The sequence below is a fragment of the Euprymna scolopes genome, chromosome 7 (assembly GCF_053919585.1).
Source record: "Euprymna scolopes isolate OS-2025 chromosome 7, ASM5391958v1, whole genome shotgun sequence".
NCBI lineage: Eukaryota > Metazoa > Mollusca > Cephalopoda > Sepiida > Sepiolidae > Euprymna > Euprymna scolopes.
Window position 1 is genome coordinate 9,638,047 of NC_136488.1, and position 134,913 is coordinate 9,772,959.

The window sequence follows — 134,913 nt, forward strand, 5'->3', positions numbered from 1 at the left end:
GGAAACTCCCTCCCCATCTTTATTACTAGCTTTTCGCTCTAAAAATCGAACCTTTTGCTCGGTATCATAACAAATTGTTTTCTTCGCTGTAAAAAAAAAAAAAATACTTGATGAAATTTTTTTCGGAGAACTTCGTTCCATAATGGATATGTGTAATATAACCCCCCCCCCCATATTTTCATTTTTTAATATCTTGATTAAACTGTACAAGTACCAAAATAATTACAAGGAAAAATAAGATTTATCGAGTTTTATTTTATGTTTTAGTGTGGAAGAGTTGTGCGACCAATTCAGTACGAAAACTTACTTAACTGACTTTTTATTAAAAAAAATACATCTAGCACATACTGGATCATTTTTCGTAATTTTGAGAATTTATATAAATTTCGCGATGTAAGTATGTTTTGTATGGTTTCGCCAGATAAGTATGTTTTCATTTAAAATGCGTTGGTTTCAAAGTATACCAAAACACACAGTTAAATGATTATTTTTTATATTTTTTATTAGGTTTTGTTTCAGCCGAAGCCATTCTAAATTTTTGTGGTAATTATTGTTACTTCCGGAATTTGACGTCACTTCCGCTCATCACTCTTTCTTTGATGTAAAAAAGAAAATCTCCCATTTAGACCAAGTTTCCAGTTGAAGTGAGTTGAATTTTTAAATTTTTATAGTCGAGGCTTTTTTATTATCTAGGAATTAAGACGATACTTAAGTCACAGAGATCGGCTTTATAAAATAGGATCTTTTTGTTTTGGATATTACATATATATATTTTATATATGTATATTCATTCGATTAATTAAAAAACGATTGGGACCTTATTTTTAGTGGCTACCCGCGATCTTTATGTATTTTGAAGACCGGGCAAATTATGGCTTTTTTCTTTGTGGATAAAAAAATGTGGCTGTGTACAATAAGGACCGTGCTATATTTTTTTAGATGTGATTTGCAAGTTAAATTCAATTTTTATATTGTCTTTTGTTTATTAAAGTTAGCTGAAAGTACGGATTAGTTAACAAAGCCTCCCCTCCATGTTAAAAAATCGGTTTCCAAATAAGTTGCACAGTTCGTAAACTGTAAAAGTACTAAATTATAAGATTTTTAAATTAAATTAAAATTTCCCGCTATCTTTTGTTTATTAAATTAGCTGAAAGTGCAAAATAGTTAACAAAGTTGCCCCCCCCCCCGTAAGAATTTTGTTTGTTTGTTTGTTTTAAATAATAAAATAACGTTATTTCCGAACGGTTTGTAAACTGCACAAGTATAAAAAAAAATAATCATTATGATACATTTCATTGTAAAATAACAAAATTGCTTAATTTCTGAATTATTTTAATATTTTCCTAATAATTCAACAATAACTATAGAACCGGGTATTTGTGGTATATAAAAATAAATAGACGTAGAAAAAAACGTATAAGTAATTCGTTTTTTTCTCTTTATTCGGGATTTTAATTCCAAATTTGGTGCTAGTGCAGAGAGTGATCCGCGCTATTTTTTAAATCGTATTTCCAAGTTTAATTATGTTTTTTTTTTTATTCAATTGTAAGGTTGAAGTATAGAATAGGTACAAAACACCCTCCCCTTCCCTTCTCATGTTAAGAATGGCTGTTTAAATAGTAACGTTATTAGGGTTTGTATTACTGTACACATTCGAAAAAGTTGTCAAAAAAATATATAACAAATAAATGTTATCAAAGGCAAGATAAGTTACTTTTCTGCCAAACTGGATATATTTTTTGTGTTTTTATTCAATGTAACATATTTATTCAGCTCGAAAAACATACAGTGTTTACCGATGTATTCGAAAATTCAAGATGGCGTCTCACACCCTCTTTAACACCGCAAGTTTGGAAAAAAGTGTTATAAATAAAAAAACTATTCAAAATACTATTAAAAACCCGCCGAATATATGCCAACCTATGTCACGGTAACATATATTGAGCGAGTTTTAACAGTATTTTATCCGTTTTTTTTTTATTTATAACATCTTTTCCCAAACTTACCGTGTTAAAGAGAGAATCAGACGCCATCTTGAATGTTCCAATACATCGGTAAACACTATGGTTTTCGAGCTGAATAAACATGTTACATTGAATAAAAACGAAAAATATATCCAGTTTGGTAGAAAAGTAACTTATTTTGCCTTTGATAACATTTATTTATTATATATTTGTTTTTTGGCAACTTTTTCGAATCTATGTGTACAGTAATACAAACCCCGTTATTATTTACGTCCGGATCCGGATCACTGTCTGCACTAGTACCCCAAATTTTGATTAAATTATATGAGTGTAAACCTGCTTGGGTTTGTTTTAATTATACACATAGATTCAAAAAGTTGTCAAAAAACAAATATATAACAAATAAATCTTATCAAAGGCAAGATAAATTACTTTTGTACCTAACTGGATTATTTTTTAGTGTTTTTATTTAATGTAAAATGTTTATTAGGTTCGAAAATCATACAGCCTTTGATAACATTTATTTGTTATATATTTGTTTTTGACAACTTTTTCGAATCTATGTGTATAGCAAAACAAACTCGGAAAAACATGGCCGCCAGTGAAAAGAAAGGATTATATTGGATAATAAAGGTCTTAAAAAGCTACTTGACTGCCCCAAATTTAAATGTGATATTCATTTTCAGCAGACCACCGGTAAAACCCATAAAAGTCGTCAATTTAACGATGACTGTTGATTTGCAGTAAAAAAAAAAAAAAAAAAAAAAAAAAAATACCGATTTTCTAACAACTTACACATTTCAAGCGTATTTTTCTTCAGATAAGATGCGTGATTTTAACACGGAATGGTTTTTCATTTAATAATCTTAAAAAAACAAAAACGTCACCATTTTTATCGACTATAAACAGTTTTTTTTAAATCGCAATCTGTTTAGACAGTTTTTTTTTTGTGTGTGTTTCGCAAAAAAGCAAAAATAATTTTTACTTGTAATTATTTTTGTACTGGATCATTTTTCGTAATTTTTGGAGTTTATACTAATTTCGACGTACACCGTAAAAATACATAATGTTAAAATGAATTGGTCTAAAACCTCACCAATGTAAATAAGCACCATTTCTTCTTCATAAGTATTTATTATATAATGACCTGTCTTTTCATCACTTGGTTGAAATTTAAGTATTGATAATAATCTGTCTGAATTAAGAAATATCCCACCTCCGTGCACACTGATGACGTCACAAAAATGATGCCGTCATACATTAAAACGGGGCAGGTGGTGGTGCTGGGTCCCTTTATAGCAGTGTCAGAAACAATGCTTGATAAAAAAATTGAATAATTCGACCTCCTATCTTTCCAAGCTTATAACTACTTGAAAAATGTAATTCATACCCTAATTTTTTTTTCAATTAAAGAAGCAAAGACCAAATTAAAAAAAAAAATAACAGGCTTAATAGCAAATTATGCAATATTTTTTTGTTTTTTTGCATAGGCGTCGCCACTTATCAAGGCCGATAGGCCACTCAAGGATAAGGGTTTAAAGAGTGTAGAGTAGTCAAAAGGACAATATAGTAATCGATAGTAATGGGAGTTAGGTAAATTTGTTAACTTAAGTGGAACGGCTCATCAGAAACTTGTTCACGTTGGACTTGAAGACAACCATATTATAGAATAAATAAATAAAATTATGGAAAGCAGGAAAACTGAAGACAATTCCACAGGCGTGCCCGCGTGCAGTTCTAAGAAAGAAGCTTTGATCATGGAATCTATGTTTAAGTTTAGGCACAGATAAAGAGTGGGGAAAATTATTGATAATGTTTTCAGCTAGTTGAGTGTTTCTTGTGAAAGTTTGGCGAGGGGGGACCATAGATTGAAGCTAAGTTGAATACTTTCCATGAAAATAACGATAAAGCAGAGACAAACTTGCAACATCTCTTCTGTGAGATAGAGGTTGCAGCGAAGAGAAAAGGACATCTCCTACGAGGCTACGAAGTCTATTTTGAACCCTATCAAGGCAGGACAAGTCTTTTCTAGCAGCTCCTGCCCATATGTGGCAACAGTATTCCATCCTTGGACGTATCTGGCTCTTATATAGATAGAGAATTGCATCAGCAGTGAGATATCTACTGGATCAATAGAAGGATCCGACCATTTTTCTAGCAGCCTTGGCAGCAGATTTGATGTACGTATTCCATTTAAGATCAGGAGTTAAGGTCAAGCCCAGAAGCCTGTCAAAACTTTAGGCCTCCCCAAGACGAGAGCCATTCATTTCAATTGATGCCAGATGGGGATCAGAACGTTGATGATGTAAAGATAGAAGCTTGGTTTTAGATGCATTAAAAGTAACCAGCCACTCCTTTCCCCATTGTACAACGTGATCAAGATCAGAGGAGAGAGAATCGGAGAGAACTTGGTCGTTTACTGTCTTAGATGTGCTACCATAGATGGTAGTGTCGTCAGCAAAAATGTCTACGAATGATGTAAGGATGTGATTTGGAAGATCATTAATGTAGATCAGGAAAAGAGTTGGGCCCAGGATAGACCCCTGAGGGACTCCAGCATTTATACTGTGAGCTTCTGATTTTTGCCCATCAACTACTACTCTTATGAACCTATCAGAGAGAAATGATTTAATAATTGAGAAGACATTTCCAGCTATACCATAGCTGGAGATCTTGTGAAGTAAACCTTTATGCCATACTCTATCAAAGGCCTTTGATATGTCAAGAGCAATTGCCCTAGAAAGGTGAGAGAATCGCTAATCCTATGAGATATAACTGTAAGCACATCTGCTGTAGATCTAGCAGAACGGAAACTATATTGTGTGTCACTAAGAAGGTTATTTTTGTTGAGATGGTTGATTACTTCTCTATTTAACACAGATTCCAGCAACTTACTCATAACGGACAGGAGACTTATTAGCCTGTACTGAGAGGGGGAGGAACGATCACCTGAATTCTTAAATACAAGGCATACTGATGAGATTTTCCAGGGTGATGGAAAGCAATTCTCCTTAAGACAACGTTTAAACAGTTTTGTAAGTATGGGTGCTAGTTCTGGTTGAAGTTTTTTGAGTACTATAATTGGAATACCGTCAGGGCCGGTTGCTTTACTGGAATCAAGGTTTTTAATTAGCTTGGCAACATCACGTACAGATATTTGTATATCACATAGTGTGTTTTCTGATACAGGAGGAAATATTGGAGGTTGGCAGCCTTAATCGCAAAGGGTAGAATTGGCTGCAAAGTTCTTGGCAAAGAGTTTGGCTTTGTCTGATGCTGACGAGATTAACTCAGGTTCATTGATGATAGTTGGGATAGAGCACACGCTTCTGTTCAGGATTCTGTTTGCTATTTGCCAAAACTGGTGGGAACCAAGCCGCTGCTCAGCTACTTTGGACTTGACGGATTGAGCATACAACTCTCTTGCGTTCTTTATTACTTTCTTACAATGGTTGCTGGCAGTCCTGAAAGCGGCTTTAGTTTCCATACATTTATTACGTTGGAAGCAGTGGAAAAAGTGATTTCTGTGCGCAATAGCAGCAGCACATTCTGGAGAAAACCATGGCTGACTGTTAGGGTTTTGCTGGAACTTTTTCAAGGGTATGAAATTGTCTATACCTACAATCAACTATTCCGTCAGGTCTGATACTATAGACGATACATCCTTTTTAAACATGGAATGCAGAGGAAGATCCGATATAAATGTACGGAAACTATCCCAGTCAGCCATAGTGTATCGATATACTGTACAATGGAGAGGTATGTCTGAGGACTTATTAAATTTCATTTTTATCTTAATTGATACAACTGAGTGGTCGGAAGATCCAAGAGGAGACAGAACGGAAACTGAACATAGTTCAGGGCAAGTTGTGAGAAAAAGGTCCAGGAGACTTGCATACTGGCCGTCATTGTCGGGCACACAGGTGGGTTCATGAACAATCTGAGTGAGGTCATAAGCAATGGAGAAATCATGACAGAATCTCCCCTCATCATCGGTCTTGTTTGAGTGGGTCAACCATTCCACATTGTGAACATTGAAGTCTCCACATACGTGAATGTTAGCTGAAGGGTATGCTGATAGAACTTGGTCAATTTTCTCAGATATGCTTTTAAAGATAGTAACTCCGCTGTTATGGGGGCGATAGAGTAAATATAAATGCCGTAGTGTGAGCTGGTGCTACTCGGAAGCACATATAGGGTAAGTTAGGACCTTCTCTGGAGATGTCCCTACCACATGGAAAGCTATCTTTTATATAGGCACATATTCCATGCCCATGACGATCTTGGGGGTCAGATTTGGAAGTTAGGTTAGAGTATCCTTTAATTACAAACTCATTTAGGGAAATAGTCTGTCCAATTCCAGTTTTGCTTGAAAATAAAAGGTCTGGTTTAGTCTCCTGTAATTGGGCTTCAACCTCTGGAAGGTTAGAACGTAGACTCCTGATGTTGGAGAAGGAGACATGGTAGTGGGGGTCTACGTTGGAAAACTTGCTTCGATAAAATATATATATATATATATATATATATATATATAAATGCCAAAAAGTCACTTACCTATAAAAAAATACTATTCGATGGGTAGTTCCGTTCTTCATTAAGAATTTATCCATATTTATATTTTAAATTTCACATATTTTTTTAAATAAAATAATTTTTTTAAACAACTATTTGAAAACCCCACCATTACGTAAACTGGTGTTTATTTTTGTTTTGAATTACGGATGAACAGAAGGACGTAAAACCACACGTTCATGTTAGCCGTCTAGCCTTGTTCGTGAAGAGATTTGTCTCCATAGATGAAAACTAGTCACATTTTACTTAGTTTCTGCCTTAAAAAAAAACAGCTGAAGAATTTTTTTTTTTCTTTTCTCAAATAAATACATGAGTGTTTGATTTAATATATTATATTTCCACTTTATGGAGTGAATTTTTTTTTTTTTAATATCTAAAAAAAAAATTGAATGAAATAGAAATAATTTTTGTAATAAAACGGAACTTTCTGTGCAATATAAGAAGATTATAAGGTTTCACTTAAAAAAGAAAATCAATGTGGTTTTTTTAAAAAAAAGGTTTTAAACTTTGGACTTTACAGGTAAATTTGCAAGTAACTGTATTTTTTTTTTTTTTAGCTTATTTTATTTATTGATCTTTTATCTTCAATTTGTGATATATAAATTTGAGGTAAGAAAATTTTCATTTTAATAGACATTTCAAAATGGGGGGGGGGGTTAAAAAAAAAACCTTGTCTAGAATATTATATTTGGTTTATTGGAAAGAGCATAAAATTTCACATTGAACCTGAAAATATTGTAAAAATTGAATCAATAGAAAAATTTTGATAGATTTTTAAAGTGAAAAAATTGAAAAAAAATTAACTTGTAAAATTTAATTGATTTCATTACGTAAACAAAATGGCTGCATGAAGGCGCGCATGCACTTTGTAAACACTGTTTTTTAAAAAATAAAAAATAATATTTCTATTATTTTTTAAATGACTTCATTAGTTTATTTTGGAAGTATATTCCATAAAGAAAATAAACAACCCATTTTAAAAAGAGAAATTATGAGTTTTTTATATTTTATTCACAATTTTTTGTTAGGGGTGTCAAAAATTCCGACACACCTAGTCCCTTTAAAATGTAATTAAAAGGTGAATAATTGAAGGAGGGGGAAGAGCATATAAAAACAAATAATTCCTATTTACTTGCCTCACCACGAGGGCAGAGTTAGACACAGGGTCGATTTTTAATGTCAGGGAAAATCCAGCTCCCAAAAAGAGGCACTCTGGATAGGAACCAAAATAAAAATTGTTTTAGTCATGAAGGATTTCTCCTCCACGGACCGAGGAGAGAAAAGATTAAATCTAAACATCAGAATATTATCAAGAAAGAATTACATAGAACTAGAATACCCGTCTCAGAATGGGTAAAATGAATTTTTATGTCCCCTTACAATAATTAAAATGAATATATCATGCTACTAAATATTATGTTGAGAATCCTTATTCCAATTTTGAAAAAAACTGATTTTAATTCTAGAAAATGTCTAGAGTTTTGAAGAAAGAATTGAAATTTAGGTAATCTTGCTTGATTGTTGTTTAATGCAAATCTGAAATAGTTGGATATTCAAATGAGAGCTTGTTTCCATATTATGCACTAGGTGTATCAGAATTTTTGTAGGAATTTTTGACACCCCTAACACGAAACTGCGAATAAAATATAAAAAACTCATAATTTCTCTTTTAAAAGTGGGTTGTCTATTTTCTTTATGGAATATACTTCCAAAATAAACTATTAAATTTGTATAAAAAGTAATAGAAATATTATTTATTTATTTTTTTTAAAAACAGTAATGAAATTAATTCAATTTTATGAGTTCAGTATTTTTCCATTTTTAAACTTTAAAAATCTATCAAAATTCTTTTATTGATTCTATTTTTACGATATTTTCAGGGTTAATGTGAAATTTTATGCTCTTTACAATAAACCGAATATAATATTTTAGACAAACGTTTTTTTTCTTTTAAATTCACGCCGCCCCCATTTTGAAATGTCTATTAAAAAGTAAATAATTAATTTACTCACCAGTTTTATATATCACAAATTGAAGATAAAAGATCAATAAATAATACATTCAAATTTAAAACAAAAAAAAGTAGTGTTTTTTAGAAATTTACCTGTAAAGTCCGAAGTTTAAAACTTTTCTTTTTTTTTTTTTTAATGAAACCTTGGTCCTTGCTCCTTTAATTAAAAAAAAAATTAGGGTTTGAATTACATTTTTCGAGTAGTTATAAGCTTGGAAAGACAGGGGGGTCGAATTATTCAATATTTTTCACAAAGTTTCTGACACAACTAATTATGCACTCCCCATAAAATAATTTTAAATTCTTAAAATAAAAAAAAAACCCTGAAATTTGGGGAATATTAATTGATATTTAATAGCTAGCATTAATATCTAAAAAAAAAATCTCAATTTTCATGGGCTTCCATCTACCTTTTTCCCCTTTTAACTAAACAGTTTCGCTGGCCAGAGACGTGAAAATTGGTAGAAAGAGGAGGGTGTGTGCGGTCCTGTGTATTAATGAACCCGATTTCGATGTCTCCTTCAATTCTGACAAAGTGTTGACTGCCAGGTGGAAATGTGCCCAAGAGGACTTGCCAATTCAACTCCCCAACAAGGTTGCAAAGTACAAGGTGCCTGATAATGTCAGAGAAAAGTGCGAGAAGGAGCTGGAACTTTAGATTGCCAATGGCTAATTAATTCTATATTCCCAGGATATACTGGCCCCCACCACCCTGGGTTTGATTCCTTTAATGGTGGTCTTGCAAGAGCAAAAGCAGAAGTTGGACTACCGTGAATTAACTGGCTTTGTGGATGCGTTCACTGCCAACGCAAAAGTATGTGCATAAAAGCTAAGACAAGGCAAGGAGTTAATGTATCACTTTTAGATTTATGAAAGACATATCTTCAGATCCACGTCGACGAGGCACTTTGACCATTTCAAACTGTATTTGTCAAGAGCCAGAGCTTTTGTCTCACACGACTAGGATTTGGGCTCAATGTGGCGCCTCTCATTATGGAGTCTGCTATAGACACCATCATATCGCAAGAGCACACAATCGAGCGTGTTTTGTGAACATGTGTTGACATTTTCATCAATGAAAATTTAGTCTCTGCATTGCATGTGCGCCAGCATTTTTCGGTTTGGTCTGCAAGGATCCTGTGCGACTAAAAGATGGAGCCAGAGTTCTTGGCTTCCAGGTCCTGGAAGAAAGCAGCACTCTCCAATGGAAACAAGGAAATAGATTCCTGAAATCCTTAATGTGCTGAGTCTTCTGTCATTTTCCCTGTATGTGGATTACTCTGGGTGGCAGTCATGTTCATCAAGCATCTGGCGACTGCATCAACTAAGAGATGAGATCAAAGACCCCTCTTTCTGTCATATATTAGTGGAGATGCTGAGCAGAATACGAGAGCAGGACCCTGGTGTATGGGCGGCAGCAGCGAGATTACAGTCTGGGTAGATGTGAGTTTTGTAGCTATGAGAGTAGTATTGGAGGCAAGTGGAAATGTCATCAAAGATGTGTGTTGGCTGTGTCCGACCAACAATGCCAGGCATACAAATTTAGCCAAGTTCGATGCAGTGCTCAGTGGGTTCAACTTGGCCCTTTAGTGAGGCGATGACATTACACTTGGTCATTGATTCGGCATGCATGCACTGGTGGGTTTCCAATGCTTTGACCAGGAAGGCACGGGTGAATACAAGGGCTGCTGGTGAGATGCTGGTAAGAGCAATGGTTAGGAACCCTGCAATCACTGATAAGAGTATGAATTAACCTTGGATGTGATGCTTGTACAGTCTTGCGAGTACCATGCAGATTGCCTCACCAGAGTACCGCACAAGTGACAGGATCTGCTAAAGAAAGAAGGACTGGCGCTTGAAAGCTGCGCAGCAATAGGAGGATGACTAAACCAAGACCAGGTTGCCCAAAGTGCCAAAGCGGACATCTGGGTGTGAAGTAAACTCTGTACTTCACCAGATTAATCACCCTGCAAATGTCCAAAGAGAATGTGAAATCCGTTGTAAAAGCCTGCAAAACCTGCCAGTCGATCAATCCGGCACCTGTTCGCTGGACAAGGGCGAAACTGAGCATAAAAAGACAATTGAAATAGACTGGCGATCGCCATAACTCATCACAATGATAAGGATTTTTTATGCTTATCAATTCTGGTCCACGTAGGTTTGCAGTATGGCGACTGCTGTGTCGACAAAACGTGACTGCCGTCATCCGACAGAGTGTCTTTCTTAAGTGAGACCCACCAATAGAGATACTGACTGACAATGGTGCTGCGTTTACTAATGAGGAGTTCAAGAAATTTGTGGATAGTTAGGATGTGCATCTGTGGTCTTATGTGCCTACTGACCGAATGGAAACGAGATCGTCAAGCAAAACCTCAGAACCACCATTGTGTCCAGGAAGGACTGTACAGTGTCTAAGGCAGTTTACTAGTACAACGTCACTTCAAAAGATAACTTTTCATTTTCCATAGCACCATACCATGTCAGGGTGAAGGGCATTGAAGCTAACCTGCTGCCTGAACTGGAAGTGACTGGAGAGAAGTTGAGGAAGGGAGATGTTATTTGGGTCAAAAACATGCGCAGCAAATGTACAAGATATTGTACTGGACATGTTACTGAGGTAACCAGCTCACAATCAGTGTGGGTTGATGGTGTGTCCCGTCACGTTAAAGATTTATGGCCGGTGATGCAACCGCAACCACCATTGGATGATGAAAGTGAATTGGATTCTGGAACCAGCGAGTCATTGCTCTGGTTTACGCCAGCGTCATCAGGCAGTGATTTGGATATTGGCAGCCTCTCGGTGGACGCAGTGATTTTTGACGCTGAGACTGCAGACAAAAGCACACATGAGGATGAAGCTTGTGTCGTTTCCCTTCGCAGGATTGCCCGGTGAAGACAATCGCCACCTCCCTACCCTGTCTGTGATCATGAGATCAGGGTGGAGTGTAGGGAAAATTGTGGCTTACCATTAAAGTGTCCACGCATCATGTGGAGTGTAGCTGGGGGATGGGAAAGAATCGAGATGGTGGCACCCACAGCTTTTATAACTGGGCGGTTTCGCAAAGTAACAGAAAGTCTCATAGCTTGTGTGCAAAATCTCACCAGTCGGCTACATAAAAGGAGGCCGCAGAGAAAACAGGGATGAGAATCTTTGGAGATAGTTATGCGGGAATCCTTGGAGACCATTGTTGCATGTGACTGTCTTGCTATTTTTTATTACATTTTTTCTCCCCCCCCCTCCTTTTTTTGTGTTACAATAAAAGTAAATCTATTATAAGTGTTTGCATTCTACTTCAACTGATTGCAACCAGTTTTTCTCTTAAATATATGTGAATTATAGTGACGTGTTTGAGCCACATGAAAATACGTTTTAGAGTTTTGAAAGTCTAATAATGTACGAATGATCAGTTATAAAATGTCCTAAATGTTTTTATGTTTCTGAATTTTTGTAGTTTTTCTCCATCATGGCTGACAGTGATGATGAATACGACAGACGTCGTGGCAGAGATAAATTCCGACGGGAGAGAAATGATTATGACCGCAGAGATGAACGACGAAGGGATTCTTGGGACCATGACAGGTGAGAAAATTTTCTTAATTTGTTATTCTATAATCTTGTATCAGGTGATTGATTATGAGGAAAATGGTTCACTCCTGAGAAGTTAGAAAAGAAACTTTGCATGGACAGAGAATCTGTATAAGTGAGACCAATATGTATATATATCACTATCTGCATGGTAACGAGTGTTTTTATTTTTCATGGAAATCGCTCTAGACAAGATATGAAGCCACTTGATGTAACAAGCTATAAAAATAAATACTATTTCAAAGGCAATAACTAACCAATGTGTTCGATAGATAGATTCTGACTCAGAAAAAAACAATTCTTTCACCTTTGTCAGAAAGATTGCTTGCGACAAAATAAAGGAAGCGATAGTTACAAGGCTGTTGAATGTAAACCCAAGGTTCATTTTTTATTCTTTAGTGTTCAACTCTGCAGAATGATATGCATACCAAAATAAAATCTGTTCCTATCCAAAATTCCTCTTATATTAAAAAACAAAATGAAGAAAATTTTTTATGATATATGTACTTGTGACGAAACAAAAATCATATTCTAAAAATCATATAGAAGATTGATCAATTAGTTTTATTTTTATAAAGAAAATCATTTTTAAGCAGGGCTCTATGAACAAATTTATTTTTAGTTGACCTTTGACAACTAAATATTTTCGTTTACTAGCCAAATAGAAAAGTTACTAGCCAAACTCACATGACTTTTACAATATGACATCTTCATTTTTTCTGTGTTTTTTTTAATAAGTGTAATTTGAAATATACAGCAAATTTTATGTTGATACTTGAAGGTATAAACATTCTAATTTCTTCAGATATTTTTTTAAACAGCCTTCGTTAAAAAAAAAAGTATATTGTTCTATTAAATTGTTTAAATAATTTAACTTTGTTCATTTTATTTAAAAAAAAAGTTGAAAAGATATTTTTCACTCAGTAGTGAGCTTTGAAAGATTTTCAATGAAAGAAATACAATCGCCAAAAGATAAGGGTTTCATTATTTTTATTCACCATTTTGAAAAATCACTCGCAAATGCAACTATTTCACTCGCAATATAGAGCCATGTTAAGTGATTAATGAGAATTCATAGGCATTGCAACAAAAATCTTGTATGAATTATTGTTGTTACCTCCCTTTGTTTCTTAATATACTTTTAGAATTGCAGCCAAGACTCCTCAGATACTTATAAAATTTGATTTTCTTATTCAAGAATAAAACTACTTGATCATTTTACATGCTTTTTGGAATAGGATATTTTCATTTCATCACAAGTTTGTGTATCATACAGATTTTTCTTTATTTTTGTTAATATGTGGGAATTTTGGATAAGAACCAAATTATTCGTTTACAACTTAATATTTTATATTCTGAACAGAATTTACATGTACATTTTCTAAGAATTTCTTATCTGTGGAATGCATTGCTGTAAGACTAGTTCCTTACAGACTATAACATGGTTGCCTTTAAATCCAATGTCAAAAAGTATTTGTCAAAGCTTTTTCTTAAATAATCAGATTTTGTTTTCAACACTCATTTTATAGTTTAGCAGCCAACTAACTAACCTCTTCTATTATCTTCAAGTGATTTGGTATTTAAAACAGATTAGATGCTTATACAGTATAGGACACATAAATTCTTTGATATATTAGGCAAAAATAATTATCCTAACCTAAAATTAAGGAAAATTATAAAGTAGTTGATTTAAAAATACAATTCAGTTTTTTGTATTTTGTTGAACCACAATTCAGAAGAGCGGAATACCTCTAAAGTAGGGGGAGATAAGTCAGTCTGTCATTTAATCACGTAGTAATGAACAGTGGATTGGTAAAATACATAAAATGATTTTTATTTTAATTAAAATCCTACTGCATAATTTTTTCTAATTTTTGGTGAGCATACTTATTTTTTTCCATTATATTAACAGAATTTTTACTTTATATTCCTCCCATGCTGTATCTGTGTCAACAATTCTTAGTGTTCATTGCTGTATGAGTTCTGAAGTTTGTGTGTCTGTACTTATTCAGAACGTAATTGTATTATTATTCTTTGAAATTTACTGTGTTACGTTGTCCTGCATCGTGTTGGGATATGGGCAGCAGACGTTTTTGCTCAACAAGTTGCTTTATTTTTCTTTTCTTAGTATAAGTTTCCGTTTTCTTTTCTTTTTTCCACGCAGAGCTCGAAGTGCTTCGACCCGATCGCGTGATGTGTGGAGTAGTCGCAGTCGAGATAGCAGTAAACGTGATTCTTATGGACGTGATTATGAATCACGGCGACGCGACCGCTACAGTCCCCCACGACATGACATGAGTCCCCCGCAAATGAAAAGGATGCGCAGAGACTGGTCAGTAAATTTTGCCAAAACTAGTTTTTATTTAAGGATAATGTAATTTGCTTAAAGCATTGTGCATAGTGTAAAAGGGATTGGGTTTATAGGCTATAACAATGCAGTCTTTAGAAAAACACTGTTGGGTTTGGGACATGCGTGGCTTGTTTTGCTTTAATTATGTATGGTGTTAAATATAATTTAATATATTTTGCTTTAACTACATATTGACATTAAAAGAGCTTTAATGTAGAAGAAGAAATGTAGATAAAAATTCCATAAGAAAACCTCATGAGAAAATTTTTTATGTCACTAAAAAGTAAAAGATGAAAGTATTTTTAATCCTAAAAGAACACATTTTTATTTCAATTAAGCTTTATATTTTTTTAATAATCTATTATTTGTCATTAAAAAATATAAAAAATAAATGAATGCGTAAACATTATCAATAGTTTTCAAAATTATTTTAATACTTCAAAACTATTTTATTTATAATTATTTTTATTTATTGTTATTAAAAAATAAATGAATGTGTAAACATTATCAAGTGTTCAAAATTATTTTAATACTTCAAAACTATTTTATTTCTAATTATTTTTATTTATTGTTATTAAAAAATAAATGAATGTGTAAACATTATCAAGTGTTCAAAATTATTTTAATACTTCAAAACTATTTTATTTCTAATTATTTTTATTTATTGTTATTAAAAAATAAATGAATGCGTAAACATTATCAATAGTGTTCAAAATTATTTTAATACTTCAAAACTATTTTATTTCTAATTATTTTTATTTATTGTTATTAAAAAATAAATGAATGTGTAAACATTATCAAGTGTTCAAAATTATTTTAATACTTCAAAACTATTTTATTTCTAATTATTTTTATTTATTGTTATTAAAAAATAAATGAATGCGTAAACATTATCAAGTGTTCAAAATTATTTTAATACTTCAAAACTATTTTATTTCTAATTATTTTTATTTATTGTTATTAAAAAATAAATGAATGCGTAAACATTATCAATAATGTTCAAAATTATTTTAATACTTCAAAACTATTTTATTTCTAATTATTTTTATTTATTGTTATTAAAAAAATAAATGAATGTGTAAACATTATCAATGTTCAAAATTATTTTAATACTTCAAAATTATTTTATTTCTAATTATTTTTATTTATTGTTATTAAAAAAATAAATGAATGTGTAAACATTATCAATAATGTTCAAAATTATTTTAATACTTCAAAATTATTTTATTTCTAATTATTTTTATTTATTGTTATAAAAAATAAATGAATTTGTAAACATTATCAATAATGTTCAAAATTATTTTAATACTTCAAAACTATTTTATTTCTAATTATTTTTATTTATTGTTATTAAAAAAATAAATGAATGTGTAAACATTATCAATAATGTTCAAAATTATTTTAATACTTCAAAATTATTTTATTTCTAATTATTTTTATTTATTGTTATAAAAAATAAATGAATGTGTAAACATTATCAATAATGTTCAAAATTATTTTAATACTTCAAAATTATTTTATTTCTAATTATTTTTATTTATTGTTATAAAAAATAAATGAATTTGTAAACATTATCAATAATGTTCAAAATTATTTTAATACTTCAAAACTATTTTATTTCTAATTATTTTTATTTATTGTTATAAAAAATAAATGAATGTGTAAACATTATCAATAATGTTCAAAATTATTTTAATACTTCAAAATTATTTTATTTCTAATTATTTTTATTTATTGTTATAAAAAATAAATGAATGTGTAAACATTATCAATAATGTTCAAAATTATTTTAATACTTCAAAATTATTTTATTTCTAATTATTTTTATTTATTGTTATAAAAAATAAATGAATGTGTAAACATTATCAATAATGTTCAAAATTATTTTAATACTTCAAAATTATTTTATTTCTAATTATTTTTATTTATTGTTATAAAAAATAAATGAATTTGTAAACATTATCAATAATGTTCAAAATTATTTTAATACTTCAAAACTATTTTATTTCTAATTATTTTTATTTATTGTTATTAAAAAAATAAATGAATGTGTAAACATTATCAATAATGTTCAAAATTATTTTAATACTTCAAAATTATTTTATTTCTAATTATTTTTATTTATTGTTATAAAAAATAAATGAATGTGTAAACATTATCAATAATGTTCAAAATTATTTTAATACTTCAAAATTATTTTATTTCTAATTATTTTTATTTATTGTTATTAAAAAAATAAATGAATGTGTAAACATTATCAATAATGTTCAAAATTATTTTAATACTTCAAAACTATTTTATTTATAATTATTTTCATTTATTGTTATTAAAAAAATAAATGAATGCGTAAACATTATCAATAATGTTCAAAATTATTTTAATACTTCAAAACTATTTTATTTCTAATTATTTTTATTTATTGTTATTAAAAAAATAAATAAATGTGTAAACATTATCAATAATGTTCAAAATTATTTTAATACTTCAAAACTATTTTATTTCTAATTATTTTTTATTGTTATTAAAAAAATAAATAAATGCGTAAACATTATCAATAGTGTTCAAAATTATTTTAATACTTCAAAACTATTTTATTTCTAATTATTTTTATTTATTGTTATTAAAAAATAAATAAATGCGTAAACATTATCAAGTGTTCAAAATTATTTTAATACTTCAAAACTATTTTATTTCTAATTATTTTTATTTATTGTTATAAAAAAATAAATGAATGTGTAAACATTATCAATAATGTTCAAAATTATTTTAATACTTCAAAACTATTTTATTTATAATTATTTTCATTTATTGTTATTAAAAAAATAAATGAATGCGTAAACATTATCAATAATGTTCAAAATTATTTTAATACTTCAAAACTATTTTATTTCTAATTATTTTTATTTATTATTAAAAAATAAATAAATGTGTAAACATTATCAAGTGTTCAAAATTATTTTAATACTTCAAAACTATTTTATTTATAATTATTTTTATTTATTGTTATTAAAAAAATAAATAAATGCGTAAACATTATCAAGTGTTCAAAATTATTTTAATACTTCAAAACTATTTTATTTCTAATTATTTTTATTTAGTGTTATTAAAAAATAAATGAATGCGTAAACATTATCAAGTGTTCAAAATTATTTTAATACTTCAAAACTATTTTATTTCTAATTATTTTTATTTATTGTTATTAAAAAAGTAAATAAATGCGTAAACATTATCAAGTGTTCAAAATTATTTTAATACTTCAAAACTATTTTATTTCTAATTATTTTTATTTATTGTTATTAAAAAATAAATGAATGCGTAAACATTATCAATAGTGTTCAAAATTATTTTAATACTTCAAAACTATTTTATTTATAATTATTTTTATTTATTGTTATTAAAAAATAAATGAATGTGTAAACATTATCGGGTGTTCAAAATTATTTTAATACTTCAAAACTATTTTATTTATAATTATTTTTATTTATTGTTATTAAAAAATAAATGAATGCGTAAACATTATCAAGTGTTCAAAATTATTTTAATACTTCAAAACTATTTTATTTCTAATTATTTTTATTTATTGTTATTAAAAAAATAAATAAATGCGTAACCATTATCAAGTGTTCAAAATTATTTTAATACGTCAAAACTATTTTATTTCTAATTATTTTTATTTATTGTTATTAAAAAATAAATGAATGCGTAAACATTATCAGGTGTTCAAAATTATTTTAATACTTCAAAACTATTTTATTTCTAATTATTTTTATTTATTGTTATTAAAAAAAATAAATAAATGCGTAAACATTATCAATAGTGTTCAAAATTATTTTAAATACATGTTTTATGTTCTTTTACTATAATCCTCCTAGCTTCACAAAAAAAAAAAAAAAAATAGAAGAAATAACTATTTTAAATTTATTTAATCAATGTATTTTTGTTTCTCTTATCTCAGGGATGATGCTGGTGTCAACAGCGGAGCTGGTGTTGGAATTGTGGGAGGGGGTGTTGCCGGAGGAGTAGGCCTTGTTGGTGTTGGATCAGCTGGTGTTGGCCGTTTTGATATGCCTTTTAATACTGGAGCAGGACAACTTCATGGTGCTGGACTTCCTCACCCCAACTGGGGAGCTGGAATTGAAATGAATCTACCTCCACAAAATCAGCCTCATTATGGAAATAATCCAAGCCAAAACAGGTAAGGAAACTATTAAGAAAATCTATTGAAAACAATGTGATCATCATTGGAATCGGAAAACTCAGTCATTTCCAAATGAAGAACAGATTTGAAATGATTTTAGGTTTTTTATATAGGGTGTAACAGAAATATCTCACATTTTGATATGCAATTTTCCCAGTCGCCCTCGTACAGTTTCTGAGCAAATCATTAATTTCCATAGATGAAACTGCATATCAGTGTGTGGAACTATTTTGACTGTTCAATCATGATCCCAAAGCCAAAGCATATTTGCGAGCAGAATGCGTAGGAGACTAAGAGAAAGTCTCACAGCTCGAATACTGTCTGACATTGAAGCGTTTCGAGGCCTTCAAGTGACTTCCTTTTAAGTGCTAAAACTGTAACTCTGAAATTTGTAACTCATAACTGTATTTATTTTCTATGTAGAGCAGAACCATGCCATCTTAACTTGTCATGAACTCGAAAGCTGTGTTGCAATTAAAGAGTCACCATTCTTCAAAAACATTTCTACAGTAAAAGCATGATGCGTATCAGTCCAAACCATTGTTGCTTAATGAAGGTACCTGAAAAAACAGTGGCAAGTTATCTTCTATATAAATAAAATGAACTCATTTTTTCGCGTCTGATTTTGACATTAATAGGATTAAAAATCAAGATATTTCATGCAAATATAATATGCACAAACGGCAGAACAATATCTGAGGTGTGTTATAGGCTTATTATTTCTCAAATTCCTCGATAATCTTAGATTTCTATACTTTTTCTGCTGAGAAGTCACGGCCAAAATCGGTTAAGATCAATGGAAGTGGTAAAATATTTTCTCTCTAATAAATTCCTCCTCCCCCTGCCACCACTTAACACCGTTTGGGGATCGTTCACAAGGAACAGTTGAGAAGAGAACACCGGTTTGGCTTCGTAGTTCTTTCATGTGAAGTCATTTAAAATCACTGAACTAAGCTGCAGTGCTCTGTGGCGTAGTGGTTAGCGTGCTGGACAATTCACATTATATTTTCACGTTCACGCCGACCTATCGTAGTCGTTTTTTTTTTTTTTTTTTTTTTTTCCTAAACAACTGGAATGGACTTTTCTTGGTGGCCGAACTGTTAACGTTGCAGATGTTTGGTTTTTTTTTTTTTTTCACACTTTATTTTCCTACTTTTACTCATGACTCCGGGTTTGATCCTTCCTACTTACCTACCATAACATTTTTTAAAACTTCCCCCCCCCCTGTCCCGGAAACAAACACTCGGGCAACGCCGGGTACCCCCGCTAGTTAGTTAAATAAAAACATCATTGGCACTTGTATAATGTCATTAGCAACACATCGTTGAAAGTTTAACATGTGGGAGCTATCTTATTCCATGATTTTAATGAAAATGTTTGCAAGACATTTCTTTCGTACAAAAAATGGGGGCCATCATCTTTTCGTAACGCAAATTCCTTAGTCATTTTGCTAAAAATTGAGTTCGTGTCTAATTTCTTAAAATCTATATTATATATATATTTTTTTTTAAAGTAAATAATTCAAATTACCATAATATTGACAAAACTATTGCACACACACACACACACATATATATATATATATATATATATATATATATATATATATATATACTAGCTGTACCCGGCCACGCGTTGCTGTGGCTCAGTTTGTTAAAATGGAACACATGTGAAAGTAGAGAAAAGTTTGATTCTTTTTTTCAAGAGAATGTACAAATTATTTATTTTTTTTAACAGATGTTAAGAAAATAAACAGAAAAATACTTCCATCATTAATTATGCAAAAAAATAAATAAAATGTTGATTTAGTGTTTCAATATGCTTATAAATTACGATAAAACTTGCTGAGTATGCACTGTTTTACGGTTGTTGTAAAAATGGAACGGAAACTTAAATTTCGCTTCATTTTAATCTTTCTTAATTTTTTTAATCTTTCTTAATTTTTTAATTGTGACCCCCCCCCCAAACGAATATAATCAAAACAGTAACATTCAACAATTGTACTTTATGTATATAAAACACAAAATATTTATTAAAAAAAAATTTTTTTAAAAAAAGTTAATAAATAATTCCATTTTTAAACGAAAAAGTCAGTTTACCTAACTTACTGTATTAATGCTATTTTTTTGAAGCAAGAAAAAAAAGGTAAATATCCAACGCGCGCCCCAACATCACCCCCCCCCTCCCAAACAAATTAGAGTGGTCGGTGTTCTGTAGTAGCGTATCTGGATATTTACCAAAAAAAAATATTTAGGTTTGGCTATAAATTCCTAAACTCATTTCACCCTAAATAATTTAGGTGACTAAAATAGGAATCTAATTGAATCTTTAATTTCCTGAATAGTGTGCTAGAATTCATTTTTCTTCGAGTTATATCGAATACATTAATACGGACTTTAGGGGCTTTTTTCGTAATGTTAATGTAAAAATTATTTTTTATTGTTACAAATTACGATGCTTTAAAAAAGCAAAAATAAATTCTTGCGTTTTTTATTTACTACTGAAAATCATAACTTTAGTAAAGGTATTTTTTGTTTAAACAAAATAAAACATTTTCACTAAGAGTTAAGTAAAAATAATTAGTTCATTATATTCTGCGATCATTATTTGAAAAATACTGCAATTTTCATTAAAATTCGTTAATTTCCTGATTTTTGGTGAATTTTTAAGTAAAGGGAGGAGTCAAAATGTGTATACACTTTGAGCGTCGGCATTCATTTTGCGACCACGTGTGGTTAATTTATATTAAAGTTCAATCACATGGTTACATTACCAATAATCATGTAATTAAACCCATTGAAAATTTACCGATATTGTAAACACATTCTGTTTACATTAAGCCTGTGGTGTTTTTTTAGTGATGCAATGTTGTCAACTGAGATTTTAAAAAAAATCCGCGAGATCAAGAGAAAGAAATGTCCAGAAAATTGCTAGATTTTTAACTTATCGTCTGAAATTTTCAAAAATCCCTAATCCCCCCCCCCCCCCCCAAAAAAAAACTCCATAATGTTCCATGTTTTCTCACTATGGGTTTTTATTACTGTACACATAGATTCGAAAAAGTTGTCAAAAAGCAAATATATAACGAATAAATGTTATCAAAGGCAAGATAAGTTACTTTTCTACCTAACTGGATATATTTTTCGTGTTTTTATTCAATGTAACATGTTTATTCAGCTCGAAAACCATACAGTGTTTACCGATGTATTGGAACATTCAAGATGGAGTCTGATTCTCTCTTTAACACGGTAAGTTTGGGAAAAGATGTTATAAATAAAAAACCGGATAAAATACTGTTAAAAACTCGCTCAATACATATTACTGTGACATTGGTTGACATATATTCGGCGGGTTTTATATAGTATTTTGTATAGTTTTTTATTTATAACACCTTTTTCCAAACTTACGGTGTTAAAGAGGGTGTGAGACGCCCTTTTGAAATTTTCAAATACATCGGTAAACACTGTATGTTTTTCGAGCTGAATAAATATGTTACATTGAATAAAAACACGAAAAATATATCCAGTTTGGCAGAAAAGTAACTTATCTTGCCTTTGATAACATTTATTTGTTATATATTTGTTTTTTGACAACTTTTTCGAATCTATGTGTACAGTAATACAAACCCCTTCGGAGGTTGGAATGCCCCCCCCCCCCCACCTAAAATGTACTTGGAAAAATCGATTTTATAGTGAGATTTAAGAATGGTTAGTCGAAAAAAAGGTGAAAAACAAAACAAATAATCAATAAATAATTGTTACTAAAGGCAATAAATGCTACTTTTTTTTACTTACATGAATGAGTTTATTTTATATTTTAAAGTATTTTCAATCGCTTTTCGGGTTTTCTTTATTTTTTAATAATCTAATGCGGGTGTGTGGGTGCCAAATATCTCCAGATTTTCTAGAATTCCCCGCTAGATTGCAAACGAAATCTCCAGATCTAGCAGGAAAACCGCTAAATTGTAACACTGGTCACGTGACAGGAAGCGATAATAAATAATTATCCCTAAATAAAAAAAATGGCCTCTCGGTACAAAGAAAAACACCTATTTATCATAGAAAAATTAAGTATAGTGTTATAATTAAAAAGAAATATATAAAAACACACATGGATATAGTAAACATATTATACCAAAACGTGGAAGCCATCCGTCCAGTGGTTTTTTAGACAATTAATTCCGAACGAACCAACAGTTACATGTTTATATATATAGATATATATATGAGAACTAAGGCTATAAAATTACAAGAGTAACAATGCACATCAATTTATTATACTGGTCTCAAAAAAGTTACGCAGATCAGGACTTAAATTTTTTTTTGTTTTTCATCATATAATATATACTGTATTTTAAAGTGTTGCATTACTTCAAATAACTCTAACTTGTTTTTATGGTAATAGAGGTGTGATAAATAAAAAAAAAGATAACTTTAAAGAATATTTCTAATCATCCAACTCCTACCATTGATAAACAAAAATAATTAGTAGAGTCAAATTTATTCCCAACTCAATTTCCTCAATTATTTTTAGTGTTTCATTTAATTTGCTTTCATTTTTTTTTACATGGGGATCACCACTTATCAAGGCCCGGAAGCCACTCGGGGATAAGGGTTATTTTGTGTACAATAATCAATGGGATAATATCGTAGTAATAGTTGGTATTGGAGATTTGATAAAGTGTCTTACTTAAGGGAGGGTGATTAATCAGGAATTTGTTTATGTTGGACTTGAAGACGTCCAAGTGGTAGTCAGGTGGAAAACAGGCAAACGGAAGAGAATTCCACAGGCGTCCACTTCTCAGAAAAAAGCTATGTTCATGGAATCTACATTTTGATTTAGGCACAGATAAAGAGTGGGGGAAATTACTGACAGTGGTTTTAGCTATACGGGTGTTTATCATGAAAGGTTGGCGAGGTGGGGATCAGAGATTGGGGCTCGGACGAGCACTTGCCATGGAAATAACGATAAAACAAAGACATGCTCGCAACGTCTCTTCTGTGGGAGAGAGGTTTCAGGGAAGAGAAGAGAGCATCCCCCACTAAGTCACAAAGTTTATTTTGTACTTTGTCAAAGCAGGATAGGCTGTTTTTTTGAAGCTCCAGCAGCAGTACTCATATTTACTATATTCTTTTAATATCTAAAACTTTAAACTATCAAACTTCAATTTCCATATATTTTTGCAATTTGATAAAATATCCATTTTTGTTTGTATAAGAAACCTTTCATCAAATGTTTGTCTTTTGTAGTTTTAGTCATGAATAAAGAAGCAAAAAGATAATGTTATTTAATAAAAATTCAGGAGTAATTTACGGACTCCTTATTTTGTTTCTAGCTAATCATTTTTTTCTTTTTTTTTTTTCTCTAAGAATGGAACCCGATTACCCGACTCAACCTCCCATGTTAACGTTCAAGCTGTTCCTATCACAACAGGATGACAGTATCAGTGACCAAGATGCAATCAAAAAATACAATGAATACAAAATGGAGTTCAAGAAGGGGCAGATTACAGAATTCTTTCTTGCTCATAAAGATGAAGAATGGTCAGTATTACATTTTGTTGGCACTCTTTTGTTTTTTTTTTCTTGCTTCATATTCTATTGTAATAATAATTACATCTTTCAACAGAATCCATCAAATAATGTGATCAAACAAGTTGTAAGCGAAATTATGATCATGTTTCCATTTCAGGTCATAAAATTGCAGAAGACTGAATTATATTAAATTCTTAAGAAATTTCTGCTGATTAACTCGAAAACTAAATTCCATGAAAAAGATTCCAATTTTCATTGTAGAACATTTGTTTTCTTAACATCTTACCAGATTGCTAAAAATATATAAAAGTTTAAAAAGAAATATAAACTTTAAAAACATGTAAACATTAGACTATTGTTTTCATCTTGGACGTTAATCACACAGCATTTTGACTAATATAACTTTTTTTATTTAACTGCGGACTATTATCCTCATCCTCTAGTTGTTTCACAATGTTTCAGAAGCTTAGTTGGCCAAAACGTGGTAAGACGACAACTATGGAAGGCAGTAAATATTAAACCAACATTTATTCTGATAAAAGATTAAAAAATTTCTAACTGTAATTTATTTGGAACATCTAAATAATGCCTTTACTTTTTAATTCTTGATATAGTTTAGAATAATCTTTTCAGATTATGAAAAAGAAATTTAAAAAAAAAAAATGATTTGTTCAATTGGGGGGGGGGGTTATTATGTAAACTTAACATAAATACCCCTCCCCATCAGGGTTTCTTTATCTACCGTTCAGTAAAACTTTAATTTTAAAAAAATCTTTTGGTTACTGTATTGATTGATCACAAATTTTTATTATTTCAGACCTTTTCGTAAAAGGAGTTTTTAGAGTGGTGTTTAGTTTGCTGTTTTAGTTTAATGTAAATTGGTCTCTCCTTATTAATGTTTTGGAAATACGTTCCTAAAACGGACTCTGACTACCCAATAGGTTTAAAAATTAAGTAGTCATTGTTCTACATTAAACTTGTGTAACAAACTAAATTCTTTGGTTAAATATTGAACAAGCACTTAAATAAAAATTGTCTAAATATTTGTTGCAATTTTTGTGGTCAGTAATAAAAAGTGAAAAGTTGTTTTAACCTTTTTAAAAATCAGATTTAATCAGATGCTTTTATTATTTTTTGCTTTTATAAAAGCCATCTTTTATAAACTGTTATTTGGGGGGGGGGGCTACATCAATTTTACAAAATTGTTGTCTTCAATATCCAAAGACACAAATCAGGTATAAATTGCTTGATGCAACAAATTTATATCTTTACCAAATTGTTATAAATGATACTTACAGTTGACAACTTGTTTGAAAGTTTAATCCAAGAAATGAGTTCTCTGACAAATTTACTTTTAATACCTGGATTTGCAATTGTATCTTGTCTAATTTGTGTGTAGATGATATGGATGCTGAGGTATCAACTGAAAAAACAAAATTGATACAAGAACCAAAATGTCAATACTGCCCAATATCACGATCAATCATAATAATAGTGAATGTAATGGTTTTTGAAATTAGTTGCCAATAAACATATCCAAAAGAAGGTTTGTTGTGTAAATATGAATGACATCCTGTCTTGAGAGACAATGGATACCTCCTGTAGGGGGGGGTCTATAGTGAGTTTGTGCAACTTTTTTATGAATACTGAAAAATTCCTCCCAGATATATCTAAAATTATATTTTGAAGATATATCTACTTGATCCATTTTTCTTCTCGTAATTGTAATGTTTCAAAAATAATTTTTGGATTTCATGATCTTGCAAATCTGTTAGAATCCTTGGTGCTTATCCAGAATTATACCTCCACCCTCAGCATGAAAAAGAGAAAATAAATGTTTGTATGATATATGTACCCATGATGCAAAGAAAATATCATACACCAAAAATCAGATAAATTGATCAAGTAGTTTCATTTTGAAAAAGAAAATCATTTTAAGTGAATTTTTCAAACCTCCCTTCATGTGTTAAGAATGGTCCTTTTAAAATGTCATAAATTTGAATTATCCCTCCTGTTTCTTTAGACTGTTTGCAAGACTGTCACTGGTAGTGTAGCCACAAAATTTGATTTTCTCATTTAAAAATAAAACTAGAACAATTTACATGATTTTTAGTGTACAATATTTTCTTTCTGTCCCAGATCAATACAGCATACAGATTTTACTTTATTTTTGGTTTTTCAGGACGGGGGAAATTCTGGACAAGTACTGAATCCTTTTGTTACCTGCTTGAAATATTTGTTTAACTTTTGACTTAAAAATATTTCATTTCTCTTTAACCAATAGCAATATATTCTTTTTATTCGTTTATGTTGCACTTAAATATAACAAAGTCCATTTTGCATCATTCAGTTTGAATTGGCTCTTCATGATTTATTTTTCAGATTAAAACTTTTATTGATTTTACAGTTCAAACTATTTGTAAAAACATGTTTAAGATATTAGTGCATGTAGATTTTTTTAATTTTTAAATTTCTTTATCTTTTTTTTTTAAGCATTCTTTTGCGAGTATCTTTACTTAGATTAAACTTTGTTTTATTTCCAGAAAATTGAATAAAAATTAATCTAAACAAAAATGTTATTTTAAAAGCTTTTGTGATTCTTGTTCAGAATTCACTCTATATCATAAAACGAAAATAAAGAAAAATCCGTATGATATACATGCTCATGATGAAACAAAAAATATCATATTCCAAGAATCACGTAAATTGATGAAGTAGTTTTATTTTTAAATAAGAAAATCATTTTATGAGTAACAGAAGAGCAGCTACATTGTCTGACATTTGGGAAACAAGTTTTAAAAAATCAAAGGGAGATAATTCAATAATTTAAACTTGCAAAGTCTATGTTGTGATACAAATTCCCATTAATTGCTTAAAAATTATTTTTTTTATAAAAATAAAACTACTTGGTCAATTTACGTGATATTTGAAATATGATACTTTAGTTTTGTACAAACATAAAGATTTTTCCTTATTTTTGTTTTTTAATATTAACAGAATTCTGAACAAGAAGTTTTTAACATCTCGACTTAAACCAAATTTGTTATATTAAGATGGTATTTAAAAATTACTTAAAAAATAATTGTATGCTCAGTACTTGAATTAACTAAAAACTTAATTTCTTTTAAAAAATATTCAATTAGAATTTTAATTTTTTTAAAAATTTTCTTTAAATAATTTTTTGCTACTGGTATGCCTATTTTATAGTTGCAAAAATAAATAGATGACACCAAACTTATGATATTGAATGAAAGCTGATGTGGTATTTTTGTTTGATATGAAACATTTGGATTCAGTTCTTTTTCAGAGAAAAGTTAGATAATAGAAAACACTCAAGAAACCACTATTGTTTAAAAAGAGAAATGCAACTTGGATGTTAATGCTTTTATTAGTTAAAAAAATAAACATTTTAAATTAACATAAAAATTTACAAATAACATGCTGACACTTAAATATTTCTAGAATAATGAATGGTTATTTTTAATGTGAATTATGAGGAAATTCTTATATGAATCTATGGAAATTTAATTTCAATGCTCTTTTTTTTTTTCAGTCTTTAATTTTAATGATTGTAATAATAATGGTTCTCTTTCAGAATCTCGTCAGTATTAAAAACAAAAGTAAAGAAAAATCTATGATGTATGTACTCATGACAAAACGAAAAATAGTTTAAAAAATCACATAACTTAATCAAGTAGTTTTATTTTTATAAAGAAAATAGAAATTTATAGATGTAACACAAATCCCACAAATGTGAATTTTTTAATTATCTCCCTTTGTTTCTTGATCATTTTCAAGACAGTCGCTCCTCTCTGACTCTTAAAATTTGATTTTCTTAGTTAAAAAAACAATACTTTATGAATTTGTGATTTTTTAAATATATTTTCATTCTGTCACAGGTATGTACATCAGACAGATTATTTATTTTTGTTTTTTAATATATAAGAAATTCTGAACAAAATAATAAAATTAACAGCATTTTCTGCCTTGAGTCTAAATTCAATTATTTTTGTTAATTGTATTTTTACTTACTTCCAATTATTAAAAGTAAAATCGGTGCTTGTACAGTGTAATGGAATTTCAAACAAACACATTTTAGGTAAAAATATTATGTATGTACGTGTCATGTCAAAATTAGTATATATTCCAAGAATTATGAAAAAAGATTTGGTAAAAAAATAATTACATTGCCTGATTACATTGTGAAAATGATAGACATCACCCTAAACTCTCAACCTCAAGTTATAGCGCCGTTACTCAAAATGACAAGGTACTACAATAAGGCTAACTGGAAAGCCATCAAGGATCATATCAGAGATGCTCCATGGAGAAATAACTTTTCTATTTCTGTGGAACAGTGCGCAAATGGAACGACTGAATGGTTCAAAACAGCAATTGAAGCGCATGTTTCCACACGGAAATTCTATAGCAAACCCGATTCTCCCCAATGGCTTACTTCTACCTGCACAGCTGCCATTGCTCAAAGGCAGCATGCATACCACACATTTATCCAACATAAGTCTGGTACAAATAGACACAAGTTTAAAGACGCTAGAAGTAGTTGTTAGAAAAAATAGCTGCAGCTAAGAAAGAATATGCCGAAACCACCAGAAACCGCATTGAAGTGTAGAAATTAGAAACTTGTGATTTTTGGAAAATTTATAACGATGTAGTAAATAATGGGCAATCAACAACTCTCTTTTCATCCAACAATCTTGAAATTGTTTGCACGGATACCAAGAAGGCTAATGTACTTGCTCATCGATTTGTCTCCAACTCTACTTTGTACACAGCAAACTGCTCCCTTGTTTGTGGACAGAAATCACTCTAGATGATCTGAAAATCACCCCATCTCAAGTACATGATATCATAAAAAACCTAGACACATCAAAAGCATGTGAACCTGATCTCATCCCGACTCTACTATTAAAAGAATACTCCTTTGAGTCTGCTTTAGTTCTTTCCAAACGTTTTAACAAATGCCTTAACGAACCTTGTTTTCCTGACTGCTGGAAAACTGTTTCTGTGGTACTAGTTTACAAGAATTCTGGTGAAAGAACTGACCCATTAAATTATCTGCCCATTAGCCTCCTCCCTTTTCACCAAAATCTTTGAGTCCATAATTAATCAAGCTCTAGTTCACCACCTCACAGCTGCTAAACTTCTGTCCGACCAACAATATGGATTTAGGCAAGCTTATACTACTGCAGATATCTTTACTGTAATCTCTGAACATGTATATGATGAACTGGATAAGGTAGGAGAGGCTAGGGCAGTAGACCTAAATATATCTTAGACCTTTAACAGGGTATGGCATGATTGTCTTAAGAAAATCAAATCGTGTTATATGGAAAATCAAATCATATGTTATATATTGGATGAATACTTAACATAATTAAATCCTTCTTAAATAAGAGAAGAAGCCTCAATGATTTTATGTCAAAACAATATAATATAAATGCAGGTGTGCCTCAGGGGTTGGTCCTTGAACCTTTATTATTCCTGATATTCATAAATGACCTCCCTGATAAAATTGTCTCTGAGATGGGTATATTTGCTGATGACACCACACTTTTAAACAGGGTTAAAAAGAAAGTCGCCAACCTAATTGGTCCTGTACTGTCAGCTAGAATTCAACCTCTGTCCCATCAATGAAATGTTGCATTCCTCTGCCTATGTGCTTTGTTTCGGGTGAAAATGCAATTAAAAAAAAAGTCAAGGTAGAATTTATCAAATTAACAAGTTTTATTGTATGTTTTTATGTGGAAGAGTAGTGCAACCAATTCTGTATGACAAACTGACTTATTGCCTTTGAAATCTGCCATTGAAAAATAGAAAATGTCCCATCCTTATTCTGTATGATTTTTTCCAAAAACTAGATTTAGTACTGGATCATTTTTTGGAATTTATACTAATTCCGACATAATACGTGAGTAATAGTGTTTTTACCTGAAATGTGTTTGTTGAAAACTCCGGTATACGGCACAAGCATTGTAAAATCTTCTTGAAAAGTTGGATGTTTATTTAGAAATTAAACCTATGTTAAAAATTTAAAAGGGGAACAAAAATGTCATATTCCAAAAATCACATAAATTAGTCAAGTATTTTTTTTATTTAGAAAATCACTTTTTTTTACAATTTTTAGTTATTTTAATAGAAAATTGTAACCATTACAGGGCTGATTTTGATCTAGATAGTTCAGATTGAGTTGTTTTCAATCTATTTATAAAACATGCCATATCAAAACATAATGTCTCACTTTGTCATAAAATTTGATTTTCTTAGTTAAAAAAAGAACAACTACTTGATCAATTTACATAATTTTTGGAATATGACATCTCTGTTCCATGACATAAATTTTTTTTTCTGTATTTCCTTTTAAAAATAGGCTTAATTTTAAATAAGCACCAAAACTATTTTAAAAATGGATGGGACTAACAGCTCTAATTTAGGAAGGGGGAAAGATAATTTTCAAATAAAAATATATTTATAAGGATGATTTTTTTTTTGGCAGATTACAGTAAAACTTATTTTGTCTATCATATTATTATTTAATTGCTTTTTGACTTGTATTCCTGAATATTTAACTATCTGCCAACCATTCTGTATCTTCCTCCGTTTTTGTTTTCCTTTCAAGAGTTCCATATAAATATAAGTAGTCATCTCTTTGTATGTAATATTATTTTTTTTATTATTCATGATATTTTTTTGCTACTGATCATTAATTGCTCTTTTCCTCCTGAAGGCTCCTACTCCCTCTTCACAGCTCCATCCACGGATTTCTGGAAACTTACAGTCTCATGAATTTAGATAAGGGACTGCGCACAATGCAGTATAGAATTTTGAAAGTTTTTAGCTAGCTAGGCTACTAGGCTTTTATAATCACTTTGAGGACGACTGATCAGTTGACTGCTACTGTCGTGGCTACAACGGCACCGCATACACATTGTGTGCCAGCTCTCTGGTTGGCTGGTCTTCAACACAGGTAATATGTAACAATCTTGTATACACGCACACACTCACACATACATACACTGTAAACAAAATGTTGCTTCTACTTTTTTTTAATGACATTAATTTAAGATATGGCAAAAAAAAATATTCTTCAGATTCTTTTCATCATTTTTAACACAGTAAAAATTGTTATCTAAAAAAAAAAAAAACATGTAAATAATTTTCTTAGTGACACTTTACTGCTTTAAAAAAAAAAATGGAAATTAAAATTTATTTCTAGAAATAAAACCTTTTGCCGATGATTCATACTTTGTGGTTTTTACCAATTTGTTGTGATCATGAGAAATACTGTCCTTCATCAAACCACCGACGAACATTGTTCACATTTTAATGAGCCAAGTTCAGCGAGGGAAAGACGGCCACGCTATCAACAAGGGAAAGACAAACTGAAGCCGTGTCAACATGAAACGTTTTGTTTTTTGATCGACAAAATTATTAAATCATTCATTATTCTTGTACATGCATCTCATCTATATTTGACACTGCAACAAAACACATGGCTTGAAGTCTCTGTTGCTTTCTTTTTGTTATTTGTGTTAGCCTCAATCTTAAATGCTCTTGCTACTTTTAGAAGATATTTCCATAACTTTTTTTAGCTGTCAACTGTTATATTTTTTCAGATTGCGATTAATAATATATTTTAATCACATAAATTGAATATTATTATTTTTTTTTTTTTTTACTCATATTCGCTCCACACAAGGCAAATTGTCACTAAGACGTAATGTCTACTGTGAATTAGAGATCATGCCTACACAGACACACAAAGTAGAGAGTTGAGTAGAAAAAATTAAATCTTTACATATTAGTATTATTGGGATGCAGGGAGGGAATTCCAAAGTCTGAGGGGGAAAAAACTTTCAAAGTGGAAGGCTCCCCTGCATCATGAAACATAGTGGAGGTATGGGATTTATTTAAATAAATGCATATTTCAATAAATACCTATTTATTTACTGCAAATGAGAGCCAAATTTTTCTTCAAGACTTCAACATTGTTGGAATAACATTCTGATGGGTGTAGCATTGCCACGGAGATGCACTGGAATGTCTAAGCTGTCTCTTGGGGATCATTCCTACAATTGGCTATCATCTATTCAGTATCTTTGGTTGTGACTTTTACCTTTTCATGTTGTGAAAAATAGTTTTTTATAGTTCCTATTTGCATCTCCACTAGGGCAAATTTGGATAAAAGGGTAGTATTAATGTGGTGACAAGAAGATTGATAAAATCGAGTACTGTTGCCACATCTGGGGAGGAGCTGCTTGGTGCACCCTATCCTGTCTTGACAGTTTAAAACCTAGTAAGTGATGTTCTTTTCTCCTTCCAACAACCTCTTTCCTACAGAAGAGAAGTGAGTTTTTTTTTTTTTTTTTTTTTTTTTTTTACAAAGGCGTCACCACATTATCAAGGCCCAGAGGCCACTCAAGGATAAGGGTTAAAGAGTGTACAGTAGAAATTGGTCAATATAGTAATCATTAGTAATGAAAATTTGGTAAATTTAATAACTTATATGGAACGGCTCATCAAGAACTTATTTACTTTAGACTTGAACACAACCATATTGTAGTCAGTCGGAAAGCAGGAAAACGGAAGACAATTCCACAGGCGTGCAGTTCTAAGAAAGAAGCTTTGTTCATGGAATCTACGTTTAGGTTTAGGCACAGATAAAGAGTGGGGGAAATTATTGATAGTGTTTACAGCTAGACGAGTGTTTCTTGTGAAAGTTTGGCGAGGGGGGACCATAGATTGAAGCTCAGTTGAACACTTTCCATGAAAATAACGATACATCAGAGACAAACTCGCAACATCTCTTCTGTGAGATAGAGGTTGCAAGGAGGAGAAAAGGACATCTCCTACGAGGCTACGAAGTCTATTTTGAACTCTATCAAAGCAGGACAAGTCCTTTCTAGCAGCTCCTGCCCAGATGTGGCAACAGTATTCCATCCTTGGACGTACCTGGCTCTTATATAGGTAGAGAATAGCATCAGCAGAGAGATATCTACTGGATCGATAGAAAGATCCCACCATTTTTCCAGCGGCCTTGGCAACAGATTTGATATACGTGTTCCATTTAAGATCAGGAGTAATGGTCAAGCCCAGAAGCCTGTCAAAACTTGAGGCCTCCTGAAGACGAGAGCCATTCATTTCAATTGATGACAAATGTGAATTAGAATGTTGATGATGTAAAGAGAGAAGCTTGGTTTTAGATGCATTAAAAGTAACCAGCCACTCCTTTCCCCATTGTACTACGTGCTCAAGATCAGAGGAGAGAGAATTGGAGAGAACTTGGTCGTTTACTGTCTTAGATGTGCTACCATAAATGGTAGTGTCGTCAGCATAAATGTCTACAAATGATGTAAGGATATGATTTGGAAGATCATTAATGTAGATCAGGAAAAGAGTTGGGCCCAGGATGGATCCCTGAGGGACACCGGCATTAATACAGTTACTACTGGTCTATCGTTATTCTCATGGCAAGTGTTCATCTAAGCTTAAATCTATGGTCCGCCCTGCAAAACTTTCACAAGTACTCATCTAGCTACAATCAAGAGCCAAGTACGTTCAAGAATGAAGTACTGTTGTCACATCCGGACAGGAGTTGGTAGGAGCAGCTTCTGCCTTGACAGAGTTCAAAATATACTTCGTAGCTTAGTGAGGGATGCCCTTTTCTCTTTCCTGCAACCTCTTTCCCACAGAAGAGTTGTTGCAAGCCTGTCTCTGCTTTATCGTTATTTTCATATCAAGTGCTCGTCTGAGCTCTAATCTATGGTCCCCCCCTCACCAAACTGTCATGAAAAATACTCGTCTATCTGAAACCACTATCAGTAATTTCCCCCACTCTTTATCTGTGCCTAAACCTAATCGTAAATTCCATGAACAAAGCTTCTTTCTTAGAACTGCACACCTATGGAACTCTGTTCCATTTTCCTGCTTTCCAACTGACTACAATATGGTTGTCAACAAGTTCTTGATAAGCCATCCTCTTAAGTAATCCAATTTACCAAATTTCCACTACTCATGATTATTACATTTTCCCGTTGACTAATATACACTCATTAACCCTTATTCTTGAGTGGCCTCCAAGCCTTGATAAGTGTTGACTCCTTTGTAAAAAAAAAAAAAAAAAAAAAGACACTATCAACAAGTTCTTGTTGAGCCACTCCCTTTAAATAATCAAATTCTATTAAATTTTCACCATCAATGATCACTAGGCTGTTGCCTCAGACCACTTCATGCTCATTAACCCTTATTCTTCGGTGTTCTTCAGGTTTTGATAAGTGGTGACTTTCTTTGTAAAAAAAAAAAACTTCTTCCAAAAGCTAAAACAAAATACCTTTACAAATTCAGTAATACGGCATAATCTTCAATAAACAAGAAATTTGCAAACACTAACTATAACCTCATCTCTCTCTCCCTCCCTCTCTCTGTATATATATATATATATATATATATGTGTGTGTGTGTGTTTAGAAAATGTTCAATGTAAAAGCTTAATAGCTTCACATTTAACAACACAGCAGATATAAATAAACAATGATATTCTAAATTCAAGCGATCAAGTCTTTTTTCTTATTTTTACTTGACGAATTTCAAGAGAAAAAATACTTGTGATTCTTGACGCCTGTTTTGCACGCAACAAACAACCAGTAATAAACATATGATAACTACCAAGATCTTTTCTACTGCCTATCAGAAGATCGTCATATCAGTTTGGAGGAAATTCTCAAGCAAAAAAAAAAAAAATAAAAAAAAATTCCTCCTCTCCTCTATAGAAAACCATTACCTAAAGGGACATAGATACATTCATTGACAACTAGCCATTTAAAAATATTTTCTTTTATTTATATTTTTTGCTTGAGAATTTCCACCAGAAATGATATGGTCATCTTCTACATGAGTAAAAAATCCTGGTAATTATTATGTTTGTTACCGCTTGTTCATTTCTGTGCGTAACAGTTACCAATAGTTTCATTGAATTTTTTCCTTTTTAAATTCCGCAAGTAAAAATATGAATTAAAACTTGGTCATTGGAATTTCAAATATCATTGTTTATGTATTTGCATCTTTATTGAACGTTTGCTTGGTGTGGATTTCAGTAAATATGTAGATAAACTTCTTTTTTTAATTATAGAATAAATCTTATGAAAATTATGTTCAGATGCCTTTTCTGACATTTTCATGTTTCATAGTAGCAAGAGGTTTTAGATTGGCTTCATTTCACTATCTTTTCTCTGTGATGATTTTTAACACAAACTGCTGTGTTGTTCTTCAGGTTTAAGTATAAATACCACCCAGAGGAATGCTCCAAGCGGCATGAAGAACAGAGTGCAGCCCTTCGACGAAGGTTACAAATCTTTTTAGAACTTATGGCTCAGGGACGTGTTGACTGCTGCTCAGTAGACATTGATAAATGTGATGAACTCATCAAACTTTTGGATGCTGGTAAGATATATGCCTAGTTTCATTTGCATCTCGCATGAAAAATCTTTGAAAACTTTTGGTATCAATATTACAGTTCTTTTATTCTAAACTACTTGTACCTAGCCAGCATTGCCTGGGAGTCTTTTAATTTCATTTTTATTTTATTTTTTTTTAACTATGCAGTTTTTACAGAATTATTATTTGTAATGATTTGAAAGTTAAATTATTACATGATTATTTGGTAATTAAATTATTAATGGAACTAAATTGCTATAAGAGCCAAGTAGTCCTAGGATGGAGTACTGTTGCCATATCTGGGCAGGAAATGTTAGGAGTACTTTATCCTGCCTTGACAGAGTTCCAAATAGACTTTGAAGCCTAGTAGAAGATGCCCTTTTCTTTTTCCCACAGAAGTGATGTTATGAACCTGTCTCTGCTCTATTGTTATTTTCATGGTAAGTGCTCATCTGAGCTCTAATCTATGCCCCCCCCTCTGCCAAACTTTCATGAAAACACGTCCAGCTGAAACCACCAACAATAATTTCCCCAACTCTTTCTCTGTGCCCAAACCTAAGTGTGGATTCCCTGAACAAAGCTTCTTTCTTAGAATTGTACGCCTGTGGAACTCTTTTCCGTTTCCTTGTGTTCCAGCTGACTATAATATGGTCGTCTTCAAGTCCAATGTAAACAAGTTCTTGATAAGCCATCCTCTTAAGTAATCCAATTTACCAAATTTCCACTACTAATGATTACTATGATATTGTCCCATTGATTAATGTACACTCATTAATCCTTATTCTCGAGTGGCCTCTAGACCTTGATAAGCGGTGCTTCCCTTGTAAAAAAAAAAAAACTATGACTAATTTTATTAAGGTTGTTTTAATTTCTATATGAAGTAATAGGATTTAAATAGTTTCTTGAATGTTTCATTACATGAGAATTTGCTGCTTATCCAGAATAAGAACAATGTGCTCATTTATTATTTCTCTTAATACAAATATGAAATAAAAAAAATACTAGGAAAAAATAAAATACAATGAATAATTATTTAAAATTTTTTTAAAACTTTAAGAAGATTAATATTCAAATAAAAAAAAACACTCATTGTAAAGTAAGTTTCATGAATAAATATTTTTTGAATAACCAACAACTGATAGCAAACAAAATTAATTTTTTAAAGTTTTTTATATGATTTTTTTAGGTTTCATTTTGTCCAGATCAAGATATTTATTTTTTTATATAATAAACCAAATTAGATCTTATCTATCTGTTGGATTAGCTCAAATGGTAGGGAACGTGGCTGGAGTGCTAAATATTTTGGTTTTGATTCTATCTGGTGATACCCAAGTTATTTTTTGTTTACTTTTAAAATTATTACTATATATATATATATGGTAGAACCCCAGGATATGGCATTAAAAATTAGTAACAAAATACAGTACAGTATATAATACACGTGCATATAATCAAATAACATAAATAACATCGTAAATACCATAACCAGAGTCCGGAAAAACATTGTATTCCACATCGTAACCTGAAAAAAAACATATCTTAATCCCACCGTATCTCAGGGTTTGGCTCTGTAATAATAAATACAAAATCTGCATGAATTAAAATATATTTAATCATATTTTATGACCGGCAAGAGCGGGTGCTCTCCTGCTATTGTGTGTGTGTGTGTGTGTATACATACATATATATATATAAGAAAAAAAAAACTTTGGAAAGATGAGATGCAGGTAAAATATTTTCCCATGTTTTTTCCACATTAGGAAAATGAATTCCATTCTGTTCATTGTTAAAGTGTTTTTTATTCTATACGTCTGATGAAAGGCTGTCCTTGTGAAAATTTTCAAACGACATAATGTTTGAATTTGTCCGAATGGTCTTGAAACAATTGTAACTAATGATGAAATACACTAATTGTTGCTATCAATCTATTCCTTGATGTCTTGATTTTGTTAAAACAATATATATATATATATATATATATATATATAATTATTTTCTACTATAATAATTAAATACGTACAGACACTAGTGTTTCATCCTTTCGGGAATCTTCAGTGCAGGGTGTCACGATTAATACCAGTCGAACGATTCGAACCCTGTATCACGAGACATCTCTGGCTCGATTAGCGGAGACCTAATCCATTTGGCTACCATTAACCGCTTGAAATAACGTTGAATTTAAACATCTTAATTTTTTAAATGTTCATTTACGTCAGTCAGACAGTGATCTAATCGTTATACGATGATCTACGCATAAGAGCTAAATTGACCGACTTTAATTCAACTGAAAGTGCTCAACGATAAGAAACAAATTTCTTAATGGGGCTGTCATAATTATTTTCTACTATAATAATTAAATACGTACAGACACTAGTGTTTCATCCTTTCGGGAATCTTCAGTGCAGAGTGTCACGATTAATACCAGTCAAACGATTCGAACCCCGTATCACGAGACATATATATATATAGTGTAGTTAAGCTTAATGGATATTAGATATTCCAACAGTACTAATATTTACTTTTAGAGTAGTCATACCAAGTACTTTATCCACTATGCCACAGCCCTTCTGCAAGGATTCATTGTGTAATGGGTAAAAATACTTGGTAAAATTCGGTTGTAAATTGCACTTTTCTGGTGGTTGAGGGTTTAATCCTCTGTGTTTGTGATACTAAGAATAAAATTGTGGATTACTTCAGACTTTTATGCAGTTTTATGAGAATAGCACTAAGAAAATCTGTGAAGTGGTTTAAATTCAGCCTTTTGAATAAAATGATTTTTAAAAAACTTTTTATGAATTTGTATTCTTAAATCTTATTTCATTCCTTTCAACTAGCTGTTATCAAACTGGAGGGCGGAGATGATACGGATCTAAAAATATTGGATGAACCTGAATCTCCAGAAAAGGAAGAAACCATAAGAAGCCGAAACAACTCTGAATCATTGCCACATGTTGAAAAAAAGTAAGTTTTAATTTAATGGCTAAAAAATATTGGCTGCATTAAATTTTGATTTTGAAAGTTCAAATGGTCAATAAACATCTCTGTATCAGTAACATACTGGTCAAAGTTGAGCTAAAAAAATAACGTTAAAGGTATGAATCTAAATTTGTGCATGTTTTTAAAATATAAATATATATATATATATATATATATATATATATATATATACATACTCAGGGTTTTTTATATTCAAAAGTAATGGACTAATGAATTCAACGAGGTTGTTAGATAGTGCTCAATAAAAAGAGCTAAAAATACTTGTTTATTGTTATATAAAAATGCTCACATCCCGCTGCTACAAATAGCCACTTGTTTCAATCAAACAACAGATATCATCAGGCAGCGACTTGACTATTCATTTAGGTTATTCATTGAACTTTTGAATAGTCAAGTCGCTGCCTGATGATATCTGTTGTTTGATTGAAACAAGTGGCTATTTGTAGCAGCGGGATGTGAGCATGTTTATATAACAATAAACAAGTATGTATATATATATATATATATATATATATAGCTATTAAGTTGTTGCATTTTAATTTTCGGATTACTGTAAAAACCCATGTAATATGTACATATTTTTTTCCGAACATAAAAAGTACATTTGGGGCAAGGGCAGGGGTGATCTGTAGATTTTAAATTTAATCGTAGTTCAAAAAAAATTAGGAGAATCGTTTCCAACATCAAAAAATAGGCACAAATGAAAAAAAAATTTTTTTACGATTTCAAATTCCAATTAATTGTCCTAACACTAATGTATGTATGTATATATATATATATATATATATATATATATTTACAAGCACACACACATTAGAAGAATACCTGTCCCAGGATGGGTAAAATTCCCTGAACTGAACAATTTGGTACCATTTTTATGCAAATTAAAATCAATATATAATTCTACTAAACCTTATGTCTAGAATCCTTATTCCATTTTTCATCAAATTTCATTACATAATTTGGATTTTGAAAAAATGTCTAAAATTCAAAGCTTTAGCATGTATTCTTGATCAGAAATTAAAATTCAGGGAATCTTGCTTAATTAGAGTCAAATGATTATAACTCAAATTTAATGTAAATCTGAAATATTTCGATTTTCAAATCAGAGGTTGTACTCTTCTTATGCGCAATAAAAATCCTTTAAAATACTCCAAAGAAACTGAAATTTATACAATGTTTATTAATTGTTAAATTATTGTTAAAATTTCACACAAGTCAGAGGTATTTAAAGTTTCATGAAGTGCTTCTATCCACTTTTTGGCCCCGTTGCATCAAACTAAATGTAGCCCAAATTACTCACTCTTATGTGTAGCAGCTGTGTGATTAACTCTCCACTTCAACCTGGGATTGACATTTCTAGCCTCCAAAAACTGAGTGATTCCAACTTATCTTCATCTCTGTTTTGCTCTCAGTTCTATGGAATTTCCAAAATATATTCCATATCCAATGAAATCACATTAAGTTCCCAGATTACCAATTATCCAATCTTTACCAGACTGAATTTTAAAGAAAAGAAAGATTATTTTCTGTCTGAAAAAATATTTAGTAAAAATATTCTAAAATCCCATTTAGTATTGTGTAACAATAGTTGTGCCTGGGCAATGCCAGGTGGCCTTGCTAGTATAATTTAATGTCTGAATATATTGCTATATTGAAAAAGAAAAAAAAAAAGCCTACAAATTTATTAAATATATCAAGAAGCACAAAATATAATTGTTCGCAGAAATAGAAATACTCAAATAACAGGTGTGACCTGTGACCTTGCTGGGATTGTTTGTAACTGAGGTGATGGATGAAATTGTCAAAAGGTATTTTCTAAAGCCTGCAAGCGCAGACATCTCTCTGATTTGAGATGAGAAAGAAGTTATTAATTTAGAATTCTGATTTGGGGAAAAAGGAAGACCAAAATGTTATTGGTTTAGGATTTCTGTATGCGAGAGGGAAGAACGAACCAGAGAGATTATCAATATAAGCAAAGGAAAAACACAAGTTAAAAGATTCGCTTCTGCTCACCGTGGAGTTCATATCACTGAGATAGCCCCTGGACTTGGTGTTACTGTCACCAACTAAAAATGTTCAAAACTTAAGATTTCAGGAACCAAAAAGTCAGTCCAAAAACAACTAAAGTACAATTATACATTTTTCTTCCTCAACTCAATTTTTTAACAATTATTAAAATATTTTTATAAAAAAAAGGACAACCATTAAATTATTTATTTTTCTTGCTTAAAAATGACCTCTGCTCCTCATCGATACAATTCTGATGAGTGATGACCATTGGACGAATTACACTCATGATCTAGACAACGTGGGATGAGATAATCTGATGGAACAAGACTCTTTGACATCTTTGGTCTTCATCAGGCAGCAACCTTTTTGTGAGTTGATACTAAGTGACCACCCAGAACTTAAGAATGGCCAAAGTCTAAGATGTCACCACATAAAGGAAAAGTTGAATGCAATTGGTTATATTTGAAAATCCCATTCAATAATTTCATCAGAAATTTTGTGAACCTCTCAAAGCTTCTATTAATAGAAATTATTAATCATATATGAAGTAGATTTAAATATTCAGTTCTTGCCTAGAATTCAAAACCTGAAAATGAAAAAAAAACATATGTATGATGACAAAAATATCATATTCCAAAAATCACCTTCTTCAGCTGTATCTTGTCAAACTCTGGAATTTCAAACAAAATTATTTAATCCACATATTTAGCATGCTCTCATTCTGTCAGCGATGACTGAGTAAAAGTCCTAAATAATTCATAAGGCCCTGTGTGGATAAAGTACTTGGTAAAATTCAGCTGTAAGTGACACTCTTCTAGAGGTTGAAGGTTCAATCCTCAGTGTAGGTGATGCTCAAAAATATAATTGCAAATTACTTAAAACTTCTACCCGGTCATGACTGATGAAATGACAGCATACTACCCCCCAGGGGTTACATCAATGAAAACGTTAAAATATCATTGCTGATAAGAATGGTAGTCCAAATGATCCAAGTAACACAAGTTTTTTTTATTTTGTTTTTCTATTGATAGAATTTGATTTTTTTTTTTTTGTTTGTTTAGAACTGAGGAAGAAGCTGACAAAAGCAATGTATTAAAACATTCCAAATCTTCCGAAGAGGTGACTGCATCAAATGAGAAAAAGAAAGAAAATGCTGAAAATAAAGATGAGACAAAAGAGGAAGAAGAAAAACAATCAGATGTAAGTAAAAAAAAGTTTTTTATATTCATCAGTAATTCTTGGAGGTGTGAAATGTGTAATTTACTATTCATATTAAACTGTTATTCGCAGTCAATTGATGGTTAGAGATAGAAATGTTCAAAACATGAATGATGTGTTCAGTATGCAAAAAGTTTTCAACAAAACAAACTTTCCTTACAAACAGTTATCTTTATCATTTACATGTGGAGAAGAGACGTCTTTCAGTTTCAGTTTTTACATAAAACGCAAACTTAGCGTACATTTTTTATTTCTAGACTGCTTTCTACACATTACTAGTGTTGACTATGAAGTCCGCTATGTGAAGGTCAAGTTCTACTGATTCTTCATTTACTAATACTCTTTGGAAAAGTACGAACCTACAATTTCCTTCAAGTTATGGATAAAGTAGCAACTTGCATTCAACTAATTGTATATAATTGTTTATAATAAGTTGTGTTTTGTCTACAAAGTGTAGGTATGTTTATGAACAAGAACTTGTGTATGTTTGTCGCATAGTCCGTGATCGTCCCATTCATTATGTTGGTTCAAGATTGTTGTTCGATTCCAATAGTCCTGCAACAAAGAATTCTCATCCCAAACATAACTGTAATTCCAGTTTATAAACAATTTTTTTTTTTTTTTTTTTTTTTTTTTTTTACAAGGTGATCACCACTTATCAAGGCCCGGAAGCCACTCAGGGATAAGGGTTATTGCATGTACAGTACGTTAGTGTGGGGGTTTAATAAAAATGTCTACTTAAGGGTGCGGTTCATCAGGAATTTGTTTACGTTGGACTTGAAGACATCCAGGTTGTAGTCAGGTGGGAAGCAAGCAGACGGAACAGAGTTCCACAGGTGTGCAGTTCTAAGAAAGAAGCTTTGTTCATGGAATCTACATTTTGATTTAGGCACAGATAAAGAGTGGGGAAAATTTTTGACAGTGGTTTCAGCTAGACGGGTGTTTTTCGTAAAAGATTTGCGAGGGCGGACTAGAGATTGGAGCTCAGACGAGCACCTGCCATGGAAATAACGATAAAACAAGGATAGGCTCGCAACGTCTCTTCTATGGGAAAGAGGTTGCAGGGAAGAGAAAAGGGCATCCCCCACTAAGCCACGAAGTCTATTTTGTACTTTGTCAAAGCAGGATAGGCTGTTTTTAGCAGCTCCTGCCCAGATATGGCAGCAGTATTCCATCCTTGGACATACTTGGCTTTTATATAGATAGAGAATTACATCAGTAGTGAGATATCTTCTTGAGTAGAAGGATCCCACCATCTTTCCAGCGACCTTGGCAACAGACTTATGTACATGTTTCATTTCAGATCAAGAGTAAAGGTCAAGCCCAGAAGCTTGTCAAAACATGGGGCTTCTCCTAGACGAGAGCCATCCATTTCAGTTGATGCCAGATGGGGATCAGAGCGTTGATGATGTAAAGATAGGAGCTTGGTTTTAGATGCATTAAAGGTAACCAGCCACCTCTTCCTCCACTGAATCACGTGCTCGAGATCAGAGGAGAGAGAATCTGAGAGAACTTTGTCATTTACAGCCTTTGATGTGTTGCCGTAGATGGTTGTGTCATCAGCATAGATGTCAATGAATGATTTAAGTATGTGTTTAAGGAGATCATTGATGTGGATTATGAAAAGAGTTGGGCCCAGGATTATTTATATTTTTTACTTTAATTTATTTTTATTTAGTTTATTTATATTTATTTATTGGGAAGTGATGCTTAACGACACAGATTTACGACCTGGATGTCCCAAGTTCAAATCCAGTTCATTCCACAAAAAATCACTTTTATTTAGGATGTTGGCAACCTTCATGTGGTTTCTCACATACTTCTAAATGTCTTTCTGGAAATAATTTCTGATTAGAAAAATATCGGGGAAACCAATGCCAGCAATAAAATCTTAGGATTCATATGATATGATTTATTTATTTTTATATTTTTTTTAATTTATTTATTATTTTTATTTTTTATTTTTTTACTACTCATCTTGGATTGAATGGCAGACTTGCAAAATGAAATCTTTTATCTTGTCCAGCTAAAAACACCAGTTCAACCCGACGCACTAGACTCTCTGTTCCAAAGAACCACTGAAAACCAACTCGCTCTTCAAAAATCCAACTCCAGCTCTGTGCCTTAAGAGATAATTCTCACCTCATAAGCTGAGATATATGTCTTTTTGACAGAGACTCTTAGTTTCTGGCCTTTATCAGTGGTCACCATTTGACCATCCAAAAGTTGACTCCTCAATATATCCACTAGAGATGACAGCTAGACAGTGTTCATTCAGAAGAGTCTATCTCGAGACAATCTATAAACACACAAATATCCACCAACCAGGGAATTGTAGATTGTGCATTTGGAGAGCCATTAAATTTGTCAGTCTCTGAAGGAGTCATAAACATAGCATAGACTCTCAAACTTTATTCTTTCAAGTAGACAAATGGAATGGTGAATGGACCAAAATACAAAATCAATGATATTTTCAAATTCTTCTGTTCCCTTCTTCCTTTGGCCAGATATTTAGAATGTGCAACATCTACCATTTGTATGCACCATCAAAACATGCAACCCACCACATGTGTTTACATGTTGTAAAATTGATAAACCAAACTGCTAGTCTTGGGGAATGGTATGAACCTGTATACTTCCTTCGGCTATGGTTAAAGGTTGATATGCTATTAAACAGAAACATGAACCCTTCCTGAAATTTTTTAGCTAACTATTTTTGTGAATTCCTTCAATTAGTCTGTATTTTTTTTTTTTTTTTTTTTTTTTTATTACATTTTCACCCCAAACAAGGCACATTGCCACTTTGGTGTAGGGGGCTACTATCAGGGGAAACATCTACTGGGGCACTATGTAGGGATTAGGGCAGCGAGATGTTGGTTCACGTTGCACTTGAACTTATGCATGTCAGTACAGTTGGGGAAGCAGTGACCTGGAATGGAATTCCAAAGTCTAGCAGTTCTGGGGAAGAAACTACTGGAGTAGAAAGATCTTTTACATCTAGGGATCTCTACAGTGTGGGGGTGGGATTTTGCAGCTTGTCGGGTCTGTCGAGGGTGTTCACGTCGTGGGGGCACAAGTGCTTGCAGTTCTTCAGAGCATTCACCATTATAATACTTGTAGAACAGGCAGAGGGATGCAACGTTTCGACGATGGGACAGAGGCTGAAGTTTTGATGCCAGTTTAGGGCCTATCAGATTTGCGACTCTCTTTTGAACCCTGTCAAGGAGAGAGAGACTAGTAGCCGATGCACCAGCCCAAATATGACAGCAATACTCCATACATGGGCGAATAGTGGCCTTATAGAGGTACAGGATACTTTCGGGTGTTAGAAGTTTTCGCAGCGGCCCTGGCAATGCCCTCGATGTAATTGTTCCAGCTCATGTTTCCTGTGAACGTTAGGCCAAGGAGCTTGAAAGACGTACTCTCAGCTAAAGAGTTGTTGGCCATTGCTATAGGTGGTAGAGAAGGTTTCTTGTAATTATTGAATGAAACCAGTTTTGTCTTGGTGGCATTTAACGTTACCATCCATTTTTGTCCCCATTCCACTACTGATTTGAGGTCATCCTCTAGTGTTTCTGCCATTACTTTAGATATATGTTCATTTGTTTTCCTGTCGTGCCTGCTATAGAGTGTGGTGTCATCAGCATATATACCCATCTCAGAGGCAATTTTATCGGGGAGGTCATTTATGAATATCAGGAACAGCAGAGGACCAAGGATAGATCCCTGGGGCACTCCGGCATTTATATTATATTGTTTAGACGTACGACCATCGAGGACAACCTGGATTTTTCTCTTATCTAAGAAGAATTTAATTATGTTAAGTATTCTACCAGTGATACCGTAAGATCTAATCTTCCTAGGGAGACACTCATGCCATACCCTGTCAAAAGCCTTAGATATATCTAGAGCTACCGCTCTGCCCTCTCCCGCTTTGTCCAGTGAATGGTATATGTGTTCAGAGATTACAGTGAGGATGTCTGCCGTGGAACGGGCTTGTCTAAATCCATATTGATGGTCGGTCAGAAGTTTAGCATCTGTAAGGTGCTGGACTAGAGCATGGTTAATTAAGGTCTCAAATATTTTGGCAAAAAGTGGGAGGAGGCTAATAGGGCGATAATTTAATGGGTCAGTTCTTTCGCCAGAATTCTTGAATACTGGTACCACAGAAGCAGTTTTCTAGCAGCTCGGAAAGCAAGATTCATTAAGGCATTTGTTGTAGAGTTTGGAGAGAACTGGAGCTACTTCGGCTGAGCACTTTTTTAATAGCACAGCTGGGATGAGGTCGGGTCCACATGCTTTGGAAGTGTCAAGGTTTTTTATGATAGCATGCACCTGAGCAGGGGTGATTTCCAGATCGTCTAGCTTAGCGTCTGTCCGCATAGGAAAGTCAGGTAGGGGGTGGTTTAAAGGGTCCAGTGTAGAGTTGGAGGCAAACCGACTGGCAAGCATGTTAGCCTTCTCGGTTGCTGAGCAAAGAACCTCGTGATTGTTGGTTAGTGGGGGAACCGTTGATTGCCCATTATTTACTACACTGTTGTAGATTTTCCAGAAGTCACGAGTTCCTAATTTTTTGTGCTTCGATGCGTTTTTTAGTGATTTCCGTAAATTCCCTCTTAGCTGTCGCTATTTCTTTCTTAACGTTACTTCTAGCTTCTATGTACTTTTGTCTGTTTGAACTGGACTTATGTCGGTTAAACCTTCGGAATGCATGCTGCCTTTGAGCAATGGCAGTTGCGCAAGTCGAAGTAAACCATTGGGGAGAGTGGGGCTTGCTATAGAATTTCCGCATGGGAACATGCGCTTCGATTGCAGTTTTGAACCATTCAGTGGTCTCAGTTGCACACTGTTCAGCAGGAAGAGAAAAAATATTTCCCCATGGGGCGTCTCTGATAAGATCTCTGATAGCTTCCCAGTCAGCCTTTTTATAATATCTCGTTGTTTTGAGCACTGGCTCTTCAGTTTTGGGTCTAGAGTTTAGGGCGATTTCAACCATTATTACCGCATGATCAGCGTTCCCAAGTGGGCTGTCGGCTTTCGTTACACAATCATCAGGAATTGTGGTCAAAAACAGATCTAATAGTGATGCGTGTTGTTCTTCCTGATCAGGGAAGCGGGTTGGAAAAGTAACAATTTGCGATAGGGAGTGAGATACAGAGAAGCTATGAGTTGCGCTGCCTGCTGCATCTGTATAAGTAGAGAATCCAAGCCAGTTTTTGTGATGGACATTAAAGTCACCAAATACATGTACTTGGGCGCTAGTGTCGAAAGAGAGTGCTGTGTCTATGCTGTCAGATACTTTGTTTATTATGGTGCAGTCTTGGGTCGAAGGAGAGCGGTAGAGAAAGTAAAAGTAGCTAATGTTGTGTTGCATGATTAGTCTAAAGCACATAAAGGCTTGATCATCCGTTTCTAGGTTTGTTTCTCTAGTCAGGGGAAGGGTATTACGAATGTAAACTCCAAGTCCGTGCATATGTTTGTCAGAGTCCTTACGGCAGAGTGGGAGATATCCCGGCATGTTAAAGTAGTTAGAGGGGATGGAGGAGTGTAGGTTAGTCTCACTTAGTGCTAAGATATCCGGGGTATTTGTTAGGAGAAATGCTTCAACATCAGCTAAATTAGTTCTAAGCCCACGGATATTTGTGAATGCAAGCCTCAAGGGAGGAGGCAAGTTGGATTTGTTTGACCCTAAGCCTGGTTTAAGCTTATTTTTAGATTGTACTGTCATCATGTTTTTTAACGAGTTTCAGTTGGGTTAGGGGAAGCCGAACAGGAGGTTATGCAGAATATCACACATGCATCACAAGTAGACCATCAGCTGACCCTCCATCAACTAGGACTGTGGCCTCAGGAAAGCCCACCGGGGATGAGTGCAGGGTCCCTTTCCATGCGCGCCATGGCACTGCAAACATCCCGATATTATTCAACTGTTGATGGAGCAGCCGCTCTAAGCGCTACCAAAGAGTTAGGGCACCTGTACTACCAGTCGGAAACAGCAGCCAGTAACTGTCAATCCGGTACCCTCAACCCATCAGAGGAAGGTCAACCCAATCTAATTGCTCAGGCATATGTGGTACTCAAGCATTCTCAAATGCCCAGCTTTAGGGGTGGGGTGTGTCGGGAGTGGGGGAATCGGCGTTCATTGCCCTAGACAAGAAACAAGATCTACCAATGGGTGTTTCTGTCGAATCACTGATAGTATCTCTGCGCCTTACTAATAGGCAAAGAAGGAGTATGGAAGCCGGGCGATAGGCAGGACCTATCTACTCCTTAAGCAATTTAGGTATTGCAAACCGGTAATTTGTTTGAGTCACCAGCTCTAGGAAGGCTGTCATCCAAGACTGAAGAGGCCTCCCTCCTCTTTGGTTTAGTTTCAGAGTTTTCCTTCTCCTAGATGGATGATCTGGAAAGATCTACTGGGTCCGTCACCACTGAGAGGGTTTGCTCCACGCCTGGGTTCTAATCCAGGTTTTTCTGCGACCCCGCGTGGTTAGATAATGTTATTGGGTTAGTTTGTAGAGGTTATATCTGCTAAATAGTTACACTCCTCAAAGTGGATTAGGGATATTGTTATTTCATTGTTACTGGATAAAGGGGTTGAGTAGAGCTCATGCAGTGTAAGCAACTATGATTGTAAGGAGGCTTGTTAGGAGATAGTGTGGTTAGAGGCTTTCATTTTTGTTTATATATATTTTTTTCTCATTTTTTTTTTCCTTTTTTATTTTTTTTTATTTTTTTATTTTTTTTTTATCCATGTGAGCTTGGGTCTAGTATAATATTAAAGTGTGAGTAGGAGTGAAGAATTGAACTACGAGTTGTGCCAAAACTATATTTTAGATGATATCAGGGCATCAGATGCGAGTGCAATATAGTACGGGTAAAACAGTAAGTTTTGAGTCATGTGTAATTTGATAAATAGATATATGGGCTGGTTTTAGTAGGTGCGAATAAAGTTGGAGGTGCAAGGTGAGTTTCTATTATTGAGAGAAGATTTTTTCAGCTTTCAAGTAAAAGTTATGGACATTTAGCATAGCAAGGAGCATTGGTTCAGTTTCGTATTAGCGTTGCAAAGATATCTAAGAGGGGACAGTTGTGTAATGCAGTGCGGTGTGCTTTGCTTCCGAGTACATACTTTAGCTGTTTAATCCCAACTGGAATAGGAATGAACTCCAATGCATGTCTAGAGGGTAGAATTGTATAGATGTTTAGTGATGACTAAGCAGTTAGCATGTGAGAGTCAGGGGCTGGAAGTTAAAGATTCCAGTACAAAACGGAGTGAAATGTAGGAGTTAAGTGGAGGTTTGGTGGGAAGGAGCAGATTGTTAGCCTTCAAGGGATAGGAGTTATTAATTTACAAGAAACAGATCTAGGATTTAGAGTGGCAGGTAAGTTGTTTTTTTTTTTGCGCATGCAGGCTAGACAGAGGTAATCGTCTTGGAGGTAAAATGTATATTGGGATTTCGTAGCTAGCAGTTAGGTGTTTGTTCCAGTTACAAGAACTAGTTCATGGCGGTCTGAAATTCCGTATTTTGTATTTATAGGAAGACATTAAGGTAACGCACAGGAGCATAGCATCCACTCAGGAAGAATAGCTCTAGTATCACAGCTAAGATACTGCATATTTAGGTAACGAATAGTGAAAGTTAGATTAGGTGGCACTTTTTTTTTTTTTTTGCACCTTACCATGGCTGTTACTATTAAGTATTGTACTTAAATAAAGTTCTTCTGTCATCTAAATAAGCTAAAAAGGGATTCCCCCTCCGTATTACTACGTCGATGTGACATGGTAAAAAGAAATTAGTCAGGAAATTGTTTTTAAAATAAGTGAATCAAGAATGGTCAAGATGTCTGAGAGATAAGATAAAATTACATCGAAAAAAAAAAAAAAAATAAATAAATAAATAAAAATAATAAATAAATAAATAAAATAAAAAGGTTAGATTTGTTTGGTTTAAAAAGAGGATAGAATAAAATATAAAATAAGATAAAGTGTGCAAAGAAAATACAAAAAATGTACTTAGCTAAAAATTAGATCTTCGTTGTGGTGGCAAATGGCTCTTCGACCACCATGCAAGTGACGCTAAGGAAATTCTGACCTTACTAAGCCATTACTAAGCCAGGTCATTGGAGTAGGGGGGGGGCACACCTTACAGTTGGTCGTTAGTGAGAGCTTTCCCTTCTTTAAGGGGAAGGAAAGGAAAGAATACCAATATTCTGCTTATATATTTTGAATAGATTCTGAAACTTCGTCACATTTAGATTTTACAACAGTAACTTGGCCAGGCATGAATTAAATTAAAAACTGGGCAATTAGGCTGAAAAGAAATATAGAAGCTAATACGCAATCTGAAATCAAGACAATTTCTTGTCTGAGATATTTACCAGTAAAGAAAGTCCGTGCGTCTTTTTTTCGCCTACGACTCATTTTTAGGCACAGTTAATAATTCGGGTGTTTATATGTCAAGCGGTCGACTTCATATTTAAATTAATCTATTTCAATGAGAGTAGATTATGCATAAAAAGAAAAAAAGTTCTTCTGTCATCTAAATAAGCTAAAAAGGGATTCCCCCTCCGTATTACTACGTCGATGTGACATGGTAAAAAGAAATTAGTCAGGAAATTGTTTTTAAAATAAGTGAATCAAGAATGGTCAAGATGTCTGAGAGATAAGATAAAATTACATCGAAAAAAAAAAAAAATAAAAAAATAAATAAATAAAAAAAAAAAATAAATAAATAAATAAAATAAATAAAATAAAAGGGTTAGATTTGTTTGGTTTAAAAAGAGGATAGAATAAAATATAAAATAAGATAAAGTGTGCAAAGAAAATACAAAAAATGTACTTAGCTAAAAATTAGATCTTCTACATTGATAAACTGGCATGTCTGTATTGCATAAAGGTTTGCTTGTTTTTTTTTCTTTTGGATTTTGATGACACAAAACCTTCTATTCTGTAGAATTTCTTGTATTTTATTGCAATCCTTTTATTTCCTAATAACAAATGTTTTTCTCGCCTGATTTTTAGCAACTTCTTGAACTTCCAATCAACAAAGAACAGGAAGAATTACAAAAAAAAGCTCAAGAATTCTCCAAACAGCAACAGAATGAACCAGAAGATGACAATGGAGAAGAACAAGTATGTTAGAATATATATATATATATATATATTTTTCTTTTCTAAGCTATTATAATGACTGACATGTATTGGGTATCGAATATTAAAAAAATAAACTCAAGAACTTTATTTTCACATACAATATATAAAATACAAATTTATATTATTTGAATTCTTCAGATGAATATTCTCAGCTTGAGTATTTGCACAATGTTTTAGTTGATGTAATATCCAACCTTCTATAAGTGTATCTTGTCAAACTTGGGAATCTGGACAGAATTTCAAACGGAACCCTTTATTTAATTTGTAGGGGTAGCATGCTTTTGTTCCATCATGGATAAAAGTCCTAAGTAATTTGCAATCATATTTTTGGTTGCCCACACTGAGGATTGAACCATCAACCTTCAGAGGAATATCACTTTTACAACTGAATTTTTCCAAGTATTCTAACCACTGCACCATGAATCCTATTAGACAATTCTAGTACAAATTTTAGGAGCCTTAAATCTATTTTATTTTTAGATGTACATATCACTATTAATACACATATATTAGTGGCCTGGCAATGCCACAGGGGAGATAACCAAGCAAAAAAAAAACACCTAAGCGAAATTCATATATATATACTATTACTACCTACTTATTACTATATATGTTATCTATTATTTATAATAAACAGTTCCCATATTGTGTTAAATTATACTGAATATCCAATCATGGCTGACAGAATGATAGCATTCTACCCTTGTGAATTACAACTGAGAAAGGTCGGGGGTTACATCAACCAAAACGTTGTGAAAATAATACTGAAGATGAGAACAGTAATCGAAAGAATCCAAATAACCAATCCTCATCTCAAAAATTCAGAAACGTAAACCGAATTTATCTTAGTATCTCAATTATTCCACACATTATCACCGTCCAAATTTAGTTAAACATTACGTTTTGTGTAGTACTGAATACAAGGCCAACTTAGGCATAAAAGCTTCAAATAATGAAAAAAATCTTCATAAATGTAATGCTATGGTTTATTTAGGGAAAAATAAGAATATAAGATATACTCAATATTAAATACTGGTAAAAATTGCATTACAACAAAAATTATATAAAAACAGAAAAGCATATTGACTGTTCATATAAGTTTTATTTTAGTAGCAAACATGTAAAACTTATGATTCATGACATACAGATTTTTTTCATTAGTACATCAATAAAAATCTGCCACTTTCTTTGGATTGTACCTCTCTACTTCTTTTCTTTTGACTGCCCCCCTCCCATCTATCTCTTTTTTTGACTGCTCCCCATCTACATCTTTCTTTTTGATTGTCCCCCCCCCCTTTATCTCTTTCCTTTTAACTCCCCTCCCCTTTACCTCTTTTCTTTTTGACTGCCCCATCTACCTCTTTTCTTTTGATGGGCCCCCTCCCCATCTATCTCTCTCTTTTTGACTGCCCCCTATCTACTTTGCTCCTTTTGACTGCCCCCCCATTCACCTTTTTCCTTTTTACTACTCCCATCAACTTTTCTTTTAACTACCCCTCCCCATCTACCTCTCCTTTTGACTACACCCCCCTCTACCTCTCTCCTTTTGACTGCCCCCCATACTTCCCTGTCCTTTAAACGGTCTCTTTCTAAAAACTGGTTCAACAATATAGTAAAAATACAAACTGACTAACTAACCTAATTCTGTGTCTTTGAATCCAATGATTGTAAATGTAGCTTGTGTAGTTTCCGACTTGCATTTGGATACTCATATATACAGAATTTCTGCTTTTCTTTGTGTGATAGATTTCGGCTTGAATATTTTATTGTAGTTTGACAAAAAACTACCAATTTAGGTTGGTTCATGTTTCTTATAAAATATTCCTATTTTTCTTTAAAGATGATTTTCTCTTAATATTTTTGTTTTTGTTCTCAAATAAAATCTACATTGTCGATGGTGATTTTTTTTTTCTTATTTCTTTTCTTTATAATTTCCTTGTATTTTGAAAAAAAATGGTTGCTTATTTAGAATTACACTTTGTTAAAAAACAAAAATATAGGAAAATCAGATTCCGATTCTGATGTACTCATCACGGAATGACAATGTCATATTCTAAAAATCACGTAAATGGATCAAGTGTTTTTGTTTTTTTTAAGAAAATCAAATTTTATGAAGTGAAGCTGTATTGTTTAAAATTTTGCCAAAATTCAAGGGTGAAAATTCAATTTGACTGCAGACGTTTTGTTTGTATTCAAAATAATTAACTTTTTAATTGCTAAAAAGTGTAAAATTTAATCTTAATTTAAAAAAAGTATGCTTGATCAATTTCTCTGATTTTTGGAATATAATATTTTCATCCCGTGACAAGTATGTACATCATAAAGATTTTTTTTTTAATCAAATGTAATTTTAAATGAGCACCAAAAAATGTTAATGAATAAAATAAATGAAAAGTTTTGAATCAAAAAGAAATAACTTAAATTTTTGTTATTTTAAAAAATTGTTTGCATCTTCTCTTTGAAGGACCGTGAGACGAAAGGGAAAAAGAAACGTCACCGTGACAAAACTGAATACAGCTATGAAACCGGGTCAGAATCTGAAAGTGGTTCTGATTCCGATTCTGAACCAGAACCAGCTCCCCCTGGTGAGTAGAAATCTGCATCCAAACGGGAGCCTTTACTCTAGCTTGTTCAAAAAACACAAACCAACTGGCGAGAGGCATCATTGTAAATCTTATGTAAAATCTCTTTTGTCAGGTGTAGACGATCCCCCGGAAGCGAGTGCCGAGAATTCTCCAGCACCAAATGCTGAAGGAGGTGAAAAAGTTGAAGAAGCAAAAGAGGAAGATGAAGAAGCAAAAACAAAGGAGAAAAGTGATGACGAAGATGACGATGGCGAGAAGCAAAAGTCAGAGGCAGAAGATGATGATGACGACGACGACGACGATGATGATGATGACGACGACGACGACAAAGAAGGTGAAGAGAAGGAAGATGCAGAAAGTATGACAGGAAAGGAAACAGAAAAGTCAGGTAGGATATTAGAATGTCAACTAAATTTTTCCTTTTTCTTTATTACTTTATCTGAAATTTAAAATAATCACAATTTAAAAACCTTTTATTTTCTTTTTATTTCTGTACAAAACAAAAATATTTAATGAGGTAACTATTAAGATATTCGAGTTTTGTTAAAAATAACTGAGAGAAATGTTATTTTTTTTTGTTTTAATTTTTGCCATTTCTCTCAAGACAGTATATTTTCAAAAAGATAATTTAATGAAGAAATATGTGTCATGAAAAATCTGGTTATTGTCCAGAATTCCTCCAACTTTAAAAAAAAAAAAAAAAAAAATCTGTATGATATATGTACTCATGACAAAATGAAAATATCATATTCCAAAATTCACATAAATTGATCAAGTGGTTTTAAAGAGAAGAAAACGTTCCAAGAAACAAAGGGAGATAACTTAACAATCATTTATACTTCTTGAATTCATGTTGTAATTACCTTCAAATTCCTGTTATTCACTTAAAAATGATTTTCTTTATAAAAATAAAATTTATGATCAGTTTACGAAGCTCATTCTGAAAGTACAATCTCCTTTTTCTTTTCTTTTTAAAATTTTGCAATCCCCTTTGGTCTATTCAGACAGAATAGAAAAAATAGGAGGCATTACTTTTGGAACACCCCCTCATGTGTGATTTTTGGAAAATGTATATTTTCATTTGTCATGAGTACATACATCATACAGATTTTTCTTTTTTTTATAGGGGGGCGGGGAGGATTCTGGGCATTAACCAACAATCCATAGCACGTCTTATGCAATGTTGAAACTTAAATTTCATAAATATTTTTCCTTTTCTTATTTAAGAATGAAGTAAATGTATGTAATAATATTTTTTTACATAAAAACACAGCTATTGCAGACCGGTTCTGTTTCCTGTGTTATTTTAAAATCTAATTTTTATAAAATTAAATATTTTTATTGTATTAAGTTATTAATTACATTAATTGAATAAAGTTGTTTAACAGTATGACATATTTAAAAAAAAAAAAAAATTATGTTTGAAAATAAATTTCCACAGACAAATATGATTAGCAATTTTATAACATTTTTTTAAAATTTAAACTATGAATGAGATGATACAATTGTACAGGTTAAGAAAGCAGTATTGTTAAAAATGTATTGGATGGCAATTCTCTCTTAATTGGAAGAAATCTGTTTGATTTCAATTTTTTTTAAGATGGAATCACCAACAGTGTTTATTTTTTTAGAAATATTTTTTATTCACTCTGTCTTGTCTTGCTCCCTGTTTTTCTTGCAAATTGTAAACCTTTACCGCTATTATAAATTTATCTGCATTGCATTTGAAAAAATAAATTTTGCGATAATAGTTGGTGTGTTGTGTACATTATGATTTCAAACAATTTCAATATTTTCTTAGAAATAAACAGATTGGGGTGAGATAACTTTGTTTTGTCACAAAAAACTTGTCTCGTCATCAATTGCCTTTCTCCTAATTGTCTCCTCCTCATCAATTGCCTTTCTCTCGATACTTTTTTCACCAATTGAGAGTGAGTAGAAATAAAACCAAACAGTTCATCTGACAACTCAATTTGTATATGAATAAAACCGATTTATTTGTACATTAGGGTTTTTTTTTTGTTGTTTCCAAAAAAAAAAAAAATTTCATCCAAATGTTTTACATTAATTCTTGTCTCTATCTTTGTCAATAGTCTTGTCAGCACCATCATAAGACCAATTTGCTCTTATAAATTGGCTGAAGTTATATTTTAATAATCAAAAATTTGTCCTAAATATTTTGATTATTTCATACAAAAATTATTTTCTTAGTTGTTAATGACGTGAAATATTTTATGATTTTAAAGTGTTAATCTTTGTTTAGAAAGGAAATAATCAGCTTTGGTATAAATCTCTGAGTGTGATATGACTTTACTGAATTTTAGAATTTGATGAATTGCCGAAGATGAAAATGTGCATTTTTCTGATTGGATGTTTCGTTTCAGATGAAAAAGAGAAAGATGTTGACATGGCAGAAGAGGAAACTCCAGAAAAATCAAATGGCAGCCAAGCCCCCCGTGCCCTTCACAAAACGTGTTCCATATTTCTACGTAACTTAGCTCCTTCGATTACCAAACAAGAGGTTGTAGCTGTAAGTAATGTTTGCGTCATGTCAGACTTTTCTGACATATAATGCCATGCACACCAAAATATTCGTTTTGGTAAAATAGTGGTTGATATGAATTTGAAAGTTTATCAGAATTTGATAGGTGGTTAGATTTAAAGAAGTTTTCATTTTGTAGAAATTATTTATTTTTGAAAGACTGAAGAAAAACATATATGATGGATGTTTAAAAAATAATGTCTCCTATTTTTATTCCACCTGAATGGATCATAGGGATTGCAACTTACATTATTATAATGACTGAACTTATGCATTCATTCATGAACGTGCATCAGAAGCAGAAATGCGGTATTGAATTCCTCCATGCAAAAAAAATTGAACCAATCAACATTCATTGGCACCCGTTGAACAATTACGAAGTCGCTGCAGTTGATGTTAGCACAGATGAGTTCATTGATTTCAGAGTTGCAACAGAAATGTGAGTGACAAAGTGTGCTGTGGACTTTTACAACCAAGTTATTGTTCATCACTTAAAAAAATGCATTGAGAATGGTGGTGACTATATAGAAAAATAAATTTTGGAGCACAGCAGGTCACTCATTTAAATTTTACCACTTGCGTCTTCGTAGCTCTTTAACATTTTAGCTTTTAAATTAAAAAATAGGAGGCTTTACTTTTGGAATGATCCTCATATAAGAATAGAAGTGTTGTTCAATCCATGCCTTTCTAACTGTTCTACAATTAAGTATGAAAAATGTGATTTATTAAGCATGGGACTAACAACTAACTTTATTTTATTTATGCCTGATGGGTATTTTAGTAAAATGAAAATGAAAAAAAAAAAAATTTTTTTTTCTAATCTTTCATTTTTTTTCTACTTTTCTTTTTCTTAATGCTGACCAGTATAATATTCCAGTCAGTTCAGATTCTTTTAAAAATCAGAACTTGTTAGGGTATTTGAATCGGAAAAAAATGAGCTTCATTTCTCATTGCAAAAATGATTCTTTTAACTTTTTTTGTTTTAAACTTTCTGTTAATAATGATAAAGTGATAAATATTTGATTTTTAGCTACCAGTAAAACTAAAATTAATAATGGATTTAGGTAGGCATGGTATGAGTGGATAAATAGGACAAAATGACATGAAAAATCTTGATAAAAATCACAAATAATAAATACAAATAAAAAGGAAAGAAAATTATATCTACGTTTGAAATTAGATAAGGACTCTCTGCTACCCCAAATAAAATAGTACCATTTTAGGTGATTTTAAAATCAAAATCGTGAATTTAGAACAGAACACTGGAAGTTATATCCACACCGGAAGTTAGGAAGTATGTTAGCTGAATCAGTAATTGTATTGGAATCGTCCCATCACTATGGAAAAAAGCCCGGATGTTTGGAGGTGTGTGTTGAGCAAAAAAAAAAAAAAAAAAAAAAAAAAAAAAAAAAAAAAAAAAAAATGGTAGTTGGCAGGCTTGAACCTATACTGCGAAGGGAGAAAAAAACGTGACGTCTGCTGTTGCGTCTATCACAAAACCGGAAGTGACGAACGTCAAAATTAAGGCTAGACAATTGAAAAGAGTCGATGACTTTCGATAATATCGGCAAAAAAAGCAACCTCCTCCTTGTAGAAAACTGCCCCATTGAGGGTGAAGGAATGAATGTTTTGGGCCAATTTTTTTATATTTGTCATCCGAAAGTTTGAGATTTAAAACGATAGTGATTTCGTCACGTTCCGACACATCTGTCAAAAGTTTTAGGCAGACATACATACATTTAAACAGATTTTTGCCCTTTATATTATAGACTAGTGTAGGTGCCCGGTGTTGCCTGGGTGTTTGTAGGTGTGAAAAAAAAAAATTTTTTTTTGGTAGAAAGGTAGGCTCCAATCCAAAGTCTTGACGCGAAAGTGGAAAAGAAAAAAAAACCTTACTCCTTACATTTTACTTGACGCGAAGGTGGAAAAGAAAAAAAAACCTTACTCCTTACATTTTACTTGACGCGAAGGTGGAAAAGAAAAAAAAACCTTACTCCTTACCACTCAGCCACAACAGGACAGGAAGTGAAAAGCGTTTTAATTTAACGATTAAAAGTTAAGTGACAGATATGTAAATTTAATGAGATCAAACATCACGCCATAGGGGCATGAAATCCTACACTTAACTTTGGCTGCGAGGCAGTTTTTGTGGTTTTGTTTCCCCAAGATGTTGGGGGAAAACCAGCTCCCCATGAAAGGAGAGTGTCCAAATGAATAGCAATTGTCTGATATGAGAGGTTTTCACCACATTGATCAAAGCTCTGGACATCCCTGGCAGAAAGGCCAAGGAACCACTTCGTTTCAATTAGTTTCACTTTATTTATACTAAAAAGCCAAACAAACACGTGACAGGACGGAATAACGCGAATTTTATAAAAGCCGATCAAAATAAATCTAGACACAATGTCCCTTCGCAAATCGTAGATATTACAATCTAGGGGGTATATAAAAAGTACTAAGACATAGTAACCCCCCCAGAAAACCCCAGCGAAAAAGCCTTTGCTGGACATACAAAAATGCGTGCGCCACTTTTGCCTTTTATATTTATAGACTAGCGAGGGGTACCCGGCGTTGGAGGTGTGTGTGGAAACTCCGATGAGGGGGGGGGGGGGTAAAAAAAATAAGTATGAGGATCGAACCCGAACCCTTGAGGCAAAGTTGTAAATTAAAGTGTGAAAAAAAAAGTGCGATGTTAACCATTGCCCCACCGCGAGATGCTAACGGAAACGTGTTTGAATTTATTTAATTACTTGGATTTAGCAGGTGCCCGTTTTAATGAGTTAATGAGGTCAAGTTTGACTGCGGGATTTCATTTACTGCTGAACGCTTTTTTTTCCTCCCCATGATGTTATAGGAAAAAGACTAACCCACATGTGGCGAGCGACAAATGTTGAATATTTATCTTCCCGAAATCGAGCAAATTAAATAGACAGGCGAGCTTCTTTGTTAACTGTGAGATATTACGATTTATATGTGATATAAAAAGTTTTAAAAAGTTGTGAAGCGAGCGACTGCTTCTCTATAAAAAAGCCTTTTGTAGACACACAGAAAAAGCGAACACACATACATACATACATTTTCGCTTTTATATTTATAGATAAGCAATTTTCCACTTTATTTTCGCAATCGATATATTTTGGATGAGTTTGAAGATTGAAGACCAACTTGATATTTTCTGTGACTCAATCTCAATACGTAACACAATCGGCCAAACTAAATAATTATTAGTTACTAAATATTTCAACTCAGAAAACATTTTACCCAAGTACTTAATTACTCATAAAATTAGTAAACTAAACGTTTTTAGTTTAAAATTTTTTTTTACTTTTATATTTTCTTCAATGTTTCCATTTTCTTTATAGACATGTCGGCGTTATCCTGGATTCATGCGTGTAGCACTTCAGGACCCTCAACCAGAGCGCAGGTTTTTCAGACGTGGTTGGGTCACTTTTGAACGTAATGTCAACATTAAAGATATCTGTTGGAATCTCAATAACATTCGTGTAAGTTGAATTTTTGATTTAATTTTTCAGGAATTGGCACCCTTTTTATCCTTCTGCACTCTGAGTCACAAATATGATTTCAGGACAATACAAGTTTTAAAAAAATTCTATATTTGGTTTAAAACTAAATGCATTTTCTGCAATGGTGACCTCAAATCAAAGTGTATCATCTGTTCATTGCATACAAATATTAGGTGCTTATACAATATGAGGTACAGATGTAAATTGGATTCTAAGCAAAAATTCTGTGATAAACTTTAGTACCATGCTAAAATCAGTATTTGTACGAAAAATTTGGAAAAAATATTGAATAGAATTTTAATTAAAAATATAAAGTTTTCTACTTTGTCAATCTGCCTCTGCCATTTATTATTACTTGGTTATTGACTTCCCTGCTTTGAGGTTTCCACTCTTATCAATGGTGGACTGGCAAAATACAAAAACTAATTTTTATTTTTAATTAAAATTCTGCTCGATAATTTTTCGATATTTTTGGTGAAAATATTTAAGCAATTACATGTGGTTTTATGAGTTTACTTTTGGGGCTCTAGTACTATCAGATCATGCTGGCTTCTTGACCTAAGATGCACCAAACATTGTTCCCCCCCCCCTTTACCTTTGTAAAACTCAATCATGTTCTGCAAAGTCAAAAATTAAACAATTTTCTTTCTATAAAACAATCAAACCAAACACTATGAAACTTGAAAAATTTTTCTGAAATTACTGGATTCGGCATTAAAAAACAAAAAAAAGGTTGGTATACTGTAAAACAAAACCAAATCAAACAAAACTTTTGGTGGTGTCACATAAACTTGAGTTAATGGTAAATTTTTTTTTTTTTTTTTTTTAATATTTTTTTAATATTTTTTTACTAACTTTTTACTATGAAAATTCCCTCTTCATTTAAAAATGTATAAATTCACATCCTATAGCAAAAGAAATTGGTGGTCAATTGCCCTAAAGAGCTAAACTAGACCAAAAATGGGGGATTATTTTCTATTTTACATGGGAGAAGAGGGACATGACTCAAATTGGGAATTGGTTCTGAATCATTACTCCTGAGATTTAGAACTTCATTTTGAATTCAACTTGCCCTGCTTTACAGTGTTATTTATAATGTTATTTGATTATATACATGTGTATAATATACTGTACTGTATTTTGTTACTAATTTTTAATGCCGTATCCCGGGGTTTTACTGTATATGTGTGAATTAAGGAAATTCATTCTAGATTCTAAATACTCCAGTGCATCTACAGGCAGGAGGCTGAAAATATATGAAAGTTTATTTCTAAGAATGACTGCTGTACACATGGAATAAAGTCAAATCATAGAAGATTTACAGGATTTCTGTTTTTTTGTTTTTTTTTAAAGCTGCGTGACTGTGAACTGGGGGCCATCGTGAACAGGGAGCTGAAGCAGCGAGTGCGCCCCGTCCATGGCATTACGGCCCACAAGCCCATTGTCAAGCAGGACATCAAACTTACTGCTAAGATTATCCAAAACTTGGACTTGAAATGGAAACTGTGGGAAGATTCAGGAGAAGAGAAGAAAGATGAAGAAAAGGTAAGAAATTAATAATTGTAAAGTGATTTTTATTCTCTTTTAAAAAGGTGAAAGGTCAACTAATTTGTTTGACACCCCCTTCTCGGAAAACTTATATTAAAATGTGTGGTAAGCCATAATTAATGATTGTCTATATAATATTCTGCTTGTTTATTTACTTAGTTCATTTGTACGCTAAGCTTTGTAAAAGGCCAAATTATTGATGGCCAAACTGCTTCAAAAAAGCCAAATTCATGAAATTTGGCTTTTTTGAAGCAGTTTGGCCATCAATAATTGGATTTGGCCTTTTACAAAGCTTAGCGTACAAATGAACTAAGTAAAAAAACAAGCAAATTTTGAAAAAGTCAATTTGGCAACCTTGGACAACAATTTGAGAGTGACCTCTCTTTGATATTGCCTCATTTTCGAATATCATTACAATAATAAATGATGATTGTTGTAATGGTGTGAGGAATAAACTCAGTAATTTCGACGTACAGCGGTTCTTTACGGAAAAAAGAAATCAGCGAAACGTGATGTAAAAAAGAAAGAAACATTTGGGGGAAAAAACAAAAAAAACATTGTCTGCCAAAAAAAGTTACTTTCTCCTTTCTTTTCCAAGATAATGACCAACATGCCTGACGAAGGTCGAAGGCTACACCGACCGAAACGTTGCACAAATAACACTCAAGATGAGAACAATAGTCTGATCAAAACAAGTAATAGAAACAATCATCCCTCATCTAAAAAATTCAGAACTACAATATTACTTTCTGAGTATTTATTAGTACTTATTAATTTACGCCATTTGGTTAAGTTTCTGCTAGTCATAATATTTGGCTTAACGTCTGCTTTATGCTTGGCTTTTCTAATTTTAGAATTCAATGTGACCAAACCAGCAAAGTCTCTTGTTCTACATATCTCCTTATACTGTCCAGATCTAATCTTCCTCTGAGGTCATCAGATCTATCTTTTATGACATGTTACATATCTATTGTATCATCCTCATATCATTTCTCTCCATGCAACGCATATCCTCAACTCTCATTAACCAGATTTCACTTCCATATATACTCATGCATAATAGACATCATCCTACTTAATAATAGCAAAAATTCAATAATAGTTTAATTAAAATACACAAATGAGTACTATGATAATAAATTCCAATCTTTTTATCCATAATGCAATGAAATTAATATCTTTAACTTAAGTTATTCTTTTCTTTTTCTCTTCAGCAGTCGTATGGTTTGGTGTCCAAGAATCCTGTATTGAAGAACATAACAGATTATTTGGTCGAGGAAGGCAGTTATGAGGAGGAAGAACTTCTTGGTAAGTAAACCACAATTAAGCTATCAAAAAAATGTCATTACTTTGTATCCAGATTTTTTTTATTAGAATCTTTTTTGTATAATAGAACCATTATTGAAATTTTTTTTTTGTTTTTAACAATTCTGCCTTGTCAACTTTGCTTTGTCTCTCTCTCTCTCTCTCTCTCTCTCTTACTAGTTATCCCTCTCTCTTTGCTTATCTCTTTTTTTTACCTTGCTTGCCTATTTGTCTTTTTGCTCTTTCTCTTTCTTTTGTATCTATAATTATTCTTTTATCTTTTTACTTGAAACATTTTTTAAAAAGAAATTCTCGTAAAACTTTTTCTTTGCTTTAAGCCATGAAATAAACATCAAAATCCGACATATTTTTTTCAAATTAGATTTTTATTAGCTGAGATTGAGGCATCCTACCGGATGCCAGATATTCATCCACTACATTAAACCAATAAATCTTTTAAAGATTGTGACTGTACCTCTAAGTGCAATCGTTTGTATCTCTCTTGCACTTGGTTCACGGAGTACATTTGCCAGGTAGTTTTTGAAATTCTTTTTCATAAGTCCAGTTGCTCTACATCAATCATGTCCAAATTATTTAACAAATCTATGTGCATCATCGTTATCATCATATTATACAGCCATTGCATCAGTCACATATCATTTCTTTCCATGCAACGCATGTCCTCAACCCTCACTGGCAAGGTTTCACTTCCAAACATGATCACACTGTACACATCCCCAATAGACTCTTGCCTTGGCCAATCGTGGCAATGCCGTACTAGTTAGTAATGACAAAAGTTCTACGTAATAAAATAGAATAATTTCTGCGACTTTCTTCATTCATTCATTCAACAGAGAAGAAATTTTACTAACTTTTTAACATGATGTTTTTCTTGTGTGGAAAACAAAGTTTGTAACATTTAAATTATTTAATTAAATTTATGTTTAGGTTTCATATTTTATGCACTTTCCTATAACTTTTGTCTGGATTGTCAGAAAACCTTTCTTCTCAATGTTATTGAAAATATTCACTAGATCTCTTGAAAATAGTTTTCTAGTAAGTTCTCAATAGAAAGTTGTCTCAACCAACAGATTAATGCTGGATTTGAACTTGGTTGCAAATTTCATGTCATCTGAGATGTGATGTAAAGATGGTTTGAAAATTTAAAGATTTGAAATGTGATTTTGTGTTCATTTCTTTTTTTTTTTTCAGGTGAAAGTGTTGATGAAAAAGACAAACCAAAAGAAGGAATGCAAGAAGTAACGCTAGAAAGAGATTCAGCTTTGCTTGCTGTAAGTCTTTTTTATTTAGAAATTCTCCATCTGCAACCTTTTGTATTGCATTTCTTAGAATAAATCAAGGGGAGATAATCATTTAAATAAAAAAAAAAGTACCAAATATTAAAATTGTTGTCTTTAATGGTTGTATATACGCATATGGCATAATTCAGTTTGCATACAAATTCTCTTTAGATCACCAAGGTTAAGCAACATTGAGCCTGGCCCGTACCAGATAGGTGACAATTTGGGAATCCTATCTGCTGTATGTATTTAAATAAGCAAGTATATATATAAACTAACAATCCTGTCTTGCACAGTTCTAGGTCACCCCTGGCACTTGTTAGTTTCTTTTTTATATTTTAGATGCTTACCATATAGGAAGTAGATGGAGTATCTCGGCCATGGTGAAGACAATAAATCCAATAAAAAAAAGATTTTTGCTGAAAAATCAAACCAGATCGATGGAACCCATTAGCAATATTCTAGTGATGATGTCACAAATAAAACATCTGCTTTCAATTTGTCACAGGTCAGCACGAAAGTAGTAAGACTCAGAAAACTGTCATGAGAATGCTCATGTCAATGCACAAACTAACTGGAGATAATGAAACAAAGAAATGATTAACTTTATTGCAATGGTTTTCTCATCATAAACATGGCTATTTCTACTGCATTTCAGCCAATCTCCCCTTTGTATTTATTTTGAGTTTAAATGTTTAAATAAGATTGTTAAGATGATTGTTTCTTAAGCGAGCTGTACTTCTGTACAGAGTTCACAAAGATCATGTTTCAGGATTGTCTTTCTGGTTGTAGCTATTATTTGTTAACGTGTAATCTTGACAATTTTTACCCTTGACACCGAGAACATCAAGACTCAGCAGAAGCAATGCTACTTTCTCTTGATGAATGTGTGGTTCCTTGCCTGACACGTCTTTGCTTGCCACACGCAAGGACAAATTACGGCCAGAGGATGACAGATACTTTTTTTTTAACCTTTTCACCCCAAACAAGGCATATTGCTACTTGGAACATAAGGGAGGTTATTATTTGGAAGCGTGTCGAACAGAAAACTGTGGTAAGTTAAGCAGTGATATGTCTGTTCACATTACATTTAAATTTCTGCAAATTAGTACGGTCAGGGAAATAGGGAATTTCAAAGTCTAGCAATCAGAGGGAAGAAAGTATTAGAGTAGCTTTTCCAGCATCTAGAGACCTCAACATTGAAGGGGGGAGATTTTAATGCTTGTCAAGTTAGGTGGAAGTATGTACATTGAAGGGGCACAAGTGCTATGAGTTCATCAGAGCACATTCGAATTAAAGTACTTGCAAAACAAGCACAGAGGTGTAAAACACTTTGGTTATGAAAGAAAGGTTAGGACCTATTAAATTTAAAGCTTTATTTTTTTTTTTTTACCCTGTCTTACAGTGAGAGATTATAGAAATTAGTAGTGGATGCACCCGCTCAAATATGGCAACAATATTTCATGCAAATTGTGGCTTTGTAAATTTATAGAATACTCTCTTGTGTGAATAATTTTCTAGCACAGTAGAGAGAGCCCATCTTTACAGCAACCTTGGCAACATCCTGATTGTATTTGTTCCAATTCATGTTTCTTGTAAATGTTAAGTCTGATGCTGACTTCTCCTGAATTTCCACCAGAGGTGCAAGTTATCTTTAATACTATTTCATGCCAAACCTGTTTGCCATGAGTTACTCTGCTTATATTCAGAGTTCCAAACGTAACTTTGATACTGCCATGATGCCAAACTTGTGGTTTTTGTATTTATGAGCACTCTTGCATTACGTGATATGAATGTTCTTATACGTTATTAAAAACATGAAACTTATCAGTTCATTAGATTTAAGTACATAAGAAACATCACTAAATACAAATAATGGAAAAACATCACTAAATATAAATATGGCAAAAACATGTCATGTAAATAAACACTTTGAAGATTGAAGTGACATGTCCGCAACATAATCGGATTATAAATCTCAACATTGAAGATAAAATCCAGAGAAAAACATAATGCATCCCAAAAATCAGATAAAAATATAGAAAAAAAATTGCTTTACACTGTAACAATAATTGGTTGTTTTCTACTTGTGTTCATGTCCAGATCAGCACCAGAATTTTTAATACTGATTTTCAACTTCAGCAGGATTTACCATTGCTTTTATCATTTGTAGTTTTGCAAAATTTTTTGATCTAACTATAAAATCTAAGTGTTATTTTATCTTCTGATTTTATTTTATAAAACTTACCTTTCTAAAGAAATCCAAACTTGATGACTTTTTGTGCTTTAAATTAATTTGAAAAAAAAAGCAAACCCTTTGTTTCAGGTTCTTGACCGCATGATACTCTATTTGCGTGTAGTCCACTCTTTGGATTATTATAGTGCTAGTGAGTATCCCAATGAAGATGAGATGCCCCACAGATGTGGTATAATCCATGTACGTGGCCCCCCACCGATGAAGATAACACAGAACGATGGTAAGCTTTTTCAACTTTAAAAAGAAAAATTTTTTTTTTTTGCTATTCAATTCAATGCTGTCAAATAGCGAGGATCACACACATTTCACAGTAGAGTTCAATCACACGTATTTCACAGTAGAGTTCAATCACACGCATTTCACAGTAGAGTTCAATCACACGCATTTCACAGTAGAGTTCAATCACACGCATTTCACAGTAGAGTTCAATCACACGCATTTCACAGTAGAGTTCAATCACACGCATTTCACAGTAGAGTTCAATCACACGCATTTCACAGTAGAGTTCAATCACACGCATTTCACAGTAGAGTTCAATTAACTATACTTTAATGACACTGCAGATTTATTTCTCAGTACTATCCCAAGTGGCTTCCGGCCCTTGATAAGTGGTGACCTCCATGTAAAAAAAAAAAAAAAAAAAAAGTCAGACTGAGGTTGACAGCATGTAAGAAATTCTAATTTTACTGGTGAAAGGTCAGTTTAGTCAAACTCATAAAAGAGGTGAGTTTTTCTTGACACAATTCAGGAACATAATCCCTTCTCAGTGTTGTTCTAAAGTTGTGCTTTTAAAATCTTTTTTACTACAACAGTATAGAAATAAAAGCCCTGACCTTATTCTCTACTCTATAATAAAAATCAATGTGTATTTCCGTGTGTGTGTGTATATATATATATATATACATATATATATATATATATATATATACATATGATGAGATAGAGAGCTAAAAAAGAAACAAACCAAATTATGTGTTCATCAATGTTTCATCTTTATTGTGAGACTTTCTCTGGATGAATGAAATTAAAAAAACAAAACACCAGTACAAATATTTGAAAATATATTTTTGACTAGTGTTTTGTTTTCTTAATTTCATATGAATTTTTTTAATTAAATTTTTTCTATAAGAATTTACAAATGAAACTTTATTTTTGTTTCAGTGACTGAATGGATAAATAATTTTGAGACAAAATTGAAACATTTTGTTGAGCTGCAAACACTTTTGAGCAAAGAAGAAGCCAACCAGTTGGGCAGAAAAGATCCTGATGTGTATCCTTTTTTTTTTTGATGATTGTTGAGTTTCTTTTGCTATAATTGCTTTTTATCATCTACTAGCAGAACTTGTGTCTTGGTTTTGCCTGGTGGAAATATAACACAAAGTCAGAATAAATTTGGTAAACAAAATCATAGTAGGTGTTTGTAACTATATAAAAAAATTCCTTTAATCCAATAAATGTATTTGAACAGGCAATCAAACTAACTGGAACTTAATAATAGATTCTGAAGGGAGGGTTGCATTTATGTAGGGTATCTATAATTATTGAATGATAAATGTACAATTAAACACTGATGGACTGCTTGAAACAATGGATTTAATGTAGCAAAGTTCCTGGTGTCGTCTGGGAGAGTAAGAGTAGAGTTTATAAACTGAAATCTATTCCTACTGCACAAGTAAAACCAACTCTGAGATTATTAAGATCTTAAAAGTTACCAAATCTACCGTGTTCCATGCTGTGAATAAATTTAAGAAACTTGGTATGTTTGAAGATCATCTTAGTGGAATTTTTATTTTTTACTACATTTTCACCCCAAACAAGGCACATTGCCACTTTGATATCAGGGACATAAGCTACAGGAGTACTATGTGGGGAGCTGGGCGGCAAGATTGAACCTCCTCATGTCAGTTCAGCTGGAGAAGCAGGAACCTGGAAGGGAATTCCAAAGTCTAGCGGCTCTTGGGAAGAAACCATCTTGCACTGCTTGAACAAAAAAAGTGGTTAAGTTTGCCTGAGAAAGGGTGAGGAGAAACCTAAAACCATCCATCAGACAAATAACTAAAACCATGAATGTGAGCTGCTGTTCCATGAGAACCGTCCTAAAAAATGATCTTTGGTTGTCTCTCTACAAGATGAGAAAACAGCACTTTCTCAGACCTCTCCAAAAGCAAAAGAGACTAGAAAGAGCACAGATTCTTCTCAAAACTGAATGCAAACATGGCAGTGCAAGAGGTCATTTTTTTCAAACGATAAACTCTTTACAACTGAAGGTCAATTCAATAATCAGAACAATAGAGTTAATGTAAAGTGGTCAGCATACATAAAGATTCCCAAGATCAGCTATGTGCATCGGCAAAAACTTCTGGCAGAGAATTAAGAAAGTTATCCAAGTTAGGGAGGTGGGGGCACATTGAAAATTTATTGTTGAAATTTATTTTCAGTCTTGTAAGCTATCATTGCGATACTTTTTTGATAAAATTGTATTCATTTTTTTATTAATAAATCGTTTATAAGTTGGTCCAAGGACTTTCTGCTAACCCTGTATGTATTAAGTTCCGAAAATTATCCTGTAAAAAATAATTATAAGTAAACATAGAATTTATCAAGTTTTATTGTATGTTTTAATGTAGAAAAGCTGTGCAACCAAATTTGTATGATAAACTGACTTATCTCCCTTTCTTTTAAATCTGCCATTGAAAAAATAGAAAATGTCCAATTGCTAGTGTCTAATCTTTTGTGAATAATAGATCTACTACATCTACTGGATCATATTTTGGAGTTTGTACTCTACCATCTGTCTCCTCTTTTGATGAAATCTCCGACTTTGACCATTCCTGAGTTCCATATGGTCACTTGATACCTGCTTGCAAAAAAGTGGCGTAGATGTTAAAGAGTCCCATTCCATTAGATTATCACTCACCACACATTGTCCAGATTATGAGTTTCATCTTCTGATTGGTCATCGGATTTCTATCACCGAGGAGTAGAATAATTTTTTTTAGCAAAAAAATAAATATGGTTATTTCTTTTTGTATAAAAACGTTGCAATATTAAATTGAAAAAATGTATAATGTTACTTTCTATCTAAGTGTTTTTAGAGCAGAGTTTTCATTCTCTAGTTCTGGATGGTTTTAGTTAGCGACAGCATTTCCAAATCCGGAAGCTATCCTAGAACGCTGTGGACTCCTTGGATGAACAGAAGCAAATTGCTAATTTGCGTTTTTCCTTTGCTTATAATTACAATTTCTTGTAGAGTTAGTTGGCGTTCTTGACAATCAGTCTGCCAGAGTGTGGACCACGTTTACTCTTTATTAATTTTTCTTTTTTAAATTTACTGAAATTTATTCCTTAACTCTGCATTTAGTGAAGTGGAAAAATTTGTAACGTCCAATACTCAAGAATTGACGGAAGACAAATGGATTTGTCCGCTCAGTGGTAAGAAGTTCAAAGGCCCAGATTATGTGAAGAAACACATATTCAATAAACATGGTGAAAAAATTGAGGAAGTCAAAAAAGAGGTAACCACATTTATCGATTATTAAAATAGTTTTAACGGATTTCATCAAATCATCTTTGGAAATCTTCCTTTTTAGTGTTTTGTGTATAATTTGTGAGATTTGCTTCTGTTTAAAACAATTTTCCATTGCTGTTACTAATAATAAAATAATATTTATTTTAAATTACCAATAAAATTAAAATCTATCACCCTAGAAGTATATTTTTACGTTTGCGAAAATATATGCACATATTACATTTTACATTAATCGGAAAAAAATTAATAAAAAACAACTCTGTAGTTAGATATTTAGAGATTTTAACCGATTCTCAATATGCACACTCTGTGACACTCAGGGCATGGGAATCTCTGGGAGGAGGGACCCTGAACAGATGACTCTTTCTGTAGAAGACAAACGTAGAAGGAAAGCGCCATCTGAGAATTTAACACAGAATCGGTAATTGTATCGGAATTGAGGAAAAATATACAAATCATCTCATCACTATTTTTTTATATATATATATATATATTTCAGGTTGAAAATATTCAAAAGATTAGAATCATTGAATTCCAACAATGGTTGTTGATAGTGCTTAAAGAGCAAATTTATAATTTTTATTTTCTTTATGTAAATATGATCATATCTTGCTTTGATATGTAGACCGTTTCGATCATTATTGATCTCATCAGGCAAGAAAAAAGTTGAAAAACTTTTTATAATTTTAGAGAAAATATTTTGCCATGTCTAACGTATAGCATGGTTTAAAGATTTTATGATATGAAGTCGAAAACTAATTTTTACGGATGTTTTCCGTTAAAAATTTTTTGAACTCCTCTCCTTTTCTTAACGGAAAACATCCATAAAAATTATACTTTTGACTTCATATCATAAGATCTTTACACCATGCTAAACATTAGACATCTCTATATAAATAAAATGAATTCATTTTTTCCCGTCTGATTTTGACATTAATAGGATTAAAAATCAAGATATTTCATGCAAATATAATATGCACAAACGGCAGAACAATATCTGAGGTGTGTTATAGGCTTATTATTTCTCAAATTCCTCGATAATCTTAGATTTCTATACTTTTTCTGCTGAGAAGTCACGGCCAAAATTGGTTAAGATCAATGGAAGTGGTAAAATATTTTCTCTCTAATAAATTCCTCCTCCCCCTGCCACCACTTAACACCGTTTGGGGATCGTTCACAAGGAACAGTTGAGAAGAGAACACCGGTTTGGCTTCGTAGTTCTTTCATGTGAAGTTATTTAAAATCACTAAACTAAGCTGCAGTGCTCTGTGGCGTAGTGGTTAGCGTGCTGGACAATTCACATTATATTTTCACGTTCGCGCTGACCTACCGTAGTCGTTTTTTTTTTTTTTTTTTTTTCCCCTAAATAACTGGAATAGACTTTTCTTGGTGGCCGAACTGTTAACGTCGCAGATGTTTTTTTTTTTCCGTCTGACTGCTTCCCACCGGACTACAATTTGGATGTCTTTAAGTCCAACGTTAACAAATTCCTAATGAACCGCCCCCTTAAGTAAACACTTCATCAAATCTCCACACTAACGTAATGTACTTGCAATAACCCTTAACCCTGAGTTGCTTCCGGGCCTTGATAAGTGGTGATTCACTGTGTAAAAAAAAAAAAAGTTTAAATTTTAAATAAAAACTAAAATGTCTATAGTGTGAACTAAAGTTGCATCTTTTCTTACAAAGTAATTTAATTTGTTTTTTATTATTTTGTTTTGAATCTTTTTAAAGTTATTTTATAGTTTCAACATATAATTTTTAATTACATATCCACTGATTTCACAAAAATATAATTTTGTTACCAAAAAAATTGTTTTTCCAATTAAAATTGATGTACAATTTGAAATTTACATACCACCAGAATCATCCTCCTATTTTATGTTAAATTTTTCTAAGCGGAGCAAAACATTTTCAGGGTTTTAAAAAATTGTTGCTTTTATCGACGATATAAATAAAATGTTATTTGTTATTGAATTTAAAAATATTAATATATTTTTGTAAGTTTTATCACTACACATTTTTAAAAAATTCCAATCTTAATTAATTTTAAAAAATTCCAATCTTAATTAATTGAATAAAATTCCAATCTTAATTAATTTTAAAAAATTCCAATCTTAATAAATTTGATAAAATTCCAATCTTAATAAATTTGATAAAATTCCAATCTTAATTAATTTAAAAAAATTCCAATCTTAATTAATTTTAAAAAATTCCAATCTTAATTAAATAAAATTCCAATCTTAATAAATTTAATAAAATTCCAATCGTAATTAATTTTAAAAAATTTCAATCTTAATTAATTTAAAAAATTCCAATCTTAATTAATTTAACAAAATTCCAATCTTAATTAATTAAAAAAAATTCCAATCTTAATTAAATAAAATTCCAATCTTAATAAATTTAATAAAATTCAATCTTAATTAATTTATTAAAATTCCAATCTTAATTAATTAAAAAAAATTCCAATCTTAATTAATTAAAAAAAATACCAATCTTAATTAATTTAAAAAAATTCCAATCTTAATTAATTTTAAAACATTCCAATCTTAATTAATTTTAAAACATTCCAATCTTAATTAATTTAATAAAATTCCAATCTTAATAATTTAAAAAAAATTCCAATCTTAATAAATTTAATAAAATTCCAATCTTAATAAATTTAATAAAATTCCAATCTTAATAAATTTAATAAAATTCCAATCTTAATAAATTTAATAAAATTCCAATCTTAATTAATTTAATAAAATACCAATCTTAATTTAATAACATTCCAATCTTAATAAATTTAAAAAATTCCAATCTTAATTAATTTATTAAAATTCCAATCTTAATTAATTTATTAAAATTCCAATCTTAATAATTTAAAAAAATTCCAATCTTAATTAATTTTAAAACATTCCAATCTTAATTAATTTAATAAAATTCCAATCTTAATTAATTTTAAAAAATTCTAATCTTAATTAATTTTAAAAAATTCCAATCTTAATTAATTTAATAAAATTCTAATCTTAATTAATTTAATAAAATTCTAATCTTAATAAATTTAATAAAATTCCAATCTTAATTAATTTAATAAAATTCCAATCTTACTAAATTTAATAAAATTCCAATCTTAATAAATTTGTATAAACTGGTTTGAACTCTTTGGATTTGTTACTCAATTCCTTGTTTCCTTTCGTTTCAAGGTGTCTTTCTTCAACAATTATCTTTTGGATCCCAAACGACCACAACTTCCTGAACATCCAGGCAACAAGCAGTCTGGACCTTCCACTTCCAGTGGTCAACGTGAAAGTCTCCTGGGTCCCGTCAATACTAGTGCCTTCCAGGGGCTCCCTCAGATGTTAGCCTATAATCAACCACGCCCTCCTCTGCTTTATGCAGGTAATTTAAAAAAAATTTTTTTTTTCAGGATCTGATCCCTTGCAAGGGTCATATCTTGTGCTTACTAATAATGCTTATTTGCATGTTGCTTTTTTTTACTTTCTTGTAGTCTTCATTGCCTAGAAAGTGTTCAAAATTGACTATATATATATATATATATATATATATATATATATATATATATATATATATTAAATGTAAGATAAGGAATAAAAGTTGTATATAACTTTATTATATCATCAGAAACAATAAGGAAAAGTTAAAGGGAAATTTCACAATGTATAAGGATTATTTGATACTGGAGGTATTCATAACCGTACCCCGTTTCCAAGAGAGGGGAGATATAACATGAGAAATATTTGGAATCCAGTCTTCCCTTGCCCTTGCTGTTATTTCAGATCATTTGAAACCATAGCTGCAAGTTTTAATCCCCCCCTCCCATCAAGGCCAGAGGTTTGTAGCCAAATTGAATATTGAAATGCTCATATCTTTGATTCTATGGAACAAAATTACATAAAAATTTGCAGGCTTTTTTGAAGATTATGATACTATTCTATGATTAAAATTTTATGACAATTGATAAAAAAGAACCTGTATTTTCAAACCAATAATTTGCCTACATTTGTATATATAATGTCATGGCAGGCCAGCTTTAGTTTTGCTGCATTGGAATGAATTTTGTTTAGGGTTTTTTTGTTTTTTTTTTGCTTGGTAGTCTCTCCTGTGGCCTTAACCTTATATATATATATATATATATATATATATATATATATATATATATATATATATATATATATATATATATATATATATATATTAATGAAAACAAACGGATGTAGTGTTTACCTGATATACGCAATAGAGAGTAGAGCTAATTATAAGAAAAAGAAAAACTGTAAGTTGAACTTTACAATCAAAATTTATTGTTCGACTGAATACTCCAAAAGACAATTTACAAAGTCCTGAAATCTTATGCGCGGTTTGTTTTTATATTAGTTTTTTACATATCCAATATTTTTTTATATGGCAATTTATAACTACAATAAATTGCGGTTTCACTTAATGCCTTAACTAGAAAATTCTAGCATTGCTACAAATATAATTTTCTGATTTCTTTTTGTCCTCTGATGAGAAGAATAATAAGAATAGTATTCTTTGAAACTCTGTGGAATAAGGACTTTGTAAATTGTTTTTTGGAGTATTCCGCCGAACAATAAATTTTGATTGTAAAGTTCAACTTACAGTTTTAATTTTCTATGCACACACATGCCAATTTTCTTTCTTTTTTTTCTATTTGTACTTTTGATTGTTCTTCTTCAGGACCCCCTACTCCCTATGGTGCATCGAATTATGCCAGAGATAATTACCGTCTTGATTACAGAAGAGGCGGCGGTGGAGGAGGTGGTGGTGGTGGCGGTGGTGGCTATAAGCCGTACAGGTGAGAGGCAGCCATTTTGAGTGAAAACCTTTGATTATTTTTTCTTTGATCTCTCAAGTTGAATAATTAAAAAAAAATATCAACCTATTTTCAAGACCCGCCGATTTAATTTAAAAAGAAAATATCAATTTTTCTGTAAAACGACATTACCATTAATAAAAATGCTTCACTTCCTGTAAATGGTCAAATTGTTGGTATTTCTACTCACATAATCATAAACTGTTAGAATCTTTGTCTTTTGATGAAAGCAAGTTTTATTTTTTCATTTCCAAACATAAATATGAAGAAAAAAAACAACAAAACATTTCTTTGTTCTTTTCTACATTTTGCTTAAAAATAGTCAAAATATCCAAGGTCAAACCTTAACAAAGTTAAATCTTTTAATCATTAACAATGTTATTTTTAACTTTGAAACTGACTTTATAAAATATGTATTTTATTGCGTAACGTATTATAAAATTAGTAATACACACGGACGAAAAAACGCTTTGGATAATCACAGATTTCAAGGTAGTTCTACTAAAATAGCCATATTTTTTAAACCAAAGCACTTCAAGTCTTCAAATTACTACTGTTTTGTTCGGAAATGAATATACTTTCAAATGAATTAATAAATATGAATGTACATTATATATTTTAAGAGTTTTAAGCAAATAAAGTGATAAAAATGTGAACGTCATAAAATGGCGTTTTCGGTAAGGTTTTGTAATGACCCCCCCCCTGTTTTCTAAAGGTCCGTACCGTGATTGTATGAAGAATTTCGTCATGAAATTTGGGAACCAATTAGAAGAGGTGTTAATCTTAATACTGTCAAGTGTCCGAAATATTTTTGACCATTTCTTTTTTTGTCGTGTTAAAAATAAGACTTTAATATGACGAGTATTGAACATTTTGAAAAAAAAATTCTTCGGACACCCAGTAGTAAGTAAATCAATCTTTTTACTATCTTTATCAATTAAAAGTATTGTTTTATGTTGAGTAGGACCGCGGTAATTGATAATTTAAAAGGACCTACCCGAAAAAAAAATTGTTTCTAATTATCGAATTTGGTCAAATGAAGTTTAAGCAGCAGCAGCAGCAGCAGCTCCAGCCTGTAGAATCAGCGATAGCACAGTTGTAAACAAACACGCGTTCTTTAATTTTTATTCAAGAACGAATTAAGAAAAACTTGAAAATATGAATATAAATGTTCTTATGTTTAATTAGAGCTATTTTGTTATCAGAATAACATTAGTTTAGAACTATTCGGTTTTCAGAATATATAATAACAACAATCCTAACCAATTCGGCATTATAAATCTGTTGCAATTTCTCACAAATCTCGTCAAATTTAAAAACATGGTTAAAAAAACAAAAACTTTTGTAGATATATAGCTTGCATGCACTTTTATTCTTTAAATTAGTTTTGAACAGCGAATTAAAACAATGTTTTACTGCGAACAGCCACAAATGTTTTTTTTTCAAAATCAAAATAAGTATCAAAATCTCGTTTATACATAGATTCGAAAAAGTTGTCAAAAAACAAATATATAACAAATAAATGTTATCAAAGGCAAGATAAGTTACTTTTCTACCAAACTGGATATATTTTTTGTGTTTTTATTCAATGTAACATGTTTATTCAGCTCGAAAAAATACAGTGTTTACCGTAGAAAATTAAAAATGGCGCCCGGCCCGACTCTCTTTGACACGGTAAGTTTGAGAAAAGGAGTTAAAAATAAAAAAAAACTATACAAAATACTGTTAAAAACTCACCGAATATATGTCAGCCTATGTCACGGTAACATATATTGAGCGAGTTTCTAGCAGTATTTTGTTTACTTTTTTATTTTTAACTCTTTTCCCCAAACTTACCGTTTCAAGAGAGTCGGGCGCCATTTTAAATTTTCCAAAACATCGGTAAACACTGTTTTCAAGCTGAATAAACATGTTACATTAAATAAAAACACTAAAAAATTATCCAGTTAGGTAGAAAAGTAACTTGCTTTTGATAACATTTATTTGTTATATATTTGTTTTTTTGACAACTTTTTTGAATCTATGTGTATAGTAATACAAACCCTCAAAATCTATATCAATATTCTTGAAATTTTAAAAGCAGTTAGAAAACACATCAAACTACAATTAGGAAGCTTTTTATTTCGTTATTTTTTTTCTACTTATTAAGCGAAAGATATTTTTACAACCTGCTCCAGCGTAGTATAAACGGCCTATGGAATTAACACCTTCAACCTCGAAAATAGAAATCAACAAATTTTTGAACGCTCTTTTTGAAAAAAAGCTCTTAACTTCACCTCTAATACAAATTATGTGTGGCAAGTCTCCTCCTAAAACACTCTTTAACCCTAACAATAACACTAAGTTCGAGTGGCAAGCCCCCCCCCCCCAACAAAATACCTCTGTAAGCCACATACAAGCATCTAAAACAAACAAACAAAAAATAGATCCTTCCTTAAAGAAAAATACACATAAAAATAAATTGGTTAACTGTCCTAAAATGCTAGAACGGCCAGGAAATGATGAATTATTTTACATTAAATTTTTGTGAAACTAACCGCTCCCCCCTCTAATATTGTTTTTGTTAGCTTTGTCTCTGTCAAGTTTTCAGTATGTTCACACATAATTTTCCTTAGCCCTACAATTAATTCAAAGTCCGAATGGCAACCCTCCACATATTCTCATTGCATAGAAACCCTCTTAAAACTACACATAATCATCTTAAAAAAAAAAAAAAAAGCATGCATATTTTCCCATAGAAAAAAAAAACAGTTAACTGCCCTAAAATGCTAGAATGACCTGTAATAGGAAATTATTTTACATTCAATTCTAAAATAATTTGTTTATCTTTCATTAAAGTTTTTCATGGCATTTTATACATAATTTCCTAAAAAGGTAGAATCACATTTTGGAGGGGTGGTCAGAAGGAGTTGAGTGGGGTTAAACAGAAGGTGTTAATCTACAATAATACCAAAGAAATATTGCAACATATTCATTTTTAAATGGTCTTATGTTTAGATTTAAGTTTTTTGTACATAAAGCACATTACAATTCAACTTTGAGTTCTCCAACTTCTTTTCTGTTTATGGATACATGGCATTTTTAAGGAATTGCTGCATATTTATGCACATTTACTGCAGATTATTTGGAAACCATAAACTTTGGGAGATTTTCAGTTGCATATTCTGATTCCTTGTACAAAAATACACTTATATGGTAAATTTCATTTTTTAGTCTTGTGTTTTAACAAAGATATGACATTTTTACTGAAAAAGTAGTGTAAAAAATGTGACGAAACGCATATGGTCTTAAAGAGGGGAAAATATCCAAACGTGTGAGGCACAAAAATAGCCATAACTTCCTTAATTTTAATCAGATTTTAAAAATTTAAAAAGATTCTTTCTTAGCTCATCAAGCTCTTTCTATGCATACCAATATTGAAATATTTCAAGCTATTTCAATTTTTTCATGTGTATTGCTAATAAAATATATTGGTTATTTGATCATAAAACAAGTTTAAAAAATCGCCCAAATATCAAAATAGTGGTCATTATTTGGTGTCATTGAAATCCATGAGGCTTTTGTTTTGGGTGCAATTTAAAATAAAAATAATGTTTGGATTATTATTTTCATCTTGAGTATAACACTCACAATGTTTCAGCAGATGTAATATTCAACCATTTTCTGTGTTTTGTTGAACTTTGGAATTTCAAATGGAACGTTATTTAATCAATTCGTCAGTCATAACCAGGTAAAAATCTGAAGTAATTCATAATTGTAGTTTTAGCATTGCCCACACTGAGGATTGAACCTTCAATCTCTAGAAGAGTTTCACTTAAAACTGAATTCTACCTAGTACTTTATCTGTTATGCTTTTATATGTTATATGAGGTGCTTGTACAATTCCATGCAGATACAAGATGAAAACAATTGTCCGAATAATCCAAATTATTACTCCTCATCTAAAAAATTCAGAATGAAAATTTGTTGGTCATTTATAGATATATTAGCAAGGCACATGGTGTGGCCTGGTCATAAAATACACATAAATATTACATTTTCATGCAGAAACACAAATATTGCAGGCATTAAATATAACATTAAATTCCTTTTAAAAAATGAAGAAAACAAAGAAATTGAAACATGCATACAAATATGTTTTTCTAAACAGTTCACTTCTTGTAAGTAAAAAAAAATATATACTTGAGCTGAGATCGAAACCAAAACCTAAAGACAGTGAGTCAAGTACGATAACCATGAGGCCAGCTTGACACGATCTTTAAAAAGTGTTTTCAAACCTACTTATTCTTAACATAAGTAATCTGTAATGTGAACGATTCACTCATGCACATTGATAAAACAGTTGACAAACAGATAAAAATTCGATGACTCCCACATATCAATTTTTCATTTTTGACCTCTTAGCAGCTCTTTTTTTCTGGATGAAAACTGATTAAAAAGTTTTCCACATGTCTGAATATCCTATATATACTGAATTTCAAGTTTGTAGATAAAAAAAATCGTTGAGTATATAGGTTGAGAAGTGTCCACATACACATTCTCACTTTTATAGATATATAAATTAGACTACGCATTCCAAAGATGGTATTTTAATAGCAATACCAAAAACCATAACTTTCAGTGCTGGGCAAGGCACACACTGCTACTTAATTTGACGCTCATAGTCTTTAAATCAGTAATAAGTACATTTCTCCTACCTCCATCAAAATAAAACTTATATAACTGGATTCATAATAAAATTTACTTTAAAATGGTATTTTAATATTTTTGTTGTGATTTGTATATTCGAAGAAATTGCTATTTAAATCAGACTAATAACGACAAAACATGCCAGCATAGCATGCCTGCTGGCGGGAGATGACTTTTGCAAATAAGCGGTCGGGTGTGTTCACATAAATACTCGAAGCTGAAGTGGTACCCGTTGACGTTTCTTTCCTTTTTTTTTTTTGCTAATCAGAGAAAAGAATTGTCTTTGATACGGAATTTGAACACATGTACATCTTTCCAGTCAAAAGTTAGAATATCTCAAAGTTGACGCTTTTTAGTACAAAGATTAATAAAGATAGAAACTGTATTCAAACGCTATTTAATAGTGAATATATTAATTTCTTTTGTCATAAAATTTGAAAAGAATTGGATAAAAACTTTCTATGCATGCATCGATATAAATAGTGACAAACGCATTTAAATATGAAAATTGTTGTGCATCATAACGCGCACAAAAAAATTTGTAAACAAAATGTTCGTCAACTAACTTACAATCATAAAGTATTTTATTTTTGTTATTATTATTAGCCTCCACCCACTTTTTGCCAAAATATTTGAGACCATAATTAACCATGCTCTAGTCCGTCACCTTACAGATGCTAAACTTCTGACTGACAAACAATATGGATTTAGACAAGCCCGTTCCACAGCTGACATCCTTACTGTAATCTCTGAACATATATACCATTCACTGGACAAAGCGGGGGAGGGCAGAGCGGTAGCTCTAGATATATCTAAGGCTTTTGACAGGGTATGGCATGAGGGTCTCCTCAGGAAAATTAAATCATACGGTATCACTGGTAGAATACTTAACATAATTAAATCCTTCTTAGACAAGAGAAAAATCCAGGTTGTCCTTGATGGTCGTACATCTAAATAATATGATATAAATGCGGGAGTGCCTCAGGAGTCTATCCTTGGACCTCTATTGTTCCTAATATTTATTAATAACTTCCCCGACAAAATTGCCTCTGAGATGGGTATATATGCTGATGACACCACACTCTATAAAAGGCATGACAGGAAAACAAATGAACACAGTTATGGCAAAAACACTAGAGGATGACCTCCAATCTGTAGTGGAATGGGGACAAAAATGGATGGTCACATTCAATGCTGCCAAGACTAAACTGGTTTCCTTCAATAATTACAAGAAACCTTCTCTGCCACCAATAGCAATGGCCAGTGACTCCTTGTCTGAGAGTACATCTTTCAAACTGCTTGACCTAACGTTCACAGGAAACATGGGTTGGAACAATTATATTGAAAACATTGCCAGGGCCGCTGCGAAGAAGATGGGCTCTCTCTACCGTGCTAGAAAACTACTGACACCTGAAAGTATCCTGTACCTCTATAAGGCCACCATTCGCTCATGTATGGAGTATTGCTGTCACATTTGGGCTGGTGCATCTGTTGCTAGTCTCTCGCTCCTAAACAAGGTTCAAAAGAGAGTCGCCAATCTGATAGGCCCTTAACTGGCATCTAAGCTTCAGCCTCTACTCCATCGACGAAACGTTGCATCCCTCTGCCTGTTCTACAAGTATTTTAATGGTGAATGCTCTGACGAACTGCAGACACTTGTGCCCCCACGATGTAGACACCCTCGAACGCGACAGGCAGCTAAATCCCACCCCCACACAGTAGAGATCCCTAGATGTAGAAGATCTTTCTACTCCAGTAGTTTCTTCCCCAGAACCGCTAGACTCTGGAATTCCATTCCAGGTCCCTGCTTCCCCAACTGTACTGACATGCAGAAGTTCAAGTGTAACGTGAACCGACATCTTGCTGCCCAAATCCCAACATAGTGCCCCAGTAGCTGCTGCTCCTGATAGTAGCCCTCTACAATGTAATTAAAAAAATTAAAAATATTAAGAAAGCATAAGTTTTTAATTATGGAAAGGAAAAGAACCAACAATGATCATGCTTTTAAATGAGTTAAAGTACACAAACCACTTATCCAGTTAAGTAAAAGAAAAACTTTTATTGGGTTTGTTTTAAAATCCACAGAGGTATGAAAAAGTGGTCAAAAAACATAAAATTTTACCAAAGGCAAGTTACTTTTCTACCTGCTTCGATAAATTTTTGGTGTTGTAAATGTTTATTTTGTTTAAAGTAGTGTAAAGCGTGACGTGAGAACAAGAAAAAATGGCCGCAAGGTCTCTTAAAGTCAACAATAATTTAAAAATAAAAAATTATACAAAATAGTGGTAGGAACTCCTTCGATAATTATCACAGTAACTTGAAGACGTGAAAATGAAATTTAATTATCCTAATTAGTTCAATGTACTTGAAAATATAATTGTAATCTGTACAAAATTTCTTTTCATTTGATATGCTACAAGCTATATTTTGTTAATAATTTCTTTGAATCGTGTCGTGGAAACCATTTTGGATTTCCCAGTCGACATCTTGGATTTTTCATGATATGATAATGACAATCAGAATAAAATAAAACTTCCTATCATGATAAAGTTTTACTTACCATTTTTCTTACCTGTTTTTATGATATTTCTACTTAAAGCTGTTAAAATGAAACTGAAATATGCTAATCAGTATGCAAATTACCAAGTGAGAATGTCTTAAATAAAGCCAACTGAATCTTCATGGTATTATGATATGTTCAAAATTTCATCATAATATCTTAAAAAGATCTGAAGATACAGTTTTTTAAAGATGGGTTGGTCTGTAAATTGTGCAAATTTCCTACCATTTTCAGTCACAAGCTTTTTTTTTACGCAGTGATCACCACTTATCAAGGCCCGGAAGCCACTCAGGGATAAGGGTTATTGCAAGTACATTACGTTAGTGTGGAGATTTGATGAAGTGTTTACTTAAGGGGGCGGTTCATTAGGAATTTGTTAACGTTGGACTTGAAGACATTCAAGTTGTAGTTTGGTGGGAAGCAGGCAGACGGAACAGAGTTCCACAGGCGTGCAGTTCTAAGAAAGAAGCTTTGTTCATGGAATCCGCGTTTTGATTTAGGCACAGATATAGAGTGGGGAAATTTTTCACAGTGGATTCAGCTAGCTTATATGCATTTGAATAGGACTGAGGCAAAATGTCCAGTGAACCACACATTTTTTTGATACTTTGAATAGTCATATCTCCAGTTCTAATCGACCGATTTTAAAAAACTAAAGATAATATTTTTTTTGTTTTTTATGCTCTTTTCAATTATGCTTGATTTGAGTTTCTTTGATCTAAAGAAAAAATGGTATGATATTTCTAATTTTAAATTGTTGAACCTTTCTGGGTTTAAATTTTCATTAGTTTTATTAAATTAAATAAATAATCAAATAAAAACTTTTTTTTTTTTAAATAAAAAGGTGGGAAATAAGAAAAAGTGAACTGAAAATATTTAAAAAATATAAAAAAAAAAATCATGTATTTTGTCTACTTTTGTTTTTGTAGACGCCCTGATCCCAGATCCATCATTGAATACAAAGATTTGGATGCACCAGAAGATGTGGATATTTTCTAATTGGAAATTTGTCTTCTTTTTTTTTTTTTTTTTTTTACACAAACTCTGCTCTAGCACATTTTTCTCTCCCTTTTTTGTGTAAGTGTTAAAGCAAACCTGCAAATAAACGTTTAAGTGTATATGAAAAAAGGGCGAGTTTTTTTACACTGGAAATTCTTTTAATTTATTGGACAATAGAAGTTTTTAATTATTTCAAGTCTTCAACTTGACATAATATAGGCATATGTAAGATAGAATTTGACTGTAAACTAATTTTTAGATAAAATATCTTAAAATTAGAAACACGTTTATGAGGATTAAAGTTATTTAAGCCTTTACAATGCACATAAAGAAATCCTTTAATGCCAATGGTTATTGGTGTTTTCTTTTTTATTTGCCAATATTTCAAAGATTAAAGGTGAATTATAGATCGTTTTATAATGGTGAAAAATAGCATGTAGCATTTTAAATTGTTATTGGATCCCTCATGATATATCAATCATTGATGTTGTAGTTATTTTGATTATGCATTGCAATGGTTTCAATAACCTTTAATTTCTAATGTTACATGCTTAAAGTGTTATAACACATTTAGATTTAACGAGCTAGGCTTGTTTAAACTTAAAACCAGAACAAAGGCAAAAAATTCAACTTTCTTAAATGTTGAATTAAACGTATTGCAGTCTAGTGAATCCAGATGAAGAAAAATAAAAGCTCCAATTATAATTTCTAATTCTCACTTTGATAAAGAGATCCTTCTCAAAATATTGGAGAAAGAATATTAGCAATTAACATTGGAGTTGTTTTATTTCATTTTTTTTTTTTATTGTAAAATGATTTGAAATTGAATTGGATCAATGTCATTGGATTCAATTTTTAAAAAATTTGACGTAAATCTCTGTGTGCAAAACTTTTAATTCTATTGGTATCTGCGTTTTAATTTTTTTTATTTGAATGAATGTAGATCTCTGTGTGGAACAACAATTTTTTTTGTATGACGCAATAGTAATATATTTTCTTATTGTCATTGTATAAGTGTTGAGAAATGAGATTAAATGTTTCTAAAATCCAAAGGAAATGATGAGTGATTTTCTTGGTTTGCATGAGAAACCATCACATGAAGAACAAAAAACAACCATTTACAAAGTTTCAGAGCCATTAATTTGGCACCCAACTACTCTTTTTAATTTTGACATTTTCTGTGTTGATAAATAAATGTTGAAATTTTATATTTTAGTTGCTATTGATTTTATTGGTGGTGCTTGAGAGACTTGTATTTGTGTTGATGTCAAATAGTTCCCAAAATTTTCAGGATTTGCTAAGAATTTTAAAATCAAGAATGACTTTGACAATTCAAATTCCTTTCATATTTTGAAGGGTCACAAAGTAATGCATTCTTTATCTAGAGGAGTGACCTTGCTTAGTTGTAAAATACGCTTTTTTAATTCATGCAGATTTCATATTGTTACAGAGCCAACTCTCTATTGATTATTATATTGTACCTAATATATATAGTACTGATTTCAAAAGATTAAAAAGAAAATGACTTTAGTGCCATCAGCTAGAATTGGAACCAAAACATTTGGCACTCCAGTCATGTTCCCTATCGATTGAGCTATCACCAGATAGATAAGATTTAAAATTAAGCCACTTCAAGCTATAAATGAATTTGGGCATGCAGAAAAGTAATAAAAATATGTCAGCAAGTGGAAATGAACATTTTGTATTTCAACTTGCCGACATTTCTGTATGCGTTATCGATCCAAATCAAGATTTTACTTGTTATAAATCATCTTTGGAGAATGCTTACTATTTTCTGTTAATTTCAGTGTTATGTGACTAAGAGTTTATTGGTTAAATATTTGCACACGCACGCACACACACACACACACACGCACTGTTTTATTTATATAGATTAATAAAAGAATAAACCACAATCCATACTTTTTGAATCTTGAAAATTGTTTTATTTTATGCTGTTGTATTTTAGGTTTCAATAATTTATCACTTGAATAATAAATAAATATTAGGTTGATATAAAAATAATTGCTGATTTAAAAAAACATACACTAAACAATGAAAAATTAACAAATGTCCAAATTAATAAAAAAATGAGACTTGAGCAGCTTTCCATCTCTGCGATTGATTTACAAAATTCTTTAGTTCTTGTTGAAAAATAATTATTGGCTGTGATGCAATAAAATCTTTGAAAATTGATTCCACTTCTTTAGAACGGAAACTTTTACCATTTTAAAATCTTGATACGATAATAAAGTAAAAGATCTGGAGAACATGAAGATTGTGATAACGTCTCGGATACAAAGTCTGAGAATTTCTGCAAAGTCATTCTTGTGATCAGAATTTGACGATGCCAATTCACCAACGCAGGCATTCTTTTTGCAAATGTAAATATCAGCAGTAATGCTTGGATTGTTTTCCAAAATGCAGTCCCATAATCTTTTTCTGGTGTAACTTTAGTTTTGAGACGTGTTTTGAGGACTCATCACGATCAAGCCAGTGAGCTGATCACTTACAATTATAAAAGCTCCACTTTTCATCACAAGTGACTATTCAGTCAAGAAAGAGATCATTGGTGTCATACAAAGTATTAAATACGCTTCCATTTTTGATGCTCATTGAGCTCAGGAGGAACTTATTTACCAAACTTTTTATATCAAGATTACATATCCTTTATCTTCATTTTCAAAGCTCTCATCTCCACTACAAAATTTCTGAAACACCTTTGTACTGTCTGAACGTTTATGGATGCATTTCTTCATGTTCTATCGATATTGGCAAAATTTTTGGAGACATTGTACCCAAGTTTGCACTCCTGCAACATAAGATGGTGATAGAAAAATAATATAACAAATTATCATTCCTAGATGTACTGATGATTTGCACTGGTCAGAAGCTTATGTCACCGATCATTGTGTAACAGCGCGTATGGGTGTGTGAGAAACTCTGCAGCAGCCAAAGGATAGCTGGCTAGTGAAAATATTAGCAGCAGCCACTAAAGGACATATGCAAATTAAAAAGTGTGTGTGAGCTTGCATCACAAGGAAAGAAGAAAAAAATACCACATGGTTGAAGGGAAGTAAAGTGTGTGCCGGGCAAGATGGACGTGTGAAACTGAAAACAAGAAAACATTGGCTTGGCCAGGGCGAGGTGACGAGATGATGTGCAAAAAGATTTTGAAAATATAATGAAATGCGTTCTTGTTGGAAGAACCACGAATAAATGCATTTTATTTGCATGTAAAGAAAATGCGGAGTCAGATTTTTATTTCTTTCCTTTGTTCTTGCGATGTTACATTTATAATTATTTTTGGATACTGCAACCAGGCCTTCTACCAAAATAGGTCAAGAGGAAGAAAAATGAACGTTACCACAGAAAAATGCAGTTACAAAAGAGGACATGAAAACAAACCAGGCTGAGAGTGGAGAACTTGGCGACGGGGGGGGGGGGATATTGCACTAATTACCTGCATTCCTGACTGTACTGACATGCAGAAGTTTAATGGTAACGTAACCCGACATCTTGCCCATCTCCCCTAAACATGATCCCAAATAGTAACCTTTTACATCCAAGTGATGATATGCATGGTTTGAGATGAATGTGAGATAAAAAAAACAGAAAAAAAACTTTGTTCATATGAATGAGAAGCAAAGATTAAAAATTTAACAGATTGTTCCAAAACTTAACCTGTTTCGCAGAGCCGATATCAGATTTATTCACCTGGCAACCTTGATTGCATAAACAGCCGGCCCTACTGATGTGTGCTGACATTTTGACGCAATAGCAGTGCTGGCTTGATGTTAATTGTTTGCCTCTCCAAGTATGGGGATCAGCAATTCCCCGAAAAGGGCTCTTTATCATTGTGTTACACAAGAAATGCAGTGGAATTGTTAATTGGTTGAGAGACGCTAACCAGTTTGTATGAAAAACGTGCAAAATAATGAAGACAGATGGTAACTCAGATATGGATGGCAAAGCAATTGGGATTGTCCAGCAGTTTTATGCTGGTGTTTAGAGTTGAACAGGAAACTTCTGCAATTACTAACTTGCAGAGCATTACTGATGTTGACCAATGTGAAGAGTTTATCAAAAAACTGAATACAGTGATGAAAAAATTAGAATTTGATTATTTATGAGGACGGCTTCATAAGATTTTGTTTATATTAGATTTGAAGGCTATGTTCTATTCAACTGGGAAGCAGGCCAGCAGAACAGTGTTCCACGGGTGGGCAGTTTGGGGAAAGAAGCTTTGTTCATGGCTTAAACTTTTTGGCTTAACATTCACAGGGAACATGAACTGGAACAAATACATCAAGGATATTGCAAGGCTGCTGCAAAGAAGATGGGCTCCCTCTATCATGCTAGAAAATCACTCACATTAGAGAGCATACTATATCTTTACAAAGCCACCATTATTCGTCCATGCATAGAGTATTGTTATCTGATTTGTGCTCGTGCATTCACCATCTAGTTTCTCTCTCTTAGACAGGATCCAAAAAGAGTCTCCAGTCTAATGGGTCTCGTACTATCAACCAAGCTTTAACCCCGGTCCCATCACCGCAATGTTGCATTCCTATGCTTGTTTTACAAGTATTTTAGTAGAGTGTGCTCTGATGAACTTGTTGCACTTGTACTCCCTCAATGTACATCCCCCGATAAACTTGTTTAGCAATAAAATCTCACCCCTTCACTAACGGGGTCCCTAGATGTCAGAAAGCCTTTTACTCTACAAGCTTCTTCCTTAATGTTAGACTTGGAATTCCTTCCCTGACTGTATTGACATGCAGAGGTTTAAGTGTAATGTATCTTACATACGAGGTGCCTTCAATAAGTTTCCAGGCTTTTTCCATATGGGCACTTTTATTGATAGCACACACATGAAACTCTAGTCCCCTTGAAGTAATCTCCTCTGACTGCAATACACTTGTTGGACTGTTCCCACAACTTCTGCAAGGCCCCATGGAAGTCCTCTTGTGTGAGTGTGTCAATGACCTGTGCTACAGCCTTTTTCATCTCCTCAAATGTCTCATAACAACAGCCTCTAAGGTTTTCCTTGAGCTTAGGGAATAACCAAGGAGCAAGGTCTAAACTACAGGGAGGGTGAGGAACTGTCTTGATGCCCATCTTGTGACAAGAATGGAGTTACCCTAGGGACAAATCTTCAGTTCCTTGCTAATAATTGGGTGTACAGTTACTACACTGACCTCGAACTGCACTTATTGTCTCTATAGACACACAACGGTTCTTATCCATGAAATTCTTTATTTGGCCAATCAACTCTGTTCTGACTTCCTTACTCCTCTCCCACGTCTCATCACCCCTCACAGACTCCCTGTCTTCTTTGAATCTCTCATGCCACTCAAAAACTGATGCTTGATTCATGCAAGATGGTCCAAAAGCAGTTTGAAGTATTCCATATGTTTCTACGGCATGTTTCAAGTTTAAAACAATTTTATTATATATCATTCTTCTAAAGTGTTCTCACACCCAGATGCATTTTTGAAATTCACAAGTTGTGACAATCAGGCTATAGTAGGGTGTATTCCAATTTCTGCTGTAGCTGTTCATTTGAACCTGAAATCATAAAAACTATTCAGTCATCTCATAAGATATATAGCAATAACGTACTTTTTAAATGCCAGTACAAAAAAAGTCTGAAAACTTATTTAAAGCACCTTGTAGTCCTCTGTAAACACAATTCCAAATAGCAGTCCTTTACATCGAAATTATAATATGCCTTGTTTGTGGTGAATAAGGATTAAAAACAAACATAAAAATGTCCTTTTTTTTAAGTCTTGAAATTACAGATATAAAATCCTGATAAAGACGAGTTCCTTGAAATCCAGACAAGCGACACCATACAGTTAATTGTTGACTTGCTGTGTGGTAAAATGACTTTATAGTATAGTTAGTTATGTTTTTTTTACAAAGGAGTCACCACTTATCAAGGCCCAGTGGCTACTTGAGGATAAGGGTTAATGAGAAAGAATTGCTGTGTGTTTAGGCTAAGCTTTAGGGGAAAAAAAACGTGTTTTGATCAATTTAAATTTTTATTTGGCTGACGTACACGAGTGAGACCCCCCATAGCAAAATATGCATTGATGTTGTACGCAGCATGTTCGAGGGAGCGTTTATTAATCTGAAAAGACAGGAAATAATTTTAGTGGTTTTTTTTTTTTGCGCTTTTTGGTTTTTGAATTTTGCGCTTTTTGGACTATTTTCTTATGATTTTTTTGGTTTCTATACATAAATTCAAAAAAGTTGTCATAACAAATAAATGTTATCAAAGGTAAGATAAGTTATTTTTCTACCTAGCTGGATATTTTTTTAGTGTTTTTATTTAATGTAACATATTTATTCAGCTCGAAAAACATACAGTATTTACCGATTATTTGAAAATTACAAATGGTGCCCGACTGTTGAATGCTGTAAGTTTGGGGAAATGAATTAAAAATAAAAAACTACACAAAATAGTGTTTGAAACTCGCTCAACATATGTTACCATGACATAGCCCGACATATATTCGGTGGGTTTCTAAAAGTATTTTCTATAGTTTTTATTTTTAACTCATTTTCCCAAACTTTCCATGTTCAGAGAGTCGGGTGCCATTTGTAATTTTCAAATACATCAGTAAACACTGTTTTTCGAGCTGAATAAATATGTTACATTGAATAAAAACACTAAAAAATTATCCAGTTAGGTAGAAAAGTAACTTATCTTGCCTTTGGTAACATTTATTTGTTATATATTTGTTTTCTGACAACTTTTTCGAATCTATGTGTACAGTAATACAAACCCTTTAAAACTTTAATAATTCGTAATATCGTGATTTGACGGTGTAAATCCTGATGTGACCCTTCTAGAGTTGTCAAACTTATTTTCAAGTTTGCCGGGCTTAACTGCAAGACGGTCTAATTTCTTTTATAAAAGTTGTTTTTCTTTTCTTGAAATTTGACAAAGTCTATTGAAAATAGTTCTTTTGGGTTCTTTTTTCTTTTCGGAAATTTTATGAAAAAACAATTCCAGGCCGCCCTTTTCTCTGGAAAAATTTAAGAATCTGAAAGGGGAAAAATGCTAAAAAATAAAGTGTAAATAGCTAAATATAGCTTTTATTATTCTTTTTTTCTTTGAATTTATCTTATGAATTAAGCTCCAGTTAAACCCTTTGTTAACTTTTTAGAGAAAACTCTGAAACAATCTTCTTACTTCATTCTTCTTATATTCTTTTTTTTTTTTTTTTTTTTATCTTTACGATAAATAATTAATATTCTTTTTAACAATTTAGTCACAGACTACAAAATTTTCGGATCTCTAACCGAAAGATAAATAGTTCCCTCTGGGAACCTCCATTCGAAGTTTACTGAAAATATTTTAGATCTCTTCCAAAATATTTTAAAACAAATATTGTGAGAAATTCCATTTACATTCACCATTTCTTTTTGTTTAGCCGTCCACGCAGTTTAGTGGTCGGTCGTCAGTGGTTAATTTTGGATGTGTCAGGTGATTTGCTTGGTGCACTTTTTGTATCATGCTTTATATTTTAGTCCACACAGAGATTCGGCAACGGGATGGACTCATTACCAGCAGCTCCCACAAAAAAAGGGAGCTACGTCAATTCCTTCATGTTAGATCACTACAAGCAGAGACAATTTCATATTGCTGAAATTATCTTAATTACAGGATGACGTTAATGAACATTTCTTCACATTTTATTTACCAAATATTGGATCTTATCTCAATTCAACTAGAATCCGAAGTGTCTCGCATTATGCCTAATTATAGGCGCCAACATTCGGCAGAGTCTACCATGAACAAACATGGATCCTTTCGAGGAACAATTAACTACCACTCCGACATTAAGAGTTCATACTACTGGCTCTATGCAATAGAAGCAAAACTGGCCACCGTTTTGCAAAAGGACAACACCAGAACCAATAAACTTTCATTGCTGTTACATTTGAATAAATTTTGTATTTGTGGATTCTTTTGCCTCTGCAGGGAGGAAATTGGGATGTGAGAAATAATTTCTTACAATATTGCAATTCTTCAAAATATTTAATTCTTTACCCAGATTCTGAAATCACAAATGTTTGTAAAAGTGAGCAATTATTATCAATAAATAGTTTTAGTTACTAAGCCACCGTAAGTAAATAAAATGTTACGTGCGCATGCGTTAGTCTTTACTTAGGGAGCGACTATTAAATAAATATGTCAGCCGCCAGGGAACTCAACACCCAAGGAGTACCATTATTTGTTATGACAACTTTTTTGAATCTATGTGTATAGTAATACAAACCAGTTTTTTTAATAAATATTGGGTGGGGTGGGGGGCAGATATTATAGTTATAGGTAATTAACAGGAAAATTGGTGCAAGTCCAGATTAGCACTTGTGGCAATAAACAAAAACCTTTGTAATTATAATTAAAATTATCCAGTTAGGTAGAAAAGTAACTTATCTTGCCTTTGATAACATTTGTTAGTGCTACCCCTCTAGCGAAATACGCATCGGCTCCGATGTGTCCGCAGTTCGATTTAGGGAGCAATTATTTTTACAAGGAAAGAATTTTTGCGTGTGTGGCCTATTTTTTTGGCTTGAACTTTGCGAATTATTTTATGATTTTTTTTGGGGGGCCGTGATTATAGTTATAGGTAATTATTAACAGGAAAATCGGTGCAAGTCCAAATTAGCACTTGTGGCAATAAACAAAAAGTTTTAGCGTGTACTTACCTCATGGAATGTCGTTGACTTAGTTTCTTGGCTTGAAATTTGCACATGATTTTTGTTATGATTTTATCTCTTTTTTTGGATGGATGGATATTTTTTTTGGCTGGAGTTTATGTAATTATTAACAAGAAAATAAGTGAAAGCCAAAATTGAATCTGCACTATTTTTCAAGTTTAATTAAAGTTTTACGATACCTGCATTATTTTTTATTTAAAAATAAAAATTTCAAGGATTCTTTTCTTATTGTATTTTTTTTTTTTTTTCGCCGGATTTAAACAAAATGAAAGCAAATCAAAACAAAAAATTTGGTGCTTATGCAATTATGTTACCGTTATTTCTTTTTTTTAAAAATGGTTTAAGTGCCCCCCCCCCCCAATGTTTGAAGAGTTTCTAATTGTTTTTTAAAGGAAAATTGGTGAAAGTCAAAAGTAGCACTTGTTGCGATAAACAAAAAGCATTAGCATGTACGTACCTCATGGAATGCCGTCGATCGAAACACAGTGAAATGTTATTTGGTGCTAGTGCACTTATTGATCCGTGCTATTTTTAAATAGTACTTTCAAGTTTAATTAAAATTTTACGATACCTGTTCTTATTAAATTGTTAGGTGAAAATACAGGAATATAACTTCCTCTGAGCTATGTTCATGTTCCGTTCTGTCCCTTCTGGGATCTTCCGATCACTCAGTTGTATCAGTTAAGATAAAAACGAAATGCAATAAGTCTTCAGACATACCTCTCCACTGTACGGTATATTGATACTCTACGGCTGACTGGGATAGCTTCTGTACATTCATATCTGATTTACCCCTACATTCCATGTTTAAAAAGGATGTGTCCTCCATAGTATCAGACCTGACCGAATAGTTAATTGTAGGCATACACCGATTCATACCATCTAAAAAATTCCAACAAAAACCTAACTGCCAGCCATGGTTCTCCCCAGAATGTGTTGCTGCCATTGTGCACAGAAATCACTTTTTCCATAGCTACCAACGTAATAGATGCATTGACTAGAGCTGCTTTCAAGACTGCCAGCAACCACTGTAAAAGAGTAATAAAAAATGCAAGAGAGCTATATGCTCAGTTCGTTAAATCCAAAGTTGCTGAGCAGCGGCTTGGTTTCCACCACTTTTAGCAAATAGCAAGCAGGATCCTGAAGAGAAGCATGCGTTCTATCCCAACCATCATCAATGGACCTGAGGTCATCTCATCAGCATCAAACAAGGCCAAACTATTTGCCAAGAACTTTGCAGCTAATTCTACCCTACACGATGAAGGCCATCAACTCCGCATATTTCCTCCTATAACAGACAACACGCTCTGCAATATACAAATATCTGTGCGTGAGGTCGTTAAGCTAATCAAGAACCTTGATTCCAGTAAGGCAACTGGCCATGACGGCATTCCAATTACAGTGCTGAAAAAGCTTCAACCAGAACTTGCCCCCATACTTACAAAACTGTTTAAGTGTTGCCTTAAAGAGAAGTGCTTCCCAACACCTCGGAAAACCTCATCAGTACGCCCTGTATTTAAGAATTCAGGTAATAAGTCATCTCCCTCTCAGTACAGACCAATAAGTCTCCTGTGTGTCATGAGTAAGTTGCTGGAATCCATATTAAATAGAAAAGTAGTCAACCACCTCAGCAGAAATAACCTTCTTAGTGACATGCAATATGGTTTCCGTTTTGCTAGATCTACAGCAGATGTGCTCATAGGATTAGTGAATTTCTTGACAAAGGCTTCCTCTCTAGGGCAATTGCTCTTGACATATCAAAAGCCTTCGATAAAGTATGGCATAAGGGCCTACTTCACAAGATTTCCTGCTACGGTATAACTGGAAATGTCTTCTTGATCATTAAATCATTTCTCTCTGATAGGCTCATAAGAGTAGTGGTTGATGGGCAAAAATCAGATGCACGAAGTATTAATGCTGGAGTCCTTCAGGGGTCCATTCTGTGCCCAACTCTTTTCCTGATCTACATCAATGATCTCCCAAAACACATACTTAAATCATTCGTTGACATCTATGCTGATGACACAATCATCTATGGCAACACATCAAAGGCCGTAAATGACAAAGTTCTTTCTCTGATCTTGAGCACGTGGTACAGTGGGGGAAGAGGTGGCTGGTTACTTTTAATGCATCCTATCTTTACATCAACGTTCTGATCTCTATCTGGCATCAATTGAAATGGATGGCTCTCGACTAGCGGAAGCTCCATGTTTTGACAAGCTTCTGGGCTTAACTTTTACTCCTGACCTGAAATGGAACACATACATCAAGTCTGTTGCTAAGGTCGCTGGAAAAATGGTGGGATCCTTCTACCATTCCAGAAGATATCTCACTGCTGATGCAATTCCCTACTTATATAAAGCTTAGTACGGCCAAGGATGGAGTACTGTTGCCACATCTGGGCAGGAGCTGCTAAAACAGCCTATCCTGCCTTGACAGATTACAAAATAGGCTTCGTGGGGCATGCTTTTTCTTTTCCCTGCAACCTCTCTCCCACAGGAGAGACGTTGCGAGCCTATCTTTGTTTTATCATTACTTCCATGGCAGGTGCTCGTCTGAGCTCCCCCCCCCCGATCTTTCACTAAAAACACCTGTCAAACTGAAACCACTGTCAAAAATTTTCCCCACTCTTTATCTGTGCCAAAACCAAAACGTAGATTCCATGAACAAACCTTTCTTAGAAGTGCAAGTGCACGCCTGTGGAACTAACTGCTCCGTCTGCCTGTTTCCCATCTGACTACAACTTGGATGTCTTCGTCCAACATAAAGAAATTCCTGATGAACCGCCCCTCTTAAGTAGACACTTTATCAAATCTCAACATTAACGTACTGTACACGCAATAACCTTTATCCCCGAGTGGCTTCCGGACCTTGATAAGTGGTGACCACCTTAAAAAAAAAAAACGCATATTCCATTTTGACTTTCCATTTTCCTGTTAATAATTACATTAACTCCGGCAAAAAATTTTAAAACTTTCCTGCCGAACAACGTTGTTCAACATCAGGGCCGATGCGTTCGCTACTGGGGTATCACCAAGGCCACCGAGAGTTCTCTCAGTGGTGGTGGTAACACTCGTGTGCGTCGGCCGAAAAAGCTCTGAGGGAGCAATCATTAAATAAAAACAGCAGTTATGCAGGATCTACATTCCCCGTGAAAAAAAAAAAAAAAAAGAATATAATTTGAATGTATGAAAAGGTATTTGTACAGTTTAAAACATTAAAAAATGTAAATATCGAAAAAAAAAAAAAAAGGTTCTCATTTGTCACATTTATTTATTTTGAAAAAAAGTTTTACTCTTTATGAATATTAAAAGAAAAAAGTGGGTTTGTATTACTGTACACAGATTCGAAAAAGTTGTCAAAAAACAAATATGTTATCAAAGGCAAGATAAGTTACTTTTCTACCAAACTGGATATATTTTTGTGTTTTTATTCAATGTAACATTTATTCAGCTAGAAAAACATGCAGTGTTTACCGATGTATTGGACAATTCAAAATGGCGGCCGACTCTCTCTTAAACACGGTAAGTTCGAGAAAAGGTGTTATAAATAATAAACTAAAAAAAAAAAAAAAAAAAAAAACCACACCGAATATATGTCAACCTATGTCACGGTAATATATATTGAGCGAATTTCTAACATTATTTTGTCTAGTTTATTATTTATAATACCTTTTCCCGAACTTACCGTGTTTAAGAGAGAGTCGGCCGCCATTTTGAATTTTCCAATACATCGGTAAACACTGCATGTTTTTCGAACTGAATAAACATGTTACATTGAATAAAAACAAAAAATATATCCAGTTTGGTAGAAAAGTAACTTATCTTGCCTTTGATAACATTTATTTGTTATATATTTGTTTGACAACTTTGTCTCACTTTCACAGACATTTGTTTTTAAATGACGACTTTTTTTTTTTTTAAAAGCATTTGCGGATGGGTAAAAAAAAAAAAAAAAAAAAAAAACAAAAAAACTAAACCATTTACTGACAGTTTCTCAGTATCTTGACTTTGATAACATTTGTTAAAAATATTTGTAAAAGTGAGAAATTATCAGTAAATGGTTTAGTTATTTTACGTTTTTGGTAATCTCCAAAAATACCGTTAGGGCTTACAACATGGCCGCCAGAAGAGTCAACAAAAAACTGCGAATAAAATATATAAAACTAGTAATTTCTGTTTTTAAAGTGGGTTGTCAATTTTCTTTATGAAATATACTTCCAAAATAAACTATTACGGGTTTGTATTACTGTACACAGATTCGAAAAAGTTGTCAAAAAACAAATATAGAACAAATAAATGTTTTCGAAGGCAAGATAAGTTACTTTTCTGCCAAACTGGATATATTTTTTGTGTTTTTATTCAGTGTAACGTGTTTATTCAGCTCGAAAAACATGCAGTGTTTACCGATGTATTGGAAAATTCGAAATGGCAGCCGACTCTCTCCCGGAGAGGGTACGTTCAGGAAAAGGTATTATAAATAATAAACTAGACAAAATACTGTTAGAAAATCGCTCAATATATGTTACCGTGACATAAGTTGACATATGTTCGGTTGTTTTCTAACAGTATTTTGTCTAGTTTATTATTTATAATACCTTTTCCCAAACGTACCCTCTCCGAGAGAGAGTCGGCTGCCATTTTGAATTTTCCAATACATCGGTAAACACTGCATGTTTTTCGAGCTGAATAAACATGTTACACTGAATAAAAACAAAAAAAATATATCCAGTTAGGTAGAAAAGTAACTTATCTTGCCTTTGATAACATTTATTTGTTCTATATTTGTTTTTTGACAACTTTTTCGAATCTGTGTACAGTAATACAAACCCAAATTTAAAAAGAAATGTCTGTAAAAGTGAGACATTAATAAATGTTTAGTAACTTTTCTTTTAATATTCATAAAGAGTAAAACTTTTTTCAAAATAAATAATGTGACAAATAATCGTTTAGTTACTACAACGTCAGTAAATAAAAAAAAAAAAATGGGTGCAAGTCTATTTACGTGCGCTTGCGTGTTTTTATGCTGGTCGCCATGGAACTCAACGCCCAAGGAGTACCAAAAATTCACTTAATTTCATAGTTTTTTTTTTTTTTTTTTTTTACAGCGGAAAAACACGTTTTTATGAGAGCACGTTGAAGGCAGACATCTTGGTTTTTGTTTAAAATTTATAAATGCCACGGGAGATAACTTCAGTTAAAGCGCCGACACTGCCATCTTGAAATTAAGTGATTTTTTTTTTTTTTTTTTTCGGAGAACTTCATTCTATAACGGATATGTACAATTTAAACTTCTTTCGATATTTTCATTTTTTTTAATGTCCTGATTAAACTGTACAACGGTACTGGTGCAGTTTAATCAAGACATTAAAAAATAAAAATATCGAAAAGGTTATATTGTACGTTGTTTCACTGATAGGTTATCCTGACGCTCGTCGCTCCGCACTTTATTTACATTGGAAGTGACGTCACAAATTATAATACGGATGGCTACAATTGTAAAAATAATGTTTTATTTCTTTCTTTTCTCCCGTTTGGGTACTGGTCGCGATTAGAGTTCCCTGTCGAACACCATAATAAAAAAAAAAAAAAAAACACTGACTTCTCTCTTAGTTGCCATAGTAACTAAACGATCATGATCGTTTAGTTACTATGCCAACTAAGGGAGAAGTCTTTTTTTAGGGTGTTCGGCAGGGAACTCTAATCGCGACCAGTACCCTCGTTTGTTTTTGTTTTCTACAATTAATAAACCTAATCGGAGAAAATGATTTCATAACGGAGACGTAACAAACATTTTTCGATATTTTCATTTACGGTTTTGATTAAAAGTAAAATTCAAAAGTTCTTTCATTTTCGAAATGATCGTTCCCTCGAACGGCGTACATCGAAGCCGATGCGTATTTCACTAGAGGGGCCTCACTCGTCTGCCAATATTGGTAAATTTTTACGACGTGCCCCAGCGTATCTCACCCCCCCCCCATATTAAGAACGGCTTTCGTAATAAACAACCTTGAAAGGCGTTCTTACCATGGGGAGCTGGGGGAGGGGTAATTCTACACTTTATCGCCGAAACTGGAGACACCATTTTATTTCGCGCACTTGCTGTTAAAAGCCAAGGGAGAAATATGTATTTTAAACTATGGCCGAAGCATGAAATAAAACTTAAGCTGGAGAATGAATGATTGATTCCGAAAGAAGCAATTAATCTAAAATTAAATGAAACTTTCCCGTTTTCATAAATTAAGCAATTATGGATGTTCTTTCACTTTACTTTTCATAGTTCTTTCCAATAGTTTAATTTATTTCTAATTTCGGCCATAGTTGAAAATATGGATTTCTCCGATTCTAATCGAACGGTGCTCGAAATAAAATGGTGTCTACAGTTTCGGCGATGAAGTTATAAGTACCGGGGGGGGGGGTATTGGGTATTGCAAAAGCCGTTCTTAACAGGTTGGAGTGTTTATAATACGCTAGGGTATGTCGTAAAAATTTACCAATATCTATCAAAATGGAGAAAAAAAAAAAAAAAAGCACAATCCGCATTCAGCAATAAGCAAGAAAATCTTTGTAAATTTATACCATTCTTTAGCTAGTTCTGTGGTTTATAAACGAAAAGAATTTAAAAAATAATCTTACCTTTCAAGTGAATTTTGCTTTCAATAATAAATTTTAAATAGGTTTGTCACGTGTTGCGACAATTCACGAATGTTTTGCAGTGAAAATAAAAGCATTTAAAATTCAAAAGCAATAAAATGGGATAAAAAAATAAAGACTTGTTTTTTTTTTTTTTCACATCAATTTTATTGTCCAACAGAAAAAAATGTTTTCATGTTGGGATGTTTTGTTTTTACCACGAGGAGTTAAAAAAAAAAAAATGAAAGTGAGAAAATGTCTTTTTCACATGTGGTGGTCGCCAACGCGAGAAAGTTTCAGATGTGACAAGTTCTTTTTATATCGCAGAAAAGCGTATAAAAATTAAAGCGTAATGAACAGTGCTTCGTAGTTAAGAAAAACGTAGAAATGTCCATTTACAGGCAATCATGGATGTTGGATAACAAGAGAAAAACACTTTTTTCCCTGCGGATGATCACATTTTCACGTTCCTGACGTGAAAAAAAAAAAAAATGTAAATGGCGATTTCGTCTTGTTCCGGTTGATTTTCACTACGAACGGCTGATGAAGATGGAAAATGCCGGCTACCATAGCTACGCTTTTTTCTTGTCAAATTCCGTGGTTTATTTCGACCTGGCCCTCATCTTCCTTCTTTTTCTCTTCAACCTTCGCATACGTTTCTTTCTCCATTTGGCCCTCATATTCAGCTTTGGCGTTTAGAGCAAAAAGGGACGAAGAAGAACGTGAAATGCCTATTTATATAAGAAATAATTCAGCCAATCAGAATCGAGATTTATTAACCAATGAAAAACGAGTTCATCATAGAAATAAGAATTATCGCCCTTTTCTGAATTTTTTGCGATATGAGACTTTATTAATCCTAATATTTTTGACCTGTTCTGACTACTGTTCTCATTTTAAACGTTATTTTCACAACATTTCGTTTGATGTAACCACCAACCTTTTTCGGTAATATCCCTTGAGAGCGTATGGTGGTTATATGAGAAAATAAAGCTGTGTACGCATTATAAATGTTTCTTTTCTGTGCCTTATGTTATACATTAGTACATTTTCGAGTTAAAAGTTTATTTACTATATCAATTTAACTAGAGAAAATCATAATTAAAATGTGTATGTGACACTGTATGTCTCATGTAAATAACTAACGATGAATATCTAATATGGGCGACCAGACGGGTGATCAAAAAGTCAGATCGAGCATACCGGAAAACGAAATGAGACCAAATTGAGAACTGGCCCTTTTTTTTTTTTTTTTTTTTTTTGCTTGAACTTTGCACTTTTCAGATTATTTTGTTATGTTTTATTTTCTTGGTGGATATATATTTTTTTTGCCAGTTTTTTTTTTGGGGGGGGGGTGTCAGAGATTATAGTTATAGGTAAAAACATTAGAAACACTTCAAACATTGGGGAAGGCACTTAAACCATAAAAATAACCGTAACATAAGTGCATACGCACCAAAATTGTTTTTGTTTTGTTTGTTAGTTAAATCCGGCTAAAAAAAAACAATAAAAATAAAAAATAATCCGAAAACCGCAAAGTTCAAGCCAAATTGAAATTTTTATTTGTTACGTTTGAATAAAAAATAATTGTTAAAGCAAAAACAGTCGTGTTCTCGTCGAGTAAGTTTTTTTTATTATTCAAGAAAATAAAAGGTACTCATTTTTGTTTACAAGTGCTACTAATTTGGACTTGCACCGATTTTGTTGTTAATAATTACCTATAACTATAATCTCTGCCCCCCCCTAAAAAACCGACAAAAAAAATATCCACCAAGAAAATAAAACATAACAAAATAATCTGAAAAGCGCAAAGTTCAAGCAATAAAAAAAAAAAAAAAAAAAAAAAAAAAAAAAAAAAAAAAAAAAGGCCAGTTCTCAATTTGGTCTCATTTCGTTTTCCGGTACGCTCGATCTGACTTTTTGATCACCCATCTGGTCGCCCATATTAGATATTCATCGTTAGTTATTTACACGAGACAACATACACATTTAAATCATGATTTTCTCTAGTTCAGATGGGTGCAGTAAATAAACTTTTAACTCGAAATGACCCCTAATGTACTAACGTATAACATAAGACACAGAAAAGAAACATTTATAATGCGTACACAGCTTTATTTTCTCATATAATCACCGTACGCTCTCAAGGGATATTACCCCTTTTTCAAGGACATCTTGTCGAACTCAAGGGCCCGTGGCGTAGTAGATAAAGTACCTGATGTATTCAGTTGTAAAGTTATACTCTTCTGTAGACACCTCCAAAAGTCACCACAGAATTACCCCCCCCCCACATGTAAAACGATCTAACTTTATTATAAATTGATATTATCAATATAACTTTTGTACCATTTAAAAGGAGAAGGGCAAAATAAACTAGTAATAATTAAAAAAAAAATTTTTTTTTCATCGTACTAAATTAATGAAATCGCAAGACGAAAATCGTGTTTACATAATTGGTGCTTTAAAATAACGTTCCCATGTAGTAAGCATTTCGAACGTGAAAACATACCCGTGTTTAATAAATCTAGCAAAAATCAACTGATGGTCTGTGGAATAATCGGAATTACCTCCCTTGGACTGTTAACCCTCTTTCCTCTTATTGAACTCTTCTGGAACGAGAGACCAAAAAATGTAATGCAATCGAGCCCCACGCGGGCTGTAAGAGTGAGTCAATAAATCCTGTCGTATTTCATATTTCTCTTTTTGTTCTGTTCTTATACTAAACCCTTCAAAAGCTTACATGGAGTCAGAAGTGAGATCAAGAAAAAAAAAAAAGAAGAATTTTATATATAAAAGAAAAAAAGAAAGACATCAAAACAGCAAACAAACCCGGACAACCGAAGTAAGTTACCAAAAAAAAAAAAAAAAAGAAGAGTTTCGTCAGAAAAATAGTAAGTTTGTTTTATTTTTACAAAAAAAAAAAAAATAAATAAATAAAAAAAAAAATAAAATTATGGCTCAAAAAAATTTCAACGCCAATATACCGGCCCCGGCAAAAATGTCTCTGTTAGGAAATATTGTGAATAATTGGAGGAAATTTAAACAAATTTTTTTTAATTATTCTGTGGCCAGTCAATTGTCAAACGAGGTTGATTCAGTATATCAGACTTCTGTTTTCCTTTCTATAATCGGTTAGGAATGTTTAGATATTTTTGAAGGGTTACATTTTAATTCAGACGAGGATCGAAATAATCTTCAAAAAGGCATGCAAAAATTTGAGGACTTCTTTGTTGGAGAAACGCATGAAGCGTACGAGTCATACAAATTTCACCTTCGAAAGCAGAAACCGGAAGAAAATATAGAAACCTATATAGCGGTTCTACGCCAGCTTGCAATTTTGGACAATTAACGAACAGATTAATTAGGGATCAAGTTGTTGTTGGGGTGAAGGATGATATTTTAAGGGAAAAATTTTTAGTCGATAAAACCTTAACTCTAGATAAATGCCTGCAAATGGGTAGAGCACATGAAACCTCAAAGCAACAGTCACAAGCTATATCCTCAGCAGAACCAGATACACAAATAAACCATGTATTTAGAAAAAAGAATTTTCAGTACAATAATAATATGACTAAAAGAAAGTGCATACGATGTGGATATTTTACCTCACACGGCAGAGATGACTGCCCAGCGATGCATGCAACATGCAATAAATGTAAAAAACTAGGACATTATGCATCGGAATGGAGAACAAAATCGGTAAGGGGAGTTGCAAAAGAAGAAAATGACTTCCTAGGGTCGATCTCATTGGGAAACATTAAAAACGGTGAAGAGGAAGGAAAAATTAACTGGCAAGCCAATATAAAGGTCACTACCGCGAAGAAGAGCAGAATAGTCAACTTCAGGTTGGACACAGGCGCTGATGTTTCTGTAGTGCCGGACTGGTTCTTTAGGAAAAATTCTCCTATAATAAAGCAGACGGATAAAAGACTATATGGACCAGGTCAGAACAAGATAAAGGTGATTTGAAAAGTAGATGCTACACTTTGTTATAGAGAAAAAAATTCACTGCAAGAGTTGTACATCGTTAAGGACTTGATGGAACCATTGTTGGGTGGACGAGCAATTAAAGCTTTGAACTTGTTGAGCAAAATCAACTCTATAGAAGGCAGAGATCACCAATACAAAAAAAAAAATTTCAAAAGTATTTGCGGGACTAGGAAAACTGAAGCATGTTTATAAAATACATTTGGATAAGAATGCTCAACCTTTTTCAATTATAACTCCCAGACGACTAGCACTTCCTATGCAACAAAAAGTCCAGGATGAGCTTAAAAGATTAGAAAGTGAAAATATCATCTGCCCAATCGAAATGCCTACTGATTGGTGTGCTCCTATTGTAGCAGTTCCAAAGAAGGATGGTAAAATCAGACTTTGTGTTGACTTCACTAAACTTAATGAAAGTGTGAAGCGTGAACATTTCCCACTACCTTCTTCAGACCAGTTATTAGCTCAACTTGATGGAGCCAAGAGTAAACTGGATTGCAACAGGGGATTCCATCAAATTATGTTGCATGAAGATTCTCAGAAGCTTACCACTTTTATTACGCCATTTGGAAGATATTGCTATAAGCGCCTACCATTTTTCACCGCGAAATGACACACATTTTGTCAGGAATACCAGGAGTCATCTGTGACATAGATTGTTCTTGTCAGTGGGAGAAGCCAACAGGAACATGACCAGCGTTTAAAAATAGTGCTAGAGAGAATGGAGGCAGCAGGAATAACATTAAATGATAAATGGGTATTCTCTGTTAGAAAAATTAAATTTATCGCGCAACTCATTTCAGAAGAAGGTATCCAAATAGACCCAGAGAAGATTAACGCAATCATGAACATGACCAGACTACAAAACTTGTCTGAACTGCGACGACTGTTAGGGATGGCAAATCATGTTGGTAAATTTGCTGAAAATTTAGCAGAGACCACAAAACCACTCAGAGATCTCCTGAGGAAAGACAATGCATGGATTTGGGATGAGCCTCAGGAAACTGCATTTAAAACACTAAAGAAAAATCTGAGTTCTGCACCGGTACTGCTCTATTATAGTGCTGATAAGCCAACAAAAATTTCGGCTGATGCATCTTCCTATGGCTTGGGAGGAGTACCGCTCCAGAAACAAGGGAATGACTGGAGACCTGTATTTTATGCATCGAGATCACTTACTGAAATGGAACAGAGATATGCTAGGGTTGAGAAAGAAGCCCTTGCAGTCACTTGGTGTTGCGAAAAATTTGCCGACGTTTTGATTGGGCTGCATAAGTTCATAATTGAAACGGATCACAAGCCATTATTGCCATTATTAAAAACAAAACGGCTTGATGAACTAACCCCAAGAATACAGTGTTTCCGTATGCGCTTAATGAGATTCACCTATGAAATCATGCATACTGCTGGGAAAAATCTCATTACAGCAGGCACTCTATCTAGAGCTCCAAACAGCCTACTAACCAAACATGAATTTGAGCAGGAGACAGAGACAGACATGTTCATTCGTTCAATTATACAAAACATGTCTGTTAACGACAGGAGATTGGAAGAAATAAGGGTGAAACAACACTCTGACAAAATCTGCAGTCATGGCCATGGCCATGAACTATTATAAAATGGACCATTGGCCTGAAACTGCTACACAAGACCCTCAGCTAAGACCCTACTGGTTTATAAGGCAGGACCTTACAGTCTGCCAAGGACTTCTACTGTATCAGAACCGACTAATCATCCCTGCGGATCTTCAAAAGGACATCTTGGATCGTCTTCATGAGGGACACCAAGGTATAGTGAAATGTAGAGCATTGGCACAGAGTAATGTTTGGTGGCCAGGACTTTCAAAGCAAATAGGGGAGAAAATAGAAAAATGTAGTATTTGTGAAAGAGAAAGAAGATATCCGCCAGAACCCCTACAACCAACCAAGTTGCCAGACTACCCTTGGCAAAAAAGTTGCGATGGATTTATTTGAATTGAATGGCCACAAATACCTCATAGTTATAGACTATTATTTGCCTGGGAGAAGCCCCGTGTTTTGATAAGCTTCTGGATTTGTCCTTTACTCCTGATCTGAAATGGAACACGTACATCAAGTCTGTTGCCAAGGTCGCTGGAAAGATGGTGGGATCCTTCTACCACTCCAGAAGATATCTCACTACTAATGCAATTCTCTATCTATATAAAAGCCAAGTGCGTCCAAGGTTGGAATACTGCTGCCATATCTGGGCAGGAGCTTGTAAAAACAGCCTATCCTGCCATGACAGAGTACAAAATAGACTTTGTGGCTTAGTGGGGGATGCCCTTTTCTCTACCCTGCAACCTCTCTCCCACAGAAGAGACGTTGCGAGCCTATCCTTGTTTTATCGTTATTTCCATGGCAGGTGCTCGTCTGAACTCCAATCTCTCCAATCTTTCACGAAAAACACCCGTCTAGTTGAATCCACTGTGAAAAATTTCCCCCACTCTTTATCTGTGCCTAAATCAAAACGTGGATTCCATGAACAAAGCTTCTTTCTTAGAACTGCACGCCTGTGGAACTCTGTTCCTTCTGCCTGCTTCCCACATGATTACAACTTGGATGTCTTCAAGTCCAACGTTAACAAATTCCTAATGAACCGGCCCCTTAAGTAAACACTTCATCAAATCTCCACACTAACGTACTGTACTTGCAAAAACCCTTATCCCTGAGTGGCTTCTGGGCCTTGATAAGTGGTGACCACCGTGTAAAAAAAAAAAAAAGATGGATAGAAATATCACGTCTTGAAAATACCAATGCAAGTTGTATCATAAACGACTGCAAATCAATATTTGCTAAGTACGGTATACCTGAAATGATAATAAGTGACAATGGCCCTCAATTTATATCTAAAGATTTCCTGGAGTTTGCAAAAATCTATGGTTTTATTCACCTTACCAGCAGCCCACACCATCCTCAAGGCAATGGCGAAGCAGAACATGCTGTTCAGACAGTCAAAAAACTTTTTAAAAAGTCAAAGGATCCTTACATTGCTTTACTTAATTACCGTACTACTCCACTACAGCATGGCCAAAGCCCTGCAGAATTGTTGATGAATAGGAAACTCAGGACTCGCATTCCAGCACTTCCTCACCAAAATGAAAATTATCAACAAAGTGTCGAAAAATTCAAAGAAGCAGATGCTCGGATCAAAATGAAACAAAAATTGTATTTTGATAAACATCATAGAATTAGAGAACAAACCCCTGTTACCCAAGGACAGGCAGTTTGGGTGAAAACACCCAAAACAACCCAGCCAAAGTGGTAGATACTGTTACTGGTTGAAACGGACTCAGGATTGTTTCGTAGAAACAGAAACCATCTTTGAAAAAGAAATGAGCACATCGATTTTCCTCAAATAGCTGCACCGACAGAATTGTCTACCTTACCAAATGCATCCAGAGACATTCCTGAGTGCAGCTACAATAATTTAATGGGACAAACTAACCAGAGAGATGTGCAGTCAACTGTACACGAGGATATCCAATCCTTTAACTCAGAAAGTCCCAAAGTAAAATATACAAAGAGTTGTAGAAAAGTTCAACCACCAGAGAAACTTTCACTATGAATTTGGGACTTGAAAGGGGGATGTGGAATAATCGGAATTACCTCCCTTGGACTGTTAACCCTCTTTCTTCTTATTGAACTCTTTTGGAACGAGAGACAAAAAAATGTAATGTAATCGAGCCCCACGCGGGCTGTAGGAGTGAGTCAATAAATCTTGTCGTATTTCATATTTCTCTTTTTGTTCTGTTCTTATACTAAACCCTTCAAAAGCTTACATGGTCAGATTTTTGTGAAATTTTCGATACTTATCCATTTTAAAATGAAATTACATATAAAATGCAGTTTCCATAAAATATAGGAAGGAAAATCTTTTTTTTTTAGTGCGTGTCCCCCCCCCGCCATATTTATTTTTTCGAAATTTGCACAAAATATGTTTAAATCTATTGACATTTCTATTTATTATGAAACATAAGAGTTCAAATAAGTAAAGCATATTTATTTTTTAAAAATTAAAATACATGTATTGAACAAAAAATTACCTTGAAGTTGCAATTAAAAAAATGATATAAATTTAATATTATTATGTTGCTTTTTTTAAATAGCGTTTTTTCGAATTAATATATACTATAATCAGTGGAACTGCCAAGACAAAGAAACTTCCTAAAAATTAATTAATTTTTAAATGATTAAAACGATTAAAATATCATGATTTCAAAATGTTTTTTAAATATTAAGTTTTAATATAAACATGACTCTTGTCAGCTTTTTATCGCCAGATTAAAACCAATTTGAAAATATTATTGCACAAATATTATGCATTTTGTACCCCCCCTCATATTTTGTTTGTCTCTTTTTACCGAACAAAATATGGAAGTCCCTAGGTAACCAAATGAACATTCAGTAAAACCGTATTTCATATTTAATATACAAATGTTTGTAATATTATTAATCCCTAAACTGTGTAAATCTTAAAACCTAACAAAATTATAACAAAGATTAATTATTAATTGCAGTTTGAAGAAGATACACAAATGTTTTAAAAAATCATTAAGTCGCTTCTGCTTTTCCATAGTTCGTATAGTTAACACAAATCTGACGTCACGGAAACATGCGGTCCATTTTTCACAATCGTTTGGCAGACCCTACTCTTCTGAAGATTGAAGGTTCAATCCTCAATGCGAGCAACATTAAAAACACAATTGCGAATTACTTAACACTTCTACTCAGTCATGGCTGACAGAAAGTGAACATGCTATTCCCATGGATTAGATAAAGGGCTCTGTTCAAAATTCTGTCCAGCTCCAGAATTCGACAAGATAACCCTGATGAAAGTTCCATCGACCGAAATGTTGTGAAAATAACACTCATGATGAGAAGTGAGAACAGTAGTCAAAAAAAAAAAAAAAAAAAAAAATCAAAATAATACGAATTATCTCCCCTTTATTTATTCTTGGCTTGTGTATATTTTTTCGGTACTTGTACAGTTTAGTCAAGACATTAAAAAATGAAAATATCGAAAAACTTTAAATTGTATGTATCCGTTAGGGAATGAAGTTCTCTGAAAAAAAAATTCACTTAATTTCATCAAGTAGTTTTTTTTTACAGCGGAAAAACAATTTGTTATGATACCGAGCAAAATGTTCGATCTTTAGGAAGAAAAGCTAGTATTAAAGATGGGAAAGCGTGTCAGTGATTTAACTGGAGTTATCTCCCTTTGGCATTTATAAAATTCAAACAATTTTTTTTTTTAAATCCAAGATGGCTGCCTTCAACGCGCTCTCATAAAAACGTGTTTTCCCGCTGTAAAAAAAAAAAACTACTTGATGAAATTAAGTGAAATTTTTTTTCGGAGAACTTCGTTCTATAACGGATACATACAATTTAAACTTTTTTCGGTATTTTCATTTTTTAATGTCTTAACTAAACTGTACAAGTACCATTTTTTCAAATATAAAATTAAAATGTAAATTCATTAGTTTATATAAATTGAAAGTATTCAAAAAGTTTTTTTTAAAAATTGAAATACAAAAATATTAATAGAATCATTGCGTTTACTTTTTAATTGCATAAAAAGAGTTTTTATCCAATTAAAAATCTTAGAAGAAAAAGTGCTTATTCAGAAAAAAAAAAAAATGAAGAAAAATTTTTATATTGTATCAACTTGTTACAGAATGAAGATTTTATATTCCAAAAATCATGTAAATTGATCAAATATTTTTTTTTTATCTATGAAAAACAACTTTGTCATTTTGGTACTTCTACAGTTTATCGCCGAAAATGGAGACGCCATTTTCTTTCGGGCACATGTCGTTAAAATCAGAGGGAGAAATCAATATTTTAAAACATGGTGGTACTTCTACAGTTTATCGCTGAAAATGGAGACGCCATTTTTTCGGGCACGTGTCGTTAAAATCAGAAGGAGAAATAAGTATTTTAAACTATGACCAAAAAATTACAAAATTGTTTTATTAAAATTATAATTTCTTATGCAGACTTCAATAAATGTCTTTACAGTCATATTTTGATACATTTTTATACAATGTTTTGGTCTTCAAATGCCACTTTTTGCCCAGTTTAAATAATTGTGAATATGTCATTTTCAATTTCTGTTTTTAATAATGTCTTTTTCATTTTCTGTTTTTAATAATAAAAATATATATACGTTTCATGAAAAACTTTCCCGTTTCCCTTAATCAAATCGAAACATTTCCAAATAAACAATGGCGGATATATGTTCTTTAGGGACTACCAAAATTCACCATAGAATTGTAAAACGATGTAACTTTATTATAAATTAATATTATCAATATAACTTTGGTACCATTTAAAAGAAGGGCAAAATAAACTGGTAATGATTTAAAAAAATTTTTTTCATCGTACGAAAATAATGAAATTGCGAGACAAAAATCTTGTTTACATAATTGACGTTTTAAAATAACGTTCCCATGTAGTAGACATTCCGAACGTGAAAGCATACCCATGTTTAACAAATCTGTTGCGGGGCCAGTCGTCCAGGGACAATCGACCCAACAACTAATAAGATAGACACAAGCAAAAAGTAAACAGCAAAAAGGCAAAGAGGATGACGATAAAGCCCACATCATCCTTGGACGCAGCTGGCAGCCGTTCGAAGAAGATGATATTCCACCCAGACTTGACCAACCAACCACAGTCAAACAGTTCAACCAACTGAGCACAAAAACCAACACTGAACTCTTAACTTCATACAAGATGTAAAAAGTTAAGCTCTGCGAATATCGACAATACTCTTCAAGGCCTACCAACTCTCTCTGACGACTTAATTCATCAAACCCGAACCCTCATTGATTTTCGCCACACGCACAAAATCCGCGGACAGCAATAACAACCGACATTGTACTCACACCAGTTTGAGTTAGCTGTGATGCGCACATGGAAAAACTCAATGACTGGACGTTATGGAAGAAGTCACCAGTTCAAAACGAGTTAGTTGCTCCATGCACATTGAAAAATTCAACGACTAGTCATTCGTTGATTCAACCGGCATATGGGTAACCGATCAACACGAATGATGCACACTGACTTTGGTACAGACTCGCTTGTACTTGACACTGCAGACTCGCTTGCAAGCCCTCGCGCAACTGACTTCAACCATACTTTGCTTAGACTCTGCAGATGTGCAGACTCACTTGCACTCACACAGCACTTTCAACCACACCACATACCCTGCAGATGCACTTGCAAACCAACGAACAATTGTGCAGACCCGCTTGCACTCACCAACCATTCTAAACCAAACCTACTGAGACACAAATCTATTATTAATTGATAACGATCAATTATCCAGGGAGAGGGCCTTGTCGCAGTTTCAAAATCACTGCCTCCATTTTTCTTTGTTTCTTTGCCCCGCTGTTTCTCTTTGCCTTCCCTTCCCTTAAACAAAGGATGTGATAGGCTAACGCGAGCTAAACGTATGAACATATCTGGGTTCAGCGAACACATTCACCTTCCCTTTCTTTCAGTCATGGACTCCTCTACGCATGTTGGAATTCAAATATATCAAGCTTAACATCAACATTTCAAACAATTGTATTTTTACTTTTAGACGCAATTGATTTAAATGGAATCAACAAACTCCCAAGCTACTTTTGATCAGATAAATTTCGTTCTGGAATTAATTAGAGTCACTTGTTTGTCTTATTGGGAGCGACACCACTAACATCATGCTGGCCAAATGAACACAGCCAGCCTCGGCCCAACCAGGGCAGTTTCAGCCGGGTACCAGATCTTGGCCGGGGAGTAAGAGGTGGCTTCCAAAGCGATGACTGATGCTACCAGTCACATCGACCGAATCCACCAGTTGAAGGATTCCCAGCAGCAGCGGCAGCCATCTCAGCAGCAGTTCAAACAGCCCTTATCAGGACTAAACAACCAGCCCTTATCAGGGCTAATAAGTTTTTCACTAATGCGATTCACTACTGCTTGCCATCTGAGACCCACCAGCAGTGAACTTCACTCCTAGTCTCCAGCACTTGCAGCTCACTCCAGCGACTTTCTGCTCATTCCTGCAGCTTTCCAGCAACCTTGCCTGCACCTTGCTCCTCTGGCTTGCACCTTGCTTCTCCAGCCTGCGACCTCACTTGCACCTCGCTCTTTTGATCTGCAACCTCGCCTGCACCTGGCTCCCTACCGATCGTCCGTTCCTTAACATTGACCCAATGTTCTTAGTGTTGTTTGTTCCTTAACACTGGTCCTATGTTCTCAGTGCCATCCGTTCCTTAACACTGACCCCCATGTCCTTAGTGTCCACCATTTGTTCTGGATCGCCCTGACGTCCAGCCAATCAACTCATGGTCAGATTTTCATGAAATTTTCGATACTTATCCATTTTAGAATGAAATTACATATAAAATGCAGTTTCTGTAAAATATATGAGGGGGAAATATTTTCTTAGTGCGTGTCCCCCCCCCCCCCGCTATTTATTTTTTTGAAATTCAAACAAAATATATTTAAATCTATCGAAATTTCTATAAGAGTTCAAATAAGTAAAAAATATTTATTTTTTTAAAGTTTAAATATACGTATTGAACAAAAACTTACCTTGAAGTTGCAATTAAAAAATTGATATAAATTTAATATTTTTATGTTTTTTTTTTAAATAACATTTTTTCTAATTAATATATACTATAATCAGTTGAATTGCCAAGAAAAAGTAACTTCTTAAAAATTAACTGATTTTTAAAAGATCAAAAAGATTAAAATTCCATTATTTCAAAATGTCCGCTACAACATAGATTTTTAATTAATTGTGTGAAAATTTTAAAAAAAAATAAAGTTACAATATAAACATGGCCAGATTAAAACCGATTTAAAATTAATATTGCGTTAAAATCCAGTTTTTGTACATGCACTGCAATATTCTTGTATGTCTTGTTTTATGAAATAAAATACGGAAACCAGGACTGAACCAAATGAACTGATTGATTGGAAAACATTCACTTCCACAGTTGCGTTCACCGTTCTAAAACTTCACAGCTTAACTCGATTATTCTGTTAGTGTTTACTAAAAAGTAACCAAATTATCTATTAAAAGTAAGTTGTTAAATTATTTTTATAAATGTTTATCTTGTGTTTTACATTTAATTTTAAAGTTTATTAAAAAATTTTTTCCAATTTTAGATACTTAAAAAACTCAACTTTTTTGTTAGCGTTTGTTTTTAATTTTAGTGGTAATGAAGTGGTCGGAGGCACTTGTTATGTAAACGGATCAGTATCAGAGTGAAGACGACACAGAAGTTAAAATATAATAGCAGCTTTATTGAGCGGCCATGTTACAAGACAAAAGTCCTCCTCCTTTTTATAGAAGAGTTCTATAGAAAGGGTCCAGGGCAAGTGAGGGCAGTGGTGGGGGTTTAGCTATACGCAACATCTCCCCCCGTCAGGGAGAGTGTTTTGTTTTCTTCTAAGAAACTTATGCTCTCTACTGATCCAAGTTATGACAACAGGACCATTACCAGCACCCTCAAAATGCAAATCTGGATGGTTCAACATGTGAGGGCACAGCTAAATGCATCGAACGATTCACGGTTATGGTCTTTGGTCTGGTTTCAAGTGGGGGCCACATCATGCTACCTCACATCTTTGAAGTTGGCTTGAAAGTCAACACCAAACTGTACCTGGATGTACTGAAGAGTGTATTGACAACCTGGTGCAATCAGGTGGCAGCTGACATACTTTGGGTGTGGCAGCAGGACTCAGTGCCGGCCCACAAATCCAAAGAGACCGAGGCTTGGCTTCAGAAGGAGGCTACAACTTTGTAACCCTTCTCTCACTGCCCCTCTCCTCCTCCACTGACCTGAATTCAATAGACTATTTTGTTTGGTCATATGTTGAGAACATCACAAATATGACCTCCCAAAACACCAAAGCCAGCCTGATTGCTGCCATCCATCAAGTTTTCGCCGAGCTCCGGCTGGCACTTGTGGAAAAGGCATGCTCCCAGTTCCAGACCCGTATGGAGGCAGTTTTTGAGGCTGAATGCATCTTCATTTAATAGATGTCAGCTCTACTACATAATCAAATTACCTGAATTGATTTTTTCAATAAAAGTTTTAAAATAAAGCTGTTTTCGTTAGGGCGACACTTTTATCGTTCCACGCTTACCATAGTAAATTTCAATCTTTTATTGTTTATTTCATAACTTATTTTCCTTTTTCCTTAATATTTAAATATTTGCCATTTTTTCATTGTTACAAAATGTATTTCTTTTGTATCTGTGTCCAACTATGCAACTGCATCTACTAGTTAACATATCTGAGTCTTTTTGTTTGTAGGACACGAATCTGCAACATGTGCACCAGCATAACAATACTCCATGCACTGATGAATGATAGTTTTATAGAGGTACAGGATACTAGCAGATGTGAGAAGTTTTCTAACATGGTAGAGAGAGGTTAACTTCTTTGCAGCAGACTTGGTGGTATCTTCTATGTACTTATTCTACTTTATGTGACCTGAGGATGTCAGGCCAAGAAGTTTAAGCATTGGGGTCTCAGGAAAAATGCTATTGGCAATGACATAATAAGGTTTCATATAGTTGTTAGCATAAAGAAGCTTTGTCTTGATATCATCAAATGTCCACATGCTTTGCTGGTGTCAAGCTTTTTTTTATTGTTTTTTTTGTCAGTGAAAAGCTGTAAAAAAGTTCATTAGTCCATAGTATTTCAATGTCCACTACTCCGCACACAAAAAATAGTCTGTTACTGCTACAATAATATTGGGGGCATTGTTATCAGGATATGACATTTGTGTCAACGCATCGAAATATAACACCATTGTTATATCCGGTTTCAACGGTATATAATAATATGACAAAATACGCCGAGTGGGATGCGTAACAAAAGAAGGTTTATTAGTACTTCATAATAATACAAATACAAAAGTCTAATTTATTTGAAAATTCTGAACTGTTCGGCAAGCATATAGTTGAAATGCTAAATCAGGCTAGTGTTTAGGAAATATGTACAAGTTTATTATCAGTAATGTAGTTTAAAAAGGTGTTTTACCAACATAACTTTTTGTCCATTTAGAAATTACTTTTAATCTTTATATATAAAAGTAATCTTGCCTGTGTGAGCGTAACAGTCTCTACCAAACTACTCTGTCAATTTTAGTGTACAGACTGTTAAGGGGTCAAAATTGAAAAACTGGAACTTGGCACGCATAAATCAACTCATTATCCTCAAGTGGCCTTGATAAGTGGTGACTCCTATGTAAAAAAAGAAAAAAGAAAAAAGAGCTCTTCTACTACACATGTGCAAATATACATTTATTTGTTAAAATGTGTTAATTTTTAAACTTTTGTATCAATCTGTTCTTACGTTATATGGTAATGAATACTGATAGAGATCTAAATGTTTTGGTTTCGATTCTAGCTAATGCCACTCAACTCAAATATGTTATTTTAACTTTTTTTTATTTTAAATCACTATTATATATTTGGTACAATATAATAATCAATAAGAAATTGACTCTATCATAATAAATAATAAAGTTGGCTTGCATGATACCTCAAGAGGGTTCTTTTCAATTAAATTTTTTTAAAATTCAATTTTCACCCAAACAAGGCATAGTGCCACTTTGAAGTAGGGGGCTACTATCGGGACATAAGTTGCAGGGGTATCATGGAGGGAGATGAGCAGCAAGATGTCTGTTCACATTACACTTGAACTTCTGCATGTCAGTACAGTTGAGAAAGCAGAATCCCGGAAGGGAGTTCCAAAATCTAGCAGTTCTGGGGAAGAAACTATTGGAGTAGAAAGCTTTCTAACACCTAGGGATCTCTACTGTGAAGGGGTGGGATTTAGCTGCTTGTCGGGTTTATCGGGGGTATTCACATCGAGGGGGTACAAGTGTTTGTAGTTCGTCAGAGCATTCACCGTTAAAATACTTGTAGAACAGGCAGAGGGATGTAACATTTCGTCGATGGGACAGAGGCTGAAGTTTAGATGACATTTCAGGACCTATCAGGTTAGCGACTCTTTTTTGAACCCTGTCAAGGAGTGAGAGACAAGTAGCAGATGCACCAACCCAAATGTGACAACAGTACTCCATACATGGGCGAATGGTGGCCTTATAGAGGTACACGATACTTTCAGGCATAAGTTTAACATAAGAAACTGATACCTAAACCGTCAACAAATTCACATTTGAAATAATAAAATAAAAATAAAATAGCTTTACACAGCTGGCGTTGCTTCAGAGTTTTTTTTTTTCTGTTGTTTTTGTCTTACATTTCTTTTGTCACTATATTGTTTCTTTTCTTTTTTTTTCATAAATTTTTTTTAATAGTTAAACTGAATTATTAAAATTGGATTTGGTTATTAAATTATTAATTGAGTCAAATTTTTATATGACTATAAAAGTAATGCTGTTATGATTTCTATTTATGAAATTATTGAATACAAATAACTTCCAAATCTTCCAATCTTATATACGTGAGAATTTAAGAAGTTAAATAATTTTCCTTTTGAATGTTTAAATGCTTCCAAAATTTCAAATCTTATGAAGTAATTATTTTTTTAATTAAAATTCTTTTTCATAATTACATTATTTTCTTTCTCTATTAAATGTACAAAAAAGTATTGATCTTATGAGAAAAAGAAACAATATTTTATTTTTTAAATCTGATAATGTAATTTAAAATTTCTTATTGTTTTAAACCTCACTGATGCTTATAAACCTTAGCTATAACTATTAGTGCTACTAATATGACTACTAAAACAATCATTACTTTAGTAGCAGTAATGTTGTCTTATGGTAAAATGTTTTGATCTGAACACATTCTCATAGAGTGATGGTGAGAGTATTGTTTCTGTGTACTAGTCTCTCCTACTCTCTCTTTGTATTAGTAAGAAAAAAATTGGATGTCATGCAATAATTTCAGATAAAATTCAAAATAGTCTTTTGTGAAGATAAAAACAATCTCAATAGCACAGTAAGTTTTAGTATTTAAATTGAACCTCAATAAATGCGCCTATAAAAGATTAACAAATCCACAGAGAAAACACTTAACTACTATTTAATGCATTAGATTTAATCTAATAAATTAATATTTAATCGATTCTGGAAACATTTTTAACTTACATTCAGTTACAAAAACAATCAATAAACTGTGAACAAACGTGGCCTTCACTTTGAACATAGGTTCATCATTGACAAATGTTCATGCAAAATGGTGAATACTCTGCTTTCTGATATTGTAAACTCCTCTGGGATCTCGTGTAACTTTCAATTTATTATCAATCAAAATGAATAAATGAACTGTTTTGCCTTTTCATGACAACTGCCAAATTTGGTCATCCTGAGATGTCTTGTTAAGCACATTGGAGTGCGAGAGGACAGGTTTGAACAAGAGACAAGGCGTTATTCTGGAAAGTACCTGTAAATAAATGTCTGTTGTTTCTCTAAAAAAAAAAAGTGAGTCAAATTCTTTCCTTGTCTTTATTTCTTGCTGACGGTGTCTACATGTTCACATTTGTGAAACATTACATTATCATTTGTGTCTGTACGGAGTTAAAGTCATCATACTATCTTATAACTGTTATTTCCGATGCAACAGAATCCAAATAACACTTATAAAGCCATTGTATTATTCTGCCAAAAACCTAATAATTTTGATTTTAAGATAATTTACTTTCATCATAAAGACAAGTTGTCGAAGACATAATATATTTCTGACTTTCTGAGTTATAATTACGATTATAATAACAGTGGTTTTCTGTAATTGTGTCAGCGATGCAATGTTGCAAACCAAATCCACCTTCTGGGTGTAGCATTACATGAGAAATGTCTCTGCTAGTGAGTGAATAAACAGAGCCTGTGTCATGGAAGTTGATGGTTTGTTTGGCATCAACTGCACGTGCAAGACTTGGGCTGCAACTATCAAAGAAGATTTGAAAATTAGTTCTGAAGTTTTGAGATGAAAACTGATTATATTACTTGTATTGATCAGACTATTGTTCTTATCTTGAGTGTTATTTGTGCAACATTTCGGTCAGATTGGCCTTTGACCATCCTCAGGCATGTTGGTTGTTGTTTGGAAAAAAAAAAGAGAAAAGTTACTGGCTCTATAGATATTTTTGTAATCTATGTTATGGCTGCAGTTTCATATTTGTGAAAAATTGGTTGCAAAAAGGGGGGGGGGAACTCTAATAAAGATCGACAGAGGATTATCTCCCTTCCATTGCTGAAAAGTACAAAGGAGTACAATGTTTGGTTTTTCTACAATTAGAAGCTCTCAAATGCTACTAATCTCTAGGCTTGGTCTGCTTAGTAATTTTTCTTTTTTTAGCATATGTGCTGCCTTTTTGAGTTGCCACCTTTCATCCCTGTCAATTATTTTGACCTCGTACCACAAAGGGAAGTATGTTCCTTTTCCTTTCCGTATTTGATAAACTTGTCTTGACTTTTCAACCTCTCCCCGTGTCACGGCTTTACAGAGTTCTTCTAGCCTTACCTTTAGAAGGCGACTGGTGTCACTTTTGTATAGTTTTCTGCATTTACATGAAATCTCATACACAGTTTTTTTTTTATCATGAAACTTGTAGTGATGACAACACATAGCAGGAGGAGTTGGGCAACGTAAGAATAACCCTCCACCGAAATGACTAATGAGAGTGTTACATCGACCCCAGAAAACCTAGAGCAAGTACCAAAAGACAATACCCAAAACTTGCCACAGTATGCACATCATATATAAAGGGCCAGTCTGAAAAAATTTTTCAAAATATGAAATCAGAACGATATTTAATAATTAATAATAGTAATTTGATTCTCAAAAAACACCTAGTATGAGTCAAGCCCCTGACTGAAAGTCTCATGACAAAAAACTGTGTATATGAGATTTTTTTTTTTTTACATGGAGGTCACCACTTATCAAGGCCCGGAAGCCACTCAGGGATAAGGGTTATTGCGTGCACAGTAATCAATGGGATAGTATCATAGTAATCATTAGTATTGGAGATTTGATGGAGTGTCTTACGTAAGGGGGCGATTCATCAGGAATTTGTTTATGTTGGACTTGACGACATCCAGGTTGTAGTCAGGTGGGAAACAGGCAAACGGAAGAGAGTTCCATAGGCTTGCACTTCTAAGAAAGAAACTTTGTTCATGGAATCTACATTTTGATTTAGGCACAGATAAAGAGTGGGGAAAATTATTGACAGTGGTTTCAACTAAACGGGTGTTTTTCGTGAAAGATTGGCTAGGGGGGATCAGAGATTGGAGCTCAGACAAGCACTTGCTATGGAAATAACGATAAAACAAAGACAGACTCGCAATGTCTCTTCTGTGGGAGAGAGGTAGCAGCGAAGAGAAAAGGGCATCCTCCACTAAGCCATGAAGTCTATTTTGTACTCTGTCAAGGCAGGATAGGCTGTTTTTAACAGCTCCAGACCAGATGTGGCAACAGTACTCCATCCTTAGATGTACTTGGCTTTTATACAGATAGAGAATCGCATCAGTAGTGAGATATCTTCTGGAGCGGTAAAAGGATCCCACCATTTTCCCAGCGACCTGTGCCACAGACTTGATGTACGTGTTTCATTTCAGATCAGGAATAAAGGTCAAACCCAGAAGCTTGTCAAAACATGGAGCCTCCCCAAAACGAGAGCCATCCATTTCAAATAGGATCCTGAACAGAAATGTGCGTTCTATCCCAACCATTATCAATGGACCAGAGGTCATCTTGTCAGCGTCAGACAAGGCCAAACTATTTGCAAAGAACTTTGCAGCTAATTCTACCCTATGCGACGAAGGCTATCAACTCCCCATATTTCCTCCTATAACACAGAACAATCTAGGTAACATACAAATATCCGTGCATGAGGTCGCCAAGCTAATCAAGAACCTAGATTCCAGTAAAGCAACTGTCCCTGATGGCATCCCAATTATAGTATTAAAAAAGCTTCAACCAGAACTTGCTCCCATACTTACGAAACTGTTTAGGCGCTGTCTTAAGGAGAAGTGCTTTCCAACTCCCTGGAAAACATCATCAGTTGGAAAATATTTTACCTATTTCTGATTTTTTGATTTTCTGATTTTTTTTTTATGCCAAACAATTCATTCAATTATTTTTGTGCTTGTTTTCGTTTATAACAAAATTTTCCATTGTTGATACTAAAAATAAAATGATTAATAGCTATTGATTTGATACTAAAAATAAAATGATTAATAGTTATTGATTTTAAACTACCAGTAAAACTAAAATTTATAGATGCTCTCACCCTCGCCATATGTATTTTTACATTTGAAGAAATATATGCACATATTACATGGGTTTTATGGTAATCCATAAATAATAAAGCAACTCTATTGCAAAATGTTTAGAAACTTAAAAAGAATCGGAATCAGAATTGTTAATTGTATCGGAATCAAGAGATATTTTGTAATTATCCCATTGATGAACTTTAGTCTCTTTGTTTTTTTATCAAAGCAAAACATCAGTATTTAGCGTTATTTTTTTTTTACTTTTGTTCATCTAAAACAAGACATATTGCCACTGACGCATAATTTGTGTTAGGGTCCAAATTTATAGGGAGCAACTGAGGTGAGAAGTTGGGCAGCAAGATTCTTGTTCACATTACGTTTAAATTTATATCGGAATCAAAATGGTACAGCCAGAGAAATTTATATCAGAATCAAATGGTACAGTCAGAGAAATAGGGAGGGGAAAGGGAATTCCAAAGGCAAGGTGTCTGAGGAAAGAAGTTATTTGAATAGAAACTATTCTGGCATGTAAGGATCTCTACAGTGAAAATGTGGGACTTTTCTTCTAGTCAGGCAGATTGTTGGTATTTTCATTTTGGTGTATTAATTCAGTAAGACTATCAGAGCACATTCTATAAAAGAACTAATAAAACAAACACAGGGATTCAACTCTGTGGTGATGCAACAGAGGCTGGAGCTTGTCAAACAGTGTGGGACCTATTTGCGTCTGGCCAGAGTGTTCCATTAGCATTAGTATAGTGCAATTCGATGATTTGTGTTTTGGTCTGTTGCTATGCAATTTCAAGGTCATGTTTTATTTTTGCTATCTATTGAGACAGCTTCTACCACAACACTCTTATTATATAATAATAAGATTCTATTTCAGCTCAAGAGAGACCAAATAGAAAAACAAAATGTTCCCTGAAAAAAATTAATGAATATCTAGAATTAGTTTCAAATAATTTCCTTTAAACAAGACAGAGTTTAGTCTTCAACAAAACTTAAAAAAACATTTAATATAAAATTATTCATACAATTTTGAAAAATTTGAATAAAACAAGTAGCGAATATCAAGATTTATTCAATTATATAATATAATTTTGTACCACCACCATGACTATGATGATGAAAATGGATAAGTTGTTAAGAGTTTCATAAATGTTGTTAGTTTATAGAAAGCTTGTCCTCATTGTCCATATGAATGATATTTGTCTTGTCATATGAACAGCTTGCTTGCAAATGTTTTGCTGATCTCTGGCTGTGTTGCTGCAAGTTGTGTTAGACGTTAATTTGACTTTGGTTGATGAGGCAATCATCGTCATTATAATGTTGCTGGTAGTTAGTGCTGTGGTTGTCTGTTTCAATTTTCGTAGTGAGCTAGCTCTGCAAAATGGATGATAAATCTGATGAGTTTTATCAACCGCGACCGTTTGTCCATCGAGTTGATTGGTGTTGCTTTTATAGACCTGTTGATCATGTGACTGGTTCAACCACTTTTTCTTTCTGGAATGTTGTCGTCCTCTAATTGGTACATAAATCTAAACAATTTGAATTTAAATTATACTCAAACTGCACCTAACCACTTTAGTACTTCTATATTTTTCTAAGTTGAATATATATATATAACTTTGCTGTATTTAATCAAACATGCCTTGATATATATATATATATATATATATATATATATATATATATATATATATATATATTTGTTGTTGTTGTTTTTTTAACCGATAAATACGGACTGTGGTAAACATGGTCTGGAGTTCAATTCCTAGAAACAGTCAAGCTACGCTGATGAGAGGTAGTTACCTTGAAACCCGCATGTACCTAGATTACTGTTTTAAAAATAATAAAAATAATATATATATATATATATATATATATATATATATATATATATATATATATATGTATGTATATATAACCGTCACTTTATCCTCCTTTAAATCTATTACAACTTTAAATACACTTTCCAATTTAATGTGTTAAAACTCTCCATTTCATCATTCTCCCAACAATTTCTCTTCCTTTTTATAATAATATTTTGGACTCACTTTTTCTCCTTGAATCCATTTGTGAATAATTCTGCAGAATTCTGCCTTTTGGATTACTTTGGAACATCTTCAAGGATGCCTTTGAGTTTTTTACATCTAGATCCTCCACTTTTACCAATATTTTGGATTTTTCTGTCTTTGGATTTTCCACTTGTTATTGATTTGAACACCCATTCATGTGAAATTATTTTTCATTTTTTCCCCACTCACTCTGTTTCACTATTTTTCATTTTTACGCTAGTATGATCTACTCCATAAGCAAAATCTGATTCCGCATTTTGCTAACTCCTCTCCCCAGATGAGAAAGACAGTATTTCTTTTGAAACTCCATGGATTAAGAACAATCCATTTTATTTGTGTTTCCTTTCCGAAAAATAAATATGTTTTTAACTCTTGCTAAAGTGTTTTTCAACATATTTTATTATATCCTTGTATTTATATAAAATATATAATATATAACCATTCCAGAGTTTGGCAGCTGGGATCTCAGTTGGATCAATAGAATTGAATTATTTAGTAATCAAGCGCTTTTATTCGTACTAGTTTGCATAATTATGTAGAATACAGGCCGTGCTGAAATAATAATGATGTTATTTAGAAATCTGTTATTAACATGGAGAGTGGGGTGTAGCCATCAAAAATTGCGACAGTCACAGACAGGGACAAAATCTCACTGTTTGAGATTTGAATTTACTGTCTTCCTGGCTTATCCAATCACAAGCTCTCAGTCACGTTGTCGATGGGACGGAGGTTGTAGTTTGGTTGCTAATATGACTCTTTTTTAAAACTCTGTCCGCCCAGTTGTGACAACAATACTCCATGCATGGACGAATGGCGGTCTTATATAGGTACAGAATACTCTCAGGTGTAAGTAATTTTCTAGCATGGTAAGGAGAGCCCACCTTCCTTGCTACAGCCTTTGCAATACCATTACTGTATTTGTTCTAATTCATGTTCCTTGTGAACATTAAGCCAAGGATTTTGAATGTAGAGCTTTCAGGTAGTCTATCATTAGCCATGGTTATCAGTAGTTGAGAAAGTTTTTTTGTAATTGCTAAAGGAATAAAAACTTAATCATGAGAACATTGAATGTTACCACCCATTTATGTCCCCGTTCCGCTACAGACTGGAGGTTTTTCTCTAAGGTTTCAGCCATTTCCTTAGATATAGCGCGTGGTGTCATCAGTAAATATACTCATCTTGGAGACTATTTTACCAGGGAGGTCATTTATGAATATGAGGAATAATAAAAGTCCAAATATTGACTCCCAAGGCACACCCGCATTTATATCATATTGTTTTGACGTATGGCCATCGAGGACAATCTGAATTTTTCTCTCAGATAAGAAAGATTTGATTATGTTAAGTATTCGCCGAGTAATACGCTATGATTTCATTTTCATTAGAAGACTATCATGTCATACCTTGTCAAAGGCCTTAGGTATATCTAGGACTCCTGCCCTAGCCTACCTTTTCTTATCGAGTGCGTTGCATTCAGAGATTACAGTTAGGATATCTGCAGTAGAACAGGCTTGTCTAAACCAATACTATCAGTCAGAAATAAGTTTAGCATCTGTGAGGTGGTGGACTAGTGCTTGATTAATCAAGGACTAAGATTTTGACGAAGAGAGAGGAGGCTAATGCAGTGATAATTTAATGGGTCAGTTTTTTGGCCAGAATTTTTGTAAACTGATACCTGATGATTTTGTTATTCATTATTCTAAATGTTGTTTTTAGATAGAATTAATCTGAAATGCATTAACTTTATTCAAATAGATTAACTTTATTCAAATACATTAACTTTATTCAAATACATTAACTTTATTCAAATACATTAACTTTATTCAAATAGATTAACTTTATTCAAATAGATTAACTTTATTCAAATAGATTAACTTTATTCAAATACATTAACTTTATTCAAATAGATTAACTTTATTCAAATAGATTAACTTTATTCAAATACATTAACTTTATTCAAATACATTAACTTTATTTATTTTTAAAAACCTTTAGACAGTTTAATATTCGTCCTCATTCATTTTATAATATAAATATTATATGATTTACAAAAATTTTAAAAATCTTTGATAGAATTTACAACAATTTGATGAGATGATGAGATGATGTTGCAGATGAAGTAGGGAATAAGGACCCCAATGGACTTCATTGTGAAGAAAAAAACAAAAGGACAGATTTCGGTTGACATTGGTTTGACCTAGACTTTTGCACACATATACGGCATCTGTAAACAAATATAAAATAACCAACTTATTTCGATTTTTGCGATTGTTTTGTGCATTTTCGTGACTAACATTGCGATTTTTATATATATTTTTTTGTGTATTTTTTTTATATTTTTATATATATTTTTATATAATTTTTTATATATTTTTTTATGTATTTTTTATATATCTTTTTATTTTTAAAATATTTTTAATATATTTTTAAAATATATTTTTAATATATTTTTTAATATATTTTATATATATGCTTATATATCTTTTATATATTTTATATATATCTTATATATACTTTATATATATATGTTATATATATTTATTATATATTTTTTATATATATTTTTATATATTTACAAAAAATTTTCATTATTGATGAGATAATGTTGCATTAAAAAAAATTTAATAAAGAGTAGCAATTTTTTTGTTGTTGTTTTGAAATTATTGATAACATTAGCTCCTCGTTTTCTCCTCTTATATCTTTTTATCCTCTTTTATTTTTTCTCTGCTGTTGCTACTGGACACTTCTTCAAGGCAAAACATGACAGAAAAAAAGCATGCACAAACAATAACAAGTTTTTCTCAAACTTAGTAATATAGCTGAGTGGATGTTGAGCAAAAGGTGCAAAAAGTTTGAGTGCTTTGACATTTTGGTGAGTACTCAAAGATTTTAAGTCAATAATGAAATCTGTAATCATTAAACAAATACATAGGTGTATAGATAAAAAGAGTTATTTACTCCTGTGTGTAAATAATACCAGAGAGTTATCTGCTCTTGGTTCAGGAAGAGCCGAGAAGTTATCTGTCTTTTAAGATTCTATAAAAAGAGATGAGAGCAGCCATTTTGATTTTTTTAGTGGAACTTGGCAATCAACTGTAGTATAATGTTTTCCATATTTTACAATAGGGAAATCTGAAATTATTCAAATTTTTTCCATAACCATGTGATCATGTAGTCCTTTTATGGTTATGTGACTGAAATTTAATCTTGTTTTAGTTTTAAAAGTAAAAACATGGCAACTTTTTTTAGCAGTGTGTACCAAGAATGAACAGAGAGCAATCGTCTGATTCAGATTCTTGTTCAAAGTAATCTCATCTCATGCGATCATTTTTGCCAAAAACGCTGGTGCTTCTTTATTATTAGAGCAAAATTAAAAAAATTGATATATTGAATTTCAAGCAAAACTAATGGTATCTACTTGGTTATCATGTCACAGCGATGAACATATTAAAAAATTACGAAAAATGATAAGATAAAAAAATAATTATTAATGAAAACAGTTTTTTAAGACAGTTAATGAAATTTGAGTTCTGCTAAAAATAAGAAACCGGAGAGTTCCACTCGCAACAAGGGAAGCAATTATTATCTTAGGCCAATTTTCGCTAATTCTCTTCAGAAACTATTTTAACTAATAATTAATTTTCTACTTCATCGTTTTTCATAATTTTTTAATATGCTCATTACTGCAACATGATAACTAAGTAGATAACATTGGTTTTGTTGTAAATTCCATATTTTGATTTTCGAATTTCGCTCTAATATTGAAGAAGCACTAAAAACTTTAATCATTTTGCTGGTTGAAAAAATGTCCATGCAATTGCTCTCATGTGCTTTAGTGAGATTTCTTGGCATTTATCTTGCACAAAATTTACAGAAACTGGGCTTATTGTGAATGTTTTTCCATCCTGAACTATGATTTATGGAGCTTGATGAGTATTCTGCACTTTCTTCTTCAGACTTCATAATTTTACAGCTTTTTGTATTTTTTAAACTTCTATTAGGATCAGAGTTATCTCCCATGTAGTTGCCTTTTAGTATGAATCCAAACACTAAACGAACTTTATTCATGAATTCTCCTAGTGGAAAAAAATCAGAGTTGAGATGCACATAAATACATTTACATCACATGCATTCGTACATCATTCTTTGTCTTTATTATTATTATTCATGCCTTTCGCAATGTAATGAGAGGTATTTTTTAAAATTTAGAATGTATATTTGTTTTTCTGTTAACGCATTCATGTATTTTCATGGCATCTTTAACACAATTTTCATGTCAAGTCATCATTACTTATGTCAGGATCAGAGTTATCTCCCTTAGGAAAACACTGGTTTTCTAGGCTAGAGTTATCACACTTGAGGAAAAAAAAGGTTTTAGACTTCCAAATCATGTGAACATAAGATTTTGTTTGGAACTTTTGAGAATTAAGGCCAGACTTTGTCCTTATTAGCCCTACAAACATCCCACCAAACAGGCGTTTGAGTATGTTGACCCTGAAGGGAAATGCAAGATTTTGCTTAATGCTTTGCACATCCTTTTTTTTTATCATTAAAAAAATAGTTTATGCATTCTTCTGTTGTATGAAAACAATGTATTTATTATGATTTAATTTGATGTCTAACATGTCTCATTTATTATTATTATATCGTAGACAAACTATTAATAAATGATAATGTCTGTCATCTATGGTTTTTAACTCTTTCACTTTTTGATACATGACTGTATTGCCAAATCAATGTGCAAGTAATTATAACAGCTTCCATGTGTGCTGAGATGTATTTTAATTTCTCAACCCACACTTTGCTAAACTGGATGAAATAGAATTTCAAATATTTTACTCATTCACTACTATAATGCTGATATATCTAATAAATGTTAAATGGATTCGTAGATGTTTATTTTTGTTTTTATTTTCCGACATGGTTGCAATTTAGAAAAAACAAAACAAAAAGTCCCAACAACTAAATGAAAAAGGTAACATTCTAAAGACACATTTCACTATGCATTCACATTTCTATGAAAACCTGCAATAAAGTGATGTTTCTAATGGAGGAAGAATTTACTGCTTTTCTGAGTCAGAATCTATTCATTCCAAACTAATTGTTGTCTAGTTTTGGGCCTTGAAGTAGTATTTTTTTATCTTCTTACGTCAAGTTGCTTCATGCTTTGAAGCGATTTCCATAAAAAAGACAATGCTATTTTTAGAGAGGTTTTTCAAATTCAATTCAATTTTTACAATATCTTTTGTTTATTAAATTGTTAGGAATAACAGAATAGTATAAAAAAAGCCCCCACTCCCAAGTTAACAATAGGTTTCTAAATAATAATTTCAGGAGGGTCCGTATTCTACCTAAGTACCCCCCCCCCCAAAAAAAAAAGAGGGTGGACGAATACTCCCAATCCTGCAATACTTTGAATGTCTTATTTCCCTGGTCTTGGATTCATTGCAACAACTGATTTAGTAAAAATTTACAAAATAATAACCATTTTGCCAAAAACAACTTTGAGTGCCTTTTTGAGCTTCACGTGTCAAACATATGTGAACATACCTACAAAAGCAGAAAATAGCACAACTCACACATGACTTTTGGAAACTTATTTCCATGTTCAGAATTGCTGAAACACAGCATATTCTGTCTGCATCAGTTGTTGTCTGTCAACACACTGCATCCTTTAAAACACTTACGCTTCCCAAAATTCATGCAAACTACACCTGATGCCCCCCTCACACCTACACCTCCATCCACACCAATGCACACATGCACACACACACTTTTGGTGAATTATAATGCATTTCAGCACTGTACATAATGATTTCATTATTTATTATGCTACCTGTCCCGAAGAGGCATTGCCCAGGAATATTTAAACTAACAATTCTGCATGATCCTATATATGAAGCATATATTTTTAAAATGAGTTATCATAGTTGTAATGCACGTGAACACTGTACCAAATGGTTTCATTATTATTATTATTCAGACCAGAGTAATCAGAAACTGCTCTCTGTTCTCCTTTGGTGAAAACTTCAAGTAGAGCAGCCATCTTTGTTATTCTAAATACAACAAATATCAAACCTCAGTTATGTAACCGCAAAAGTACCATCTTTGAATTTGTCAGAGTCAAAGGCAGTGCATTCAACATAAAAAACAATTATGGAGAACATAATGATAATTTTCGGGTTTTCTTGATAAATGAAAATTGTTAACTGTGACGTTTTCAATTAACAATTTACAAAGCATCAAGATGATATTACACAATATCCAAGTGTGTTCTCCAACCACCGATACCCATGACAAATAACACCCTACCTGAGAATTCTTCCTTTAAACTCCTCAGTCTAACATTCATGGGCAATATGAACTAGAACAAATACATTAAGGATATTGTGAAGACTGATGCAAATAAAGTGGGTTCCCTCTATCATGCTAGAAGACTACTTACACCTGAGAGTAGTCTGTATCTCTACAATGCCACCATTCATCCATACATGGAGTATTGTTGCTATATCAGGACTGATGCATCTATCACGCTTTTCCCTCTTGGATAGGGTTTTCAATCTAATAGGTACAACTTTGTCAACTAAGTTCCAACCCCTGTCCCATCGCCACAATATTGCATCTATGTGCCTGTTTTAGAAATATTTTAATGGAATGTACTCTGATGAACTCGTTGCATGTGCCCCTTCAACGTACATATCCCCGACAAACCCACTTAGCAACAAAATCACACCCCTTCCCTGTTGAGGTTCCTAAATGCCAAAAAGCTTTCTACTCTAATAGTTGCTTCTTGAAGCGCTACACTTTGGAATTCCCTTCCTACTACCTGCTTCCCTGACTGTACTGATATATAGAAGTTTAAATGTAATGTAAACAAACATCTTGGTAATCTTTTCTAGGAATTATCCCAAATAGTAACCCCTTACATTCAAGTGGCGATATGCTTTGTTAGGGGTGAACTTGAGTAAAAATTTTTTTTTTTAATAATTGTCTTTGTAAGTGTTCATAGGTCTTCCCAACTCATGCTGTGGTTAGATAAGTGCAGCAGACATACATGCAGAATAGTTTGTAAGGATTCAATGTAAATTGTGGTTTTAATGATGTTATTCTTAGACAAATTCTCTTGAGTATAAAGTTAGAAATTAAAGGTAAAAATAGAAAAAAGGGAGTTATATATATATATATATATATATATATATATATATATATATATATATATATATATATATATATATATATAAAAGAATAGCAACATAAATCTAGTTAGAGAAGCTTTTCCAGCCAAAGAATTAATCCAGTCTCGATCAGTAGAACTATAGTGGTCTTGTATTTAGACGGAAAAATATTGAAAAACTCAACCAGATTCAGTCTATTTTGTAAAGCTGTTCTGGCATATGATTGGATCATTTTATCACATATGATTATAAATAGAATTGTCCAAATCTTTGTGGTGTTATCCTCTCATTATGCCAATAATATTGCAACAAATTCAATTTAACAATATGTGTTCTAAGTTTTGTCTACATTTGAGATGTGGTACATTTGACTGATACCGGATATGGTATCATACTAAACACATTCTTTTCAAATACCACCATAATTAGAGCACTGAATAGGTAAAATAGCATTGTTCTTTTCCTAGAAATATTTAGGGGAATTACCCAGTACAGTGAAATATCAATCGTTTTTATTTTAGTTGAATTTTAAAATAATATAAATATCTAATTTTTAAACATATTAATACTTATTTAATGAAAAATATCTGTGTAAAGAGATCGAAAGTGTAGGTGCATTAATAATTAAAAAAAAAAATCTTGATCTTTTAACAAATCCAAATCTTGCAGATCTGAGGAGGTACCAGTCCTACTTTACCACCACCACATATTAGAAAAAAAAATGGATGTGTTTTACAAAACGTATCATTATATCCAGTTTAACTCAGCCTGGGATTTTATCCTTAATGTCCAAAATCAACAAATTAGAGCATTTTTGTAATGATCTGGCTCCTGCTGATTGCGGTGTAATGCTGTTCCTGTGCAGTTCTAGGAGGTCCACCCACTCAGGCTTTGGCTTCAGTCTTTGAGAAGGAGTTAATTTATTGCTAATCGCCTGAGGCGCTCTTATCGGGGAATGTCGACAGGGCTGCCCAGGTACTTTTTGTAGGTCAGAGCGCCCCTCCTCAGGGGTGTCGACTTTTCAATCCCAATTTCCGAGCCTGATGTCACAGTTTTTGCAGTAGGAGAGAACTAAATATCTTCAACTCGACCCGGGATTTTTATCCTCAGCCCCCAAAATCAACAGAGATTAAACCATTCCTGTAATGATCTGGTCCCTTTTGATTGTGGTGTATTGTTGTTCCTGTGTAGTTCACCATATCCATTTTGACATGAGTTTTACATGTTGACATATGTTAAACGATTTTTCGAATTTGATTTCAAAACTAACTTATCTTTGCAATGCCAACAACAATAACTGCAAAGAAATACAACTTAAATGTCTAAGGCAGAGATCTTCTAAGCACAACTGCTTTCTTTCCAGTAACAACCTTACCCCCAAGAATGTAAACTCGCGCGCGCACACACACACACACACACACACACACACACACACACACACACACACACACAGAGCAGAACTTTGAAAACAACTTTCTAATATTTTTGTCTCTTATTCAATTACTTTAAACTTACTCAACCGACTATGCCCATTCAAATTATTTTATACATTTCCGCAAAATTGTTGCTATATAAATATTTTGTTTTTTTATTCATGTTTCTTCGCTTTCATTCACAAAACTCTGTTGTTAAATTTAGCATTTGCTAAATGGTAACTTATTCATAACGTGTTTTTATCCATCGTTTTCACTCATCAATTTGCTCCATTTATCTCAACTGGTAGCATAGTTCTTGGCAATCCACAAAGATGCTATCATCGTCTAAAATAGACTATCCAAAGCCAGTAGCAACGATCCAAACTAATATCAGAATAGTAATCCAAATACTCCCAAAGATAAATCCTCATCTAAAAAAATGTAAAAAAACATTGTTTTTTCATAAGTATTTTTGTTTTAAAAATATTTACAATTGTAATTTTGTATTGATCAAGTTTTATTCTTTTTTTAAAGTCGATTTTTATTTTTATTTTAAAATATGAAATGAAAAACAATTGTGGAACCTTATTTAATCATCAGTAACAAACGAATATTCTTTGTAAAAATATCAACTTTTGATTGGATAAAAATCTTAATACAGGAATTTAATTTTAGCCCATCAAAACTGTTTGTTGCTATATATAAAGCGAAAAAATTTGTGCAATGGAAGATTTTCAGTCTTAGTGTGTGGAATATTTCTTGGACTTGGCTTTAGTATCCAATGGATGGCTTCCACTGGATGGTGTCTATTGTGTTGATTTAATTACGTCATGGTCACCAATATGTGGCATGGTCCAAAATGGTCTCTACCAAAACCATATATTGGTGACCCCAAGGTGATTCAATTGCCACACTATATTTTAATGTTTATTTTTTAAAAAAGGTATGAAAGTGTATATTTTTTGTGCTATGATTGATTGAAAGAAACTTCTGATTAAGCGTTTGTCCAATCAAAATTATTCACTATGCATGTAATTATTCCAAACAAAATTTATTTCATGTCTTAAAAATTCAAATAAAATTTAAATTTTCTAATGCCTTCATAACAAATTTTCTTTGCTGAATAAAAAAACATCTTTTTTTAAAATGTAATAATTTATTGTCAAATGTTTATTTATAACTTGTAAAAATTATATTGTGTTAGCTGTATGTTAGTAAATAGTGCAATATAAAAAGAAATAACGTATAAAATACACAAAAAGGTTAGTAAATGTCATTAAAACAATTCTGTTAAACCTGAAAACAAAATCCCCAACAGATTGGCAACTGCTCTATTTTGTCAGATCTGGTTGACTTTAAAAAGGTTGTACATAGTTTTTCAAGCTGTAAGACAAATTTTTCAGTGATTTCTTAACATATGGTCGTTTATTATTTAAAATCGAATAAGTTTTGGCATCATTCGTAAAACCATGATTTATGTCCTTTTCTTGAGTAAAACAATAGTTAACAAATATTAGATACTGTTTTAATAAAATATCCACACAGCAGCCTATAATTGCCCGTCTTGTCAACGAGATTATTAGGATCAATTAACTGTAGTTACCCACGATTTCAAAGAGTATTTTTTTTATGATCACTTGAAGGTTACGCTGGCTAAGTGTTTAATGACATGAACTGACAACCTGGTTGTACCAAGTTCGAACTTAGTTTGTTCCAATAGAAACACTTTCGCTTAGGATATTGACAACCTTCACATGATCCTTCGTGTAATGTCTTTTCTAGAAAAATTCTAATTAGAAAGAGGTTGAGGAAATATGTCATATGAAACAAATGAATATAATTACTCTTGTCTCCAAACTAGTCAGAGTTGGGTTAGGGTTAATATTAGGGTTAGTTATTAGGTGACTTCAGAGAAGGTTTCCTTCTTGACATCATATAACCTAACAACCAAACTATATATTTGCAATGGTTTGCAAAAAAAAAAAAGTTTGCCATGACAAAATCGTCACCAGTTTACTTGAAAATCCATACCCCCCCCCCCAAAAAAAAACCACCACCACCAACAACAACAACACTCAACTGGAGACAGGAATAATTCTATAAAATTACTTTGAAAATACATATAACAATTTTGGAATTTATGTCAGTATACTAGGGAATTATCGTGGCATCTATATATCAGAACTTGCACTGTAAATATTAAGCGACCATACTTAAAGAAATTATCCACATTTTTATTTGAAAAATTCTGTTAAAAATGAAGAAGTGTTTTATAGTCCAAAAGTGCTCAGAATTCCTCACCCCCTATGAAAACCGAAAATAACGAAACATCTATATGATGTGCACGTCTGTGATGGAAAGAAAATATCGTACACAAAAAATCATCTCGATTGATCAAGGAGTTTTATTTTTATAAAGAAAACTATTTTTAAGAGAATTTAAGTTTTTCAATATATGTTAAGAATGGTTTTCTAAAGTTTGATTTGGGGTAATCTTCCTTGTTTCTTCAGACTGCTTCCAAGATGGTGTTGTGAGATTGTCGCTCGTGGTTAAGATATAAAATTTGATTTTATTTAAAACAAAACTACTGGATCACGATATTTTCTTTCTGTTATGGTTACGTCCATCATACAGATTTTCTTTATTTTTGCTTTTTTCATGGAGGCGAATTCTGGACAAGCACCCTGGACGGTTTTTACAAAATTAGAACTACATACGGTTCTTATTTAGAATTCAACCTAATTAAAAAAGGAAACTACAGAAAAATCTTTATGATGTATGTACTCGTCACGGAACAATAATGTCATATTCCAAAAATCACATAAATTGATCAAGTAGTTTTATTTTTATAAAGATAATCGTTTTTAAACGATTTAAAGCTATTAATGTGAAATCAGTAGCATTACAAGACTGATCTCGCAAGTTTGAATTTTGTGAACTTATCTGTCCTTGTTTTTTTTTTCAAGATTGCGATGCGAGACAGTCACTTTTTGCTTATTCATAAAATTTGATTTACTAAGTTAAAAATAAGACTACTTGATAATTTTAGAATTAGATAATTTTGGAAAAGATAATTTTAGTGATTTTGGAATATGACCTTTTTGTCCTGTGAGGGGCTATGCACATCATAAAGATTTTTCTGTATATTTTTTAAAATTAGGTTGAATTTTAAATAAGGACCCAATATATTTATTAACTAGTCTATAGCCATGAAATGTACCGCGATTTAAAAATCCTTTTAGACATTTGTAGGCAAATGAATTAACATGCAAGTGAGTTTTTCATTTCTGATTCATTCATATTTTTTTTTCAATGAAACGCATGCACATCATCTTAAAGAAACAAGTAAAAGATTCCTTTTAAAAACTAATTTATGTCTTTAATTATTATTTTTCTTTTTTCAATAAAACAATAAAATAGTTTTGTCCCAATTAACGAAAAGGGATAATAATAAAACGCCCCACATTTTGTTGCATTCCCGGCTAAAAGATGGAGCGACTTCGAAAGACACAGCCTCAATCATCCGTGATTATGTTAGAATTAGCGGAACTCGAATCTTGGTTTCGAGCTAACAACAATTCTTCCATTCTTTTTTTTTTTAAAACGCTGACATTTTTGAAATGATCTTTTGTTTCTATATTTTCATAAACTTGGAGATCAACAAGTTAGTTTTAAAACTTCTACAAAGGGAAATAATCAATTTTGTAACATAATTTCAAAATGAAATAACAATTTTAATTAATTCAAATTAAAATGTATTATATTTTAATATTAAACATTTGAAATGTTTCTTCAAATGCATGAAAATGAAAATTTAATTTTTTCTGTAAAAATTATTTTTTAATAAAAATAACTGTATAAATCCTTAAATGAAATTTTTAATTTAAAATTTTAATAATTAAAAAAAAAATAATTATATTCAGTAACTACAAACAACCGGAAATAGAATGAATTACTTCCCTTTTTATATATAATAATAGAGAAAAAAATTCTATTGCTCTATCTATAAGTCTCCCTTTATTTTCACCATTTTAAAGAAAATCTGAAAGAGCTCTGCGCAGTCGAACTATACAGAAATTCACCGAGACGTGCTGCTGTTTGCTTGTTTCCATTTTGTAGAAGGGCGAAACGAGATAAACGATGTGTAAAAAACAACCATTTTGAAATTGGTGCTCAGCGTTAAATACATGGTTTTTCTTTGCCAACACAGACAATAACAACAACGAGAAGATATGATATATAAACCCTTTGTTTCCATTTGAGAATAAAGTAAACAGTTTACTCGAGTTTAACCTCCTACATTTTGTCTTCAGAGTCACTTTTTTTAGTACACTTGGGATTGAACGGTGTAGATGTGACGCACGCTTCCGTCGGAAGAGAAAAGGGCTTTCGACACAACAGGGTTATAAGATACGTCGAGTGGAGCTGGTGTCTACAAAATAAAATAAACAAATGTCATTCATGATTCTCAGTTGTAGAGTTTCATTTTTTATTTTTTTTATTTATGAATGAATTATCTTACTATTCAAATGCATTGTAGTTGTAGCATTTCAATTTTTTATTTCATGAATGAATTATTTTACTATTCAGATGCATTGTGGTTGTAGCGTTTCAGTTTTTTATTTCATGAATGAATTATTTTACTATTCAGATGCATTGTTGTTGTAGCGTTTCAGTTTTTTATTTTATGAATGAATGAATTTAATATTCAGATGCATTGTTGTAGCATTTCAATTTTTTATTTTATGAATGAATTATTCAGATGCACACCGATTTGCCAACAGCTGATGATTCAGCATCTCTTTTTATTCCGGACAAAAATCTCCAGAGGGAATTTAAAAATTCCGCTAGCATCAGACTAGTTTATCGAATAGTTAACAGATGGCTCTACATGTAGCACACAATCAATCTGCTTACACTGCACTTGCTGGTGGTAGTCTCTCCTTATTTTTTTTTTAGATTTTATCTTATTTATATTTTATTTGAATTTAATCTCAGTTATCATTTCTGAACCAAATTCAAGTGGCAGCCATAGTATTAAATGCAAACATCACTTTATTTCTATTGTAGGGGAATAAGGGAGAAGTGCACTGTTTGCTAAGGATACCGGTGGGTTACTTCCCCTTTGACAGAGACTCAGACAACTGAACGATAGAGACGGGTGTTCAACATCATGAGTAGTACGCTTCTATAATGGAAATCTACTTTACACTCAGAACAGTAACAGACCCTTTTATTTATTTATTTTTTAATTTTCTTATCATTTATTTTTTGCTGGGGATGGAGCATTCTTCTAAATGCCAATCATTGACCTGTTATTTCAGACACTCCAACCAAGAGATCTTTTTAAGATCCTAGCTATCCCTTTAATTGCAGTTGTTTGTATTTTTCTCACATTTAGTTCATTAGGTATATTTGCCAGGTAGTTTTTTAAAATTCTTTTCCATGAATCCAATTGCTCCTATAATTACTTTTACTGTATCATTTTTTTTTATGTTGTATTGCAAGTCTATATTCGTCAATATGTAAATAAAATGTGTATATTGCATTTGTGCATATATCTATAATATAAATCTGAAAGTCTGTGTGTGTGTCTGGTCAAGAATAGGCTCCTATATGGTTGATTATTATAGAAAACTGATCACATATAATGATAGAAGATGTATCGAGACACAAGAATGGGTATGTTTGATCTGGCATAATAATGATTCATTAAAATTGTGGGGTCTGCGTACGCGCCTGGTCCACAAAATATGGAAATAAAAAATAAAGAATTAAAAAAAAACGTTTACAAGTGTTTTTGATATAGATGTACATAAGAATACTTTGATAAGTATGTTTTAACTTAAATAGGGATGGTATAATAAAATTGTGGGGTCTGTGTTC

General features: G+C 32.6%; 2 protein-coding genes across 3 annotated transcripts in view; one reads left to right on the forward strand and one right to left on the reverse strand.

The window, feature by feature from the left end:
• The first annotated feature begins 545 nt into the window (after window positions 1-545).
• On the forward strand, window positions 546-83,938 carry LOC145279602 (serrate RNA effector molecule homolog A-like). Of its 2 annotated transcripts, none has more exons than XM_080130769.1 (22): window positions 546-644; window positions 12,000-12,127; window positions 14,298-14,465; window positions 18,439-18,678; window positions 24,051-24,224; window positions 35,503-35,672; window positions 38,501-38,627; window positions 41,738-41,876; window positions 50,920-51,030; window positions 53,516-53,636; window positions 53,749-54,024; window positions 56,021-56,166; window positions 59,541-59,681; window positions 61,056-61,247; window positions 62,465-62,558; window positions 63,768-63,847; window positions 66,183-66,333; window positions 67,275-67,383; window positions 69,475-69,628; window positions 72,831-73,026; window positions 74,347-74,464; window positions 82,661-83,938. In XM_080130769.1, the coding sequence occupies exons 2-22, from the start codon at window positions 12,012-12,014 to the stop codon at window positions 82,728-82,730; spliced, it is 3,093 nt and encodes a 1,030-aa protein (XP_079986895.1). In that variant the 5' UTR covers window positions 546-644; window positions 12,000-12,011; the 3' UTR covers window positions 82,731-83,938. The 2 variants fall into 2 exon arrangements, with proteins under 2 accessions (XP_079986895.1, XP_079986896.1); XM_080130770.1 differs by having other exon boundaries at window positions 62,468-62,558.
• A 49,320-nt stretch (window positions 83,939-133,258) lies between these two features.
• The window catches only part of LOC145279603 (uncharacterized), a 61,511-nt gene continuing 59,856 nt past the window's right edge, over window positions 133,259-134,913 (reverse strand). Inside the window, exon 4 of the mRNA XM_080130771.1 lies at window positions 133,259-133,459. Within this exon, the coding sequence (XP_079986897.1) occupies window positions 133,352-133,459 (108 nt within the window). The 3' untranslated portion in view covers window positions 133,259-133,351. The remainder of the gene's footprint in view (window positions 133,460-134,913) is intronic.

What these genes read in the sequence shown, in the direction of transcription:
- LOC145279602 (XM_080130769.1), top strand. Translation starts at nt 12,012, where the DNA reads ATGGCTGACAGTGATGATGAATACGACAGACGTCGTGGCAGAGATAAA. An exon ending in GCTCATAAAGATGAAGAATG is followed by an intron (nt 24,225 to 35,502) that starts GTCAGTATTACA and finishes GTTGTTCTTCAG; the next exon opens with GTTTAAGTATAAATACCACC. An exon ending in GAAGATAACACAGAACGATG is followed by an intron (nt 66,334 to 67,274) that starts GTAAGCTTTTTC and finishes TTTTTGTTTCAG; the next exon opens with TGACTGAATGGATAAATAAT.